Consider the following 144,179-nt stretch of genomic DNA (forward strand, 5'->3'; position numbering starts at 1 on the left):
TAACAAAATAAACAAGTGAATGAAAATAAGTAATAATTAGCATCAATTTCAAATGAGGGATAGTGGAAAAAGTAAACAACCTATTAGACATGGTAGGTTTTCTCTGACTGAAATTCAATTTTAGCAGATTAAGGATCATTGGCTCACTTTTGTATCAGGCTCCCAGTTTCAATAATAAGAGAAATCTTAATTCTTTCTCTTGATCCTCTCAAATTTTAATGTGCATGCAAATGACTCAGAGATCCTGTTAAGATGCAAAAATCCTTTTTAAAATGAGCTCCATGGTTCTTCCACTGTCCTTCTCATTTCACCTAATTATGGCATGGCAGTGATTGGAGAAAAAAGCCTGAGGGTATCTGAACAACAATTCCATGAAATCATGACCTGAATGAAATCAATAAAATTACCCTAAATTAATAAAAATGCAGGATACAAAGTTGTAGATATATTACGATAATCAGTACACAGAAAAAAAATACACAGAAATATGTTGGGATATTTCCCTCCCTTTCTTATCATGTTTATCACTTGGTTATATGTATTTTTATAGTAAAAATGTTGTTTAAAGGAAAGCTATACTAGATGTGAGTACATTAACTGATACCAGCAGGTTCCATATGTCTTTTTAGCCATAATTTTGATGGCTATGCCATCACAATTCCACCCTAAAATGATGTGACTTTTTGTGCCTGGGGGCCTTGGCCATGTTTCAAGGCTTTCATGAGGCACAGCATAATTCCTCCTCCAAGAGACAGAGGCAAATGGGAGAGGCCAAACACACAGGGAGAGACTTTTGAAACCTAAACCCTGAATCTAAAACTATGTCTTGTACTTTAATCCTCACAGAAGAGTGGCTCCAGAACTTGGCCTCAGGGCAGGCACCAGCAGCTGTGGGGTCCAGAGCATGAAGAGGCAGGCATTAGTCTCTCATCAGACCAGATTATGTTCCACTGTGTTATTTCAGTTGACACATGAATAAATGACATCTGAAGAATATATTTGAGTATAAAGAAAACCTCTGACCCAAGTAATCTAATTGATTATACACCATATATACTCTATGTATTAATGAACTCATGTGGCACTCATGATACAGGAATAGATTGCCAAAAGGAAGAGAGAGCTTTTAATGTATTATTTTCAGTTAAAATTTCTTTACTTTCATAGAATTGAGTTTGACTTTTAAAGTGTGCAAAAATAATTCTAAAAAAATTTTTAAAATGTTTGATAACACATTAATTTTTACTTAGTATTTCTAAAAGAGAAGTGCAGGAAAAAAGAAATTGGAATCTGAATACAAATCTCGAAAGATCTGTAGGTCTATTTCATGAAAGAAAATAATTAATAAGCCTTCTCATAGTCTTCCAAGCCTTTTTAAAAAAAGTGTTAGAAAAGAACAAAATCCTTAAGCACAAAAGCAAATACCCAAAAACTAAAACAACAGGCAAAATGATGTTAAAGCTTGAAAAATTAGATGCACCCTGTATAGGGCTATAAAATCCATCTTAAAAGAAGTGCTTGCAAAGATACACTTGTTGGTATAATTGACCACTTCCCTCTACTTCTGTTTTCATTACTAGATCAACATTTCTTCTTTGTCCCCACCCTCTCCTTACTGCCATCCAGCCGTTTCTGGCCCTCTGCCAGGGGATTCTCTGGGAGGTGTATGCCCCCAAGATACTGCCCACAGTCAACTTACTCTGAACTGCTATTGCTGCTGTGGCTCAGAGGGTCAGTAGGACGACTGGAGTCTAGGACGTGGATTCCCAGGGAGTTGATTGCTCGCATTAGAATAGTCACCATTGCCTCTACGGGAAGCTTCTCAAGAACAATAACCCGACAGCGACTTAGGAGAGCAGCATTGACCTGGAAGGAAGGGTTTTCCGTGGTTGCCCCAATCAGAGTGATCGTCCCACATTCCACGTGAGGAAGGAAAGTGTCCTAATCATGGGAGGAAAACAGAAGAAATTGATTCCAGTCAACAACCTGCAGAATCCTATGTAAGTTGGTTATTCTTTCCTTCTAATTTTGAATTCTGGAACAGCTTTATATTCATTGGATATGGATGCACTGTTGGGAGAGTGCAACTCAGGCTTTTTAAGCTGAAAACACATCTTTTAGAATATGAATGTCTAAGCCTGGCCATTTGCTGGTACACTAATAGCCCAAAGTAGAATTCTAATGTAGTTTCGACGTAAATGATTTTTTTTACTTAGAAAAGTATCTTCTATCCTGCCAGATAGCTTAAATATAGCAGCTATTTATTTGTAGAAGTCTAATACAACACAAAAACATTAGGATTTCTAAAACTTTCTTCCTTTGTGAGTACTCAATCGTAATAGTTATTCTTCCTAACAAAGCTGGTAAATACATATTGGTGACTATATAAACACTGGATGTTGCCTTACAGGGAAGAAATACTAAGATGAGTCAATGGTCTAATGAAACCTAGAGCAATAACATCCTGTCAGAACTCTGAAGGGTCCACTTAAAAAGAGATTCAGATCAGGAACAAAAGCTTAGTAGGGTTTTGTAAAATATTTCTTTCTCTGATTAAAAAGCTGCAATAAATCAAAGAAAGAAGTATACTTGAAAAAAAGTTAATGCTTATTTAGAAAGAATGCCAAAATGGCTTGGCTTTGTTTATAAAAATAAATTGTCCTTGTACTTTTATTTCAGAAAGCCATTTAAATAATAGTAATGATTAGATCTTGTAACATTTACCCTGCTGAGAACCTGAGGTCACAGAAAACACTCTTTAATTTTGAAAATGAAAAAGTAACACTGTGTAGGAGAGAAGTTTAAAAATGTTGAAATAATGATCTTACAATCAAGGTAAACTGCTTACTATGACTCCTAATATTTAGATTCAAAATCTGTAAAAACGATAAACTTGATCCCAAGCTGCTTTTCTGATAAGTATAGCTCAGGGCCATACTAATACTTTCATTTATCATATAGAGAAAGCATTTTCTTGTCACCAAAAAAACCACAAAAAAACCAATAAGACGAAGTGGGGAAACAGGCTCAAAGGAGATGGACTGATAGTCTAAACCTCTCTATAGACAGAAAATTAACAATAACAACAGTCCTTATCATTTGCGTTTTTTACGCTTTTCAAAGTGACCTCACATAGTTTATGTTCATAATGACCAAAACGTAGAAAGAAGTTAATATACCTGCTGAGATTTATTGAACCGATGAATCTCATCAATAAAAAGGATGGTTTTCCTTTTGAAAAAGCTCTTTTCATTTTGAGCTTGTTTTATGACATCTCGCACATCATTTGTCTTGGCATTTGTTGCAGACAATGTCACAAATCTTATGCTATGTTTCTTGCTGTTGTTGGCTATGATGTGAGCCAGAGTGGTCTAGAAAATATGACACACAGAGTTTGGAAAGCTGATCAGACACCCATGGGTACTAACACAAGCAGCATCAGCACTATTTACCAAGCAACTTGAACTCTTAAGAATGCTCAGCAGCAAAGATACAATCCAAAATACCATACCACAATTTTAAAAATTAAAAAAAATGTTAAAAATAAAACAGGAAAGTAGCTAAAACTTAGGCTAATCCTGACCTTTTCTCCTTTACACCTAGCCCTGTTTGATTCCGTTTTTGGGGACTCTAAGATCTTTGGAATCCCCATAAAGGGTGGCTGTCTTGATTTAGCAGAGCCTAAGTGACAGCTGTGACCTCTTCCAGCCAAGAAAGCATTATGCTGAAGGACTAGGTGTAGAAATGTGAGTCAGAACCACAGAATCAATCAATTCTACAACTGGAAACTTATCAGTGAAGCCTAGAAAAGGAATGAGCCTTTGCACTGTAAGACCAATGACAATTCCCTAGCATTTAAGAGCACTGCAAGTTGCCACCTCTGAATGTCTACTTTGGAAGTAGATGAAACAATAGCACTCGGATCATGTTAGCAGTCATGAGAAAATGATGGCGAGATCAGTGACTGTCACTTAACCAGGTGCCCCATAAATGTGCTTATGTGCATACGCTGTTATTAACATCACTATCATTGTTAGCAGTAAAGTATAATAGTAAGAATAGGAATAAAGAAAAACTATGTTTAAAGAGAAGAACAAATCTGGTCCTGAACGAATGGAAAGGTGGCACTTTATTTTCTAAAATTTGTATGGTACCATTAGATACTGTGGCTGCTTCTTCATCAAACCCCAGCCTATAGGTTCCCATACCACATAAGCCTAGGCTTGTGTCTGATCACCAATCACTACACTGAGCGGCCCATTACATCTCTTGCCTGGCATCTTCTATTAGTTCACCCTACTCATTTTCCTAGGGAGTTTTTCTTGCCATCTGGTTCACCAACAGCTGATTAGCCATGCTCATGATCTTATGCAGAGTTCATGAACAACTACTAATAATACTCCTGCTCAGTCTCCTAAATGGGGTAACTACTAAATCTACCACCATGGTAAAATATTATCTGGGATAGACCTGATTTATTCCTGGCCAAAGGGAAAGTATCAGTGTGAAGAAAACACAAAATGAGCAAGATGCATTCTAGGAACTGGAGCAAAGGAAGGTGTGATTAAGATGCAGATGAAGCTGGAAAGAAAAACTGGGAAAAAAATCATTAAAGCCCTTGTACACTAACTAAGGAGTCTGAGTCACAAAGCTATGAGAGCCTCTTTACACTCTGATCCTGAATTTTGCCTTTCACTCACTGGTGCTCATCCTCCTCTCTCTTTCTGTGGATAGAAAAAAGTATTTAAACACCTCTTAGCCTTCTCTACCTTGCTTAACTCTGCCACTGTTTCTTAAGTATTCTTCTAATGACATGTCTTACAGACCCCAGTATCCTAACTGCCTTCCTCTGGACATGTGCTAGTTCCTAACAAGATGGACATCAAAATGCATTGATGTTTCTTCTCTAAAGTAGAAGGCATTATGAGGAGAGTTATGGAAATGCTAGGTCAAAACAATTTGCAAAAGGAAAAGAGTTTTCTATTAGTCTTGTTAAATAAATAGATTCTCAAAGATAAAAAAAAAATCAGTTAAAATAAACCAACAGCTACAGGGAGGGGAAGGAAACACAACTGAAACAAACAAAAACAAATTTTGCCCCCCCCCCCCACCCCAAAGCTGAACCCATATACCTACAAATAGAATATACAAATGTTCTGCAATTTATAACATGTCGTTTCCTTGAGAACTGGGTCATTAATGGGAGGGTGGGGGCGCACGTTGGAACACAAAGATCAAACCTAAGAGTCCAAATATTTTTGTAAACCTATGAATTCAGACATCTTCATTTTGAAAATGACCAGAAAACGTGTCTTACAAATCTGGCGGGGTGTGTCTTTTCTACACCCATCACTGATTCCACCTGTGGGCCAGGCACTGCCCGGGCTCAGATGGTACCTGAGGCCCTGCACTCAGGCCTCAATCTCAATATCCAGGGTGGACGGGCGGATTCTTCGGGGACGGCCTCTGCCAGGGCTCTCTGACCGTTAGATGCACGCCCGACCCCGTAGAGATCAATACTCGGAACCCTTCAGTCAAGGCGGCACTCACCTTGCCGCAGCCCGGCGGTCCCCACAGGATAAGAGAGGGGATTTCGTTTGTCTCCAGGAGGGACCGGAGCAGGGTCTCCTGCCCCACAGCTCTGCTCTGCCCGATGTAGTCCTGCAGCGTGTCGGGACGCATCTTGTCGGCCAGCGGCTTGCCCTCCAGCATCTGCCGAATCTCCTCGGCCGCCAGCGACCGGGCGTGCGGGCGGCCCCCACCGCTGGCCCCGAAGGCAGCGGCGTCGGCGGCGTCGGCATCCCAGTGGCCCGGGTCGTCCTCGCCGTCCGCATCGGCGTCCCCGTCGCCATCGCCCACCGCCTCTTCCTCCTCCTGCGCCTCCGCCTCGTCCCAGCTCCGCGGAGATGCGCTGCCCGCCGCGGCGGCCGCTGCCGCCGGCCTCTTTCCCGAGCCCTTCCTCCCGGGACTGCTGGAGCGGGCCACCGGGAAGTCGGGGATGAGGCGGGCGCCGCTGGGCGTGGGCGGCGCGTCGTAGCTCTCCCGGCTCTCGGTCTCGCCTCCGTCGTCGCCCTCCTCGCCCTCGCCCTCGCTGCTCTCGGCCGCCGTCGGGGTGGCCGGCTGCTTCAGAGCCGAGCTCTCGGAGAGCCGCCGCCTCTTGGCGCTGGGCGGCGAGAGCCCCTTGGCCCGCTCCCCGGCGCGGTGTGGCCCGGCCGTGGGCTCCGCGTGCCCGGCGGGGTTGAGCAGCAGACAGCGGTCCAGGTGCGAGTTGATGTGCGCGGCGGGCATCATCTGCTGGCACACGGGACACTGCACCTGGTGCAGCTGCGACAGGAAGGGGTCGTCTTCCGGCCCGCTCACCTCCATGGTGGCCGCCGCCCTCGCCGGCTCCCGGCGCGGTCGCAGCAGCCCCTGCTCACGCCGAGGGCTTGAGATGCCCGCCGCTAGGCCCCGCACCGCGCGACCCTCGCTCGGGGAGGTAGCAGAACGCGCGCGGGCCGAGGGAGGGCGCCGCTCATGCCTCACGTCCGGAGCTTCCCGCGTCGGCCCGCCCTCGGCCGGCCGCCGGCGGTGTCTCGCGCGGCGCGTCGGGAAGAGTAGTCCGCAGCCGTTTACCTCAGCAGCCGCTGGAAACGTCTCGCGCGGCGCGTCGGGAAGTGTAGTCCGCGGCAGTTCAACCAAGCCGCCGCTGGCATCGTATTGCCGCAGCCTTTCGGGAAGTGTAGTACACAGTACCCCGCCCTGACCGCTGAGCGTCCACTTCCGGCCGGCCGCAAGAGCCACCTTTGTGAGGGGCCGTGAGGGTGGCGGGATGCGCGTGCGCAGAAGTGCGCGGTGGCGATAACGGCGTCCCTCCGCGCCCTTCGAGGCCGGTGACACCGGAAAGGAGTCGGTGAAAACGCGCCGAGATTGCTCTTGGGAAAGCAGCTTTTCACACCCAGCGGGCGTGTGGGCCGGCCGGGCGGGGAGAGGAGGCCCCTCAGGTTGTTGGTAATTAAAGGGAAATTGGGAAATACCAAACCGCTCCAGAAGAAAACTGGACAAAGGACCGGAACAAAAGAAAACAATGCAACAACTACACGTATGAAAAAAAAAAATGTTTACCTCAGAGAAATGCAAATAAGGAGAACATCCTCCACCTCACTCTCTTTTAGATTTTTGACCTTTTTACCCACGAGCCTTTTACCTGAAGCACAAACTTAGATGCTTGTCTCCTGTCTTCTATATTTAATAGTTAAAAATTAGACTTAGTTCTAAATGAGGTGAGTTAGTCAAGTTAGGCATATTTACCCCCATAGCAATAAAATGTTATTTTATTGCCAGTTAAAGTTACATTATAGGCAGTGATAGAAAATGCCCACCATAAATGGAAAAAAAATGAGATTAAAACATCCAAGTGTGGTATTGTGTATCTTCGAATGATAGGGTTACCATTTTTTGTGATTTTCTACTTTCTGTAAAGCTCTCCTTCAAAAATGTATCAGAAGCATGCATCTTTTTTTTTTTTTTTTTTTATAATTTGGAAGAGAATAAGTTGAGGGGGAATGAATGAAAAAATAATGAATTGTAGGAAAGGATGCACTTTTCTAAAAGTTGACAAGTATGGGATTTTTATTTAATCTGCACAAGAACATCTTCAGGAAACTTGTCCCAAAGCAAACACCTAAGGATTTTATAAGTCTTTTATATAAGATGATTTTACAAAAAGAGGAATGACTCACAAAGAACCAGAATTAGATAAAAGGTGGTAATCAAAAGAGAGAGTAAAGGAAGCATTGTTTCAGTTGATTCTGGCTGTAAAGTGTGTAGTGGCCCAACTTCCTGGTAATTGTGCAAAGGTGTGAGATCTGATTTTTCATGGTTTTTCAAACTAGATTAGTCCCAAAGGAAAAATAAGATTAATAGAAAAGGTATGCTAAAATGAGTTAAGAATCTTTATTCTTTGGTGATCATAATCTGAAATTTACCTATCCCCAGAGCAACCATTACAGGAACATCACAGAAGCCAAGTACTTAGAAAAGACGGTTCTGGAGGAGAGAAAACGTCTTTTCCCTCTATTCATCATACATTTATTGGCCCCTGTAAATTAAATTTACAAAAGGCAGATTAAAAAGAGAAAAACAGTGCCTAGGCACACGCTGCTGCTCTGATGTGTCTGCTCTCCCAGATGGGTGGCAGGACCTGGGAGTTGCAGTGACTGAGGCTGAGATAAATCCAAAGGCCTACTCCCTCACAGACACCCACCTCACCAAGAAAACTACTGGACCTTGTTCAGCAGTCATGTAACTACAAGCAGCTTTGGAAAGGAGCTAATGAAGCCACCAGAACCCTCAGCAGAGGTAACTCTGAGTTCATCGTAATGGCTGCAGATGCTGAGCTGCTGGAGATGATCCTGCACCTTCCACTGCTATGTGAGGATAAGAACGTGCCCTGCATGTTTGTGTGCTCCAAGCGGGCCCTGGGGTGGGCCTGTGGGCTCTCCAGGACTATCATCACCTCTTCTGTTACCATCAAAGAAGGCTCACAGCTGAAGCAGCAAATCCAGTCCGTTCAGCTGTCCATTGAAAGACTCAGTCTAAAACGGTGGCCTCTGCTCCTTCCACACTGAGTTCTTCCCTTGGGGACATGTGTCATAGTGTCTGTGTTAGCATGTAGTATCTCCAGCTACCTTCTCTTGTTGCATTTTAGTACTAAATATGGTTTTTGCTTTTTTGTATTATTTTTGTTTTATAGGTTGTTATGCATGTATTAACACCAGCCCAGTCTCCCGTTCTACTCTGTGTGCCATCTTCTCCTTCCTTTGAAAAATGAACTAATGCCGAGCACAGGCAGAAACATAGTGGTGACACCATTCAAAGGCAGGGAAGAGCCAGGATAGAGATCTGGTTCCAGTTTTTAGGCACTAACTTCCTTTTGTGTGTAGGACATGATGGATGTAAACACCATTCACTTCTATCCTCTGTGCCTGGTGTACAAAATCATTCCATACACGTTTGCTCTCTATGGGGATTATGTATCATTTGGGGACAAAGCATGTATCCTGTGAGATTGTTAGGTGTATGTCCAAGTGTCATTTGCTAATCTGCCCCATTTGCTTTGGTAATGTGTTTCCCCCACTTCTTCCAACTCCTAAACGTGCCCCTGAGGGTGCCAGGGCAGCAGCCTACCAAAGATGTGCTGCAGAATTCCAGAGGCTGCACCTGGGCCAGTTAGACATGGGGAAGTTGACCTAGGTCTTGAAGGAGTCCAAAGTGGCAAGAGTAAAGAGAGTCAGCTGATGCTGGAATGCAGTCTGGGCAAGTCATGGAGACCTGACTGGAAGCTACAGCAGAGATGTTCGGATTCAAGAAGCATCCTCTCTGGTGAATGGAGATGTCTTCAGTGGATAGTTGGTACCAGTTCTGAGAGCCTTTACCCCTCCCTGCCACAATATGGGTCAGATGTATGTATTCTTTATCACATCAGAAGGACAGTGCTAGTGTGCCATTATTGTGAGCATCCTAATAAAGAAATACATTCATATTCCAGTTTAAAAAAGAAAGAGAAAAACAAATGTATTAACATGTACAGCACTCATACACATGAAGTACTTAGTGATGAACTTGGGCTTATATAGCATCTTAACAAAAGAATAATAGATTTGTAGAGGAGTGACAAGACAAAGGAAAAGGACTGTTTCAAGAGTAGCAAATTGTGGGGAGGTCAATATATGGGAAACTAATTGAAGATAAGGACCAGTAAGTAAAGTTTGTTATGTAGATCCTCTCATGCCATCTGTGGGCTGATAAGGGCCTAGAGTTATCTATGGTAACTAATATACTGTGTGTCCTTTCTGGTAAAGAGGGAAGCGGGGGGCACCTTTACAAATTTTTGTTCTGCTTTTAGGCAAATAGCAGGGAGAGTAGAGAGCTTTTCTTGTATCTGCTGCTTCTTAGTTGCCTTCACCTCAAAATACACTTAGTTGACCCTCGAACAATTGCAGTGTTAGAGGCAGTGGAGCCCCCCCACTCCCACTCCAGTCGAAAATCCATGCATAACATTTGACTCCTCCAGAACTTAACTAATAGCCTACTGTTGATGGGAAGCCTTATCAGTAACATAAACAGTGGATTAGCACACATTTTATATGTTGTATATATTATATACTGTATTCTTGCAATAAAGTAAGCTAGAGAAAAAATGTTATTGAGAAAATCATAAGGAAGAGAAAATCCATTTACAGTATAGTACAGTATTGTGATTTCAACACTTCCATACAACACCCTGTGCTTGTCATAAGTACCCTGTTAATCCCTATCACCTATTTAACCCATCCTCCACCCACCTCCCCTCTGATAACTATCAGTTGTTCTCTAGAGTTAAGGGTCTGTTTCTTGGTTTGCTTCTCTCTCTCTCCCCCCCCCTTGTTTATTTGTTTTGTTTCTTAAATTCCACATACCAGTACTATTTTTTTTTTTTTGATAAAAATTCATATGTAAATGAACTCACCCTGTCCAGACCCTTGTTGTTCAAGGGTCAACTGTAATCCTTCTGCCAAAGTGGTATATTTTTGTGTGGCAAATCCTGCTACCCTTCAGGTTGTAGGGCTGCTTTCAAAACAGATTGTGAGAAAAGTATTACTAAAGATGGAAATGTAATATGGTATCTTAATTTTAAACAATTATAGAAAGATAGGCATATATGGTCACCCCTAACACAGGCAAATTATTTTTAAATAATGACAATAAACTAGACAACTGTGAAGTTTCTTGACTCTCTTTCCTTTTGGTAACTGTAAGGCTTAAAATGTTTCTTTTTGTTTTTGTTTTTAGAAATAATACATATTATAGAAATATCTACTCATAGATCAGCTTTATTAATATTTTATCAGCTTCTACCAGTCTTTTGAAATGCATTTCAAGATTACACTGTATATTTACATTACATATGATTACATATGATCTGTCTTTATTGTTACCTAGTATGTATATATGAGTAAATCTAAAGTATTTATTGTAATGGGAAAATATATAATATGGAGTAAAAATTAGAAGATACAAAACTCTATAGTATAATTTTATTTTCTTTTAACATATATACTTTGCTCATATATATTATATATGACTTGCTCATATATATTATATATTGACATATATGTATATAAGAAATAATAAGAAAGAGGGAAAAATATAAAGAAAAGACAAAATTCTCCATATGTGTTTGTATATTTTACTTCCGTGAATAAAACTGAGCTATTTGGATGTACTGTGAGGTGAAAATGGCACTTGACTTGGACTTCAGGAATGTGGGTTTGAGCTGGCCACAGTGTGACCTTGGGCAAGGTACTCAACTTCTCAGACTGAGTTTCCAAATCTAAAAGAGGAACAACAATGCCTACTTCCATGAGGCACTACATGACCTGCAGTTGAGAATTAGATGACTTTATAAATATAAAGTGTGTAGTGTAGTACCTGACACACAATGCCTCTATTCTTTTTTTTTCCTGAACCCTAGCTCATTCTGTCTGAAGTTCAAAGTTTTCTCCACTAGATGGTGATGGTAGAAAAATAAAATGAATCTACCATACCAACTTTTCTAACCAAATTTAAACTTTCTTTTAAAATCAGCATAGATACAGATAAATTTGAACTGTATTATAAGGTTGCAGGAAATGAGAACATTGTAAAGCAATAAAAGCCAGGCTTAAATTTTCTCTTTTAATAACCCACTGCTTAATTTAATTGTTTTCAACTGGCCTTGTCAGTCTACTTTGAGCAGTGTAACCATCTTCCCTGTCCCCCTTCTCCAGAGTCAGTATGGGAATGATGTATTCCCATCAAATAAGCCCTCTATTCAGCAGCCACAAGTATGAGCCACAAGTATGAAGAACCTCCTCATCTTGCCTCCTCATATTCATACCCAAAGTACATTGGACATTCCGAATCCCGTTAATCCCACCATGAAACATCCCTGACACCTTTACTCACCATCCTAGAAGTGAGCCTTATGGTTATCTGTTCTTCCTGCTTTGTGATTCCTCTCTCTTAACCCAACCTCATGCTCCTTTCTTTTCTTGACATTCCCCTGTATCCTCTGGTATGTATGCCGCATCTTTTATTAAGTTTATTCTGATAAATTGTATACATTTTCCTGATATTGTAATAAGGCCTTTGGATTGTTCCATTTTCTGACTGGTCTTATTGGTATAAAAGAAATGCATTGAGTTTTATTAATTCATTTCATATTTGGCCTTTTTTGAATCCCTTTTATTAGTTTTAAGTGATTTTTCTATTGATATAATATAAAAATGATATATCTGAACTTTGTCCCTAGTTCCTGATACAGAGCTTCAAAAATGCTTGGAATCTCCTGAATGACAGGGGAGTCTTTATTGTGCCAATGAAGTTGCCTCTGATGGGTTCCTACATAGCTTCAGGAATGTGGCTGGTCACCAGAAAGACCAAACACATAATTAGACCTTCAGACTGACCTGCGAAGGAGGACATTGGAGATTTTCAATCACGTGTCTAGGGACTCAATCAATAATGCCTACATAATGAAACTCCAGTAAAAACTTTGGACACAAAGGCCCAGTTGAATTTCTTGGTTGGTGAACATACTGATGGGCAGGGAGTGTAATGAGCCCTGCCCCTGTAGGAGAGGGCATGGAAGCTCTGCATCCGGTGCCCTCCAGACGTTGCGTTATGTATATCCTTTACCAACAAACTTGTAATCATGTAGAGTGCTTTTGCTGAGTTCTGTGATTTGTTCTAGTGATTTACCAAAACTGAGAGGATCATGGGAACCCCCAGATTTGTATTCAGTTGGTCAGGAGTGCAGCTCCTCAGATTGATCATGGTGTCTGAAGTGAGGGCAGTCTTGTGGAGAACTTTCCCTTAGCCTGTGGTGTCTGATACTAACCTGGTTAATGGTTGTCAGAATTGAATTGAATTGAATTACAGAACACCTGGCGTGCCTGGGTGGCTCAGTTTGTTAAGCATCCGATGTCTCAGGTCATGATCTTGCAGTCTGTGGGTTCGAACCGTGCATCAGGCTCTGTGCTGACAGCTCAGAGCCTGGAGCCTGCATCTGATTCTCTCCCTCTCTGTCTGCCCCTCCCCCACTCATGCTCTGTCTCTCGCAAAAGTAAATAAACATTTAAAATAAAATAAAATAAAGTAAAAAGAATTACAGGACACCCAGTTGGTGTCAGAGAATTGATGTCAGAACAATACTCTTGTCTCTTTTCAATACGTTTATCTATTATTTTGTTTTCTTTTTGAATTGCATTAGCCAGTACTAGCTATTATTAAATTAATGGAGAAAGCAGGTCTCTTAATCTTCTAAAGTGAAATTTGAAGTAACATAGGCAAAATTCTAATTTAATACCTGATTAAAAAAAAACTTCCAATAAAATAGAGAAATATACCTCCTTAAAAAGGTTTTTTTTTTTTTTTTTTTTTTTTTTTTTTGCCACAAACTAGCAGCCATTGTTATGTTTAATGGTAAAAACACTAAAGATATTCATCATGTTTTCACACATATGTATCTTCCTTACCCTAGGGTTTCCTTCTAGCCTTTTGCTATATCTGGGTTACTATTTACTCTTCAGTTTAGATAAGTCCTGTTAACCTGCTCTGACCCTCCAGATTGCTTTGATGCTCTTTGCCATATGCTTCGGTGCCCTTTGACACCTTGTCTATCTATTATAATGGATACCTCATAGCATTATAATTGCCCATTTACATGTCTCTTTGCATCCTGTTTGTGCTTCCATTATAAGATAGAGTTTTTCACCTTGCACACTTAGGGCCAGGCCCCATGCCTGACATGTAGTAGACACTAGGAATGTACTTGAATGGAATCCATGAATAAAACCAATCAGGCAGGCTTAAAGTACAGACTTAACTCTTTTCTCCTAAGGTTCACATTTGGAGCATTCTGGTTCTTTTGTAAAAAGACTAGGGGTCTGACTAGGGGTGCCTGGGTGGCTCAGTTGGTTAAGCGTTCAACTCTTGATTTTGGCTTAAGTCATGATCTCGTAGTTCATGGGATCAAGCCCTGCATCGAATTCTGTGCTGACAGTGCAGAGCCTGCTTAGGATTCTCTTTCTCTGCCCCTCCTCTGCTTGTGCTCTCTCTCTCTCGAAATAAATAAACATTAAAAAAAAATCACCTGGGTAGGTTTTTAGGTATGGAAAGTCTTGGTGAAGACTTTCTGCTGATATGGAGGTATTTAGACAAACTTCCATAAAGAAAAAAGATACTTTTTTTTCTCAGGTTGAAAATAAGATGGTCACCTAGAACAGTGGAGAATTGCCACTGGGAAGTAAGACTAACTTGCTTTTGGGAGGCATGGATTTTTTTTTTTTAATTTTTTAACCTTTATTGATTTTTGAGACAGAGAGAGAGCATGAACGGGGGTGGTTCAGAGAGAGAGGGAGACACAGAATCTGAAACAGGCTCCAGGCTCTGAGTGGTCAGCACAGAGCCCGACGTGGGGCTCGAACTCACAGACTGTGAGATCATGACCTGAGCTGAAGTTGGACACTCAACCGACTGAGCCACCCAGGCACCCCAGGAGACATGGATTGTTAATGGAAGACAGAAGAGAACGTGGAGGATATACCACGACATCTGTTTCTTTCTTGCCAATCAAACTGTATTTGAAACCTTATGGTGAGAAGGGTGAAGACCAGAAGATGAGCAAACTGTGAGAAACTGAATGTTCTGGGCATAAATGGTGCTTCTTTGGGAGCTAGAAGACCCAGCAGCACTGAGTTGGAGAGGAGGCCATATTCCCCAGCTCTGCTCTGGCCCCTGTGGATGGGCAGGTTAAGGAACACCTTAAGGAGAACTGTGGACAGCACTCACAGCACAGACTTTGATGTTTACACCATGGATACCATGAGCAGTGCCAGCAGTCAGACTTCTTTAAGGAGGCTCCTGAGCATTGATTGGCCTTCACTATGCGAGGATAGTAGAGCCCTGCAGGCACAACATGATGACTGCAGCAGACAGAACAGATTGTAGCACATTTAAGGAACTCTTTGAGGAATTTTCAGAAATAAGTACGGGATACATTGGGAGCTGCTTAGTGAGTGACTGGTTGGTAGAGTGAGGCATTGTGAAGGAGAATCTCAGAGACCTTTAAAAAAAGGCATTAAAAATTAATGTGAAGGTCACAAATGATCTTGTCAAAATGTGATTAAACAAAAGAGAAAAAATGAACTTTGGCTTCTACCTTACACCACAGGCAAAAATTAATTCAAGGTGGATCACAGGCCTTGATGTAAAAGCTAAAACTTTAATAAGAAAGAATAAAAGAATAGAATAAAGAATAAAACTTCAACAAGAAAACATAGAAGAATACCTTCATGACTTTGGGGCAAAGATTTTTTGGGAGAACACAAACAACACTAGTTATTTAAAAATATATGTATATATAAATTAGACTTCATCAAAATTTTAAAACATCTGCTTGTCAAAAGATACCTTTAGGAAAATAAAAACACAAGCCACAGACTGAGAGAAAATATTTCAATACATAAATATCTGAACTGGGCTTATATACAGAATATATGAAGAATTATTACAATTCAATACTAAGACAAAACACCCCAGTTTTTAAATGGGGAAAAGGTATAAAAGAATACTTCACAAAAATACATACGTGAATAGTCAAAAAAACACATGATACATGCACAGGACATGCAAAATAAAATGGCAGTGAAATACCACTACATTCCTGATAGAATGACTGAAAATAAAAAAAAAAGACTGACAATACTAAGCGTTAGAAGACAAGGAACAATTGGTACTCTCATGTATTGCTTATAAGAGTATGAAATGGTACAAACATTTTGGAAAATCATTTGGCAATTTTCTTAAAAAGTGAAACATACCCTTGCCCCATGACCCATTGATGCCATTCCTAAGAAATTTACCCAAGAGAAATGAAAACATATCTACAACATGTCCACAAAATGACTTGTATGCAAATGGTTATAGCAGATTTATTCATAATAGCCCTAAAATGGAAATACCCCAAATGCCCATCAAGAGATGAATGGAAAAACAAAATTTCGTTTAGTCACACCATGCAATTCTACTCCGTAAAAAATAAACTGCCAATACATACAACAAGATAAATAAGTCTCAGAAACATATGCTGAATGAAAGAGAAGCCAGACACAAAAGAGTATATATTGTATGATTCCAATTATGTGAAATTCTAAACCAGGCAAAACGAATCTTTCGTGACAGAAATTATATCAGTGGCTATCTGGGGCAGAGAGGTGGGGATTACTAATGGTGACAGAATATTAGGGATTTGCGGGGATATCAATAGCAACATGGTGTATATTGATTGAGGAGATGATTACACAGGTGTATATATTTATAAAAACATCAAACTGTCCCGTTTTTGTTTTTTTGTTTTGAGAGAGAGAGAGCGCGCAGGGGAGAGTGGGGAGAGAATTTTAAGCGGGTTCCTGATGCAGGGCTCAATCCCATGACCCTGGGATCATGACCTGACCCAAAATCAAGAATTGGACACAATGGACTGAGCCACCCAGGTGCCCCATAAAACTGTACCCTTAAAATGAGTGCAGTCTGTTTATGTAAATTTTATCTCAACAATGTTGATTTTTAAAAATATGGTGAAATCCTATTTCATGACCACGAGAATGACTAAAATTCAAATGACTGACAATACCAAACATTAGTGAGGATGTAGAGCAACTGAAACTCTCACACGTTGGTAGTACATTGCTGGTAGAAGCATAAATGGTACAAGCACTTTGAAAAACTTCTTGGTTTCTTATAAAATTAAACATACACTCACCCTGTGACCTAGCACTTGTACTCCTAGGTATTTCCTGAAAAGAGATGAAAACCTGTCCACAAGAAAACTTGTAGAAGAACGTTTATAGAATCTTTATTCTTCACAGCAAAAACTCGAAACTCGAAACCAAACTAAAACAAAAAACACCTAGAAACAATGTAAATCAGTAGGTGAAGGGATAAACAAACTGTGGTCAATTCCCGCAGTGCAATACTACCTTGTAATAGAACAGAATGAACTACTGATATATGCAACAACATACAAGACTTTCACAAGCATCATGTTGAGTGAAAAAAGCCAGACACAAAAGAGCATAGACTGTGATTTCATGGTGAGGATGACAGTAGGCACGCTTGGGGTCTGCTCAAGCTGAGGGGTCTACTAGACCTTCCTCCATTAAGCTGGCACCCTCCAAAGTGCAATACCCTGATGCTGACAGTAAATGAGAAGTAAATCCAGCTCCCCATAGCTACTCCCGTGAGACCTTGGAGAAGGTTCCCTCGGCACTGAGCAAGAGCACAGAGACAATAATGTTAAGAGTGCCTATCTTTGAGTAATGTGCCAGCAGGCTCAGTTTTGTGAGAAATCTGCAGCCTGGTCATGCATTCCTGGGTTGAGCCTCAAGCCGAAAATTTGTTAAGTCCTGAATTTCTGAGAAGTGCTCCCAGGGTTTGACAAAGGGACAGAGAGACCTTCTCTAGAGAAAGAAACACATTTTGGATAACCCATGAGTCAAAGAAGAAATCAGAATGGAAATAAGAATATATTTTGAGCTCAAGGATACAAAAATATTACATTTCAAAGCCTGAGAAATGTGCCTAAAACAATATTCAGAGATAAATTTGTAGCCTTAAATGCATGTATTAAAACAGAAAGAAGGCTGAAAACCCCATGAGGACTTTTGTTAAAAGAAAAATTGCAGGCTAATCCTACTCAAGAACTATAGGTGGAAAAATCTTAAAAATAAAATATTAACAAATCTCATTCAGTAATATATGAAAAGGATAATAACGAATAACCAAGTTGAGTTATTCCAAAAACTAAAGGTTGATTTACACTAGAAGATCAATAATATAAATAGCCACATTGATGGATTAAAGGAGAAAATCATGCAATCATCTCAAAAGACTCACAAAAATAAAAGCGCTTAATAAAACTTAACATCCATTCATTTAAAAACTCTTAGAAAACTAAAAGGGAATTTTCTTAATATGATAATGAGAATCCACAAAAATTCTACAGCGAATATTAATCTTAACTGTGAAATGGTGAAACCTTTCCTTTTGAAATCAGGAACAGAAGCAGGATGTCTGCTATCATCATTTCTACTCAGTGTTACGTCTATGTTCATGGTTATGCACACCATCAACGTTATGTGGTTATTGAGTGATATTGACCTTCTCTCTTTTTCCAAAAAATCCTCACACCCTTTATTTCTTTCTCTGACTTTATAAGCCTTCTAGGGAGAAGATATCTGTAATACACATTACTGTCAAGCACAGTTTTTATATTATTAAAAAATTATTTAAAAATATTTAAATTTAATTAATAGTAATAATAAAATACATTAAAAATACATGGTAATAAAAATATAGTAAACAATAAAAAGTGAGCAAAGAAATATGCACTTAATAAAAGACAAAAACCAAATTATATACATACATGAAAGTGTTCTCAGGCCTTCAGTAGACAGAAGTGCAATATAAACAAAAAATAATGTATTATTGTACATCCACTAGATCAGTAAGAGTTATTGTTAAAGATGGGGCACCTGGGTGGCTCAGTTGGTTAAGTGTCCGATTTCGGCTCAGGTCATGATCTTACGGTTCCTGAATTCGAGCCCCGTGTCAGGCTCTGTGCTCACAGTTCAGAGCCTGGAGCCTGCTTCGGATTCTGTGTCTCCCTCTCTCTCTCTGCTCCTCCCTAGCTCACTTTCTGTCTCTGTTCATCTCTCTCAAAAATAAATATATTTAAAACAATTAAAAAAAGAGTTATTGTTAAAGATATGGAGCAACAGAAACATTCTTATAGTGTTGGCAGGAGTTTATGCTGGTGTATACATTGAAAATATACATATACATCATGTATACATAATAATATTCATACAAGTCCCACACCGAAAATATCCAAAATGTTCATCATTAGTAGGGTACATGTATAAATTTTATAGTATTTATACCCTGATATATTGCACAACAATGAAAAATGACAAAGAGAGCTATCCTCAATAATATGACGAATCACAGAAAGCTTTAACTGACGAAAAGATACAAAGAGTATGAATACATTTACATACAAATCCCAAACTGGCAAAACAAAACGATGTATTTAGTGTGCATATGTAAGTGGCAAAACTACAAAGAAAATCAAAGAAATAATTATAAAAAACTCAAATTAGTGGTTAATTCAAGAAAGAGGACAAAGGAATGGGATTTGGGGATGCTGGTAATATTCTAGTTTTGGTGGTGGTTTATAATTATTTCTTAGCTGTATGTATAGTTGTATGTACTTTCTAAATGTGTGCATTCCAATGAATGAAAAATATACTTCAAGTTTGTAGCCATAGGCTGAAAAGGCCCTGGCATACAGTAACAGTAAGTGATCTTATACTGTGGTTAAGAAAATTGAGATACTTGGGAGTATTTTTCTTCCTTAGACTTTAAACTTCAAGTTTTTCAATTGATATCTTTTATTTTTAAATGAGATTTGGTAATAACAATGATATTACCAATGATAACGATAAAGGCTGATATTTTATCAAGTCTCTCTGATGCATCATCTATTTTTATCTCATTTCTTATATCTAAGTGACCCTGTAAGGTAAATGTTATTTTCATTTAACAGATGAAAAAAACCTGGCTTCAGGGAAACAGAGCAATTTTTCTGAGTTCACACAGCAAGTAAATCTCAAATGCAAGCCTAAGCTGTTTTCAAAGCACAAGCTTTACCCACTAGGATGTCTCTTTATTATGGCATTTATTATTTTAATAGAATTTTTTTCAGATTAAAAAGAAAATACATGTTTTTAGAAAACTTGTAATTCTTGAAAAGTGTAAACCTAATTCTCATCCCTATTCTAGAGATAACCATTGTTAATATTTGGGTGTAGCAACCTTACCCATTTTTCCAAACTGTGTCTATCTGTATTAGCATTCATCTATATATTTATAGAGTATCTTTTTTTAGTCAAGACTGGAATCTCATTCATATACTATTCTATAATCTGCCCCCTCCTCCCTTCGCATTCATCTTTTCTCATATTGTTAAACATTCTTCTACATGTGACTTAATGAAAGCATAATATTCTTTCTCATGGAAGTACCATATCTACTTAATCAACTTGTACTTCTCTTTTAGGGTTTGAAATATAATAAATAATGTCATCATCATGGATGATTTCAAAGATTTTTTTTGTTTACAACTCTATTTCTTTGGGGCAAAATTCTTAGGAATGCAATTGTGAGTCAGAGGATATGGCCAAATTACCTTCCATAAGGATTATAGCAATTTCCATTCCAATCAGAAGTATATGAGGGTATTCATCCTTCTATGCCCACCCAGAAAATGTTTCTGTATAATGCCATTTTACCATTTTGCCAGCTGCTATGGTCCTTTTGCACACACACACACACACACACACACACACACACACACACACAAATTCAATGCTTTTGAGCATATAGCATAAAATCTAAGAACCTGTTATGAACCATTACATAATAGCTATCTATTTTCTACCTAAAAATACAAGTTTTATTTTTAACAGGAAATAACACATCCCTAAAAGTATGTGAAGTTTTCAGCCATCTCCCCATCAGCCACTAGTACCCTCTGTACTGAAGTATTTTTCCCTATGGAAAATTCCTTGCCTGAACCTTACCCTCTTGGGAAAAGCAGGCCAACATTTGGTCAGAAGAGCATGACTTAGGCTTTGCACTTCTGTAATTTCATGCCCTGTTACTATCATAAGCTTCTTCTAGCTCCTGAAATTCACTTCTAATTTAGAAGGCAGAAAAGCATTCCCAAGAATGTAAACATAAATATACCCTTCCTCCAATTCCAAAAACTAAGAAAATGATGATTCATGCTGTAGAATGGAGTTTTTAAAAATTGGGTGTGAACACTCTTAGACTTGCCCTCATTGTTTAGAATAGATAGTCACACAGTAGCATGAATTTTACCTTGTAGCAAGCATTTTATTGTGTTTTTTCATTTTCAGGGCCAAATAACGAGAGGGAGATACATATAAGGAATGAGGGAAGGGGAAGAAAGAATCCTATAGTGTTGAGTTGGAATTAGAAATATACAGGTATGAACTCATGATTTTTAAAAAGTTATATTTCCTAGCTCTGTCCCTGAACCAGCTAGAAGCAATGTCATCCCAGTATCAAAGAACATTCCCATTGTCTTTCTCTTAATTTCTAAATACCATTCTCTGAAAGGAACCAGGACTCCTTTGAGAAATGGCAGATTATAGAAATAGAGTTGGAAATATACAATGTGAGCTTTGAACAACTTGTTATGCCAGAAAGTAAGCAAATACTCAAAAAATGATGGTGGCATGTCAGAAGTACAAGGAACTCACTCAGATGTGCCCTGAATGGACCAAATCTGGAAAACTTTGAGCATCAAAATGAATAATATAGGGGACATATATTCATTTTTAAAAATCCACAAGTTCATGGTGATACTAATAAGCAAAGGGGACCAGGATAGAGTTGGGGAGCTGTTCTCTTGGTGAATACCAAGTAATAAATGTAGAAGAAATGATAGAATTAGAAAATCACCACCTAATAATTCCTGTGGGAATAATTGATATAGGCAAGAGTAAACACTAAACTCTTAGGATAATAGACTATTGGAGAATAGGATATCCATAAATTTTCAGAGTTACTTATTAATTACAAAAAGAAAAAGGGTAAGTTTACATTGGAGAAAACTGGCAGATGCCGCCTTAATCAGACCACCAAATTTAACATAACCGATCATGCTACAAGCTGCACCATGTACCGCCTGTTGTGACGTTCTGAGAAAGACACATCACTTGTGTGGTTTTCGTGCTCAATGGTTTGCCCAGTTTCAAACATGAAGAAACAATGAGGCAATTCAAACTGAGAGATATTTTGTGAAGAAAGTGTTCTGGAGTCTCCAAAAATGTCAATGTCATGAAGGGTTAAAAAACAAAAAAAAGACTGCGTGATTGTTTCTTGAATATATAAAAGTAGACTAAAAAGACATACCAACTAAATGTGCTGTGTAATTTGTGAATGGATCCCGTTATGTGAGAAAGTGTCTTTATTCTCAGGAGACATATGCTAATGTATTTAGGGATAAAGGTTCATGTGGTCTGTAACTTACTCTCAGAAAAGAGACACAGCAAATATAGTACATTAAGTGTAACATTTAGTGAATCTCTGTGAAGGGTATATGGAGATTCATTGTTGTAGTCATGTAAATTCTCTATAGAGAATTTTAAGTTTTAATAAATAAGTCAGAGAAAGGGAAAAATATTTAACAAAAATTATATGAAAGTCATGTCAGCCTTGGAAATTTATTTATGAGTAGTATTTTCACAATGTACTTTGTTCCTATTGAATTTCACACGTATTATTTTATCCACAGTATATTTACTCAGTGAACGTGCATTTACATTTTATATGAAAGTAAAAAAAGGATATAACTAGATGAACAAATTGTGAAACCATTACAGAAGTAATGAACTAAAACATTACTTAATATTTTGGAGGAGATTAATTTTTAAATGGCTCCATTTATATTTTTATCTAGTTTTTTTAAACCCTCTTATCTTTTATTTTTATTTTTTAGTGCACAGAATTTAGCTACTTATTCACTGTCACTTGGAAATATTAAGGGCCTAATATCAAACTGGGTTGTAAATACATCGTGATGTTCTGTAACATCATTAGCCTTTCAAGTATTCTGAGATAAAACGAGATAGAATTTAGTTTTAAATTGCCATTGATTTTTCTATTAATTACAAAACCATGCATTATGTGGTGTTCATCCCAGGAGAAGAGTAAGAGTCTTGACTTTTCCCCACTCACCATTCCCCTTTCCCTTTCTTTGGCTCCAGATAACCCAACAAGTTTGGGTATAATTGGATTCCAGCCTTGGTCACCTGGAAAAGCTTGGTTACCATAAATGTTCAGCAGTGCTTTGTTCTTTTTTTCTTTGAACAAGTTTACTTTTTATTTATTGTATTACTAGGCTTTCTTTTTTCTAAATTAATTTTTTGAAGTATAACTTGCATATAACATTCACCCACTCTAAGTATACAATCCAGCCATGTTTTAGGAAGCTTCATGAGTTGGACAATTACCACCACAGAACAGTTTTTTTTTTTTTTAACATTTTTATCGCCCCAATAAGATTTTGCTTACAGTTAATCCCTGTTCCTGCTTTCAGACCCAGGCAACTACTAATCTACTTTTTGTGTCTAGATTTGTCTTCTCTGGACATTTCAAACAAATGAAACTATATAGTATGTGGCCTTCATTTCTGGCTTTTTTTGCTTAGTACAATATTTTTGTTTATCCATATTGTAGCAGGGATTGGTACTTCATTCCTTTTTATTATTGAGTAGTATTCCATTTGAATGTATGTATCATATCATCTCTTTCTATTCATTGGACCAATTTGATGGACATTTGGGTAGCTGCCGATTTTTGGCTGTTGTGAATACTGCTGCTATGAACATTCATGAGCAAAGCCTTGAGTGTGCCTGTTTTCATTTCTCTTGGGTAGATACCCAGAAAAAGAATTGTAAGGTCACATGGGAGATAATTTTTAAAGAAACTGCTAAACTGTTTTCCAAAACATCTGTACCACTTTACTTTCCCACCAACATGTATGATGAGGGTACTGGGCACTTCAAATCCTTGCTAACATTTACTCTTGTCTGTCTTTTTAATTATAGCTCTTCTAGTGGGTGTAAAATGTTTTCATTGTGATTTTAATTTGCATGTCCTTAATGACTGACTTTGAGCATTTTTTTTGTGTGCTTTGTAACCATTCATTTATATATCTTCATTGATGAGATGTCTTTCCAATCAGTTGTCCATTTTAAACAATTGGATTGTTATTATATTGTTGATTTGTAAGAGTTTGTTGTATATTCAGGATGCAAGTCCTTTATCAAATGTGTGACTTCACAGTATTTTCTCTAGGTCTGTAATTTGTCTTTTCATTTTCCTATGTTGCCTTTTGAAGAGCAAATTTTGAATTTCAATGAAGTGCAACTTATCCATTTTTGCTTTTATGGGTCATTTTCAATGGTGGTTTTTGAAAGGAAGAAAATTCAATAGTTATGTGGATAACAGGGAAGTCTTTCATTTGCATTTTGGTGTTTGTGAAGATTGCTCCACTTTTATGGATAAATGTTCAAGAGGCTTTGTTGTTCTGGAAATATTCATAATGCTGTGTACAAATAGAAGTGATAAGCATTATCTAGCCTTGTTTGAATGCCAACCAGAACATAGTCATTGTGTGACTTTGTGTGGCTTCGTGTGGCTTTTCTGATAGTATAGTTTCTTGCTAGTTAATGAAAATGTCCCTTGAAAAGAATTGCAGTTCCCATGACTCTGTGGGATATGGTTTTTCTGAGGTTGGTATTTTTTTAAGGGTTTATATCTTCAAAATATCAGGGCTATCCAGGAAACGTATCACTGAATCTGCTGATAGCCTTACTGTGAACTTTCTCAAGCATAGGAGTATCTTTAAGAGATTCCAATTATTTTATGGGTATGGACTTAGGGTGCTAAGACTAGGCAGATAGATCATAATGGACATGCATATATTACCTGGTTTCTTGTTTTGTTTTGTTCTGTTTTGGTGGTCAAGTATTATACCAGGTTGCTTGTCCTCTGTGCTATCAGAAGCTGGAGACAGTATGACATAGCATAAGTGGACTACTGTCATCTAATTTTAGAAGGCAAGTAGCATGGATTATTTTAATTGGTTTTTCTTTTTTATAACAAATAGACACAAGTAAAAAGCTTCCCTCTAGTAATTAATCAACAAATATTTATTCAATACATATTGTGCATGGAACTATTTACATGTGATGACTTCCAAATTTTTATCTCCAATCTGGACTTCTTCCCTGAAGTCTAGATTTCTATTTCACAACTTATTCAACTTGAATGTCCAATGGACGTATCAAAAACTGAGCTCCTGATTCCTCCCCCCCGCCCATCCTTTTCCATTTCAGTTAATGTCAACTCCCTCCTTCAAATGCTCAGCAAAAAATTTGGAAAGTCACCCTTGTCTATATCCTTTTTCTTTCACACCCCAGACCCAATTCATCACAAATTCTAGTGGTTCTAAATGGAATCTGAAATCCTGGATGAGATTCTTGCACAGAAAAGGGACATTAGGGAAAAAAAAAACCCTCATAGACTCTTAGTGAAGCGTGGAGTTTAATATCAGCATTAGTTCATTAATTGTGACTGGTGTAGGTGTTAAAAATAGGGGAAATTGGGTACAGGGCATTAGGAAACTTTCTGTACTATATTTTCACTTTTCACCTTTTCTGTAGATCTAAAACTACTCTAAAATAAAACAACTTATTAAGAAAAAAAAGCAAAGGTGAAGATTTTGTTGTTTTCTGGTTCATTGGAGCCTGTGGCTGGTTTGCTGGAACAGAGGGGATGGAAAATCTGATCCTGTTGTTTGGATGGTCTAGGTGAAAATTACAGTCAAATCAGCAGAAGGCCACATGTGTTGTTTTCTTTGGCAGGAGATTTGTCATTTTATCAGTTTATCACTTTTTCACAATTTAACTATTCTGGGAAAAATTGATAACCTCAAATCTGTTGTCTTTTCATAACCACCTTATTAAATAATCTATCTTTAAAAAATGTCTAATTTTGCTTAGTTACTCCTCCTAAAGGATAGTTCCCCAATCCTAGAAAAACACCTAATTTTTACTTTATAAAGATTTTGCTATAATTTTTATATGCTACTCAAAATGGAAACATATATTTTTATATTATGGAACACATGGATCTGAATTAAGAATAATAACTTTTTTTCTTTTGGAAAAGTAAGAGAGCACTAGAGGCTGGTGTTGGGGTGAGGAATGGAGGGATCAGCTAAGCCTCCAAAGAGGTGAAAAGTTTCCAGGTCTTGATGAATTGTGTGATTGTGTGTATTACTAGTTTTGTTTTTTTAAGCAGTCAAGGTTTCAAAAGATCTCTCATATTCTAGTTGTGTATGTTCAAAGTGTCACATGGGCAAACAAAGGTGGCTGTGGGATTCTCACACCCAGAATCTTCTTGGCTGGGAATGAGCACTTAAATCATCATGAGTCTAAAAGGGGCAGAAGAACAGGGCCAAAGGCAAATGCAGCTCGGTAATTCTGAGAGTATTACCACACTGATGAGAAGAAAAGGTGAAGGTGATATTTCATCCACTGTTCCCAGTACATCCTCTCCTTACCTGACCTCTGAAATGGAGCCATTGGCCTTGAAAAGCCTAGTGTCTAAAATTAATGTTCTTCCCCATCTGACTAAGAAGGCAACAGCTGAGCAACATGAGATCAAGGACCATATTAGTTTAAACAGGGGCTCAAAGTGGCATTTGAGAGAGAGGATACTTCCTTTCAGAGTGGACGCTTGTCTTTTCAGAAGACTTATACTGACTGAAAATAAAGACCTTTACCAGAGAACTTTGTAGTCTTTCTGAACTCTGAGAAACTTCCCGTTATCTGCCGGAAATCATACTCTGCACTTGAAGTGGTCCAAACCCTAGGATGTCCTCCTATAAATGGTAATTACTCTATTTTAAAACGTTGTTATAACCTCTCACACTTACTTCTATTTCTATGTTGCCTTAAATAACAAGTTGTATGTTATTTAGCATTTAATATTTCCAAAATCCATGTAGTTAGCATTTAATATTTCTTTGCAAAATTATTATATCTTGGACCTGTTTTCTTTTTAATATGTTAATTTTATGTGGCTTCCTGATCCAATGTGGGTACCATCTGCAATTATATATTATATTTAAGTCATAGTTTGCCTTAGAAATAACTATGTATCTGTCTCCTTATTTTAATGACTTTTGTTTCAGGGCAATTTGAAGGAATGCTACTATTGATCTAGGTAGTATTGAACTCTGGTTGATACTATTCACATTTTAATGTTTGAAGTAAGGTGTTTGTGTAGTGAAGTAGAATTTTGTAGAGCATCTATTTTTAATAATTTGGAACTCAAGGTATGTATGAGTTTTACTATATGAGTTGAGAAAATAAAAAATGAAGTTTTGTGGAGATAAGTGCAGATGATGTTAATTGGAGCAAAAGCTGGAAGCAATTTTCAGAACATCTCCAGCAGGGGGCCTCAGCAGTCAGCAGTGGGGTACCAGCGGTAAATTCAAATCAATCTTTCTCCCCAAGTCCCCCACTATCAAGTGTGTGGACACATACCTAAGTGTAGATCTGTAGTATCAGAGCAGTACTAGGTGAACTACTTAATTTGTAATGAAAATATTTCAAGGAAAGCACAAGGATTTGAACTTCTTGACAACTAGCAGTTAATGACAATGCAAAGAAAGCTATCTGGATATCTATCTATGTTATCTGCGTGAGAGGGCTGCAAGGAAATTTATTTTTCTTAAATGTTTATTTATTTATTTATTTATTTATTTATTTATTTATTAGGGGCAGGGGGAGGAGCGGAGAGAGAGGGAGAAAGAAAGAGAATCCCAACAGGCTCCTTGCTGTCACCATGCCAGGAGGGGGCTCCATCTCATGAACTGTGAGATCATGACCTGAGCCGAAATCAAGAGTTGGACTTCAACGCTTAACCAACTGAGCCAACCAGGTGCCCCAGGAAATTTCTTTTTTAAAATAAACACCAAACATTTCTGGTGTAGGCAGAGAACAGCTCTGGAAATGGCTCATTTGGTGGAGATCACTCCCCAGAGGGGGACAAAATTCCCAGGGAACACGAGAGAATCCTCCCACAGGAAGAAGCCCTTCCCTCTCAGGGGGTGGGCTGCAATACCAATTAACCTCAGTGAAACTTTATATTCTATATTTAACCTGGTCACTTGATATAAATCTTATTTTATGCAATGAGGGAAATATTTAGTCATCCAGTGAAAATGAAATTTGCTTCTTACTGTTTGCTTCTATAGGAAAAGGTGGGGGAAAATCCTTTTTTCTTTCTAAGTCCTAGCATTTGAAATTTGATATTAACATTAGCATTTCTCTTCCTAATTTTTGATCTCCTCTCCAGTTTAAATAGAAGGGACTTCAAAATTCTCACTGGTCATTTTCCCCAAAGTCAAATAAGTGAATAACTGATGAGAACTTTTGTTTCATTTCTTTCTTTCTTTCTTTCTTTCTTTCTTTCTTTCTTTCTTTCTTTCTTTCTTTCTTTCTTCCTTTCTACAGTCAAGAGGAAGGCACGCTCAAAGCTCATGATTGCGTCTTAATTTACAAATCAGAGACAGAGGGAGATGAAAACCACACTCCAGACAGTAACTTAATCGGTCTCACCACCAAGATGTTAAAAGTGAAGAGGCTGGAAGAAATCAACACATGTTATAACAGTAACAAACTGGAGAAAATGGCCTTTTTCCACTGCATGGAAAAGGTTGAGAAAGTGAAATGTTTTCTGGAAGAAAGTTCTAGTGAACAGGATTCAAGATCTGGAAAGAATGAGGTAATTACGTGCTAATTTCGTCTTGTAAAAAGTATCAGTGCTACTTTATCTATTCTTACATGAATCAGTAACAAATTTTATTTTTGTTACTTGTGTGAAGAATTAAGGAACATTTATGGGTAAGAAATTTTCATTTTGTTTCACTGAAGATAATGTGTTGTAGATTATATGACTGAGTTTGGTAAATAGTTGAGAGGCCTTTGAATATGCATCTCTGCTAGCTGGATACTCCTCGCTGTGGTTAGTGGCTTTGATATTTTGAAATTGAACTTATGGAAACACATCTTTCTTGAAAAGGATCATTTAAAAGGATGGATTTGGGCATGAAATTCAGAGAAGCATTATGAGGGGCACAATCACTCTGCAGAAGAAGTTTCTAATTTCCTTAAGACCATGAGCTCCTCACAGTATAGGTGACATAGCTGTTGACAGTGACAGTCAGAGATGGGGACAAACAAGCCTTCCCTGAGGGTTATGCCTGTGTCCTCATTTGTGCACAATGAGGCTCTGAGCCTGATTCGGGCTGCTTGATCTTTGGTGATCAAGAAGAGGCTGCCTCATCAGAGTAATGGGATGATGTCTGTTGAGGAAGTTATGTGTGATAATGTATATAAAGCATGTAGCACAGTATCTGTCACCACGCTAAGCATTCTAGAAATGCATTCCAGCAACAATCTGCTCTCTACCTTGACTCAGTAATTGCCACTCATGGGTCCATGGAAGTGCAGCTCCTGGCCCAACATTGGCCTCTCAGCATGTTGTCTGTGTCTTATTCTAGTACATGCAATTGTTCTGAACGTCTGTCACTTTTCTCTAGACACCACTCTTCAAGGTCGAGACCTTGAATCACTCATACTTGGACTCTTAGTTACTGTCCTGGTAACTAGCACAGAATAGGTCCCCAAAATGTCTGTAGAATGAACAGATCTATAGAGGTGAATTCTGCATTCTGATTGAAGGCTAGGAATGATTATTTTTAAAAACCAGAGCAGGTGATTCTTATTAGGCAGGATTGGGAAACATCCTTCTTTGTTCAGCTACTGTTCTGAAAAGCACTGTTCGGGTAGGAAGGACATTTCTAACTGTGCCATGGACAATGAATAGGACTGTTAGGTATACAGGGCAGACGAGTCTTTTCATTGTCAGTGAATATGGAATGATAGAATGTGCCAGAGAGAAGAAATGAGTTTGGTTGAAGCTTAGGTTTTCTGAGACCTCCACTTTCCCTATGAGTTAATATCTTGTTCAGTATACACCAAAAAGAAATTTCCGCAGACAAAATTGAAGCCGCATATGAAGAACTTCCTCCTTAGGGCTGTTAAAACACAAATAATTAAACAGAAGCATTCTTTTTTCTGTTCATTAATTTTGGTAGGACAAAGAAGACAAAACAATCTTCTTGGATAACTTTTAAATAACCAACTACCGGTAATAGTTTATAAGAAGTTGATTATTTTTTCTAGTACTGTTTTTCTCTGGGTTCTGTGCTATAATTTTTACAGGTAGGAAATATCTTTAAAGAGTGAGATGGTGCTAAGCTGGAACAGAAACATTGTTAGGAAGAATTGCTTTCGTGATAAACTGCTCCAGAATATTAGATATCACATGATTTGAAAATTAAATATTTTAGCATATTTTTGAGGACAAGACTGAGAATGTTGCTCTTCAGAAACTCTAAAAGAACATCCTTCACACCTATTCTGATATCCCATGTGATGTGGGCCTCCTGGCTTCGCTTCTGCAGTGGATGCTGTTCAGAAGGTGGAAAGGAATGACTGGTTGCTCCCTATGGACGTCCCATTCAGTTTCTTCTTTGTAAATGGCTGAGAGCCCAGAGATGTCAGCAATAAATTTGCCTGCCTCTCTCTCTTGCCTTGTGGAGGAGGGATGGGACACGAATGGGAGACACAGAGCTCTTCTTCTTTCTGTGGCTGCCAAGGCTGCAGTGTTGGAGGGCTCTGGCTTGCCCAGTCAGTGGGTGCCAGGGTCAGAAGCAGGTTTTGGCAGTGGGTGGGTGGAGAAGGGCATTCGAGCAGCTCAGATGTCTGCAGGTATGTAGACAGAGCTAGATTGACATGTCTCCATCTTCTGCTGCAGCCTCAGTAAATCTTCGCAATAGCAGTCTTTTCTCTCCAGGTACTGTATAAAAAATGCCTGTCGTAATTTGCCATAAGTGGAGAAGACCTATTTTCTTTTATCCTTTCTCTTTTTGAAAAGCTTAGCATTGCTAATCATAATAGAAAACTTCACTGTGGTGCATTAAAAAGAATTCACTCTGAATTTCAGATACTCTAGTGAAGTGGGAGCTTTGTTTTAAAGGCTTGAGGTGCAATTTCTTTCTAGAAGAGTCTTTACTCCTTAGTCTAGGTTGGTTAAGCTCAGGTTCATTCTCTTTTCCTGCACTTAACCAGGTTTTTCTATTTGACTTATTTTTCCTCCACTAGATTAATTTTGACTATCTTCTTTCTTTTCCTCTATTTTTTGTTGAAGTTGTTAAGTACCACATCTTCTACTTTTCTACTATGTTTTGTTCACTTTATTTTTCTACTTCCCTTCTTATTCTGTTTTCTAATGACTTTTCTTGTTGTATTATGTTCTAGAGGGTGTTCAAAATCACTTAGATAATGTAGAATTTTAAAAACTTTTATTTGTTTATTTAAAATTTTTTTAATGTTTATTTGTTTTTGAGAGAGACAGAGACAGAATGTGAGTGGGTTAGGGGCAGAGAGAGAGGGAGACACAGAATCTGAAGCAGGCTCCAGGCTCTGAGCTGTCAGCACAGAACCCGATGTGGGGCTCGAACTCACGAGCTGTGAGATCATGACCTGAGCTGAAGTTGGACGCTCAACTGACTGAGCCACCCAGACCCCCCTGAATTTTAAAAACTTTTAGCAGATATGCCATAATAAGTCTGTTCTAAGCCTATATAATACGGCGTTGAAATTAAGTAAAACAAAAAAATGAGTGATGAGCTTACTAGCTATTGTGTATATAACATGAACTCAGAATGATAAATGACTCCCATAACTCTAATTAGTATTATTAGTAATTTGATTATTTGTAATCAAATTTGATTACATATAATTTGATTATATGTAATCAAATTCAAGTTTTCTTCTTTTGTGAGTTCTCTGTTACCCATATAAATAGCCCCTGCTATATTTCCCTAAGATATAATTTACTGTTCAGTGTGTGTGTGTGCACGCGCGTGCGCGCGCGCACACACACACACACACACACACACACACAGACTTTATTTGTTTAATAAAAGACAAAAGGGCCCACCAAGCAGAGTTCCACTCTTCCATTTGATTCTGTCTGTCTCCCTTTGCCTGCCCCTATTTATTGTACACATACCTACTTTTTATGCCTGAGATCATCTATGCTCACATCCTTGTCCTTTGGTTTACCCCTACCCTCCTGAATAACCTTGGTTCCAATCCTCCATCTGAAAGGCTTTGTCCCAACCAGGAGAGGAAGGCAAAGATGTGGGGGTAGAAAATAAGGATAACCCTAGCAGAGGCAGAATGTTTAAATGCCTGGTGCAAATGCTCCAAAGAACAAACAAAATAAAATGTTTATTGACAGGATGTGAATAGGATAGAGTGGGTAGGAGCAAAGTGTGGATCTCCCTATTTTGATTGCAGTTGGTGTGCTAAATAGCAGGTGGCATTTCCTGACTAACCACTGTGAAATTGTACCATCAGTAGTGTTCATAATGAATTACTTAGATATCAAAATAACATAGCTGAGGGTGGAGGTTTTGTGATTTTTAAGGTTGCATTTCTCCACCCCCATCTCTTTGCTCCTCGCCGGTAAGGGCAGGAGAAAGCTCCCTGGCAGTGACCCAGCCATCAAGGCAGATGCCAGTTTCTGTGGTGCTAATCGTCCTTGAACTGGGGACAAGAGAATTCTAGTTGGTGTCAACTGTCACCAGCGGGTCTCTCTCTGCCCCTGCACCTGTTTCAGATCTGTCACACAGGTCATCATATTTTTCCTTTTAAAGAGGCAGATTATCTGTTGATCACGTAACTGGAAACACGTATCGCAGGACCCTGCAAGAACCTTCTGCAATTCGGCAACGCCTACTCCTCAGAACAGAGCATGTAATAAGCATGTGCTTGGAAACGTGCTTATGCTAGATCAGGGGAGGGAAGGAACATATAAGCCAAGTGACTTCTATAGCTGCTCCCAGAGAATGGACTTAGCACTTAGAAGAAAAGACATCTGGATTGTAGGTAGTGTGTGCCTTATCTCATCTTCCCTACTCTGGCGTGTGTTCCGGTCCATGATGACACGGGGAGGTCACAGACAGTCTCCTGCTCTTGAGGACTCACAGGTAGTAACATCACTTTTAACTACGACAGATTCATTTTGCTGTTCTATTTACTGTTCTATTTCCAACCAGGGAGTGGTGCTTGCCAGAGGAGACGGAATGCATGTCCCGTCTTAATCCTTGCCTGAGACTACTACTGTCTTAGGAGGGGTTGGGATAATAATAGTGGCATGTGGCACATTTCAACATTCCAAACACTTGCCCCAACTTTCGGGGAACCTCAAAGCAGCCATTCCTGGCGCATATTAAAGTTGGTGATCTATTTTTGTTTTGAGAGCTGAATAATGTCAACATCTCTTCATTACCCTACTATTATATGACTTAATAACGAAAATAAAATAACACAAAAGCAAAACTTCCATCCCCCTCATCATGTCTATGGCAAAACCAGCATCTGAAGAGTGACCACCTCCCCTGGGAGAGCTAGCTAGCACAGTCTATATGCTCTTTCTTTTGAACTGTTGCCCGATAATGCCTTTCACGTGATGCCGCAGCTATTCCAGGAATAGAATTCAGCCAGGAGAATAGTACAATTCTGAAGGAAGAGAAATAATTCAGATTCTAAGGATTTTAGCACTTCCCAAGAGAGGGTATCTGTATCTGGGGAAGCAGCTTTTTCCACGGATGTAATTCTTCTGTCAATTAGCATAAGATATGTTATTTTCAATTCAGTGTAAAACTGTTTGGAAGATAATGTAGAAACCAGCCTGAATCATAGGAAGGGGACTTACAGTGGCGTCTCTCAGCTTTGTTTCATTACCATCTACTCCTTTTGCAGAGATTTCAGACTTTTCTCCCCCTGGTGGAACCCTTCCCATGAAATCTGAACCACACAGGTACACTGTTACCTGTTTACATATTATAGGTCAACCTGTTTTATACATAAAAAGAATAAGGTTTTTTTTCACCCTACCTAAACAACCAATTTTTACTCCCCATTAAGAACGCATGATTTATAGTTAAAAAAAAAATCTCCAGGGGAGTTGGGCAATATATCCGTATACCTGTATGCAAATGCCTTCTTTATATTTATTTATTCAATAAGAAACCACCAACTCAGTACCCTGTGGGGTTGGAGGATGCAGAGCACCAGGTGTCAGGCTTTCATAATGGCCCTGAGCCTTTTTCCATGGGACCCTGACACAGTAAGTATTTCGGGGACCATTAAGTTCACTTTCAGAGGAATTGCCAAACCTTGGAATGGTTTATTATCTGATCTATCTTAGTTGAGGGCAAGGTAAAAGAGATGGGAGAAAGATGGATAGACAGGAATAGACTTTTTTTTTTTTTTTAAAGTAAGACATAAAACATTATAAGTCTCTTTAGTTCTGACCTAATAGCACTGTTAGGTTTGCGTTTTCAGACTTGGTCACTGTTGTCCAAGCATTACTCATTTTTGGCTGCTTAACAGATTCCTATGGGAAATACCATGAGGGCTTTCATCTTCAATATGGAAAAGAATGAGTTATTCACCCAAGCTCTGAGAAAGTAGCCCTCGTAGTATTTCCCAATGACAAGGTCAATAAGATATATGGGCTAATTGGGAGTGTTATGGGTATGTATTTCAAAGTTTTTGTAACTTTTGAACTGTAAAGAAAATGTCTTTTAAGTCAGATTTTATAATATATCCTCTTACTTTTTTTCTGCATTGCTAATGGTTATTTAGAAATGTGGACAACCTATTGTCTTAGAAATTTCTACAAACACAGAAGTTCTAGGAACTGCCTTTTATAGGGGCATCAGAGAATCCTATTTGTGATGTTAATGTACTCTGTCTCCATTCAGAACATAAAACAGTTGAAAGTTTTTTTTCCAACGCATTAGGTACAGATACTTGCCCATGTAAAATTCTGGGTGTCCTGGACCAAACACACAGATGATTCATATTGTATGTGTCATTTCAGGTTCTCAGAATAATTAAAATTATGATAGTTTTATGTTATTTGGTGTAATATGAGAAAAAAATCTTATTTTCTCTAAAAGTTATAGCAATATAGTAAAAAATATAAATATTGCAAATCAAGTCTGTGTTCCTAAGTAAGAAAATGCATAACATATTGATAGAGAAATTCCTAAATACAATTGATCAGAATATGTCCTTATCCATTTATCTAAAACGCTATAGTTGTAAAAAGCATATTTATCTATTAGTGTTTCCTGGACTTCAGTTTTTCACATACACCTTCATGGGTTTTGCCATATCTGCATACTACTTTAACCCCTATCAATTAATATGTTCACAATATCAAATCATTTAAAATGTTTAGCAAAAATCTTAGAGTGAAATTATGGTTTAGATATTCAGATATACAATAATGCACACAGATAAACTTTTTTTTTTTAATTTTTTTTTTCAACGTTTATTTATTTTTGGGACAGAGAGAGACAGAGCATGAACGGGGGAGGGTCAGAGAGAGAGGGAGACACAGAATCAGAAACAGGCTCCAGGCTCTGAGCCATCAGCCCAGAGCCCGACGCGGGGCTCGAACTCACGGACCGCGAGATCGTGACCTGGCTGAAGTCGGACGCTTAACCGACTGCGCCGCCCAGGCGCCCCATGCACACAGATAAACTTTAAAAAATGGTTTGTTAGTTTACAACCTTTAATCACCCCAAATCCCTAGCAATGACATGATCCCAAGTCAGTCTCTGGACACCTGGACTCAAGAAGCTATTTCCACATCTTTGCCCTGTGCCACTTTGTACTTTCTACTCTATTTCTCATTTTCTGCCCAGCATGCAGTAACAATAACAAAGACCAGGGAAACTGGTAATGAGTGGACAGCATGGAGAGAAGAGAAATCCAAAGTCTTTCCTCTAGATAGTTGATACACAGAGAATTGGTAATAGGTAAAGTTTATGTAGCATTTTTTCTGTGCTTGGACCCATGTTCTCCACATTGTCAGTCTTGAGATCCCATCAGAAAGCAGAGCTAAGACAAGAGCATGTAGATAGATGGTTTATTTTTGGAATTGACTTCAGCAACTAAGTGTAGGGGCCTGGAGAGTGTGAAATAGAGAAGGAAAGAAGACCTAAAGAGTTCACATTGACAAGCTGACCACTGATGGGCTGGATGACCTCAGAGCTGCCCACCCGTAGGACTGGGGCGTGGGGAGCATTGATGCACTGGGCCATCCCCACTGGTCAAGAGCTGTCACATGGGGTGACTAAAATCCTAGCACTTTCAGTTGCACGCACGTAGGTGATTGTTGGTTCTCAGGGGACATCCCACACAATGCTTCAACCTCACTTACAACTTTGACTTCAGGAAAAGTGTCTGATTTGCTAGTCCATTGATTGCATGGACGTGATTCGTGCTCATTTGGATACCAGCACAATCCTGGCTCTGCCTACTTGAGGGTTCTAATGAGTGCAGGTTATTGTGGTATTTCCAAAATGAACGGGACACTAAAGACCTGTGCTCTAGTATGGAGTCAGTGTCTCAAAGATTCGGGACCTAGAAACATAGTTCTTAAGGGATCTTGGCAGTCAGCTCATCCAAATCCTTCTTTGAAGGGGGGACTCAAAGTCTAAGAGAGGTAAAATGGACTTGACCAAGATTCAGTACGTGGAGGGCCAATTCTTTCTTAAAACCAGAGTTACCTTCCAACTGTGTTTTCCATGCTGTTCTTTATACATTTTGTTTTATTTGAGCCAGCTTTTTTTCAGAGAGGGTGGGCAGCACTTTGCATCGTTGCTGCTAAGGTTCCCTGTTGGCCATTTCCAACGTGGACACAGCACAGCAGCTACCCGGGTCAGCCGGCCCAGAGCAAGGCAGCGTGTTGAGTCCTGCAGGCCTGCCTCGAAGGATGGCTGGCCATCAGCCAGGCCTGCTGGCATCTTGTCTTGGCACCACCTCTTTCTAGGCAGGAGCATCCTGCTTCTTAACTTTCCAGTGCCTCAGGCTCTCCCTCTATGAACAATTATCCCAAAGCTTCAGCTCAGGAGCCAGGAATCTGAGCCGCAAGGAGCCCAATTAGAAGACTCGGGTTGTGGGGCACCTGGGCGGCTCAGTCAAGCATTGGACTTTGGCTCAGGTCATGATTTCAGGGTTCGTGGGTTTGAGCCCCATGTAGGGCTTTGTGCTGACAGCTCAGAGCCTGGAGCCTGCTTTGGATTCTGTGTCTCCCTCTCTCTGCCCCACTCCCGCTCATGCTCTGTCTCTCAAAAAGGAATAAATGTGAAAATAATAATAATAATAATAATAATAATAATAATAAAGAAGATTCAGGTTGTGACAGAGCAGGTTTAATGCTCCTGTCAGTGGCCAGGTGTCAGGAAATTCTAAAACAAGGCAGTGATCAAGCTAGAATGAGTGGTGTGTGAGCCCAACCTCTGATTTGTCTACTAGACCTCTAGCTTCTAGAATTGGGCATTCTAAGTGTAAGCAGTGAACAAGGTTGTAAACTTTTCCTGTTGTTCCACTTTATATAAGGTTTAGGGCTTATCTGAACCTAATTGGGGTGAGGGGTGAGTACCAAGATGAATTATACAGACAAGATTTTAATTTCTAAGTGTTTTTTTCTTGTGTCCTTAAGAAATGACTCTACCTTGGGGCGCCTGGGTGGCTCAGTCAGTTAAGCATCCGACTTTGGCTCAGGTCATGATCTCATGGTTTGTGAGTTCAAGCCCCACATCGGGCTTTGTGCTGAATGCTTGTTCAGAGCCTGGAGACTACTTCAGATTCTGTGTCTCCTCTCTCTGCCCCTCCTCTGCTCGTGCTCTGTCTCACTCTGTCTCTCAAAAATAAATAAATGTAAAAAAAAAATTAAAAAAAAAAGAAATGACTCTACCTTCTGTGCAATATACAAGTGTTATAATAGTATTTCCCACATCCAGCCATTCAATTCTAAGTTGAGTTTTGCTCTGCTGTTTTTGGAGTACCAGCCTGCAGGTATACCACTGGAATTTTTAACTGCAGAGTTCTTATATGTGGGCCATAATAAACAACTTCTGGCAAGAGTTGCTGTCTTCTCAATTCCAGAGCATCTGTCATTCTTGGGGCCCACTTCCGGGTTGGATATCTTTGTCTCTAGGTATATTTGGTCTACAGGATGGTTCCAGATTCTGAAAGGGATTTTGAGCTCCCTTAGACACAAGAAGAGAGGAGGAAATAAGAGCTGAATATTTTATTTGGAGTTTCTGAGTCTCCTAGACTCTGCCAGAGGCCTTTGCATGTCCCTGAATCACTCAAGTCCCTTCAGTTCTCTGGAGAGGGCTTTAGAAAATGTCGCAGGTGTGGCTTCAGAAAGTGCTCACCCCCCATTCCAGCCTCTCCCCTAAGGAAGGTCCTAGAAGCCATGGTGCCCAAGGAAGAGAAGCAAGAGGATGGAACAGGCAAGGGGGAACACATGATGAATCTACACTGGCATTGTCTTTCACTGGAACATCATCCACTAGGCCAGCAGTTCTCAAAGTGAAATTCCTGGGCCCCCCTAGGGTCCCTAAGACTCTTTCAGAGGTCTGCAAGTTCAAAACTATTTTCATAATAATTTGAATATTTGTGCCTTTTTCACTGCATTGACATTTGCACTGATGATGAAAAGGCTGTGGTGGGTAAAACTGCTAGCACCTCAGCACAAAATAAGGCAGTGGCACCAAAGTGTCCCAGTAATCATAGCATTTTTCACCACCAGACACTTGAATTTTTTGTTTTGTTTTGTAAAGAGCCAGTCTTCCTTAAAAATGTACTTGATGAAACAGGAATGTAAATGTATTTAATCAGCCTGTATCAAAGTCATTTAGATCTTCGTGTGTATATACTGTTTTACTTTACTCAATAAAGAATTGCTGAGGGGCGCCTGGGTGGCTCAGTCGGTTAAGCGTCCGACTTCAGCTCAGGTCACGATCTCGCGGTCGGTGAGTTTGAGCCCCGCGTCGGGCTCTGGGCTGATGGCTCAGAGCCTGGAGCCTGCTTCCGATTCTGTGTCTCCCTCTCTCTCTGCCCCTTCCCCGTTCATGCTCTGTCTCTCTCTGTCTCAAAAATAAATAAACGTTAAAAAAAAATAATAAAAAAAAAAAGAATCGCTGAGTTTCTACTGCATGAAGACACCCTGTTGATTCTGTGGGGACTGTCCCCAAATCGTTGCAGGATATGATTCTGGTTTGGAGGGAAGATACCTGAAACTCAAAGACACACATAGTTTCACTTACTGATGGTTGATGGTATCAAAAAGAGGCAGAAACTGATGAAACAAGATCATTCATAAGATATGCATTTAGGTTGCAAAGGGCTCTTTTCTGTTCAGTCTGAACTCCACATATTAGAGATGTTAGGATCTTCCTTAGACCACTTGGAAATCTCTAGCTATTTGGAAATTTAAACATGAATGGTGACCTGTGTTAGGTCTTACTTTCTTCCCAACCTTCTAGAATAGGTATGTTGAATTAATATGATAACATAGGTAAGTTTCTCCATTCTTTTTTAAAATATTTTTAAATGTCTATTTATTTTTGAGAGAGTGCGAGTGGGGGAGAGGCAGAGATAGAGGGAGGCACAGAATCCAAGGCAGGATCCAGGCTCTGAGCTGTCAGCACAGAGCCCGATGTGGGGCTTGAACTCATGCACTGCAAAATCATGACCTGAGTTGAAACCGGATGCTTAACAGACCAAGCCACCCAGGCGCCCCTAGTTTCTCCATTCTTAAGGCTGTGTTTGCATTTGCCAATTTAGGATTTATACTTTAACTTGGGTCTATTTATTTACTTACTTATTTTATTTAACAAGCACGTAAGTGGCCCTTACATGTGTGCCAGACCCTGTTCTAAGCTGTTTACAAATAAATAAGGACTCATTTAAGGCTTATAGGCACTACCCTGTTTGGCTGTATGGATAATAATAATGAGTGCTACCATTTATGTTATGTTTATTGTGTCCCAGGCACTGTGTTAAGCACTTGTCATAGAGCATCTCAGTTAAATCTCAATGGTCCAATGGATTTAGTGTAATTGTTACCTCTGTTTTAAAGAAAAGTAAATTGAGGCTTAATGACGTCAGGTACTTGCCTAAAGTTATGCAACTATATACCATGATATCCCGTGGATGGGTTAGCTTTCCCAATAATATGAAAAGGAAAATTATATTTGTAGAAAATTTAACTGGAATTAATTTTTAAAAAATTAAACATGAAGTATTTGAAAACAAATGGTCTCTCATGAATTTTCTAAGGGCAGTTTGTATTATCCTCACATTATCTGAAATATAGTTCACATTTGATGACTGTTTTGCTTGTTTGTTCTATTTATGCAAACACAGACTTGATGGATAAAAAACGATCCACTTTCTTTTGCATGAGTCAGGCTTTTTTTCTGGAACTGTGATGTAACAGTGGCCTCCAGTGGAGAGAAGTTGCAAAAGTCACTGCGGCAGTGCAGTGACGTTAACAGCACTTGAGGCTATGATCAGAAGAAACTGTCTTGTGGCTGCAGTCAGCCATTGTCAGGCGTTGGTTCATGAACACAGTGGAAGCTGGGAGAGAGAATACATTGGAAGTATTATTCTCTCAAACAGATAGTAAGGTTGGAAAATCATAAACTAAATTAGCTTACTTTATTGTAAGAATATAGTACATAATATACAAAATATGTGTTAATTGCCTGTTTATATTATTGGTAAGGCTTCTGGTCAACTGTAGTCTATTGGTAGTTAATTTTTTGTAGAGTTAAAAGTTATATGTGGATTTTCAGTTGTCAGGGCATCAGCAGCCCCAACCCCACATTGTTCTAGGGTCAACTGTATTTGACATACAGAAGGATTTAGTAACATGGGCTTACTAGGACATGAGAGAAGACAGAGCCCATTTATTTGATTGGACACATTACTCAGTATGCCACAGGAGACAGGCAATGTGTGACTCCGTTAAGCCTGACACAGATACAATTTCCAAAGATTTACAAACTCTCAAATTACAACAAGTACTATCACCCCTATGACAAAAGGGGCAGGAGAGACTCTACAGGTGTGCTGTCCAGCACCCTTGTCTCTTGATACTTCAAATGGTGAGTGACTATAACTGTCTTACCTAGCTGTCCGATACCACAGGACAAGCTGCATTCTCCACCTGTCCAGTCTTCAACCCTGAGACCATCCCTGGTCCCAAGCTCAGAAGGCCACACAGTTTACGAACAGAGCTGTATATTACAGTGAAGTTATTGGGGGGATAAAGGGAAGAATGGAAAGTCACCAGGAACAATATCTAACTCTTAATCTTGTGCACCAGAAGGTAATGACTTCTAATTGAAGCCTATCAATCTATTTCCAATCATTCTATTTTAATACTGTGTTTGCATGATCATATCATCTTCTGTGGGCTTATTAGTATTATTCCCCAACACATAATGTTGGAAATTCTCGATGCACCTACAGTATTAAAGGCTCTGAGTAGTCCCTTGTTAAAACAACAAAACCATTTTAACCAGGCACATGGGACGCATTCAATAAATGTTAGGTCATATCTGAAACATTAGCATTCTAATTTATCCCAAGAGCTTTCAAAATTGATCTGACCACTGAACTCTTCTGTTTCCTGACTCACGTTCATGTTTTAGGGTGCCCTAAGATGTACCTTGGAGAATACTGGTTTAGAGATGATTCATTATTGACTCTGGTATCAAATAGACCCCGATTCAAATCCCTGTGGGACCCCTTACCAGCTGTGTGATCTTAGTTATTTAACCTGAATCTCTGTCCTTGGTTCATCAAAATGGGTCGGAATGCCAACCTTGCAGAATAATTGGGAGGATTAAATTAGCTAATCTGTTAGCAAATGGTTTGGTGCCTGGCACAGAGATGTGGCCTCTATATTTAATATCTGTTCCCACTTCTTTATTTTCACCACTCCTTGCCTCATTCTTTCTCTTCTATGCCTTTTGAAATCCTTCGTGTCCTTCAAGGTTAGATTCAAATCCTCCCACAATTGATTCTTATCTGACATCTTGCTTCCTCCCCACCCCCACCGAGTATGCACTGACTACATCACAACCTGTGCCATTTGTGTGGATATTTTTGGTGTCTTTTCTGGCAATAATTATTTCATAGGTTGGGCCTCTGCTTGTAAAAAAGCTGGGGCTCCTTGCCTGTGGGGATCATTCCTTAGATTTCTTTGTATCCTTCATAGCAACTGTGCGATGCACGTCCATTTTCATTTGTGCTCTAGTTATTACCAACACATTTTAGGAACAATTTCATATTTTAAGCCTTAGAAGTGAAGATAATTATTAATATCCTTATTTCAAATATTTAAACAAAGTAATGAGTACAGTCAACCTCCAAATTGCAGAATATTTGGAATAATATTGGTGTTGGACATTTTCTCAAAAAGATCTAAGAGGATGTGTTTGAATGGAATTTTAATCATTTCTAGACTGGCAGAACCAATTTTGAGAGGTCAGCATGATCTGATGTACTGCAGCATTCTTCATTACCCACAGATCAGAATGTCTGAGATGAGAGAATACCAGGAGTTCTGGTGCTTGCTGCCTCCTTCCGGAGAAGAAGGCTATCTGCCACCTCTTTCTCTCAAGTTGAAAGTGTCTATCAACTTGTACTCTGAAATTGCTCTAATAAAATTGGGTGAAAATTGTGTATAATTATATCCAAGGGACATTTCATAGATTCTGAAGCCCATTTTGGAATTAATTATCCAAAAAAGTTAATTTGAATATAGTTTTTAAAATAAATTAAAAAATATTTTTTAACGCTTATTTATTTTTGAGAGGCAGAGAGAAACAGAGCAAGAATAGAGGAGGGGAAGTGTGAGAGGGAGACACAGAAACCAAAGCAGGCTCCATGCTCTGAACTGTCAGCACAGAGCCGGACTCAGGGCTCAAACCCACGAACTGTGAGATTATGACCTGACTTAACCGACTGAGCCACCTAGGCGCCCATGAATATAGTTTTTATTTTTATTGTTTTCATTTATTTTATATATTCTAACCTTTGACAGTTGTGCTATTTTATGTATGATGAAGATAGTCATTCACCACAAACCAGAATCTTACTACCTAAAACGTGATCCATGACTCATCAGCATCTCCAGGGAACTTGTTAGGATTCAGACTGTTAGGGCCAACTTGCACCTACTGAATAGGAATCTCCATTTTACTAAGGTCTCTGGATGCACATGCACATACACATCAAAGTTTGAGAAACACTAGAATATTCGTTACCTCCTGCAATTGAAAAATGAAGGGTTAATTAAAGTTTACTGTAAAAAATTGCTGAAATAAACATTTACTATTGCACTTATGAGTATATGTTTACCTAGGTAGCAGATATGTATGTTACATATGCATACATGCATATCTATTCAGGACACATGTGTATATGTGTGTATCCTCCAAGGGGTCTCTCTGGCTGTTTCTTGGGAACCAGGCAATATCCTTTCCTGAACATCTTAAGAGAATATTTTCCTTGATAAAATAAATATGTCTAATAATAGTTCTTTCCATTTGATTTCCCAGGCAGACAAAACACAAAACTTGCACTCTGTCCAGTGAGATTAGCTGGGTGAGAGAGCATGTGAAGTGCCAGGCATGGTCTGCCTTCACTGTGAAGGTCACATTGGTCCTCTCAGAGACGGGTGTGGACATCAAGTTCCTTGCCCATTTGAGAGGTTGTAGCCCTCTGATGAGACTCTGCGTCATGGAAATTCCTTAGTCTGCTCTTGTCGGCAAAGCAGCAGGCAGTATAATTGAAAGCCACATATGTGCTGAGTAAAGGACTAATCCGTGAGAATCTATCTGATAACTGAATTACTTCTGCAGGTGCTTTCTAGCACGTAACCATGAACACATGTGGTGTGGAGTGACTGGATCCATCCCCTTCTGCTGTTGCCAGTTTTAGGATAGCTTACGGTTCAGAAGCTCTCAGGGTCAAGTGAAAAGGTCATTGGTATCTGGAGTTTGTCGGTCCATCTGGGCTTTGCCACTCACGTTAGATAAGTGACCTTGACTCTGAGCACGTTATGTAACTCTCTGATATTTGTTTATCTGGGATGACAACCACTGTTTGAAGGCAGCATTTCTATCTTTTGAAGATGGGAATCACCTAGGATTCTTGGTGAATGGGCAGATGCCTAGCCCCCCTAAAACTATTGGGCCAGAATCTCCATGAGTGGAGCTTGGGAATCTGTGTTTCTAATAACCCTCCAGGGGATTCTTGTAAGAAGTGTGGTTAGCACTGTTCTAGGGAAGCCATTTGATTAATATCCAGCTCACTTCCCTTCTTCAATTCCTAAATTTATTTATATCAGGAAATGCCAAGTGGCAACAAAGAAGGTGATGTTGTGTCATTGCTGCGGGTTGGTTAGACCATACAAAGATACTAAACTTTGAAATATCTAGAGATGCCTGGGTGGCTCAGTGGGTTGAGCATCTGACTCTTGATTTTGGCTCTGGTCATGATCCCAGGGTTGTGGGATTGAGCCCTGCATTGGGCTCCATGCTGAGTGTGGAGCCTGCTTAAGATTCTCTCTCTCTCTTCTTCTGCCCCTCCCCCCAACTCATGCTCACTCTAAAGATGAAATAAAAAAAAGAAATATCTAGCTTGAGTACTCATCATCCCTACCTCTTAAGTTAGTGTTGTGACCACTTGAGTTTCCGTTTCTATAGAATAAGCTGGAAATTACAGTTGATTTTTGCTCTGAATCAATGTTACATAAATGTCAGCTGATATTATTGAGTTTCTTGACCCCTCTGTTGCTTGTTAAGTCTCTCAGGTATCTTGGTCTCTGGGGATTATGAATTCATGGAAAATATATATATAATTTACATATGTATTACCATTCCACCATAACTCTTATGTCTTTATATTAGTCACATCAAGACTAAGATAAAAAATGTTTTGTAGGATTAAAAATTTGGTTCTCTCATATCCAGTGAGAGAAGAGAGAAGTCTGGCTTCTTCACAGTTTGGTAGAAGATGCAATAGGTAGTTAAGGTAGCAAAAGAGGATTCATTCAGGATAAAATGAACAGATTAAAAATAATGTGAAAAGAAGAAAGATATAATAAAAGGTTTAAAGAAGAATTGAGAATCGTTTTGCATGATGTGCAAGCTGGTAGAGGGACCTGTCCCTGTCTAAATAATTATAATAAAGCAAGCCTTCTTTGAATGTACTTGAGACACTGAATGAAATTCAACCCCAGGGTTATTAGCCCTAAACATATCCACAAATAGATCAAGAGAGCAGTTGGGGACAGAGGGTCAAGGAAGGTTGCATGTGAAAGAATGTTTGGGAGGAACAGCCAAGGTCAGGTGGAGTGAAGCTCAAACCTTCTTCAGTGTGAGGTCACTCTCAGCAGAAATAAAGCACCAGTGCAGTCCCATTGGCCATTCCTGCAAAACCCTCTAGATTTTCAGTTTTAAGGCATTAGCAGTAAAGGTTCCACCCACCTCCCAGAATGTTGATTCCACCTCTTCCCAAGGCTCCAGCAGCTTCAGGGTTCACTCCACATGGCCTGGCACAGAACAGCATTCCTAGGGTCACTGTGGAGCTGTCCAATAAACTCTGTCAAGACCAGAGTCCAGCTCAGACGGATTCTGGCTGTGTGTGGGCCCACGTGGGAACTACTGTCACCAGAAATGTAAGGAAATGTACCGTTCTGCTCAGACCAACCGGAAAAGATTTATGAAATGCTTCCCAAGTGCCCAGATACCTGCTAGGATCTATAGAGGAGGCCAAAGAAATGGGATTTACAGTACCCATCATGATTAGCTGTTGGACCTCTATCAATTCCTGTAGCTTGCTGAGTAGGTATTTGAAATATGGGGTTAATAATATTGCTCTCATGCTGGCTGCTATGCAGAATATGTAGGGACTGTGTATGAAACACTTAGCACTATGCCTGATATGTGAGTACTCACTAAGTGGTAGCTAATGTTAATGTTGTTGTTACTGTTACTGTAGAAGCCGATCATTTAGTTGGGGTTGAAATGTCTGATTATATGAATCAGGAAGAAAACAAGATTGGGAAATTCATGCATGGTGCTTGGGGACTGTAATTCTCCAAGTGGAGCCAGCAGGCTGGTCCAGGCTGACCTCTTGCTGGATGAACCTCCAGGGGGCTGTTGTTTAGGGCTTTCTCTCCCCTCACTTGGGTTTATGCAGAGATGGAGTCACCCACAGGCCATGGGTCAGATTCCCTGTTGACAAGCTCACTACCACGTAGAAGGGACCATGTCATGGCCATGTATTGTTATGATTACCCTCCCCTTGCTGTCACTTTCTCTACTTTACCAATCCCCCTTAAAACTCAAACTCAGAAGCTGAATCTCCAAGTCCTTTTGGAACGAAAACAGATAAAATAGGCCTGTGAAACTGGAATCACAGAGCTTGGAGTTTATTCATTTTGCCAGTCTTCACTGGGCACCCCAATGGGTGGGTATTGGGCAGGTGATGGAGAGTGTAGCTATATGGTGAGTAAAAGAAAGTCTCCCCTCCACTCCCACAATCTCACAGGGAAGTCAGGCCATTAAAAAGAGTGCTGAGGGTGGAGAGAAGCACAGATGGGGGATTTTACCTAATCTGTAGGTAATTCATGAAGGTCTCTTTGAGCGTGTGGTGCTTTTCAGTTTGCACCTGTAGGATGAGCAAGCATACATAGAGCAGGGCAGCACACAGGGGGTGGTCAATAAAGGTGAATTAAAGAAGGAGACATAGCAGAAAGAGTTGGAGGGGAAAGGCTGAGTGCCCTTCCAGACCTGCCTAACCAAGATCTTAGAGTAGAACCTCTTAGCTGGCTTGAGTGGAGATACCAGAGGGTAGCCTGTTTCCATCCATTTGACAAGTCTGATTTCCTGCTAATATCCCTACCATTATTTTGTCACCCCTAAAAGTTAATTCTGGCAGTTCCAGGGCTCATTCCTAGGACTTCTTAGAAATGAAATTATACTTGGTGCCATTTCCCTTCCTTCTGAAATTACTATTGCTATATTTTTAGTATGTTTTAGAGGAGTAAAAAGCATTACTTACCTCTAGTTTTCCATATAACCACTTCTGATGACTACCCCTTTTAAATGCTCTTTTTTTCCAGGCTATCCAGTCTGAATTAACTTTTCTTTAAGAAAAGGTCTTTCGTGGTTTATAAATTTTAATGTAAGATGCTAACTGCCAGGATATTTTTGGACCACAACCAGGGATTTAACCAGCCTCCCTTAACAGATGAAACGAGGCAAGCCTGCACTGCACCTGGACACAGTGGCTCTTTCATCGTTCACTTTCAAAGTCATGACACCTCCTGGTTTTAACCTCAGGACGTCAAGAATTTTCTTTTAAAACCTGTTTCCTGGAAATAGGTCTTTGCTGTGCTAATGGATAATTTTTCACTTCATATTTTTTTAAGGTGCATAAATTCTATTTTTTTCCTCTTGCAAATAAAAAAAACAGGGTATGGAGGAGCATGGTAAGAGTCTCCTCTGTCTTAAATAGTACAGGCCATCCCTGTCCTGGATTTTTAAATATTTCATTAGCAACAAGGGATTCTTACACTGCCCTATTCATTCCCTGCTCCTCCTCAGACACTGGACTGATTATTTTGATTAAAAGTGCTGAGTAAGAGAATGTGTACTGAAAATTAGGCTCTTAAGCAAACGCCAGAGCCTTTAACCACATAAGGACTTGCTCCTGTGGCTATTTGGAGTCCTTTATTCAATGTTGCAACTAAGCAAAACTGGGTTTTTGAGACTTGCCTCCTATCCATGTTTTCTCATTCTTTCTTCCCCTATGCTGGGCAATTCTCCTCAAACAGGCAGTCACTCCAAGCTGGAAAAGTACCTGTGTGCAAAATTTTAACAAGTGTTCCCTCTAGGGCAGTAGATTTGCAGGAACATTATTCTATGTGCCCCTTGAGCTGACATCTTGGTCATGTGACCTCACTTATGAGAGAAGAAAAAGGCATCTCTTCCTTAGGCTCAGCCAAGGGAACACACTGGCTTTCAGTCCATTTGCCTCCTCGAAGGGCAACTTTGTTCGGTGTGTGAACCACTCACTGAACGTGGATGTCTTGCTGGAATGTAGAACCTGTTCTTAGTCTGCTGTCCATTCATTCTTGTTGAACTGCTAAGAGTTCATTCTTGAGAATCTAAATCATGCATTTGCAAAAGCTTAGTGGGTTTCCTGGTAAGGCAGTGCTTTAGGGAGAAGAAAAGTTAGCATTTGCCAAATGCATCTCCATCTGGATGGAGGTAAAAAGTTGTCTTGGGCCCAGTGGTCCTGCTGGGAGAATTGCTTGAGTAACCCCTTCTGGGTTATGTAAATAATAAAAAAAAAATCACAGAAACCACTGCCTCTAGGATAGGTTTCAACGGGTTCCTTTGTAGTCGGTCAAAAACTTCTCTCCCAATGGTCTCGGTGGGTAAATGCTGAAAAATGCCCCTGAGGAGGAGCCTCCTAGAAAGAAACAAAATGAGACCTTTGCTTTTCTCCCCAAAGTTATTAAAACACATCTGATGACCTGAAATCTCCAGTCTGGAAATTATCCAAGGAGGCCGAAAGAGAACCTCTCCTTGAGGGGGTCTGGCCCACTGCTGTAGGCAGAGGCTGGGGTAGGGTTGCCAAATAAAGTTCAGGCCCCCAGTGAAATTTGAACTTCAGATAAACAATGCATCATTTTTAGTATAAGTATGTTCATGCGATATTTGAGACATACTTATACCCCAAAGTTACTCATTGCTTATCCGAAATTCAAATTTCTCTGGGCTTTCTGTACTTTTATTTGCACAGTCATGGGGTGTGGCCTGTAAGTAAGGCTACACATGATGTGCTTTGTGACTGTGGCTGTGAACGGAAGGCCCTGGAGCCTGGAGAGCCCAGGTGTGAGGGCAGTTGGTGGACTGGACCACAGGAGGGTGTGGGGGCACCGAGGACCCATTGCTGGAAGGCACCAATGGGGGACCAGCAATGACTTGATTGTCATGCTGGGCACTGTACTAGCCCAATGGGGAGGCAGCTACAGAAGGCAGAGGGGCAGTAACCTGCAACTATGTGCACTGTGAATGTTCTCCATTTCTCTCTCATTGGAACTGGGTGTGTATGGGTGGGGGAAGCCAGAGAGTCTACTGATTGGAAGGTGGGGGCTTGACTAATTGAAGATCAAGAAAATACAGGTGTGAGAGGGGAGAGGTACAAACCTCCCACTGTACAGAAAAGAGTAAGATTTCATTGCACCACCTGTGTCTTACCTACAAAAAACAACCTTGAAACAAATAGGAAGAAACAAAGCATGTTGCAGCAGGATTTGCCCCCCACTGTCTGATGCCACTTGCTAGGACTTTGTGTTTTGAACTGTGGCACTTGGGTAACTTTTAAAAATAGAGGTATCATCTCTGCTAATTACTACCCAAGTTGCCTTGGAGTCATGACTTAATTTTTCTGTGCCTCAGTTTACTTGTGTGTGGAATGGAAGAAAAATGAACATTTAAAAGGTTGAGGTGGCTTGAACAAGGGCAGTGTCAGGCCATTGTTGAGTCCTCAGTAAATGCTGGATAATAATAATAGCAACAACAACAACAAGGAAAAAAAAGGAGAAGAAGATATGAAGCAACCAGGTCACTTTTTTTTTTTTTTTAAATTTCTGAGCTCTATCCCAGACACGTGAAATCAAAATTTCTGATCCTTATGTTTAAGAATCTAGTGATTCTTAGGTATTCTAAACTTTTAGAAACACTGACTTTTGTTTTCTATGAAAAAATGCCTGTCCTTGGGGGGCTTCCCACCTACTTATAGTGTAGGTTGTGTCCCTGAGACTCTGAAGGAGAAGAGGAACTTTCTTGTGCCTCCTTGCCACCAGCTCTAGGGCAGCCTCTTTCCCTGACATGCTCCCCACTCTTCTCAATTTCCATTTTTACCCCAAAAGGGCTTCCCGGTGTCTTGCTCCTTCTTTGTGTCTAGACTCTTGGAGTAGTAGAGTACAAAGTTTTTGTGTTTGAGGCAGAACACTGGATCTACTGTATTTTGTTTTAAAGAGTAGCAGCAATTGCCTTTGATTTAGTTAATGGAGCCAGTTCTTTAAGATTAATAAAGATTGCCAAATTCTTCATGTCCTTGGGGCTCCACCCATCTGCCTGCATCTATGCTCTCTGAAACCACACAGTGGACTTTACTAGAGCCACATTTCAGGTAACAGAATCTGACACATATTTATAATTCCCAAGTATCATATACCACAAAATTGGTCTTTCCTGCTGTAAGGTAATAATCCAGTTTTAAGATATTTACATAGAATTTTGTTTTCGCTTGAGTTATCATTTGGTTAATTATATAGTAAAGAAAAGCCAGGGGTGTGAGGTCTACTTTGGTCTTGGGTTCCTTTGAGCCACTCACTCTTACTTTTCAATGTGCTTTCTCATCTGTTGTAATATCCTTACAATTCTGCATAGGGCTTTTGTGTCCTCTAAGTTGGAGCAAGTATTTTCTCAGTGGCTAGGAGAGTGCACTGAGGATGGAATTTACTTAAGCAGACACCTAACACTGAGATCTGGTTTCACGAAAACCACTCACCTACAGTCTTGAAACACTTGCAACTATTTCCTGGCAAATGGCTATGGCTTTGTGTGCCCAGAGCTCCTTCCTTCCTCTCACCTCCTACATCTTCTCTGCTTTTTATTACAGCTGTCTGTAACTTGAAACATTGTACTTTTCTGCAATTCTATAGTTGTAGAGCCTCAGTACCATTTTTGGACTTTTAAAAGATACATTTCCTAAATACACTGGAGATGCTGATTTTTTTCCTAGTCTTTTTAGAAATGCTTTAGTGCCCCTTAACTCTTTGAAACATTTGGTAGTATGTGCAACCAATAAGGATAAGAAGTCAGCCAAAAGAAGGCAGCCCAGCACCCATGGCCATTGTTTGCTACTAGGTAAACTCTATGTCAGTGTCTTGAAGATGAGACCAGAAATGTTGACCATGGTATGTAAGAGTAGACCTTCCAAACACTGAGGTCATTCCGTCCTGCAACATGATCATGAAATCATGAACCTGTAGCTGTACAAACATTTGTCAGTGATATTATAAAAAGGGTTTGAATGAGACACAGTCACAAAGTATAAAACTCTTTGATTTTTTAAAATATTGAATCCTGGGGCGCCTGGGTGGTGCAGTCGGTTAAGTGTCCGACTTCAGCCAGGTCACGATCTCATGGTCCGTGAGTTCGAGCCCCGCGTCGGGCTCTGGGCTGATGGCTCAGAGCCTGGAGCCTGTTTCCAATTCTGTGTCTCCCTCTCTCTCTGCCTCTCCCCCGTTCATGCTCTGTCTCTCTCTGTCCCAAAAATAAATAAACGTTAAAATATTGAATCCTGAGATATGTTGAATTCTGATTTATATTCCCCCAGTACACATGAGATTATTTTTAAAAGTACTTTGCATATCAAGATTTAATTCAAAAGATGTTAAGTCCAATATCCCACTTAGCTACACAGTATATTTAAAATTTTATATATAGTTTTAGTAAGCTTGAGTTGTGTCATGAACTTTAACTTGAAGAATTATGTTTCTTAATAGAATATGAGGATTCTCCATGAAGATATTTCCCTGTTAGTCTTTATCATCATCAAGATATTAACGAATTTTTCATTTCTCTGGTGCTGTGCTACATACAGTAGTTAGAAAGTTAGACAGACCAGATTGTTCTATATGTGTTCACTCCATGAAATGGATTCCTTCCAGATCTCCAGAAAATAATGTGGGTTAAAATGTCTTGTATTACTTAGCAACTGACCGTAAAGGTCTAAAGGATGGATTTCTGTCGTGTGAGTTTACTTGGCAAAAGAAAAAACTTTATTCTTTCCTCCATAATTTCCCTTATGGCTCTCAGTGATCCTTCACACTTTTGTTCCTCAGCACAGGGTGACTAAGGATCTATAAATGTCTTTCTGCTTGGTTTCTTCTCAGCTGGTTCAAAGTCAGAGCACCCCTTCATAGCTCCTATAAATCCAAACCTTCTGGGATTTCTGTTGTTTTTCCTTAACATAATCCTAACAGAAAACAACCCCCCACTGGACCCTCAGGAGCAGGAACATCAGGATCCGGGGGTTTGGTCCCTTATGTGTCTAGCTCACCAGCACAGGTGTTAGGTGAGAAGGAGAAGCATCATTCTTGGCTACAGGGAGACTAAAGTAGGATAAAGTCATCTTTAAAATGAGCAGAGAGCCAGTGTAAAGAATATCAGGAATGTCAAAATTAACTTTGTGTAGAAAGGCCCAGAAATAGCCAGGTTCCCCTGAATGCTAACAACTAAATGAAAGGTGTCTGTCTAGCCAGATATGCCTGGAGCCAGAGTCACCCATAGCCCAACCACTTCTATCTGAGCTCTTCTTGAGGATGCAAAAATTCCACACTTTATGAGGTGTTTTGACTAAGCCATGAATGAAGAACTATGGAAAATTGATTCTAAATAAAAAAAAATGCAAACTGTAGAGTGCCAGTGAGAAAGAAAACCTCAAGATAGCCCAGGATGAGGGCAGTCATCCAATTTTATTGAGATCTTTGCATCTTTTGTACTTCCAAATATTTGAATGCTGAATTGCTTGAGCAAATTCACTTCAAGCTTTAATATATGCTCTTTTTGATGCTCCACAGAGATGAGAAAGCTTACATTTAATACTTTACTTTGTCATCTTAAGAATTATCAGATATCACATAACTTTTATTTTTTTAATTAGAGAAGTAAAAATAGGAGTTGGTATATCATTGAAAAAAATGTGAATTATTAAATGTAAAAGTGAATTATTAAGGTTATATAACAGGGTGTCAAGTTGTCATGCTAAAACTGGGGTGGCTCACTCAGAGTTAAAATGTTTCATATATAAGATACATAGAATATTTTTACATAAAATCTTCATATTTTTCATATATTTTAAAATATTTATTATACATTCCCATAAGTCATAAAGTTATATAATGTTTTTGGTGAGAAACAGCAGTCCTTACCATTATTGTCCCCATTTCCTCCTCATCGGAGGTAAGCATTTTCATTTGTTTTAGTTGATTCTTTTGTTACTTACTTTCATATGTCTAAATAACATGTATATGTTATTTTTTCATTTCATAGTTAGACTTCTTTCATTGAATGCTGTAGAAAGACAAGGATTAAGTCTCTTTCGTCTCCCACTTCCAACACACACACACACACACAACACACACACACACACACACACACACACACACACCTTTTCTCCCAATATAATTATAATTTTTGGTTAAATAAAATTTCAGTGTTTCAATTATTGTGATTTTGAAAATTCTATTCATGACAGAGAAATGTAGAGCTTCATTGTGTATATTCATTTCTTACTCAGCCTTTTCTTTTTCCTGGAGTTATTGGTTGCCTTGATTTAAAAATTTGCTTATTTAAAAAAATGTATTATGTATCAAAACCAAACTTAACTTTCTAAATCTTTTCTACAAATCTTCATATATATTAGTTATCCTATCAATTTTATCTTCTTAAAGGAATTTCTCCCAGAGACTTCTGATCAATCTGAACTTTAATCCATTCTACACTGGTTGCCCTCTAAACCTGAAGAACAGTTGATATCCTAGGATTTCTACTCCCCATCAGTGTAGAGAGATCCTGTCTCTTATATTGGGTATCATCTGGTAGTTATGCTTTGTTTTTCTTTCTTGTTTTATGGCTTTGTTTAGATAGAACACATCTTCTAGTAGTTTCCTGAGAAGTGATGGAGGGATGTAATATTTTTGAGATCTTACATATCTGAAAATGCCTTATTTTACATAAGCACTTGGATAATAGTTTATCTGGCATATAATTCTAGATTAGAAATAATTTCTTTTCAGGATTTGGAAGGCATTGTAGTTTGTCTTCTAGCTTTCATATTTCTGTGGAAATGTCCAAGTAAGTTCAGAATTCTGATATTTTGTATGAAGCATATATTTTTCTCTCTAGCACCTGTGAGACCCTCTATTTGGCCCTGATATTCAGAAATTTCATAATGATAGACCTTGTACACGTTATTCATCCACTGTGCAGGATATTTGCTGGACTCTTACATCTTTCAATCTTGGAAACTTTCTTGGACAATTTCATGTTTCTTTGTTCTTGTTCTGGAGATCCTATTATTTGAATGTTGGATCTCCTAGTCTAGGCTTCTAAATTTCTTATCTTTTCCTTTCATTTTTATTTTATATATCTGGCTGCTCTGCTTTCAACATTACTTCCTTATTGTGGAAACTTTTTAAAAATTTTCTTGTCTCCTGTATGGTCTTAATTTCCAAGAACTCTTTTTAATTCTGAGTGTTTCTTTTTTATGAATCCTGTTCTTGTTACATAGATTTTATACATTCTGTTATTTCTCTGAGGATATTGGTGAGTTTTTTAGGAAGTTTCTTTTCTCTGCATAATCTCTGTTTCCTCTAATTGCTTTGTTTCATTAGTTTTAAATCTCTGTTTTTCATGTTAGGGCAGGGATCCCAAAACTTGTCTGCATATTAGAATCACCTAGGAAATCTGAAAAACTTCCAAAATCTAGGCCACATGCCAGACCAATTACACCATAATCTTTGGGAATAGGACTTAGAGATCAATATATGTGAAGCATTCCAGGTGATGTTATGGGATTTTGTGGGACAATTTAAGATACTTCTCAATGTTTTCCTCTTTTGTCTTAAGATTCAGCTCTCCTGCTTATGCCTCCAGCTTCCAAAATTCTATCAGTGTTATCTTTCTTTTTTTTTTTTTTTACTATGTGTTTGTGTATTTGTCATTTCACAAATCCCTTTACTGTTATTTTAATGCAGTTTAAGGAAGGAGCAGAGTGTGGAGTTTAGGAAAGAGTACGTTGAAAAGGTGAGTTTTTAACTGGAAAGGTCCTATTGATATATTTTCAGGTATATTAGCAGTGATTTTACTTCTTATTCTAATAAGGGGTTACTAGTTCAAAAATAACCCAAATTTTCATAAAATATGACAGCACTGTCATATAGTCAGTTACACAGTAAAACCTCATATAGTCAAACTTTGCTAACCAATAATTGGTGATAATGGACTTGGTTAAAGTTTACTTTTGTTCTACTTGGCAGACGGAGGATTTGATTTAAAAAATTAGTGTAAACAAGATTGTAGATTAGCAACCTAGGTAAGAGAGAAAATATTCAAAGATATTATTAGAACTTACATGTGGAAAGACAAACTAGTTCTTCTGATTACAAATGCTGCTTGTTGATGTGAATCTGATATGCATGTACTTGAACCATACTTTATTAGCTATTAATTTGTATTACTGAATTAAAAGAACTGGATTAAATTTGCACTTCTTTTTAAACAAATTTCATACTTTTTTAAATAGACTTCCCAGGTACCTGAACTTGGAATTGTTAAGAACTTACTCTAATGAAAATAACAGAAAGACAAACTGTGAAATATAACATGTCATTTATAATTAATAAATCACTAAACACAGGCAAGAAATTTAAGGGCTATAAAATGCCATGCATTTTCACAGTCAATTAATACTTAATTATTTGGCACATTCAATTCTGTAGCTAGGTGGGAAAAATTACTATATTTAATTGCTTTCAAATTCACAATTTTACCTGTGAAACGGTGGCCTTCTTTTCATACTCTCAGGGACTATTATAAAAGATGGGGAAATTGTGCCTCAGTCTTCCAGTTCACAGAGTATTCTTTAATTTCTTTTTAATACTACCCATTGGTCTTTTCTTTCCTCCCTCTATTCTTTCTTTTCTTTCTTCCTTCCACCCTCTCTCCTTTCCCCCTTTCCTCCTTTCTTTGCTTCCTCCCTCCCTCCCTGCTTTCATTCTTCAATGACGAACATTCAATGTGCTGATTTTTATGAACAAAATTGACTAGAGTGTTTTCTCCCTTGTGGATGGGTGTGACTCTAGGATATAACCCAAGATTTAGCTGCACTTCCTGCCCTTTGAAGAGTCTTCTTTGTGAGGGGTTCTGGCTTTCCCTAAGAAGCCCCAAGACTTTTGCTCTTTTGCTCACTCCTTACTAGTAAGATCTGTCTGCAATACCAATCCAAAGTGATGCTGGTGGAATGGTGCAAAGAGAATGCCAAGTAGCCTTACAAAGTCACTTTAAGGCCTAATGAGATTAGTGACTTCCAACCTTATTAATGTAAAAGAAAAAAGTTCACAGACTCATAATAACAACTATACTTCTGTTATTTCCTGTTGAGAAAATACATGACTGAAAGCTATTTTTATTCAGCAATTCTTTCAAGTAAGTCTGAATTTTACCAACCACACCAGTATAAACAAACATTTGAACAATAGTCACGCATTCAGTTCATGCTAGTTTTTAGCCACTATATCACTTAGGAATTTTATGTAGTTTTTAGAAACACACTCTAGCTATGGTGGATTAAACACATAAAGATTTAGACCTTCATGATAAAGAAGCCCATATGTGTTGGTTTATAGCCAAGATCTCTGAAATTCTCTGGCCTTTCCTTCATGGTCCCAAAGTGGTTGCTGGAGCTCCTGACATGATATCTGCTTTTCTTGAAGCTTGAGGAAAGAAGGACAATGGAATGGCAAAAAAATTTCTTGCAAGATTTTTATTCTTTTATGCTTATATCTCAGTGGCTACCCCAAAGGAGGTTGAAGAATGCAGCACATTATCTAAGAGCACAAGTCTCTGTTAGAAGATGGGAGAGGGATGTTGCCTGGGCAATCTATGACACAGGCTGTAGACAATGCTGAGAGTGCATCTGGGATCATGGGCAGCAAGGGAGTTCTCAGTGTGTGGGCTAGATGTCCAGGATTTCTTCCATCTCTAACTCTCTTTAATTCTATGACATCTTGGCATGCTGAGCTTAGGGCATTTCTCCGAGGCGGCAGCAGATAGCGAAAAGAGCACTGAATGTAGATTAAGAAGGCATGGATACAAATCCTAACTATTGGCCAGGAACTTGGGAAAATTGCTTAACTTCTCAGAAGCTCAGTTTTCCCCTCCAAGAATGAAATCAGAAATGTTTTTCCAGAGGCTCCTTGTGAGGATTGACTGAGATATTAAGAAACCCCTTAGTGCAGAGTCTTGCACACGTAGGTGCCCAGTCACTGTGACTTTGAGTTGAGGAGTGCAAGGTCATGGTCCAAACTCAGAGTTGGGGACAACTGGGGGAGTGTGATGTGCTGGACCTCTGCCTTGAATACCACTTAGTGGGTGCTGAGGTGGACCTGTCAGGGATCTGTTTCCCAATACCAAACAGTGTGTCTCAAATGACTCGACCCCAGAAGCAGGTGTAAATTGGATTGCAGAGGTGTGAGGCCCGCTCTATCCTACGTATCTGTGCTCTGGAGGTCTGCATAGGTATCTGCTTTATATTTCACGATTTTCATTTTTTATACTAGTTAATTTACAGATGTTTGATCAGGTGTGAACTTCTACCAAGAAGACTATAAAAAAGCAATTTAACAAGTGAGTCTGAAATGCCATATGAAGGGTCAGACTTTACACATATTACGTACTGGACTTTAAAAACGAACAAAGTTGCCCTTTCTTTTTCATTTCCTTGAGACACTCCTGGAAGGAAAGTTCAGGAGTTCAAATTGCCTATTTTGGGCTGCTGTCCAGGCAGCCACACCTCCCTGCCCTTTCTCACACTGTTCTCTTTCCCCAAGATGTTCTTTTCCTCCTATTCCCCTGGCAAAAACCTATTTATCTTTTAGAGCCTCATTTAAGCAGCATCTTCACTTCAAAACCTTGGTACCCAGGACCCAGGCATAAGAAGTTCCTCTTTTCACTGTGCTGGTTGGTGTATTGCCTATCTTGCATCTTTCCCATAATAATATTAGGAGTTTATTGAGAGCTTACCATAAGCCCAGTGCCTGTCCTAAGTGCTTTACATATGCTCATTCATTTAATGCTCATAAAAACTTGATGAAGTAGCAATTATTATTATCCTATTCCAGATGAAAACTGAGGCACAGAAAGATTAAGTAGTTTACCCAAAATCACATAGCTAGAAAATGGCCAAGTCAGAATTTGAACGCAGGTTCTTTTTTTTTTTAATTTTTTAAATGTTTTATTTTATTTTTGAGACAGAGAGAGACAGAGCATGGACGGGGGAGGGGAGAGAGAGAGGGAGACACAGAATCCAAAGCAGGCTCCAGGCTCCAAGCTGTCAGCACAGAGCCGGATGCGGGGCTTGAACTCACAGACGGTGAGATCGTGACTTGAGCCGAAGTCAATTGCTTAACCAACTGAGCCACTCAGGCACCCCTGAGCCCAGGCTCTTAAACAATTATAGCACATACATGATAACTATTTAATAATGTACTTATTATCAGTGTCCCTTACTAGGTTGTAAAGAGTTTTCTGTCAGGGGCTCTGTCTTATTCCTCTGAGCATACCCAACATTTTATCTTGAATGAATGAATATATATGTATACACATGCTAGCTTGGGATAACAAATTCAAACTGTACAGAAAACTCTAAAATGGACAGAGATTACTCTGTGGGCCCAATTCATGTTTCTCTCTATGCAGTTAACACTGTTAGTCATTTCTTGTGCTTTCTTCTAGAAGTTTTTATGCACATTTAAGCATATATGCAAATGCTTTAAAGATTTATCCAAAAAGGATCATGCTTAAACACATCCTTGCTAGTATGTACAAGTCTATTTTCAACTTAAAAAAAAAAAAGAAAAACCAAAGAAGAGGTGATTCATGATATTTTGATTATGATGCCTTGAAAAGGCATCCACAGACTTAGTTTCCATAAAAACTGTTGTCATTTGGGGCACCTGGGTGGCTCAGTGGGTTGAGCATCTGGCTTTGGCCCAGGTCAAGATGTCATAGTTCATGAATTTGAGCCCCTCATTGGGCAGTCTGCTGTCAGCACAGAAGCCGCTTCAGATCCTCTCTTCCCCAACCTCCCTTCACCTCTTCCCCGCTTACTCTCTCAAAAATAATAAATAAAAAATAAAAAAAAAACCTATTGTCATTTAAAATTATTGACCATAACACCAAATCCAACTTTTAAAATGTTCTAACTACATGGTAATGACCTCAAATCCTTTCGGAAAGAAGAAAAGAAATATGGAAAAAGATAATTATCTAGCTTAAGCAATCCACTTAACAGTGCTTACTTAGAACCCTTTCATTTCTGTTATTCTGCATTTACAAAGAAGCATTTACTAGAGGAGTTTTTGTTTGTTTGTTTGTTTAGAAATGGAGCTGGGGAACTGAGACCTCTGAGCAGAGTGTGAAGTCTCTAAAATTCATGGCGGCAGGAGTCGTGGGAGCCTGGGCAGTGGGTGTGCATTACAAACCATGGGCTCCTGGCTAGTAGAGAAAAGGTTCCATAAATCTTGGATTTGCCAAGGAACTTTAGTTTCACACATGCTCTGAGTTCTTCTACTGTGCAAACATCTCCTTCTCTGGCAGGGAAAACACCTTCATTTTCCATACGGTGCAAACATGTACCTCTTGCAGAAATGGAAAGAGAACATGAATTTCTGCAAAGGTGAACCAGAGAAGAACAATGTATTTGTGATCGTGATCCTTAACTATAGACTGGGAGCTTGACGCAGGACTAGCTCAGCAGAAAGCTTTGACAGGTGCCCAGTAGGGATATACTCCTTTTCCTTGAGCAGATAAACTCTCCTGGGCTCGGACACCTAATGGAGCCAGGACACCTTAACATGCCTTTACAGCCTTAACAGCCCTTTTCTCTGTCCACAATTGTCTGGTTAGCCTACTTTTTTTTCAGAAAATTCCCAAACAGCAGAACATATATTAGCTTTTATGATTTAAAAAAATAATGGTAAAATATAAAATATACTACCTTAACCATTTTCAAGGGTACAGCTCTGTGGCTTTTAAGTACATTTACACTGTTGTGCCACTATCACCACCATCCATCTCCAGAACTTTAAAAAAATTTTTTTTAATGTTTTTATTTATTTTTGAAGGAGAGACAGACAGAGCATGACTGGGGGAGGAGCAGAGAGAGAGGGAGACACAGAATCTGAAGCAGGCCCCAGGCTCCGAACTGTCAGCACAGAGCCTGACACGGGGCTTGAACTCATGAACCATGAGATCATGACCTGAGCTGAAGTCGGACGCTTAACTGACTGAGTCACCCAGGCGCCCTTCCAGAACTTTTTCATCTTGCAAAACTGAAACTTTTGAACCCATGAAACACTAACTCCCCATTTCCCCGTCCTCCAGCTCCCAGTAACCACCCTTCTATTTTCTGTGTCTATGAATCTGATTCTTCTAGGTACCTTGTATATGTGGAACCATACTCTATTTGTCCTTTTGTGATGGGCTCATTTCACTGAGCAAGTTTTCAAGGCTCATCCATGTTGTAGCCTCTGTCAGAATTTCCTTCCTTTTTAAGGCTGAACAATATTCCCATTGTCTGTATAGACCATGCTTTGTTTATCTATTCATCTGTAAATGGATCCTTGAATTGCTTCCACCTTTTGGCTATTGTGAATAATGCTGCTGAGAACATGAATATACAAATATCTCTTTGAGTCTTTGCTTTTAATTATTTTGGTATATACCCAGAAATGGAATTGCTGGATCATATGGTAATTCTATGTTTATTTTTTGAGAAACTGCTACACCATTTTCCACAACAGCTGCACCATTTTACATTTCTACCAACAGGGCCCAAAGGTTCCAATTTCTCCACATTCTCATCAACACTGGTTTTTGTTTGTCCATTTTTGTTTTTGATAGTAGCCATCCTGATGAGTGGTATCTCATGGTGGTTTTGGCTTTTATTACTTTTCACTCAAAAAAAAAACATTCTTTATTCTGGGTTCAGGTGGGAGTGGCAGTGACTTATTTTTCTTTTGAAGACACACAAAGTTCTCTATTGAGTTGTAGCTCAGGGCACATTTGCCAGCCTATCCTTGGGCCTAAATATGGAATACGACCTTTAAAAGGTACTGGCTGGGAAACCCTGCACCACCTGGCTGTGCTGGTCCTTGGTGACCTCCCCAGGGGATTCCTGACAGTTAAAGCTTGTCCTGACTCTTGGGGTGGGGAACTCCCCCTCTCTAACATAATGCCAGTGGCAGCTTTGTACGAACTCTTATGTAAAAGGAAGAGTGTTCTTCCAAGTGTCAGGGTCATGCATGGACACTCCTTCTATTTCAGCAGTGGTGACAGACTAGATGTAGAGACACACAGAAACTTCCCCTTTGGCAGTAGAGAGAGGATTCAGAGCAAACACAGTTTGTGCAGACACTTGAAAATGCTTGTTTGAGGAAGACTAAATTGAGTTAGTGTTTTCGTTGCTTTTCTTTTTCCAAAAACACTTCCACATTTGTCACTGTATCTTAGTTTCACAGTAATCTTTGGATCTAGAAAGTAGAAAGTAAGCCCATTTGGCAGAGAGAAACATGGTCTTTGAGATATTAAATGCCTTCCTCAGGGCACACAGTTGGTGAGCAGAAATGGGACTAGAACCCAGCATCCTGGCTATAGATCAATAATCGATTTTGATGGAGATGACCTCATCTAGGAGTTAAAATTTCATGGATTTGAATAGCTTGCTTTCTTCAGGACTGTTTATGACTTGAAGCAAGGTACTCTGTTGAGCAGTGGCAGAGTAGCTTATATCTGGCCCTTTTGCCATAAAGTCTTGGTGTTAAGGGAGTAGAAATCTGACTCCATGAAGACAAGCACACCTCAGTGGGGCCTTCTTCACCTCAGTGGGTACCACTTAGTACTCCTCGAAACCCTTAGAAATCAGGTTTGGTCAATTCTGCTTAAATTAAGTTTGAAACCATTGCTTATGATTTTCGTGATCATTAAAATCAACTTCTCAAAATATGAATATCCTAGACTAATGAATATTCTAGGTTTTTGTTGTTGTTCTGCTTAGCCCAAGTCAGAGATCACTTGAAATTTTATATCACTGATGATATTCTTTGACTAACTGGTGGCTTCCTACTGGATTTTAAATGGCCTGAAGTAGACACACAGGTCTGGGCGGAGCTCATCAGGCTATTTGCAAATATGCAAGCCTACGCATAAATGGTTCCTCTTCTGGAATTTGCCAACTTGAGACCAATGAGACCTACGTGTCAGAGCACATGGATACTTATGAACACAGCAGGTGAACACCATTGATGGACAAAAGGGGACCAGCTGAGACTTAAGACTTCTCTCCACAGAGGTCATCCATCAGCTCAGGTGGCCTCTGATGAATATGAGCCCCAGAACATGATGAAGCTGTTGTTACAGTGAGAGTAATATCAGTGCTTGATGGTTTTAGATTACGGTGAGTATTAGATGAGAATATGGTGATGGTTTCTTTAAATAAATCAGTTAACAGCAGTCCCTCTTCTGCTTTAAAAGAAAAGATGTGGTGCGCCTGGGTGGCTCAGTTGGTTAAGCATCTGACTTCAGCTCAGGTCATGATCTCGCGGGTTGTGAGTTTGAGCCCTGCACTGGGCCCTCTGCTAACGGCTCAGAGCCTAGAGCCTACCTTGGACTCTGTGTCTCCCTCTTTCTCTGCCCCTCGCCCACTCACTCTCTGTCTCTCTCTTTCTCTCTCTCAAAAATAAATAAACATTTGAAAGAAATTTAAAAAAAAAGATGAGAAAAACTTAGTTAATACTGGCCAATTCTGATATGTATTCTGATACATATTCCCATTCATAATATATAATCTTTGTTTTTATTAATTATATTGGTACAGAAGCACCTTTTGTCAAGGATACTGTGATTGGACAGAAGAGCATTAGTTAGTGTGAGAAACAAGTATGTTAGTATCTTGCTCTGTGTAACAAAATCCTCAGAGCCTACTTTAAAATTAAATACCTTAAAATTTGCTTATTTTTTTTAAACCAAAGATATTCAACTTTAAGCATTACTTAAAAACTGTTTTTAATTAGTGGATAATGTTACATGTTGAATGCCTGTCTCAGATGCATTTTTTCACCTCATAGCTTCTCAGAGAATACCACCCTGTTAAAGTTTATTCATACCCAATTATGTTCATTCCATGGGGCTGAGCGCTCCCCCCCCAGAAAATCTCATGCATGACAACGAGAAAATTTTCCTCCTGCATCATAGTAACACACAGTTTGAAAATAAAAAGAGACTCTTCCCTCTCATTTTATTTCATCTATACTGAGATATATGGAAGAGAAATTAACAGAACATTTGGGAGTAACTGGTAGTTAAGAATATTTGGTATATAGTACCATCTGGGGGTAAAGGTAGGGGTTTGCCAACATATCAAAACACTAATGAAAATCTGTAACTTGCATTCAACAAGAAAATGTCATGCTAAACTCGTTTTATTCCTTTTTCTCCTGAGTTACTAGCTGGTGTGGGAATGCCATGATATAGATAAATTTCTGCAATTGAGTTTCTTGCCATGTCTTGTGGGAAATTCAGAGGCATGTAAACTGGGTAACAGAAGAGCTGGCTGAAGTTGTGGTTAATTACAAAACAATACTCCATATGTGTGAATGAACAGATCGATACCAATGTAGATCTGTGGCTTTCAGCATGTTCTCTGCTGTGGCTCACATGGAGGGTGACGGGTCCTGTCTTAGACCCGTGTTCATGCTTGTGTGCAGTTACGCATAGTCCAGCAGACTGGCCACAAGTCCAGCCTATCTGTCCCACTCAAGAACACACACCTGGAGATGAGTTAGTGCAAGATATGAGAATAAATTTACCACTCTGATTTGGAAAATAAAAGGCTTGCAGATTTCCATACCTTGGACATTGTCGGTAACAAATTATTTGTCATGCTGTAAGATACCAGCTGTGATGCTATTACAAAATACTTGGCTCTTTGTTTCTTGATCTCATCCTGTTCAACATTTTAAACACCAATTTTAAAAAATACTAAAAAATGTGCTTCAAATCGTCTAAGGAACTGCATGGCTTGAGAGCTTGTAACAGCACCAAAGCTGAAAGCAGCCTGGAGAAGGGAGGCATCATTTAACACTGGAATTGGCTATCAGTGCCAGAAAACCTATAGATGAGGGAAACTTTAAACCAGTGTTTAAAAGTTCATTTTTAAGAATGTACTTTTGATAACTCTAAAGAATCGTTTTCCTGTAAGTCTTGCTCCAAATGGACTTTTCTTATAAACAGAAATGTCAATACAATTACTATTTAGGTAAATATTTTTTAAAAATTATTTCTTATTTTAATCAAATATAGGTTCAAGTATGGAAGGTTTGATTTCACCTCTGGAATGGTCTTTTGAGGACAGGGACAGTATCTTGTTTATTTCTCTGTTGTCAAATCCTAGCATGTCTGCAACACATATTACTAAAGTGTGGTAAATTAAACCATAGTTAACCAAATCTGAAAGATGAGTCTTGAATGGGGCAACAGAATTCACTTTCCACCAAGACAAACATGGCAAATTAGAGGGATAGCACCCTAGCAAGCTAACCCTAGGACAATTGTTCCCAACTCTTGACTGCTCATTACAGTCACATAAGTTGCCAGAGAAAATACACAGGTACAAGTTAAAATAGAATTTCAGATAAATAATGATTTTTTCTAGTATAAGAATATTGTATGGGTCATACTTATACTAAAAAAAGTATTTGTTTTTTATCTGAAATTTAAATTTAACTGGGCACCTATGTTTTCATTTGCTAAATCGGACAACTGTAAGCCTTTAGAAAATACCAAAGCGTGGGCCTCCCTCCAGAGTTTTGGATACAATTAGTCTGGCATGAGAAACCAGTATTGCTATTTTTCAAAGACTCTCCAGGTAATTCTATTATGCAGCTAGGATAGAGGGTCACTGCCCTATAATATGTGTTTCAGTTTTGAACCTTGTTCCCATGACTTACAAGTGTATAATTTACCTCTGTTTCAAGTGGGCTGTGGATCCATAGGCTTGGGGTAAAGTAAGAACTGCTAGGCTGCCTGGACCTCTCTGCTATTCCTTAGGGCAGCTTTTATTTTAGACGTCAAATATACCAGTAGATGAAAAGACTGGTAAGAGTGTTATGAGGGCCAAAGTGGGAAAAAATGTCACACAGATATCAGTTTCTGATTATGCATTAATAATAAGTACGGTTAATGGGAGTAGGTCTAAGCTGAAGAAACCAAAGGATCTTTCTTCTAAGAGAACAGGAACCATCAGAAACCTGATAGGTACATGGCTTACCAAGAGATATTAAAGTTTTAAGATATTTTTAAAAGTGCCATATGAGAGTTGCTCATTTAGAAAGAAACCAGATAGTGTTTTCAAGGTTATGTGCTATGCAGGAAAATATACAGAGGTGTAGAAGCCAGAAGGTGAACCCAGGCCTTCCTATAATATAAGGACTGCAGCGCTGAGGGAACCATGTGGGGAGGAAATCAGAACTTGTGGTTATGAGTTGGAGTACAAAGTAACAAGCCAAAAGATTAAGTGGACTGGAACATATAGTCCTGGGCATAAACAAAACAACAACCCCTGTGAGGAGCTGAGAGCTGCCAGAATCCCTAAGTGGGTGAGGAGTAGCCAATTTACCCCTGAGCTCCCTAAGGCTAATGAGACTAATGCCTTAAGTCAAAGCAAGGATACTTTTTGAGATTGGATAATTGCTTCTGTTGTGTTAGCAGAGGAAATGGAAGTGTGAGCCATGATTTTTTTTTTTTTCCCCATAGCCAAAATTTATGACAATGAAGCCTACATTATATGGCAAGTTTTTGAAGTTAAATGATAAGTAGAAGTCAACTCTTTCATATTGTCTGAAAAATGATCCATAAAATCATTGAAGGAGAATGTAGCAAAATATAATGCTTAAAGGCAAATTTTTAAAAATGGAGTTTTCATTCAGCAATATCAATTGTAAGCATACACTTCTATTATTTCTAAGCACAAGTATGTTTATATATTCACTGTCAACTTTTTCAGGTTCTAGTTTGGAGCTGGTGTTGTTTGATTAGAACTTGAACTTAGGAAGGGAACTTATTCTAACATTGTTAATTATAAAAATAAAACATTATTTAGATATTAGGGTAGGATTAATTCTATCACAATTCCTATTTTTAAGTTTTAATAAAGATAATTAGATCATCTAGGGGGAAAGGCTATGTATACTCTGCAGACATTAATTTGGTTAAATCACTATTGATGGAAACAATATTTAATAAAAATATGGATGATTATGAACTGTATATGAATGGTATGCTATTTAATTAAAATTATTTCATTATTATATAATAAACTAGTCTTAGTTATTTAACTACTTGAAAAAAATACACATTTTAGGATTTTGAATTGAGGATTTTTTGCAGGTGAGTCTCCATTTTATAGAATGTAGATTTTCATAGAGTTGTAATTCTCCTCTGGTTAATTCTCTTTAAAATTCAAAGGAAAAACTGAATCTGACTGACATTTATTGTAACAACTTTTAGTAGAGAAAATTTTGAGGTGATTCTATAAGTAAAATTCATAAAATGTACTTAATGCTATTATAACATCTACCTGGAACTTACTTATTTTTAAATAACACTACTTCTCTGTTAGATAGGAGAAATTGGTGCCAATATGAGTAATTTTGTGGGAGTGAACAGAAAATGAACAACAGCAAAGTAATAGCATGTGAAGAACTTTTCATGTTCAGAGTTGACCGATTTTGCTGGTACATTATATATTTGTGTAAATGTATTCCACCAGTAATGAGGTCAGTTTGAAAACTATATTGCTTGTAACTGAACTAAATCAAAATGAAAATTTTTATAGTGATTGTTAAGTGCCAAATTGAACTGATCTCATTAAATGTGAAATTCAAGTATATTTAGACTATTGCCTAAATTTTAATACATGAACATAATGAGATATGATCAGAATAGTTGGAAAAAGTTACTTCTGTTTTTTTTTCTCTTAGCAGTTTCTCATTTCACAGTTTAGATTTATTTTCTGGAATCTGATTAAATAGCTGGGCGCATGAATATGAAGTATGCAGTACCTTTCAATAAATGGGGGAAGAGCACACATGTATTGGTCTATGTTGTCTCACACAAGTATTTTCCTAGTGATAATTACTTAAGGTTGTTACATTTGAGTGTAAGTCAGTGTTCACAAAGAAGAAAAAGTTCATTACGCCCTTGGAGAGAGGTGCAGCTGCATGTAGTAAACACAGATGGAGCACACTTTTATATGAGGTTCCTAACTGAAAACAGACTTTAATCCTGTTCTTGGAATACCCACACTTGAACTTTCCAACACTGATTATGCATTTCTGCCATAGAGACCAGCTGTCACCTCATCATAGGCATTTATTTATTTATTGTTATCTGGGTGTAGTCTAGCCTACAGTCTCCAGGAAGGCAGAAGAGCAAGCCTGCAATTGTTTTTTGCTTCCTATGGAAATATATGGTGTGCATGATAGTGCTCACCTCTCCCCTCACACAGAATTCCAAGAGGGACTCTTCACAAGCCAAGGAAAGTCAAGAATGGCCGTTCCCTATTCTCAGGGGATGTCTAGTCTAAGGCTGAAGAGTTTTCTTAATCCCATCCGTCATTATGTCTTATTTGACAGGGATTTTTTTCCTCCGGACAAAAGTAGTCACTTTAAAACTTACTTGACCTAACTATGTACTTCTCATGATAGCAGTCTAATAAGAAAACATAGATTAATGCTTATGCCAATACCTAACATAATCTATAGTTGCCTACTACTTTTAAACATCATAGAAAACTGATATGCAACAACAAATGAAATGCTGAGACTATGTGTACATTCAAAAAATTTATTGGTGGTGGTAGATTTTTAATGAGAGAAAATAAAGACTGAGACTGTGTGCCACAATGTCCTTTTACATTTAAAAAATTTTTAATTTTTTTAAGGTTTATTCATTTTTGAAAGACAGAGCATGAGTGGGGGAAGGGAAGAGAGAGGGAGACACAGAATCCAAAGCAGGCTCCAGGCTCGAACTGTCAGCACAGAACCCATCACAAGGTTTGAACTCATGAACCATGAGATCATGACCTGGGCCGAAGTTGGACGCTTAACTGACTGAGCCACTCAGGGGTTCCCCCCTCCCCCGCCCAATTTTTTTTAATGTTTATTTTGGAGAGAGAGAGAGAGAGAGAGAGAGAGCGCGAGAGACAGAGCACGAGTGGGGGAGGGGCAGAGAGGGCAGAAGATGCAGAATCTGAAGCAGGTTCCAGGCTCCCAGCTGCCAGCACAGAGCCTGACACAGGGTTTGAACTCACGAACTGCGAGATCATGAACAGAGCCAAAGTCAGACTCGCTTAGCCAACTGAGCCACCTCTACATTTTTAAGGATGAAGGTGTTGTGGAAAAAATCACCAGTAATATCAACAACTTTTCCTTTTAGCAGAAACATTTTAACGTTATTAAAATCTCCTATAATTAGGTGAAATTGGGTAGAATCTCATTTCTCATCTCTAGTTGAGCTGACTGGGCTACATGCTGTCAATCTTTTAAAAGGGAAAGGTAAAGGATTCAGCCAGCAAAATCTAGTTTATTTGGGAAAAGCAGAAGAATTGCAATTCAGGACAAGCAAACTGTGGCAAACCATAGACAAATCCAGAGAACAAAGGAGAAAAGTGTCTCTTCATAGAGGAAAGGAGGAAGTTAGGAAGGGGTTGTTTTGAACAAAAGTTCATTGGAGAAAGATGAGTTTAAAGTAGTGGCAACTTTTCATTGGTTGCAGGCAATTGAAGTGGTGGCCCTTCATTGGCTGGAGGTGAGGGCAGCTTGCTATTGCCAGCGGAGAGGAAGTCTTCATCTTGCTGGATTTTGCAAGCTGTGACAAGTGCCATGAGCATGAGAACTACCCCCTTACAGGCTTCCTGGATCCAATTTTGAGTTAGGTTTTCCTTAACACATTTTCATATTTCCCCCTTTTGATAAAGATCTTTCTCTGGATCATCTATTCCTTATTGGAATCGTTTTTGTCCCTTGGTGCCAGGAAGGACCTTTTCCAGATGTCACATCCCATGCTGGAAGGAAAGTACATAGACTGGAAGACATTGAGGCCATATTTTGAAAACAAGCAAGGGTGGGGAGGGAGAGCTTTCTGGCATTTCCCATCCAAGGTCTACATCTTATCAAAGTTGTAAGTGTTGGGGATCATCTGGAAGCACTGAGTCAGCATCACCGTATTGGGTACTTTGTTACTACAAAGGTTCAACAGGCAACAGGTACAAAGCTTTAACAATGTTTACACAAAATAAGATGAGGAGCAGAATAGTGACCCCAGCTTGTATTATAGTCCTAAACCAGAAGCCCAAGCCAGCTAAAGAGATCAAAGCACCATAGATCATCAGGTGGAATTTTTTGTGGCCAATGTGCTTGTTCCTCTAATATTATGTAATTGAAGGAATTTATCCATGTGCAACAGGCCATGTTTGTTATCACACAAATGCCTCCCTGTTCAGCAAGTAGGTAATCAAGTGCTATGCAATTGTTTAAAACTACTTTGACTTATGAGCTAAGTGATCATTGTTGGCCTGTTATTGCCATAGTGGTAGAATAAGTAAGTTTTCCCAATTCCAGAGAGAGATTTCTAATTATTTGTTCATTGGCGTGAACATGCACAGAAGGGATAAGTGCCCTTCCAAAGGAGGGCATGTATATGTCCTACGAATTCCCATTTGAGGTGGTGATAAAAGCTTAATGGAAAAGACCAATGGAAGACCATGGGAGGCTTCCAATTTATCGTGGATGGCCACAGGAACAGTTAGAATCAAATCTTCCAGTACATTCACAGGCCCATTTAGAGGCCAATTCACCACATGCAACGATTAAACCAGGTGGTGCACATAAAATTCCTATTGGGGGCTGATTACTAATAGTGCCATTACTTGGAATTACTTGATTGGTTCTTCCAAGTCAAGGGTCAGTGGTGTTTGGGGAATAATTAAGGAGAAACCGTTCTGTTATGTGGGCTTTATTCTTGATGTCTGTACAGAGGGAAGTTCTTTTGCTACCGCACACAGACCTGAGGTATTAGGGAGAATGGGAAACTGTATGGGTGGAATAGGTACAGTTAGTTGCATTGGGAGTTATAATGGGGAGAGGTCAAAGCAAGGCATAGGAGAACGTGGTTGTTGAGGTTTGACTCAGTGAGAAACACCTGGAGGGGTGCAGGTATTATTAGAGGTCACATTGGGAATGAAGGAAAAGTTTGCTATGGGGAAGACTTAAGGATCACATCTGTCATGGCCAGATCAGCGTTTTCCGAACAATCAGAAAAGTTTCCTCCTTCTGCGATGGATTGGGAAATGAAAGCAAGGGAAATGTCTTTCCAGGACAGAGAAAGAGAAAACAAGGTGAGAAAAAGCAGAAAGGAGAACAGGCCTGATCCTGCCATCTTGGGAAAGCTGTCTGCTTAAGTTCCCGGAAATCTTTAATTTGAGGTCACCAGTTGGTGTATAGTTCTAGTCAGGGGCTTTCTTTAGATGAAGAACATTGATCCAAGAGTCAACTCCTTGCAGTTTGGTGGCATGAGGATTGGTTAGTAACACTTGGTAAGGGCCTTTCCAGTGTGCTTGAAAAGAGGTTTTTTGAGATGTCTCTTCCTATAAGCAAAATTCCTAGGTTGCAGAGTGTGGTGTTTGATGTCTTTGTCTCCTGGGAGTGCGCTGTGAAAAGATTGCCCTACTAGAGTATGATTATTTTTAAGGGATGTAATTAGAGCTTTGCAACAGTAACATATGTCTCCTTTATTATGTGCAGATCAGAAAAGGGAGAAGCTAGATGCATCAGGAACCCAGTATTTGTCTCAAAGGGTGAGAGTTTATGAATTAAAGGGAGTGGATCTGAGATTTAGAAGGCCCAATGGCAATACTTTTGGCCAAGGTATTTGGAGGGTTTCCATAAAATTTTTAATTTATTTTGGTTCCTTTGACTAGCCTTGAAGACTGAGGATGGTAAACACAGTGAAAATGCTATAGAACTGGCCAAACGGCACAGACTTGCCATAATATTTGACCAATAGAATGGGTTCATCAGTTGCTATGGAGCTCAAGAGGCATTCCCCAGGTAGGGATGGTTGTATTCTAATAGGATTTTAGCTACTGAAGAAAAATAGTAGCTAGTCTACGTGGAAGGGCTTTGGCCAGTGGGAAGACATACAAATCATTACCAAGACATATTTGTATCCATGAGGTAGGGGTAGCTGAATAAAGTCCATTTGCCAAAATTCAAATGACCCATTAGGCAATTTAAAGTGCCTAGGAATAGTGTCGACAGGTTTCCCTGGATTGTATTTTTGGTCGGTGGGGAAAGCAAAGTAGGTACTTTTTGTAGTCTTGTTGGTATTTCCCTACAACTATTAACTTATGAACATAATTTTATCTTTAGACCAGTGGTTCAATGCATGTTGGTCAATATTGGGAACTTTAGAATTTCTGGTAGGGCCAGGTTTGTACTTGGTCCAAACCAGAAGTTTCTCTTCTTATCATACTAACAACCATTTGATTGCCAATCTTGTTTTACTGTTGGGTGTCTCTAGTCAGTTTCTCCAGATTATCCTCTGGACGTGAGTTCCTTTGCACCATGACAGAGATTTGACTTCTAGACCCTTTGAGGATAGCATTTTTAAATGGAAATGTCAGTGAGATGTTTTCCTTTAGCTTCCAGAAAGTCAAGTTTGTAATGCTCCAGGATTTTAATAATAGCCGAAGCAGCAGGTAAGAGTATGACATCCAGTAATTCCTGAATGTAAGGGCTGCTTTTAATTTTATCTTCACTGGAAGTAAAGAAGCCACATTATTTCCATAACATTCCAAAATTGGGAGCCACTCCAAAGGCATATATACTGTTGGTGTAAATGCTGGCAGTTTTGCCTTTGGCTGGAACATAGACCCATGTGTGTGATTGTAGTTCCTTGTTAGGCTGAAGTAGCCAAAGGCAAGGGTGCTGCTTCAGTTACTTCAGAAGGAGTTGATGTTGCATACCCAACACAGTATTTGCCATTTTCATCTTTTAACTAAGAACCATCAGTGAACAATGAAAAGTCAACTGTTATCCAAAGAAGTTTCCTGTAAGTTATCATATGGGCAAGAAGGTGATCTGTCAGTATTAAGCAGTTATGGGTGGTTTAATTGGTAGAGGAGGTGAGAAGAGTGTCAGGGTTAAGGTTATTACAACAAGCAAAAGTAACATAAGGGGCGGTACACAGTAGAATTTCATAGGAAGTGAGATAGCCTATAGAAAGAAACTGAGTGTGACGAAAGGTAAGGAGAGCTTTCACAGCACAGAAGTGGTTAAAGGGGATGCAAAGACTGTTTTCTCAGTGGCCTTCACAAAAAAAGACAGTAAGTAGTAGATGAAGCTGGGAGGCATGGAGAGGGCATATGCCCAGGCTTCAGGCATTCCTTTCTTTTTTGTATGCAAAAAGGAAGAAAGGGAGCTGATAATTTGGATGTTCAAGAGCAAGGGGCTTTATTAAACTTTCTTTTGACATTGGAAAGTTATGTCATCTGGATCTTCCTAGATGATAGGGTCAGGTGTATAAAGGTTGGGCCATAAGGAGAAGTTTGGGATACAGTTGCAATAATAATCTGTCAATTCAAGAAAACCTCACAGTTGACATTTGGTTTGAGGCTTTGGAAGGTTCAGGATGCCATGAAAATTGTCTGGATCCAAATGAAGTCCTTGTTCTGAGATTAGATGTCCTAAATATTGAATTTGAGTTTGAACAAATTGTAATGTCTCCTTAGAGATGGTGTATCCCTTTTTGGCTAGGAGTTTTAGCACATAGATGCTATCTTCTTGTGAGGAGGCTTGGAAAGAGAAGCAGAGAAGTCATCCACATATTGTATTAAAGTGGAGCCTCCAGGGAACTTGATATCAGCCTTTAATGTTTGTGAGAAATAAGGACTTTCCGTGAAACCCTGGCATTACTGCTCAGTAGCTTTGCTATCCTTCCCAAGTAAAAGCAAGAAGATATTGACTAGCTTTATCTACTGCAACACTAAAGAAAGCACTACATAAATCAGTCATGAAAAAAAAATTGCTCTCAGTAGGGTTGGGGGTTAATAAAGTGTGAGAGTTGGGGACAATAGAATGGTGAGGGATTATAATAATGTTTATAGCTTGGAAGCCCTGGACAAGCCTCTATCTATGGCCCTTTGGTTTCTTCACAGGTAAAATACAAGTGTTGCAGGGATAGGTACAGGGGATAATGGGGCTCTGACCCTTATGGTCTTTTATTATTGCTTAATGTCTTGAGAGGCCTCTTTATTAATAAATTATGGGGAGAGCTTTTGAGGGATCTATTTGGATCTTAGTAGGAGGTACACTGGATTCTGTCAATATCAGCTGAGGATTTACCCATAAGGAGGGTGGTAGCTCATCCAAAGGGGACAAATGGTTACTGTTCTTGGAATTAGTTCTAAGGGCCATCAGGGTCAGAGCAAATAAAAGATACTGAGGGTCATGGGATTTACCTAGTTGGCTATTTTGGTTGCTGCTCTGAAATTCTAGAACTATTTCTCCTTTTCAGGAGAAAGAACTTCTTGCATGATATATTTTTTAAAAAATCTTGGCCCAAATAAATCAATATGGTGGAGGAACTAAGGAGGAAAGGTGGTATATCTTTGAGGGTCTAAGCAAAAGGAAACCTGTTGAGGTTTATTGGAGACCTTCACTATTTGAACTGTTTTAGTACTCTGAGGTAGGGGCTGTTTAATGGTGGTGAGGTTGTGAATCACTGAATTTTACTTCTGAAGCCAATATTGCCCTGTATATTAACTAACTAAAATATAAATAAAAATAAATAAAAGAACATGAAAAAAATAATGGTAGTGAGGTTGAACATCTAAAGTGTAGCTCCAATATCAGGACAGAGATTCATTTCCAGTTTGGAGAGTGGTTTTTCCAAGTTCATTGTAAATACAGAGAACACAGGAGGAGTGTCCTTTTATAAGGAGGAGAAAGTTTAGAAGTGGAGGTGGCCTCTTATTGGCTGCAGGTGAGGGCAGTTGCCATGTTGAGAGGAAATCTTCCTTCTTCCTGCTGGACTATGTAAGCTGCAATGAGTAGGGTGTGTGTGACAGCTCTCCCTTCATGACTTCCTGTCTCTGATTGTGAGTTAGGTATCCATAACACATACCACAATGCTCTTTAAGGTCTCGCCAAATTCAAAATGGATTTTATGATTTAGTAAGTTTTCTATTTTGTTGTCTTATTTGGAACACTTAGAATATTGTCTTTTTTTGTGTGTGTGGTGAATTGTGTGACTGGGAATACGAAACAGTTATGTATCTAACCCACTGGATTGTGAGGCAAACTCGTTCCATTAATTTCTTTCTAAAATGTAATTTAAATCTGTGATGTAAAATCTAAGGTGGTCTTTCAGATTCCTTTCCGTCCTGCCATTAGCCATCATGGCTAATAAATAACTGATTTCCACAACAAAAAAACCTGCCTTTTTTTTTTTGCTTTGTTTTGCCTTTGTTTATTGAAATAGCAATCTCTTGCCTTTGAGAATAAGAATATCGTTCTTATATGAATCAGCAAATGAAGGTCCCTATTTAAACACTACCAAAGCTGCCTGAGACCATGAATTTGAAAGGGAACTGGAGGGGCTTGTCTTACAAACCCATCCCCCATATCCCTTTTTACTACCTCGGAGCAGTGCTTAAGAAGACACAGTAGAACTGGGGCACTACTCCCATCACACTGCCTTCTCCTTGTTAGTAAGGCAAATTGGAAAGTTTGTTGATAAAATCCCCAAGAGAACTCCTTCCATGTTGACCATGACTACTGTGGTTGAAGCAAAGCCCTCACCTGCTTTGGGAGAGAATTGGAGAATTGGAGACCTAAATAAACAGCGCAAACCAAACAAACACACATTACTTTTTTTTCCATGATCTGCCATAAAGACACTGGCTATTACTAAATCATCATCACAACAGAAAATAGATGCTGAGAGTGAAGCTACTTGGAAAAGCACCTGAGAAGCAGTCTCTTGCCAGCATGTGAAGCTTCAGAGTGTGCTCTTTAACTGTGCCAAGCTTTGTTCTTGATTCTGTGGCATCATAGAGCTTTAGAGCTAAAGGAACATTAGAATAATGGATGTGATGTATAATTAGACCCGCTACTTAATCACCATTAGAAATATTGTGAAGGCTTCAGTTGTAAAATGCAAAGGCATTTATTTAACACCTATTTTAATGTTGAGTTAGGTGATATACAAAGAAGTTCAATCAGACATGTCAAAGGAAATAGCTACTGCTTACTCTTGTCTTGTGGCAAAATTAAGTTCCATAATCATAATGAAGTAAAATGTGGCAATAACAATATCTAACCTTTTTTCATTTCTAGCATCAAAAGTATTCATTAACTGTCTCCTGGGGGCACTTGGCTGGCTCAGTCAGTACAGCGTACTATTCTTGATCTCAGGGTTGTTAAGTTCGAGCCCCACGTTGCTTGTAGAGATTACTTAAAAATAAAATCTTTTTTTAAAAAAAGTATTCAAGTGTCTCTGTGTGCTAATGTGTTAAAGCATATTTAAAAAGTTATAGTTGTAGTTTTATGAATAATGGATCTTAAATATATGCTTTAAGAAATGAATGTTTATAGTACATGTTCTGATTTTTATTAGGTATAAGATATTTATTGAGAAGGTAATCAAATGGTAAATTACCTCAATAACCTACACTGAGGGTGGAGTCTCAGATGTTACTGGTAAAACAAACCTTTAAAACTTTACTCAAAGGTCTAAGAAGACTCTAAGCTTTCTCCTAGAGGTTCAGGCCAACAAGTTTCTCTACATGAAAGTGGGAACTTCTAGGTGCCACAGGAGCCTGAGGGTGAGACAACAAAGTCTGATACTGAGGAAGATATCATAAAGGGTGTGCTATAGCACCCCTTAAGGAAACATTTTATATAATTGGTTGAGATGCTCAGTAAATATTGCCCAGCATCAGCCCCTACCCCTACTTTCTAATCAACCAGTGTATCAATTAGTGTTTGCCATATGCTGAGTTAGATACCAGAGATACCAAGATATCCAGGCAGAGTCAGGCTTGCAAACAAATAATGCCAACACAGTATGATAAATACCTGACGGATTCATGGTTAATAAAGGTGGAAGAAAGATTGACTCTTCTTTTGGTAGAAGGATGTGGGACCAGAGTGTTTCAAGGAAGAATTCACAAAGGGAAACTTCTTAAGGTAGGGGCTTGAATAACAAGAATTTCATACATTTCTGAAAGTATGAACCCTGGAGCACTTACAATAGAACGACATCCAAAGCTTATGAAAAATGGTCTTGGGCTCCAGCCCAGACCTATTGACTAAGAATCTCTGGGGCAGGAGATTTGTAAACTTCAGGACCACTGTCCCAAGGTCTAAGGTGGGCAAAGCTGTTGTTGGTAGAGACTCCCCTACCTCCTTTTGACTCATCAGCCATTGCTTTATCCTTGAGTGTCAAGGCACATTTTCAATTCCTACTAATAATTAGCTTTCAGGGGTAGCACAGATAATTTTAAAAGTTTTTAATCCAATATTAAAAATTACATGGCTATGAGTCTACTATTATGGTCAAGTGCTCTCATTTTATATTCATGTTCATTGGTGTAGAACTGAATTTCATACCTGGGAGTCCATGGTCACTTACCTTTCAGATCAGACTGCACTGGAATGGATGGATGGAGAACTGAAGGTCTCTGCCATGCCAAATATTGACCCTCAAGTTATTGCATCTTATGAGGGTCCTGAGGGTGGTTATGTCAGGAGTTGGGAGAGGGGGCTCCTGGAGGTCTCAGGACACCCACTATTTACCAACCAGTATGGAAGTATTTCCCTATTTTAATAACTGGTATGGTACCAGTGTGCCAGCTGAATATTCTCCTATATGTACATAATAAAACAAAAGAATGAGATAAAACATGAAGAGTTCAGTAAGGTGTTTATGTTCTGCATAAATTGAGGGTTTAAGATGGTATCAGAGGTTATGTACTATCTTTATTTTGCAAGAACAGGGCTAAATAAAATTACTTATGTTCCTTTTAAAGTTGATAGTCCCCTTTACAGCAACCAAGTTATTAGCACTTCTATTAATAATTCTTACTGTGTTCTTCTCATTTTGGAGCTGATCAGAATATATTCCTGATTCTCTAGAGTTTACCTTTGTACCTTTCTTAGTTCAGGTGGTTGTAACAAAATACTGCAGACTGTGTGACTTACACAGCAATTTCTTTCTCACGGTTTTAGAGGCTGCAAGTGTGAGATCAGGATGCCAGCATGGTCTCGTTCTGATGAGAACCCTCTCCCTGTCTTGCAGACAGCTGCATTCTTCCTGTATCCTCCCATGGCAGAGAGACAGAGGAAGGCCCTAGTCTCATCCTCTCCTTCTAAAGACACTGGTTTCATCATAGAGATTCTACCCTCATGACATCATCTATACCTAATTATTACCTAAAGGCCCCGCCTCCTAACACTATGCTACCGGAAGTTAGGGCTTCAATATATGAATTTAGGAGGGACACAAACAGCCCATAATAGAACCTTTACACCTTAATGCTGCTTTTCTGTGAGGCCTAAGTTTGGCAGAGACCCCAGAGGTTAGTGGAACATTCTAGACACATGATATCAAGCCTTGCATACTCTTCTGAGTCCCTGCCAGGACTCCTGGGTCAGTGTCAATATTCTGGACCTTCTTCAAAGCTGATATTCTTTTTTTAAAAATATTTTTTAATGTTTATTTTTGAGAGAGACAGCACAAGTGGGAGAGGGCAGAGTGTGAGGGGGACAGAGGATCTGAAGCAGTGTTGACAGCAGAGAGCCTGAGGAGGGAATTGAACTCATGAACTGTGAGATCATGACCTGAGCTGAAGTTGGAGGCTTAACCGACTGAGCCACCCAGGCACCCCAAAGCCCACTGATATTCTACACAGTCCTGGACTTCTGCTAGCCACTGCCCTCAAGACCAGCTGAGTGTTTGTTGGCTCCTTCCTGCTGTCTCCATGATCCTCCCTCAAGAGCTTAACCAAGTATGACATTGTCTTTTGGTGGATGGAGGCAAGATTCAAATACAAGTGGCCATAACGAATATTTTGTGAAATATTTCTTCCAAGTCATTAAGGATGCCACAAAGTCATTAAGGATGCTACCTGGGCCAACGCTTTTCAAATTTGAACGTGCATGGAAATCACCTGGGGAGTGGTGAAGCACAGGTTCTAATTGGATAAATGGAGGGAGGGGCTGAGCAGCTCCATTTCTGAAAAGCTCCCATGTTGCTGTTGTGCGTGGACCTACTTTGAGTGGGACGGACTAGACGAAATGTTTGGGGATAGTCATGGCTGCTTAGTTTATAGCTACTGAATTTGGATTACATATCCCAAATTCAGAGACTTTTTAAGAGCTTTGCAGCTTCTCATTGCTTTTCAGAGACAGCTTTTTAAAGCCACTTTGTAGTGTGCTTGCCAAATTTGCCGTGAGGGGCAAGATATGGAAAGGCAAACTACGAGGAGGTAAAATATTTTGCTCCGCGAATCTAAGTTCAGATCACTGAACTTCCCTAACAACCCGCGGGACCACACATCACCTCACCTGAGGAGCACTGAGCTCCTGGGAGCCTCTGCCAGCAGACACACCTCCATGAGCCAGCCTGTGGCCAGAGGCTGCACAAAAAAGTAGATTGCTTACTCAGAGCAGGAGACAGGAGATGGAGTGATAAAAGTGAACCTAAAATAAAAATTAAAAAGCACACTGAGAACACCATGTGAAATGAATGCTTGTAAAACTGTCTGCGGCAGGAAGAAATAGAAGAGTTTTATTGGGTGATGAAAAAACACTGTAAACTTCATGTGAAAACATTCCAAGGTTGAGTCTTGTGTAGTTTATATAAAAGAGGAAATTTAGTAAGACTCGTTTTAATCAAATGAATATCAAGGAGCTATAATCCCATTTATACCTGGATTTCAAATTGGTTATTCTCTTTCTGTGTCTCTCACGCGTAGGTGCGCATGCACGCACACACACACACAAACACACACACTGTTGCACTTTCTTAGGAACCTCGCTGCACAGTTTTTGAAATGCTCAGGTGCTTGCTTTTCTGGTGGCAGAATCCCAAGAGGGCAGAGGTATGCCACCATTTATGGTTTCAGATATGCTTTTGTGTAAAGTGGTATAAATAATTCTACACCCTGTAAAGTGATTCTTCACTTAACCCAAGTCCTCTCCTCTTCTGCTCACCTCCGTTTTGGTGGAGGAATTAAATCACTTTCAATTACTAAACTCTGACCAGGAAGCAAGGCAGAGGATTTCAGGTGTGGTTGGAAATGCTGGCTTTTTTTTTTTTTTTATTTGCTTGCCCTCCCTGGATGCCCCTGATATCACTTTTGGAGGGGAGGTTTTGTGGTCTCTGGGGCAGTCTACCTGAGGCTAATTTCCGCACATGTGTCCCTGGGTGGTCGGCAAGGAAGAGGCAGTGGTTTGCTGGATAATCTGTGGGGGAAAGGATCAAAGACCATTGCTGGTGGGTGGGAGGATCTGGGAGTTAGAGGAACACCACATCTCCAGGGTTATTACTATCATTCAAAACTGTGGCACAGCAGCCTGGGTGGCAAGAAGGACTCAGGAGAAAAAAAAAAATAACCCAGAGGGGAGCTGGGCTGGAGTACACAGAGGCAATGGCTCCCAACACCTGCAGAACGTTGGAGTCACTGGGGGGTGTGTCTGTGATTGTGGGGCTGGGGCAGGGGAGGATATTAAAAAACTCAAGTGTCCATCCGTACCTCCTCTATAGGGGCAGGACCCAGGCATCAAATATTTTCAAACACCTAATTCCCTCAAAGTTTTGACCTTGTAAGAGCAAAGGAGGGGTTGGGCCTGGAAGGTTGGGGATGGCATGTGTGGCCAGCCAAAGTCATGTTGGTAGTTTGGGAAAAATGAGCAGTTTTAAGTCAGAGGGCTCAGCATTTTCTGTCTGGGGAGGACAGAAAGTTGGCAATGAAAGGGAAATTAAAAAAAAAAAAACATGAGTCTATTTATAAAATGTTTTTGGTAAGCTTATCCATCAGGCATAAAATGAGGAAGAAGCACAATCTATTTGATCAAAGTGCTTAATGTGACTAAATATTTAGGTGAAGATTCTTAACTTGTTTGAACTGGTTCTTCTAAAATTGACAGAGGCAGGCTGAATAGAATGGAAGAGAGCCTTTTTTTTTTTTTTTTTTTTTACTGATTTGTAGCTCCATCCATAGCCTGGCCGCTGAGATGGTGGGGCAAATATTAGGGGTCTGCCACTCCCTGACCTGCTGGTCTTTGTACACTTGTTCAGGACTGAACATAAGGCCCGCATGGTCTTGCCAGAACAAGGGGGTTATTGGAATAAGAAAACCTGAAAGTGTATTTAAATTAAGGGAAGTCTGTAGTCAATAAAGAATAACTTCATACAGTTCATTTGACCATTGCTATTCCCTATTCAGTCTTTTCTTGTTAGAGGAGACAGTTAAATGTGGTAGCACACTTTTTTTTTTTTAACATAATACTGCTCAACAGATCATAAAGTAAAATAACCCACGTATCTTCAACTGAAAAGATGGCCCAATTAGACTTTCCTGAATGAACCTTTAATTTCAGGCCCTTTTTTGGATATATATCTTCGAGGAATTTTATTTACTCGATTTCTGAATGAAGCACTGTCCATGTCAGTGGGTGCATCAGAAGACTTTAATTTTCCTGGCAGGGTTATTTTCTCAGGTGACTATTTGTTTATCTCCGATGTTCTCAGTAGCACAGGGAGGTTCTGAGGCTGAGGTTAACACTTTCCCTTCCTGGATTCAGTCAATTGGATCCTGTCCTGCCTTATTCCACGCCAGTCCCTATGGACCATGAAACAGGTTACTGCTTTGTTAACATTCCTTTAATCAGTCAGGGACTTTAGGAGTTTTCTCATTTAGTGCAAGAATTTGAGTATGACCTGAAGATGAAAAGATATAGATTTATTTTACAAATGAACTTTAAAATTATCTTCCATACTCAAGCAAGGATATGTAGTTTTGATATCTCCTATGAACGTTCCTTTGTATTTCTTTTAGTCTCTGTTTTTTTTCCTCTCCCTGATAATGAACCTGATAAAAGTTTAACAAAGTTGGGGTACCTGGGTGGCTCAGTCAGTTAAGCATCTGACTCTTGGTTTCAGCTCAGGTCTTGATCTCACTGTTTGTGAGTTCGAGACCCACATAGGGCAGAGCCTGCTTGGGATTCTCTCTCTCCCTCTCTCTCTCTCTCTCTGCCCCTCCTCTCTCTCTCTCTCTCTCTCTCTCTCTCTCAAAATAAATAAACTTAAAAAAAAGTTTAACAAAGTCATTATAAATTGTTAAAATTTTGTTTTTGTATTTCTAGGCATTAGGTTAAAATTACCAAAAAGTGTTCATCTCAGCATCTCCACAAGCAGTGAGATGAAAAGCCCTCAGCTGAGGGTATGCAGTTAGTGTAGTCATGTGCCACTGTGATGTTAAGAAAACAGTTTTCCATGGCAACTGTAATCCCCAAATGCAGGGCTGTGGATATCATGCACCATCAGTTAAGTGATGCAAAAGGATATGAGCATCAGTGACAGGGATGCATTTCAGATGGTGCCTAGGGTAGGCAGGCTTTTCAGTGACGCAGCCTGATTAAAGAATGTTCTCAGACTGAGGGTACACTGGTCCTGCAGGCACTTCTTTCCTTTACTGCACATGGGTTCACCAAGCATATTCAGAATCTGACCCCCGTGTGGTGCTGGGGGAAAAAAGGTGAAGAGAAGGGTCCATGCCCCAGTAGGGGGACAGGCCTGTGAAGTGACATACAGTAACCTGGAAAATGATCACTGCATTGTGGATGTCCAGAGAAGGCTACAGCTATTTCGCCTTTCTGTTCTTTTATTTTTAAAAAAAAATTTTTTTTTCAACGTTTTATTTATTTTTGGGACAGAGAGAGAGACAGACAGAGCATGAACGGGGGAGGGGCAGAGAGAGAGGGAGACACAGAATCGGAAACAGGCTCCAGGCTCTGAGCCATCAGCCCAGAGCCTGACGTGGGGCTCGAACTCACGGACCGCGAGATCGTGACCTGGCTGAAGTCGGACACTTAACCGACTGCGCCACCCAGGCGCCCCTCGCCTTTCTGTTCTTTTAAAGTTAAATCCACTTTAGGATAGGTTTTTTAAAAAGATCTTTTTATTTTTATTTTTTTAGTTTATTTATTTTGCAAGAGTGAGTGAGAGAACAAGTGGTGGGGGGCAGAGAGACAGAGAGAGAGGTAGAGAATCCCAAGCAGGGTCTGCACTGCCAGCACAGAGCCTGATGTGGGGCTTGAACTCAGGAACCATGAGATCATGACCTGAGCCAGAATCAAGAGTGGGTCGCTTACCCAACTGAGCCACTCAGGTGCCCTGGATTTTTTTTAAGTAGGCTTCATGCCCAGTGCAGAGCCCCATGTGGGGCTTGAACTCATGACCCTGAGATCAAGACCTGGGCTGAGGATCAAGAATTGGATGCTTAACTGACTGAGCCACCAAGGCGCCCCTCAGAAAGATTATTTAAAGTTGATTTTTACTGAATGGAAATGGAAGAAGAATGAGGCAGATTTGTTCACGTGAACTAATTTTCCTTTTGGTTTCCCACAACTTTGAGGGGAGGGAGAGTTGTAGGGTACAACTGGGACAGGCTTGTGGTCCGCGGCGGGAGTGAAGGACCCTGCACCTGGGAGTGTACCCAGGTAGGTGGGCACATGCTTCTAGGTGGATGTTGCCTTCCTGCTCAGCTCTTGATTCTATGGCAGTCAGTGAAACTGCATGAAGACAAGAGTATAAAGTGCGTACAATTGGTCAAAATTGTGAAAATGGTCATTAAGCAATGAATCTTGACCTCTAGAAAGTAGTTTGCAAGAAATGAACTGATCATTCTAGTTATGTACTTGTCCTTGTACCTGCTCATTCGAATAATTCTTCTCTAAAATGGGCAGAAAACATGAATAGACACTTCTCTAAAGAAGACATCCAGATGGCCAACAGGCACATGAAAAGATGCTCAACGTCGCTCCTCATCAGGGAAATACAAATCAAAACCACACTCAGATATCACCTCATGCCAGTCAGAGTGGCCAAAATGAACAAATCAGGAGACTATAGATGCTGGAGAGGATGTGGAGAAACGGGAACCCTCTTGCACTGTTGGTGGGAATGCAAATTGGTGCAGCCACTCTGGAAAACAGTGTGGAATTCCTCAGAAAATTAAAAGTAGACCTACCCTATGACCCAGCAATAGCACTGCTAGGAATTTACCCAAGGGATACAGGAGTACGGATGCATAGGGGCACTTGTACCCCAATGTTTATAGCAGCACTCTCAACAATAGCCAAATTATGGAAAGAGCCTAAATGTCCATCAACTGATGAATGGATAAAGAAATTGTGGTTTATATACACAATGGAATACTATGTGACAATGAGAAAGAATGAAATATGGCTCTTTGTAGCAACATGGATGGAACTGGAGAGTGTGATGCTAAGTGAAATAAGCCATACAGAGAAAGACAGATACCATATGTTTTCACTCTTATGTGGATCCTGAGAAACTTAACAGAAACCCATGGGGGAGGGGAAGGAAAAAAAAAAAGAGGTTAGAGGGGGAGAGAGCCAAAGCATAAGAGACTCTTAAAAACTGAGAACAAACTGAGGGTTGATGGGGGGTGGGAGGGAGGGGAGGGTGGGTGATGGGTATTGAGGAGGGAACCTTTTGGGATGAGCACTGGGTGTTGTATAGAAACCAATTTGACAATAAAATTCATATATTGAAAAAAAACTGAGAACAAACTGAGGGTTGATGGGGGGGAGGGAGGGGAGGGTGGGTGATGGGTATTGAGGAGGGCACCTCTTGGGATGAGCACTGGGTGTTGTATGGAAACCAATTTGACAATAAATTTCATATATTGAAAAATAAAAAAAATTAAAAAAAAGAATAATTCTTCTCTAAAACACATATTTCAAGGGGCACCTGGGTGGCTGAGTCGGTTGAGCGTCCGACTTTGGCCCAGGTCATGATCTTGCAGTCTGTGAGTTTGAGCCCCGCGTTGGGCTCTGTGCTGACAGCTCAGAGCCTGGAGCTTGCTTCGGATTCTGTGCCTCCCTCTCTCTCTGCCCCTCCCCCGCTCATGCTCTCTCTCTCTCTCACTCTGTCAAAAATAAATAAACATTAAAAAAAATTTAAAAAATAAAATAAAACACATATTTCAGGAAATCAGAATGTAAGGAATAGTGTTATCTGGTAAATGGTCTCCAAATTATTTTGATTTTGCACTGTTATCAGTAACATACATTTAAGCGTATCCCAATAGGTTTATTTATAAATTATGTACATTGATAAGCAGTACATGTATATTTATTTTTATGAGTAAATTTAATATATTACTGATTTACATTTATATTTACATATAAATATAAATATATTTACATTTATTTATACATTTATAACATATATATTTATATGTATTTTATGTATTTATATGATTTTTATATATATTTTATATGTATACGCATATATTTGTATACATATAAAATATATTTATACATTTATACATTTGTGCATATATACATATTTATACATATATTTACACTTATATTTACATATATTACTGATACTTATAAATTATATATGTGTTCAATTTTATTAACACATGTTTTAAAAAATATGTAAAATGTAAATTTTAAAAGAATGGAAAACAAATAGAAATGAGTTCTAACGTTTCCTTTACATTCCCTGAAGACTACTTTGGATGCACTCTGGGTACATACTCTGCACTCAGGACACCAGCCTAGAAAACCGTACAGAGTGGAGAGAGCAAAACTACGTTTTTAATACTTGCCCATTTTGGGTCCCCTTTCTTCCCTATGTCATTCTAAATGCATCGATGGATAATTATAAAAGGAATCCATATGCAGATATAGAAGTATTTATTAAGTGAAGGAATAAGTGAATTTGTGTGAAATGAGGCCCTCTTGCTCATCTTGGTAATCAGTGTGAATTTAGCAGAGGAACGTAGTCTCTGATACGATTTTTATCCATTAACAGAGGGTGATATTAATCCTTACAGAAATATCATGCTTGATAGCACTGTTATGTCCTCTCTCATCAGTAGAAAATATGTTCATCTTTGAATAAGTTGTATCTACCTACTTGTGCTTCCTATTTTAGCAACTTCTGTGTGTAATAGGGAAACACAAAGTGAAAATTCTTTGTACTGAAGTTGCTGCCCAGAAACAGAAAAGGAGAAATACAACCTCTGTGTTTTGGAAACGCTTCAGTTCAAAGTTCCTCTAGATGTCAGTATTACATAGAGAAATGAAAATATAATAGCCTATGGCAATGAATAAAGACCTTCTTACCTTATTTAAATGGTAAAACATATGTGATATGTAATTGACAAAGAAAAATAACAGCCTCATTTGGAAGCTAGTTTCTAATATTCCTCAGAATCGACAGCTTCTCCTGTTGGTCACCTCAGACTGCTCCACCCAAAGAATGTTAGCACAACTGGCGGTCATTTGCCACCAACACTTCGATGACCTTAGAAGCAAATGTTCATTGATTTGGCACTCCATGGAGTCTTACCATCAAATTCTCAATTTTACATATTTTGATGAACTGAAATTGATTGATACATACCAGTTTTCACTATTAAGTCTACCTATGTTCATGTCATCAAGAATAAATTCAGAAGCACAATGCTTATCCACCAGGAGTTTTCATTTCAAAAGAGAAACACCGAAAGACACTAAAAGACAAAATTATACAATATCTTATACACAGATAAGATAGTTGTTAAACTACCTTATTTGACCAATTGACTTATTTTCTAAGTTGGACTTAAATTCTATCTCTCTCTTGCCTCTCTTTTATGTTAATTGTAATCTTTTGACTGACAAATATTTTTTTCTTCACTCTACTAATTTCTTTCAATTTTACACCCTTGTCTCTTAATCTTCTTTCTTATCTCTTGTGGTATGTGCTGTGTGATAGATATTCAGTAAATACTAACAACGTATCTTGTCTATAATCCTCTATCTTTTTTTAATAAGTGACAGTACAATGTAGTAATTAAGAAAGAGCACAGAATACAGTTGGCTAAGTGGCCGACTTTGGCTCAGGTCATGATCTCACAGCTTCTGAGTTTGAGCTCCGTGTTGGGCTCTGTGCTGACAGCTCAGAGCCTGGAGCCTGCTTCAGATTCTGTGTCTCCATCTTTATTCCCCTCCCCCACTCATGCTTTGTCTCTTTCTCTCTCTCTCAAAAATAAATAAACATTAAAAAAAATAAAAAAAAATGAAAGAGCACAGAATGAAGTAGACAACTGATTAATAATCTTGGTTAAATCATTTCTGAACTATATAACCCTTAGAAATTACCCAATATCATTATAAAATGGGGCTAATAGTGTCTCTATCCCAAAGGGTTGCTATGAGAATCAACAGAGTTAATAACATGCTTAGAAATATGCCTAGTATGAAGACAGGGCTTAGTGTATATTAGCCATCATCATCATCAAAATCATCACCACTATCATTATCATTGTCGTCATCGTCATCATCACCACCACTATCATCATCATCGACATCATCACTACCACCATCATCATCATCGACATCATCACCACCACCATCATCACCATCAATCACTATATTTCAGTGTCTGGGCTAAGTGCCAAGGACTCAAAGATGAATCAGTCTTTTTGCCCATTTAAGGCCCACAAGCTAGTGGGAAACTGACAGGAAAAAAAATGTTTAAAAGTGTTGGAAGTGATTCTGGGATGGGCACATAAACTGAGTGCTGTGTGCAGAGAAGAGAGCAACTGGCTTTGCCTGAGCAAGTGGAAGAACATTTTTCCTGCACTTTCACTTAAAAGAAGTCACAGACTCCGAGGTTCTCATCTCTAATTTTGGTTTTACACAGATTTACTAAACATATCTCTGTGTTTCCAGGTCTCTATATGAAAAATGGAAATGCTCTGAACCTATGGTATTGTCCCTTGGATTATTTAAAAGTACATTTGCAGTTTGTCTTGAAGACTCCAAGCTGCGCTTACACAGTGTTTCATGCTCGCAAGTCACCCGAAGGCAAATTTTGCTCTTTCCAAAGAAAAGAAGACTGATTCTTTTGGCATTCATACAATTTCATTAATTTACATTGCATAACTTCAGAATTTTGTGATTATTTGGGTGGATGGGGCTAATATTTACCTTTTATATGGCATTTAAGAAAAGTTTGCTAAGCAAATTCAGAGAAGCCAGGACTCTGAGAAGGATGTTTATCTGCTTAGGAAAGGGGCCATCTGTTTTAAGCAGTGTGAAAGCTCATTTATGAAAGCTTACTTACTTTAGTCTTCTGCTTTCTGGTTTATAAAACCTATTCAGATATATCCTCTCATTTTCATTTGATTTATATGTGAACCATATCAAGACAATACAAGCAGAGGTCACAAGTGATACATACATTATCAACATCCTTTAATCTATTCACGAAGATGGGCCTTCTTTTACAATGCCAGTTCATGAAGATGGGCCTTCTTTTACAAACAATGCCAGAGTTTAACAGAATTTTTTTTCAAAATAGTGAGTCCATTTGTTTCCAAATATTGTAGTCTATACATGAAATGAAGGGTTTCATTAATTCAGACTGTCCTGCTCTCTAAATTACTATTAATTTTAGTGGTTTTTTTCCCCACATTTGAATCATGTAATACAGTGGTTTTCAGTCTGGGATGATTTTGTCCTGGGGGACACTAGCAATTTCTGGAGACATTTTTGGATATTATAGCTGGGAGGGAAGGTATCATCGTCATCTGGTGGGTAGAGGACAGAGATGCTGCTAAACATTCTATAATTCTCATAACATTTTCCACGACCAAGAATTACCCACCCCATGTGTCAGTAGTGCTGAGGTTGAGAAACCCTGATGTAATTAATATGTGACTTCAATTACTCAATTGTGTATCTACAGGGTAAGGAGAAGGCACAGTCACACCCTGGGCTGAAGGAAACGGCACCTGTCAAAGGCAAAAGGACATTGGCCCTCACAGGTAACATCTTTAGAAGACTAGATATTTATGGATCAAGAAAGCTCTGGTATGACAGTCCTGTTGTCATTCTTCTTATTCAGAGGGAGTCACATGTTCATAAAGCCCTTTGTTGGGAGAAGTGCTGTTTGAATATCTTTATCTGATTGGCTTTGGGTCCTACTAATTACTAACTAGAAAATCTTTGGGAACCCAGCTGTCAGTCAATTGGTCATGTTCACTTCCACTTTGCTTTTCAAAAGCTTATATCTTCTGATAAAAAGAAACATGAATAGAAATGCCATTATGTGAAGACAAAATTATACTGATCACATGCGTCCTCCATTAAAATATTTTGTGGCTTTTAGAGAGATCTTCCCAGAAGAACCAGCTCTCCTCTGAGAAGGAAAAGGTTAATAAACTCAACAAGAAAAATTCTGAGAAGACCAATGCCTCTCTAGCTCAGAGAAGTTTTGTCACATTTCATACAGAAAGACCTCAAGACGAGGTAGAAGATTTTGCCCTAAGAAATTCCATAGAGTCAAGAGAAAATATAGACACAAGAGACATTTCAAGCACAGAGAGACTGAACAGACAAGAAAAGATTAGTGCTGGAGATGATAAACAAGCCTCTGTGGATAAAAATGAACTTCCAGTGTTCAAAGGAGAGAAAAATGGGCTTCGTTCTAAGGAAGACACTAGTGAAAGAGAAGTTGAGAAAAAAGGAGGACCAGCAATTGCAAATGAAACAGTGTTGGACAAGTGTTCAAATAAAAAGCAGTATGTTGATAAAACTAATGGTGATCAATTCTATGAAAGGTAGGGCTTAAAGCATCACACACCTACAACTGATGTTTTTGGTAGATCTATGTGCTGTTGAAACTTAAGGCCATATCAAAAGAATAACTGAAGTGAGTTTTTAAAGCAATGGTTTAGAAAACGGTTTCCCAGCTTCTGTGGGTTTTTCTTGGCCATGTTCTCTTGCTATTACTTTTTCTTCTTGCCCGTGAAATTTTCAGGCATTTTTATTGTTTTCTCCTACCAACTGATAGGCAAAGATAATGATTTTTATCAATCAATATTTTCTAGAGATCAAATAAAAAGTTCTTATTTTCAGCAATATGGAGCACATCCTTTCTAAGATCAGGAATTGAATAGTGATCAGATTTATCTGTAAGTTAAAAAGCTAATTCTTAAAAAGTTTACCCACCCCATTATAGATGATAAATTGTCTGTTTTCTAGAATATTTTGAGGATTGAGTAAGAAGTAGATTATTGAATGACTCTTCCTCAACTGCAAAGTTTCACATATAAATGTAGAATTATTCAGCCAATTATTATCAACTACTTTGTGTTATAATGGATCACAGAATCTATCTGGACAGAGTGTCCAAATTATATGTGTTTTTTAGGGAATTACAATATAATTTTTATTTCATTTATTAATAACGTATTTGACACCTAATTATGGAGGAAAATCTAATTTTGTAAGAATTAAACATAAAGACTATTGTTTATTAAGAAAATCCATCACTGCAAAGATGTGCTTGGTAAGGTCTGGAGCTGTTAAAAAACTGAAGTTAGTTCAATTCTTTCATCAATAAAGGTTTACATCTCTCTGTTAATATTCAGAGAGATGATTGCATCCTTTATTATACTTTAATTTAGTAATTTCTCTCTTCTATAAGAAAAGGAAGTGAAAAAAATGAAGATCGAATTAGCTAGGTATTCATAAAATGACTACTCTTGTAAAGGGCCAGTGGACAACTTGCGGGGCACAATGAGGTTATCAGGGAGAGTTTCTGGAATCGTAGTTATCTATACCTGTTCTTGTGCTGCTTAGTTTGATGGGGAAGCATACTGCTCTATTTTATCCCAAATGCTGAAACAGCCAACTAACTCTCTATCACGAAGCTTATGACCCTTCACCAAAACACCCTGTTAAGGAAGCTTTAGTTCTAAGAATTTTGACCATCTGAAAGTTATCTCCTTGAATCTTTGAGAGCTGCAGCTGGATTTTATTTTCCAGGTGTATCAGCAATGTAAAAGCCATTTCTACATCACGAATCCTGGAAAATTCAGCAATAGCACCCATTTTCCAGAATGCTGAGCAAGCAGAGCATATTGGCAGCAGCAAGCGGCGGGTGACGGAGGAGTGCTTCATCAAAGAGGACAACAAAAAGAGCAGAATAGATGTAGCGAGTACAGGTGAAGGACATGCATTTAGGACACAGGAAACCAGACAAGCCCAGGGGAGCTTACAAGGCAACCCCCTGGAATCTGCTGGAATTAAGACCTCCAGACAGCAAGATCTGGTGACCCCATTGGGTAGGAAATGGCTTTTGTTTCAGTCTTTTGAAGCTTCTTAACCTTTTTCCAGCAAGCATTTCCAACTAAATTTCACTTAGCCTAACAGCCTGAAGGAGACATAATGCCATACTGATGCCATTTGTGTTTGTAACTCAATCACCTTTTTTTTTTTTGTCTGAAGAGATGAATGCCACCAAGAGAATTCTTTCATGACTTCTTTAGTTTCCAGCATTTTTACGATGTGAGAGATGAATGTCTATATCAAGTCAGTTTCCTGGAGACTTCTATTATCTGAATTTTTAAAAATATTAACACTTGGCAGAGTGCCTAGCACAAGATAAGTGCTCGAGAATTATATGTTGAATAAATTTAAAGTTCTGAAGGCAAAGTTATTATTTACTCACCTCCCTTTTTATCCTTTGTGTGCATGTAAGAAGCTGCCTGTGGTAGACGCTTAAATAAGTAATAAATGGGGAAATGAATAGGTTCACGGAAAGCAAGCCATGGAAAAGTAGAAAGAATACTGCAATATTACTGAGTATGTGTTTTAGAACCAATCGGGGTGTGGACTAGAGTTTAAACACTTAGGGGAAATTTGAGAGCTGTATAATACGTCCTTAGCCAGCTTTACTGGTTCTTTTATTTCCAGCCAAGAAAAATTCATCTTTGTGCTTTTAATGTACCTTAAATAAAGGTTAAAATATTTTGGAAAGTAATATATAATAATATCAAACATTTCAATGACATGAAAAAAACCTTTTCATCTTTCTCTCTTTGCTTTCATCAAAATAATGGATATTATCAATGGTGCCTTTTTTTTTCGTGGCTCAGTTTCTCATGTTCGAATTTTCATTTTTGGGCTTGGGAGGATCACCTGTGTGAACCATATTGCGGTTGGAGATTTTCAACTACTGTGACATTTCTAGAAGTTGTCCTGAAGATGGTATAAACCATAGCTTTGTGGTCCTGACATTCTTTCTCAAAGATGTCAGGTATCACCTACATGAATTACAGATCATAATATGAAATAAAAGCATATATTCCAAGGATTATTAGGAATAAAATAAATGGATCATTTATTTTATTATTAAATGCGCAACATTTTATTCTAATTTTTTAAAACATTTATTCATTTCTGAAAGGCAGAGTGAGGAAGGGGCAGAGAGAGAGAGAGGGAGACACTGAATTGGAAACAGGCTCTAGTCTCTGAGCTGACGCACTGAACCCGATGTGGGGTTCAAATCCATGAACCATGAGATCATGACCTGAGCTGAAGGGAGGCACTTAACCAACTGAGCCATCCAGGCGCCCTTTGCAACATTTTATTCTGAGACCCAATCGTGGTGCTGGAAAGAGGTCTGAATGCTTAACAAGTGGCCCTTCTTTTCCTCTTATCTTCTAGATGATGCCCCAGCTCCTCCTGCCCCCTTTAATCACCGTATTGTGACAGCCAAGCAAGCAGCAGTCAACAGTTTTTACACTGTGAGCAGAACTGAAATTTTAGGAGGGTAAGTAATGCTCAATTTAATCCTCTTTCAACAAAAGAAAAGTGTTTTCAAAGAGACAGATCCTGAAGATTTCATAAAGTGTTTGCTAGTCTTGACCTGAGAACCAGAAACATCATAAACAAACATTTTAAGAGATTTTAACCATTTCTGAAAATCGCCACTGATGTCAGAAAGATTGATGTGGGGACAGTGACTAAACTCCACATTTATTATCTGCTTTACTTCCCATGTTGTAATGTCTGAAAGTGGGACAAACCCCATGTGAGTCACCAGAAGGTTTAGAAGCTGTCCAAAACTTGAAAACGGAGACACTAAATGTAGAAATGAGTGAACACAGTGTATTTCTTGTGGCATATATCTTTTTTATCACTGTTGTTGGTTTTCCATTTAGGTTTTTACTGGATTAATTATTATTATCCACTTCAATTGATTACTTCCCTCACTGAAGAATTTATTTGAAGGACATCTAAATGTACACTCTCTCCCTGAAGAAGGAAGAAAGAGTAAAGCCCATTAGAGACCAAGTTTATTTCTAGGAGATATTCCTCTTCGATGTCAATCACAACCCCCCTTTGATGTTTTGTCATTTAAAGTCTAAAGTATAAAGTTTACTGCCGTTAGCATATCTATGTGAAATAGCAAGAGGAAGCAGACCATTTTTACTAATAGGCTCCAAATTTCCTTACCAACACATGGAAAATATGCATAGCAACTATCGTGCATGTTTCTGCATTGGTCAGTGGGGGTGTGGTCAATATTTGTGAAGTCCCTTCTTCCTCTTTCTGTTCCATATTTTTTCTGCCCTCCACCATGGGGAACCACCTGAATGTTTTACTCCTCAGCCTGTTGATTAGAGAGAACTCCCCTTAAGACTGTGAGGGAGGGCAGAGAGAGGAATGGGAATTCTAACATGTGAATAGGTGCCATGGGAGTCTTTGGCATTACTCCACATAGCAGCTCATTTCGGTCTTCGGGGACATTAAGGGCAAGCCAGCAACTGTTTCTCTGAAGGAGAAAAGTTTTTTGCAGAAGAGGCTTTGCAACAATTCCCAAGGCATTTTCTTAATCAGTAGTCATATGTGAGGTGCCTGGGGCTGTGTTTATGTGCTCCATTAAAGAGACTGCATCTGGAAAAGTAGTTGGAATTAAAGTCATCACTTGGTTTTGTTTACAGTAATGTCATTCTCTAAGACCCATCTGTTTCTGCACAGGTGTGTGGCTAAGTTGAGTGGGATGTGGTGGTAGTCACCACCCTGCCTTGTCAGTTATTGCCACCACCCTCACCTCTGCAGTTCTCCAGGACTGTGGTGGACCTTAGGTTCACAGTGTTGTTCAGGAAGCTTCCCCTTTCTACCCTGTCATGATAGCCACATTGCACAAGCAGGCACCTGTGCTCTATTTTACTAACTCAGGAATCAAAGCAAGAAGTCAAATTAAAAAAAAATGTTTATTTATTTTGAGAGAGAGAGAGGGAAAGAGAGAAAGCATGTGTGCATGTGAGAGGGGGAGGGGCAGAGAGAGAGGGAGAGAGAATCCTAAGCAGGCCCCACACTGTCAGCACAGAGCCCAATGTGAGGCTCGATCTCACGAACTGTGAGATCATGACCTGAGCCAAAATCCAGAGTCAGATGCTTAACTGACTGAGCCACCCAGACAATCCAAGAAGTCACATTTTAAAATTGTTAATGATTGTGTATTTCTGTATGTGATCACATTTGTATAAGAAGCTGTCCTTCATAGTATATATAAATTTATATCCAAGCTAAACTGTTGAACATTTTATAGGTGATTATGCAATATTAATTTTTATTATATTTATCTATATGCAATATTGTTATTATTTTATTTATATGCAGTTTCCAAGAATAATTTTACAATCCTCGCCTATAGCCTGTATTATTCATATGCTTACAAAGCCTAGCTTATTACATTCATATGTATTCAGAAAGATTCTATTTTTTTCTATAACACAAGTTCTCAAATTTTAGGGGGCATATGAATCACCCAAGGAACACTGTGAAAATATAGATTCTGGGGCCTCATCCTGTATTCTTGCCTCAATAGTTCTGGGTAGGACCGGGAAACCCCTCAGCAGATTCAATGACCATGACCGATAGACACACGTTGACATTGTTTTAGAAGTTTATTGGCTACAGTAGATGCACTAATAGGTTTGCTCATTCAAACCCCAAAGGAGAAACGCCCTGACAACCCCATCTTCCACTTGGCCCTACCTCATGCTATACACATGCTCTTCTCTGGCAGGGGGCGCTTTGGCCAGGTACACAAGTGTGAAGAGAAAGCAACAGGTCTGAAGCTGGCAGCTAAGATCATCAAGACCAGAGGCACAAAGGATAAGGTAAAGGCCGTGCAACGTGGATCTCTCCTTACCCTCATCTTCGCCTCACTAAAGCACCTTTCCTTCTTCTTAGGATGAAGTAAAGAACGAGATCAACATCATGAACCAGCTGGATCATGTGAACCTCATTCAGCTCTATGACGCCTTTGAGTCTAAGAATGACATTGTGCTGGTCATGGAGTAGTGAGTGTTCTCCCTGCCCCTCCCTCCCCTGAACCAATGCATGCACCCATCCATATCATCCCACAGAACCCATGCCAATGCGGCTGCAGCTCTTTCCTGCTTCAGAAGTCATTAGATACATGCTTGGTGCACCTCTGATTCTGATTGGTGTGTATTAGACAATTGCATCAGTTTCAGAAGGAAAATTACTTAGGAATACACATCTCCATGTGTGACTTTACTGAGATGAAGTAGAATGACAGCATAGATGTAGTTTTATATCAAAGTTATACTGTCAAATATCCAGCTTAAATATTATTCTGGTTAACCTGGAGGAACATGACCTTTGACCTACATTTTATTTTCAACTTAATCATTAATGCAAAGTTCACATCAAATTCTTAATAATTAGGGTTAAGATAGTTTCATTTAAATCACTTTTATAGAAAATTAATAGGTATTTAGTTAGAAAATGAGTAGTTTTAACTAACGCTGAATTAGTATTGTGATTCGGTTCATTCTTTCCTCTGCTTGGGGTTTCTTTATCATTGTACAGTAGAAATTTTGGATAATAAAAAGTCCAGCATCAGAAGCACATAGAAACACTTTAACACTGAAATTAGTCTGAGAAGACCCTGTTTGACCTTCGTTTGGTATTTGGGATTCCTCTCCCTGCCTTTGTAGAGTCTTCTTTATCTTCTATGTGTTAGAGAATGGCAGATGTGGACTCACCCCAGAGCTGCAGCCACTGGATGACAGAGACCTTAAGACTTTCTAGTTGTGAAATTGATGATAGCTAAAGTTAAGGTCTTCAGCCTAAGCATCATCTAACTGAGAGAGTGACAGAGGTGAAGAAATCACTCTGTGCACACATTACTTGGAAGAGTTATGGGAGCTTAAACACCGGGCTGCCACTATAAGAAATGGCTGTAGAACTCATGACTCAGGACTTTGTTCCTCTTCCCTCTTCAGCGTGGATGGAGGGGAGCTGTTTGATCGCATCATCGATGACAACTACAATCTGACCGAGTTTGACACCATCCTGTTCATCAAGCAAATATGTGAGGGCATAAGACACATGCATCAGATGTACATTCTCCATTTGGATCTGAAGGTAGAACATATTTTGTATGGTATGAAATGTAAACCCCTCCCTCCCCTTCCTCCTCTGGATCAGTGGGCCCTGTCAGATACTATATACCAGCTTGGGAAATCCATGCTGGTATGAAGTGTTATGTTTGGGAATTAATAAAAATCTGGATTCTTAGCATCATCTCCTCATTTCCAACTTTTGTCACCCCCTAATATTTTCATGTCTGCATCTTTAGGGACTATTATCCAGATTCTTGTAACTTGCTTGTGTTAAAGGAATCCATATGGGAGATGCTTTCCCTAAACGTTTAGAACTAAAACCACCACCACCACCACCATGGTCTCCTTGTTGTGTCCCTCTCATTTTTAGAATAAGTAGGTGGGAGGATTTTAGCTAACTCAGAATTCACTAGTGGTAGCCAAACTTTCTATCTCCCCAAGCATCCCTAGCAGTCTCACAAATTTTTAGGAGGTTCTGAACGTTAGGGATTTGTTTTCTTGTGGACATGCTAGAGCACTGGGTTGAAACCTATGGCAGAGTGGGATACAGGGCAGCCAGAAGGGTAGAGCTAAAACGCTAAGGAGCAGAGAAGGCTGGTGGCATTATGATGGACATAGTGGGGAGCCTATGTGAACAGCAGGGAGCCAAGCCACCTTCCTTTCTTCTTTTATTTAATGACCCTTCCCTTTTGATCTCTTTCCTATTATGAAGTGCCTAGAATTGGACTATACATAGTTACAACCAGTGAAAGACCCAAGCTCAATAACTCTGATCAGTTCTAATATTGGGGCTAAGTATCATAAGTTGCTTCTTCTTGTGTGGCTCAATCATTTTCTCATTTCCCTGTTTGCACAACATGACCATGATATAAAATACATATTCTATAGAACATACCATCTATTGCAAGTCATAGGGGATTGTAGAGCTAAACAAATCTAACTTCCTTAAGTCGGCTTCCATGGTCCTCTCTTCTTATAATTTGGCTTCCCTCACTGTCTTGATTTATGTGCACTACCTCTCCTATTCACAGGGCAGGAGGAAGTGGTCTATAAAAGACAATGTCATAGGTTAAAAATCATTAGCAAAGCCCTTGGCTACAAACTGAGTTCTGTAATGTGTATTTTCATGAAGCATTTTCAATGAGTGTAGATATTCTGCAGATATCCCTAAAGGGATTTGATTGGCAACTGAAACTAGGACTTGACCTATCATAAGTCAAACAGCTCTGTATGTGGCTTCATAACATTGATTGAGGACTTGCAATGGGCAATTTTAGTTATGGCTTGTAGGTAAAGATAATAGTAAAGGCAAAAGCTGGGTGGGTCATTAAGGACCACTCATCCCTTGCAGAAGTCTCCTTGGAAAGAAAATGGCCAAAAATATTAAGAATTATTGTTACCATGGAGGAGAGATTAAAGGTGACTTAAAAATGGTCTTCTTTATATTTTTCTGTGTTTCACAAATCTCATTCAATGAATATGCTTTAATTTAATAATTAGAAAAAATTTGACTTTTTGAAGTATCCTCAAAACTGTTCCTTTACATTCAGCAAACATATTTTTATGTCACAGTATTCTTTGACAACTGAGCAGCTTTATACATGATTGATCAGTTATTTGAGCATGAAACCAAATGTTCTTATGTAGCATCAATTCTCTATAAATAGCTTTTACTTGTAGGCATCAGTTTTAGAGATATTTTAGAAAAGGGCCTCCAAAGACATTATGTCAACCAAACGGACCATTGAATATTGATAAGGAGACACTACTACATCATTTCATAAAGTGCTTAGTTTCTGATCTCATTTGAACCTACTCTCCACCCAGACAAACAGGGGAGGGACAGCCATGATGCCACCTAAAAGGACATAGGGGATTCAGCAACTCAGCTAATGCACCCCAGCTCTTAGGAAAGAGTTGGAATTAGACCTTGAGAGTTTCAGGCAATTCTTTGAAAACTTTATTTCTTTTTTTATGGATGACCTTGACTTTATTACTTTTTTAATTTTTTAGAAGTTTATTTACTTTGAGAAAGAGAGAAAGAGAGAGAAGGAGCACAGGAGGGGCAGAGAGAGAGAGAGAATCCTAAGCAGGTTCCACATTGTCAGCGCAGAGCCTGATGTGGGCTTGAACTGATGAACCATGAGATCATGAACTGAGCTGAAATCAGACGCTTAACTGACGGAGCTTCCCAGGCACCCTGGCTGACCTTGACTTTAAATGAAATTCCTTATTTTTCTCAGACCTCAGTTTTCCAGACTTAACAAATACAGACACACTTGTAAGACATTCTATAAACGCTTAGTTCCATGCAGTGCTACTATCTACGCTTCTCCCTCTTCACCCAAGACAGTTGGATTGGCAGAGCAAAGTCTATCCAGAGTCAAACTCCAAGGGAACACTTAGTCAAGGGTTTAGGCATTGAGAAAAAACTCAGCAAAACTTTGGAATTGCTGAGAATGAAGAATGAAGGCGGGGGGGGGGGGGAAGCCGTTCTCTTACACATGACTTTCTCAAAGAGTAAGCACAAAGGGAAAATCTGGAGGTCAGGAGTGTTCACGTTATATTGCATACTCAGTGTGGCTGTTTAAATGAATCAGGCCATTTCTCCTGGAACTCATAAATCCTTGGGAAAGATATTCCTCCAAGAAGGGGAAATTCATACTTAATAATTTTAGGGGGGCAGATGTCAAGTCTGAGACAGCCTCCACCAGTCCATTTGAAAGGTACTGAAGCAGCCCCCTTGTCTTTCTTTCCTCAAGGAGGCCTCTGACTGAACTCACACATTATGGTAAACTGCAGAACCAGGGAGAGGGACAGTCAGGGTAATGCAAGGTTGGCAGGGTACCCACAACCTCATCCACCACATAATTAAAGGAGAAAATACCCACACAGACAAGCCAGCCCCAAAGTGAAAGGCCTGATATGTTTTTCCTGAGCATCGTTGTATTTTTAGTTGTGGTTCGAGGACAATTTGAGTGAATGATGGTTGTTTTCATTGCTAATGTGTCTCTTTCTCCTGGCAGCCTGAGAATATCCTGTGTGTGAATCGGGATGCTAAACAAATAAAAATTATTGATTTTGGATTGGCCAGAAGGTATGTGTATTTGGACATAGGTACATGAATGAAGGTAGGGAGCATGATGGATGCCCTTTCTTTGCAAAGATAAATCTGATATACCTCTTGGTTTTATACTGTTATTTAGGATTAACTTAACAAAAATTATATCCCAGCCTTACCTTGCTGATTTTGGAATTGGAATGTTTAGAAGTTTCTATAGTGCATGTAAGAAAAAAATATAAAAAACTTAAAATCTAATACAGTAAAGTTATTAAATTTGAAGACATTAATTTAGAATTTGTAATTTGCTCTTAGTCTTTTATAATTGTTCTATCTGTAAAGAGAAGATTTACTTTAAAAAATAGGTAGTGTAAACAAGATGGCAAAAGTTTCTGGTATACATAAGCTTCTTAAGTGAACAAAGAGTTTACGTAAACTTCAGCACATTAATGTTGAATATAAAATGATTGTAAATTATTGCATTTCATTTATTCATTAATATGGGCTTATTCAAGCCATTGACACGTCAAAGATTTTATCAGTTTTCCTTTTGTTATAATTCAGGTGTTCTAATTATTCTGACTGGCTTTTCCCACCACTGTTTTAGATTATTAAGGCTTTAGAGTATGAATTATTACTCTTAAACTACTGGAATTTTTTTTTACAATTTTTTAACACTATTTATTAAATATGTGATTTCCTTTAAAGTCTGTGTATTTTAAATTTGCTGTTTGGCTGAAGTTATTTTGTCTAACAGACTGCATCTTTTCAGTTTCTATGATTGTGGACTTTTGATTGACCTTCTCCATCCCTCCACTTTGTTTCCTAAATTCTAGATACAAACCCAGAGAGAAGCTGAAGGTGAATTTTGGAACCCCAGAATTTCTTGCTCCTGAAGTTGTGAACTATGATTTTGTTTCCTTTCCCACTGACATGTGGAGTGTGGGCGTCATTGCCTATATGCTGTAAGCAGTTCTCCAGTCTCTCTGACACTCACAAATATGAATAAAAACCTTAAATCAGGTCTTTTAAAAGTAAATAGCATCGTGCCATATTGAGTCACTTTCTAGGCTCTGTGGATCCTGTGGGTGAAAGGAATAAATTATTTTCCTGCACATCACCTGAAAAAGTAAATGTATGTCTACTTGTAATCACTTTAACTCTTAGGACACCACCTAATGCCATAAAAGTAATTAAAAAACATTAAAAAACAACGTGTGTCCTGATTTCCTAAATGACTAATGCTAGCTAGCCTTATTCCTCGGGGGTGACGCTCTGGTGTTTGCCCTCTGAGTGTGTGGCAGACTTTAGCAGCTGTAAATGCTTTAAAAAGGAAGTTGTGCTGTCCTTAGAGATTCATATTTCAGTGTAGCTGCTGACTCCATTGCTGCAGGTGTTGAATTAGGAGCTGGGGTGGGGGGAGTAAGCATTTTCTTGATTGCAAAAATACATTACAGAATTATGTTTAATTATCAGGTTATTTGCCTTCTCTCAGTTTTAAATGACAGAGCCCAAAAAAGCAACTATCTGTAAAGGATTTGAAGCTATTTAAACAATGCCCACTCTGGATCCTGTGTCTTACAGACTGAGTGGATTGTCCCCCTTCCTGGGTGACAATGATGCTGAGACCCTGAACAACATCCTGGCCTGCAGGTGGGACTTACAGGATGAAGAATTTCAGGACATCTCAGAGGAAGCCAGAGAGTTTATCTCCAAGCTTCTGATTAAGGAGAAGAGGTAATCCAAGTTTGTTCCGGGCTCTGGAAGAAGGAGGGATAATAGGGAAGCACATGCCACCACAATTCATGTGAGATAATCCCTGAATTCCCTTAGTGACATCTCCGATGCCTGTGCAAAGTTGTAAATGGAAGGAATTTGATGCTCTTAATCTCATTTACTGAGGTCTGGGACTGGTTTGGTCCTGAGGCTTGAAAGGGGCTACAAAAACTTCCCTCCTTCTGCCTTTTTCAGTGAGGCTGTAGCAATTAGGGGCTCTTGCTAGGCCTCAAAATGAAGGGTTTGGAATAAGTTATTTCCATAACCCCTTTCACATCTACAAAGCATGTATCTGGCTCTGTGTAGGTGAACACTTAACTATCATTTCATTTGAGAACCTACTGTGGGCCAGACTGTGCCAAGTGCTTTATAGACATGCCTTTTTTTTTTTTTTTAAGTTTATTTATTTATTTATTTTGAGAGAGAGAGAGAGAGAACATGGGGAAAGGGCAGAGAGAGAGAAGAGAGAGAATCCCAGTCAGGCTCTTTACTGTCAGTGCAAAGCCCAAGAAAGGGCTTGATCCCATGTCCGTGAGATCATGACCTGAGCCAAAATCAAGGGTTGGATGCTTGACTAACTGAGCCACCCAGGTGCCCCTAGACATGTTTTTTAACCTCCATCCGTCTCCAAGATGCTGGAATTGTCATTACTGTTTTATGGATAAGACTCTAAGTAGTTTTCCTAAGATCATATGGCCAGTAATTGGCAGAACTGATAGTCATGTCAACCTTCCCCTAAGGCTGTACATTTAACTGTGATATATAACATGGTCTCATATTTTCTGTCATGCTCAAACCACATTAATTCAAAATTCAGAGGATGAAGAAGAGTGATTTTGAAATATAGGTGCTTGCATTTTAGAATTATGGTTGGGGAAGGACATTGTGATTAACTAGTCAAAAACACTCTTTCAGATTTTTTTAAGTTTATTTTATTTATTTTGAAAGAGGGAGAGAGAAAGAGCACAGCAGGGGCAGAGAGAGAGAGAGAGGGAGAGAGAGAGAGAGAGAATCCCAATCAGGCTCTGCACTGTCAGCATTGAGCCCGATGTGGGGCTTGAACTCGCAAATGATGAGATCATTACCTGAGCCAAAATCATGAGTGAGATGCTTAACTGACTGAGCCACTCAGGTGCCCCCAGATGGTTTTGTATCGAAAATATATACTAGTAAATAGTATTTAAGATTTTCAAAGCCAACAATACTTGTTTCCTTGTTTTATTATCTCTACTGTTTTTAAGTTATTAATAAACATGACCATGAACAGATAGAAGGGTGTATTTGGGGAGAGGGGATTATAGAAGTATCATGGGCATTGGGTCTGGAAAAGTGCCTGACACAAAGGAGGCATTTTATGTATAATCCGCCAGGAAATGTGTCTGGGGCATTGAGAACAGATGTATAAAGTCCAGTCCCTGCCTTTAGGTAACACATGATCTAAGAGATAGGTATTTTTAAAAAAGATATAACCCAATGCAGTTAATGCAAAGTTAGAGTATATTGAAAAGGGTCAGGACTAAGTCCTAAAGGATAAGGAGAACTTAGCCAGGCTGGTGGTGTCAGTATGAGGACAGGGGTAATGAAAATACATTGGTTTTATCTTTAATGGAAAGGCACAAAGCTGTTGTTACTATTATTATTTGTAGATGACTGAACACCAGGCAGTGAACAGATAGAAGGTGTCAACTCTGTCAAGTTTTTGGTGGCTAAGATCCACATTTACTAAGAATCTATTTTACAGATATATTTTTATGTGTTTCTGATTTAATCCTCTGGATTAAATGAGGAAATTGAGGCTGAGAGCAGTGAAGCAATCACACAGCTAGTGCAGTGCAGAGTCAGAGCGAGGCCTTTTGGCCTCCAGCACCATGTCCTGCCCCCTCCTTCAGTCTGAGGGTCACATTAATACCATGGGAGGGACAATTGCACATTTGGGCAGAATGACAACTGGCTGATTATTATTGGATGAAACTAAGGCCAACACCTGATACCACTCTCATAGAATACATTTCCATGTACAAAAATAAACTTGAAATGTATTAAGAATTTAATTATTAGTACTGTGTTATTGTTAACTTTTTAATAGTCAACTTTAACAAGTTTGACATTACAGTGCAGAAATAATAATTTTTTGGGCACTATCAGCTATTGGAATGCTTCTGGGGGTCCAATACTGAAAATGTATAATATTCAACAAAATAGCACTACCCTCTGAGGTTGGTAGAGGTCAAGAGTTTTAAGAAACATTACATCTGCCTGCTTTGGGTCCTGCCAATGGTGACGCTCTCACCAAGTTATTAAACTTTCCTTCATGGTAAAGATTTATCATCTCTTCAAATCTTATACTTAAATATTTGTCATCTGATGAAACAATTTTATTGAAGCAATCTACAAACTGAAGCTCCATGACTGCTTGAAATTATTTTCTTGATACAATTTCAGAAGTAGACTACAGATTGTTACACTCTCTTGTAGTTTTTATGTTGAAAGTTTATTTAGTTTAATGTGATAAACATTAGCACACAAGACAAGTTTACCAAATTTAGAATTAGAATATAATATAATCTCTATAGTTCTTTCTCATGTTATTTTTTTAAGCTGTATAAATGTTTGCTGTCTCAAAAGGATATAGTTTCTTTGTAAAGGTATCGAATGTACTCTGTCTCAGTACTTATATTAACTCTCTATCTATTTAAGTCTTTAAAGTGTCTTAATTCAAAAATTAGTGCTACATGTTATTCAAAAGTTTTAATATATAAATTGCTCTTGCAATTATCAAGAATCCTTGTAGCATTTTGCTCTTGCAGTAGTATGTATACATTTATTCTTCCATTGACTGATAGAAATTCAATCCATGAAGCTCAAACATTGCATGAAAAATGGTTACTTGTATTTGAAAGTAGATGTTCAATTAATAACAAGAATTTTGAATGATTTGTCTCACTTGTCTAACCACTGTTGTTACCCTGACTGGTTTGATGGTAACCTACAATCATCAGTGATAGTTCCAGAGAAAGTAGAATTGCCTGTGAATTTGACGTTTGGCCATCTGGTCTCCCAAAGGGAACGGCCAGAGCTGAGGTTGAATGGCAGATTCAGGCCTCATTTGGTATATCTCTGCTAACAGCCTTCTGAATCTCCCTTTAGTTGGAGAATAAGTGCAAGTGAGGCTCTCAAGCACCCCTGGCTGTCAGACCACAAGCTCCACTCCAGACTCATTTCACAGGTAACCAAGGTTTGTTGCTTTTCCTCTCCTTTTCTAACTGACCTCAATCTTTGGATAATCAGAGGCTAGAAGCATCCCAGCCTTATATGGGTTTCCGTCTCATTCCATTTCTCACAGCCTTCAAATCTTGGGCTAGTGTTGAATTACTTAAAATGCTTTTATTAAGCAGTTTGTGTTTTGTCAAATATGATGTTTAGGAGAGTATTACTTTCAGCATAACTATTGTGTTTATTATTCAATCATTATACTTATAAAATAAATTACATCACTGTACTATGCACACATACTTATATACATAGTCTAGAATATATAAACAAATAATGTTTTGGAAAATACATGTCAGTGTATATTCAGGATAAATAGTCCTCCTTAATTCAGAACTCAGATTTTTAACTTTTGTGTTTACCTGGTTCAGTATGCTCTGGGAACCAAAAAACTGCTCTACTCAGGTTGATCCAGAGAGCAATGTAAATCTATGTGAAGGAGACTCTTACCAAAGACTGAATGAAGATGACCTAAGTACTGGTGTGTTGTTGTTGTTGTTTTTAATCTTTTTTCTCCTCAAGTTTCTATTTAAATTCCAGTTAGTTAACATACAGTGGAATATTAGTTTCAGGAGTAGAGTTTAGTGATTCATCACTTACATATAACAGCCCGTGCTCATCTCAAGTGCCCTCCTTAATTCCCATCATTCATTTAACCCTTCCCCCTACCCATCTCCTTTCCAGCAACCCTCAGTTGGATCTCTATAGTTAAGAATCTGTTTCCAGGTTTGTCTCTTTTTTCCCTTTTTTCCTAAGTACTTGTTGACAAAAATTGAGCCCACACTCTGTGATAACTTCGTACAATAAGATTCCTAATCTATTTATTGCCTTAATTCCTATTTATGTCCAAGAACTCATCTGTCCCTTTGGCACAGAGTCCTTCCCTAAGCTTCAGATGCATATATCCACTTGACATTTCCACTTGGATATCCTCTGTCCTAAACTGATCTCATCTTTTCCATCTCACTTCTTCCTCCACCATTCTCCCAGAATGGCCCCCCACTGAATGACCTAAACCAAACCTGAGGGCATTTTTGTTGTTTCCTTCCTGTCCCTCAATCCTCCCATCTCATATTTGATTTATATCCAAGTTCTGTACATTATTTTCCCTAATTACTTCTAGAATCTGTCTAACCTTGTTCATCCCGTTTGTTATCCTGGCCCATGACACCCCTCATCTGAATTACTACAACAGCCTCCTCCAGACTTTCTCCACCCACATCCCTGTGTATTATACAAACAACACAGAAGCAAAAGTGTAACATTTAAGTAACTCAACTAAACATTTAGGATGTTTACCTGGCCAAGATGTAGGGAGAGGCAAGAAGCAATGTGTGCCTTCGGGCCTTGTCAGGGAAGGTCTGACATGAGCATGGTTAAGATGGCTGCCATCATGCCCTGGAGTCATATGCGTTTGATACACTTTCATTTCCTCCATCTCTGCACCCCATCCTCCCTACTCCTCAGGGTTTTGGAATGGAGCTTTTTCAGTGACCAACAAACCTTGGAATGACTATGCTTCAGGTACTCATTTTTTCCACATCCAGTTTTTATTGAAATTAACTTTACTTCTAAATTCAGCATCAGTGCTGAGTTTTATTTGTGTCTGAATATACCTTTCCTTGATAATTGGTACTGATGTCAAATAAAAATAGACTTTTTACCTAGTTGGTACCTCACCCAGACTACATAAACTGCTTATTAGGGTTACCAACCTATTTTGGGCCAATTTTCCACCAATGTATTTTTATCCAAGCTTATTGGTGTCCAAATAACACTTTGACGTGGTAGGACAATATGGAAACCACAACAGATAATTAATGACATTATACAGTTTAAAAAGTGCTTAAAATATTTTTTAAACCATATAACAACAGCAAAAATCACCTTTTTGTTATTCTATCCAACTGTTGGTACCTAGGTAAATTGATATTTCAAGAACGATGGAGATTTGAAAAAAAATTACAAATTCCACTGTATAAATCTAGTCAGTTATCATTAAAGTTATAATTATATGGCACTGTGCCAGGCACTGTTCTCACTGCTTTACAAAAAATAATTCATTTAATCCACATACCAGTTCTCTGAAACAGGTGTTGTTATTATCCTCATATAGGTAAGGAAACTGAAGACAGGGGTACTTGTCCAGGATCTCACCAGGAGGAAGTGAAGGAGCTAGCTCCCCAGTGTAGACAGGCAGGCTCTGGAACCTGGGCAGAGCTTCACTACTCTACTATCCTGCTGGATAATGGGCTTCTGGGCAAAGGAGGCCTGATGATATTTCCAGAACTCTTCCTGTACAGTACATTTTTGGTGTTCTTGAAAGCCAGTATTCAAGCTTAGTGTATTTTATTTTTAAAGAAATATTGAGACTAGATTTTTCCAGAAGATTCATTTTTGGAATAATCTTGGTTCTGATATGTTTTATAAAATCAAATGTAACTTTATGTTGAACATTTAACTCTTACCCCAAACTATTTACTATTCAAATTGAAACTATATTTTAAAAGCCTTTTATAAACTTTTATTTATCTCTTTTAATTGTTTCATGCTTAAAACACTTACAATTTATTAACCACTAAACATGCTTATAATCAGTCAGTAAATTTAAAAAGGATTTTTCCTTAGGAATTAAAGCCCTGTAGCTCTCTGCCTTCTGTATTATGCTCTTACATTGCCAACCATCCATACATAAACCACCTTCCATCAGAAACAGCTCTCAGCTTGAGTGGAACAAAGCATTCCCAAATTACAAATCTATTAGAACCCATCAAGCACCTACTGCAGGCTTAATAAATGTGTTGGGCCTGGAGGAAAGAAAAATGAACAAATATGACATTGTTTCTTTTCTGCCAGAACTAATAAGCCTCTACCTTTCCTTCCCAATCCCAGTGTTACAACCTCAGCTCTTGCCCTTTTTCCAATATGCTGAACTAATAAAATACTGTAGGAGCTGATATTTCATATCTACCCATCTCTTTTCTAATTCACCAAATCATTATTTCATTAATGACACTCTGATCATATTACTCCCACACCATAAATTCTTCCAGTATTCCCCATCGTGCACACCAAACTAACACACCCAACCGTCCAGCCTGCTCTGACATGCCCTGATATCAGGTGTCCCATCCTGTCTTTGCTACTGCTTCCAGATCAGCCCAAAGCCTAGTGAGTGCCTGAGACCTACTTTAAATGCCACCTCCTTTAAGATGGTTCTTTTCAACCCCCAAACTGGAGGTGCTTTTTTTGTCTTCTTGAACATCTCTTGTGGCACTTAAATAACGCTTGAAAACTTTTGGAAGAAGCAGAAGTTGTATCTGACTCATTTTTGTCCTCATCTGGTCTCAGTCTTGACCCTCAAGCTTTGTCAACATGAATATTTGTGGAAGGGAGTTTTGACCAAACACACACATAAAAATGAAGTGTCATTAGGTGCTCAGCTCTTTGTTTCTGACTCTGAGAGGAAAGGTAGTGATGACAGGGGAAAGTGGGGAATGCTCAAGCTGGTCCCTGAAGGTGGTTCAATGCATCTGTTGGAGGGTCATGAACAGTTTAGGCTTCTAGAACATCTCTTGAAGTGCATTTTCAACCAGTAGGAAGTTATTGACTCTTCAGGTGTTCTCATATCAGAAGTGAGGAATGAAATTATATATATATATATATATATATATATATATATATATATTCTAATTCTAAAGTTCTAATTCTTCTTCAAATGTCTTGTGATTTCCCTAGAAGAAGAAGAATTGCTGCTCTAATGCGAAGGACCTTGTGACCAAATAGTCCATGGAAGGTGCCCATTTGAAAGGTTGGTCTCAGGTCTTTCTAAAGAGATGTTGTGCAAGCCTTAAGAGGGAGTAGCAAGAAAGAAACCAAATGTGTGTTGCACTGACTATGTGGGAAGCAGGGCAGTGTTTCTGCTAAGGGGGAGGGCTCCAATTTTGGACTGCTGTGTGTGCAGCCTGGCTCTGCCATTTTCTAGCACAGAAACCTCAATTTCCTGTTTTGTGGGTTGGGGATAGTCTTACTTCCTATGCTTGTTGAGTGGCTCCAACAAGATAATCCATGCAAAGCCTGGATACCAGGGCCTGGCACATAGTAGGTACTTGATAATTATCTCAGTAGGTGCCAGTAATTGAACAAAACCATCTCTGGTAGTCCTTACAATTGGGATCAGAAGAAGTAATACCTTTTTTGTGTTGATGGGGAAACCAGTCTCGAGACCCACACACTAAATAACTCCCCCAGGGGCGCCTGGGTGGCGCAGTCGGTTAAGCGTCCGACTTCAGCCAGGTCACGATCTCGCGGTCCGTGAGTTCGAGCCCCGCGTCGGGCTCTGGGCTGATGGCTCAGAGCCTGGAGCCTGTTTCCAATTCTGTGTCTCCCTCTCTCTCTGCCCCTCCCCCGTTCATGCTCTGTCTCTCTCTGTCCCAAAAATAAATAAACGTTGAAAAAAAAAATTTAAATAACTCCCCCAAAGTCACGTAAATGGTACAGCATGACTTCTCAGGTGTCTCTGAATTTAAAGCCCATGCTTGTTTTTCTTTCCTGAACTGCTTCCTGGCATTGGCCCAGTCTTGGAGCTGGAGGAACCATACCACTTCATACACAGACTGTACCCTGCTTAGAATTTTGTCAGAATTATTAAGAGATGGATTTACACATGAATACTTTTGATTGAATCAAAAGCTAGCTTAATTTATGCCCTAAAGGAGAAGCCTAAGGCCTTGTACTTATTACAGAGAACTTTTAGAAATCTCAACATATATGTCCTTGTTGGGGGGCCATTTACCCTCCAGCAAGCCAGTTCTCTCACTTGGGGCAGTAAGTCCATGGCCACTGTTACCGCTCAATTTTAACAAATGTGTAGGACTGATGACTTGTGAGTCTGCATTCTTGCTGCCTGCTGGTCTTACTCTTTTATTCTCATTTGTATTTACTCTGGTCCTGAGGTTTTTGTTTGTCTGTTTGACTCTATATTCTTGCAAGCTGCCTTGAAATCTTTTGTAGAATAAGATCGGGTAGAAATAAGTCAGTGTATCATAATAAAAGTCCCAGGCCAGAGTTAGGAAAGCACTCAGCCTTTGGTGTAAGGGTCATTCCTTCCCAGTCTACCACTTATGTAGAAATCTATGAAGCATCAGCAGGAAGGCTTGTGCTTCCTACTTACAAAGGCCACTATCATGGGTCAAAGATAGCAAGGATGGTAAAGTTTTTGGAAGAGTAGAAGGTAGCTGTGTGCCTTGTGATAATGTGGAGAAAGGAAGGACGCTCCCTGCTCCCAGGCCTGGGTGGTCAGGCTCACTGAGGTACAGCCTGGCCTTCACCCGTGAGTGGTGGGCACCAGAGTCTGTGGGGAACTCTCCCTCCCTCCATCCCCCAGCAATTTTGTCTCCGGTGACCACAAACCTCAAGGGTTTGCCACAAACTGCCTTCCCACCCTAAGCACTGGAGTCACTTTTGAGGCCTGGTAGGAATGAATTCATTGGGTGACTGGAGGTTGCACTGCAAGGCATGCCTGTCACCAAGGGCTGGCAGGGAGAGAAAGAGGAGGAAATGGTAGTGGGAGGCAGTAGAATCCTTCCATGCCACGTTGGTCCTTTGAACCCAAGGCAATGTAGGCCAGTAGCAGCCCAAGCAGTGACAGTTATGTGGAGGACAAAACATTGGAGCTGATGACACTGGCACAGTTAGCTACTGTCTTTGTTGAATTGCTTGATGAGAACTTTGAGTGTGGTCAGGTCTGCCTCCAGACGATCCCTTGGGCTGGCTGCCTTCCTCTCTGGGGACCTCAGTTCCAGTGGGCCACAGAATTTCACCTTGGTTGCACTGCAGGCCTGGGAAGCATTGTTTAAGGTCCATGGGATGTGGGTGCCTCCCAGTTTACCCTTTTTACTCTTTTTTTTTTTCAAATTAAAATGTAAGCTTAAGACATTAACTCTGAGAGCAGCCTCATTTGAGAAGAATTTTTTTTAAGTCATTTTTTATAGTATTTCCTGCCAGGATAAGATGGGGTTTTTGGCAAGCTTTACTAGTGAGTAAAACCAACTTTGTGATAATATTGATTTTTAAAATCTGGTGGTTGAAGATTATTCCTGTGGAAAAAGAATGACTTCCAGGCCCTGTGAATAAGGCAGGATCTATCATGTCGATTGAGGCATATAAATCTCCTGCAATTTGTTAGAGGTTTTTTGATGCATTGAGGAAATACGCTAAAAATCAACCTGGTGGCATTTCGTTTTGTGTTTCCGTTCCATCTTTTGCCAACCCGTGAACTATGAATTTAGGACACTTTCTCAGAGCCATGAATTTAGGACACCTTCTCAGAGTTTGATGTAGGGCAGCAAACCCTGTGCGGGCCTATGTCAAACGTGGTCATAAAGCAAATGAAAATCTTTCCCACGCGCAATCTGTGGCCTTACTTTGATGCGGGGTCAGGCTGACAGAATGGATGGTGTGGTAGCAGCTGGGGAGCTGGCTGTGCCTTACATGAAACAAAGAGGCCTTGTCCTTCGATCTTGCAAATAGTACGAAAATATCTTGCATAAACTGAAAAAAAAAAACCCAACTCGGGTAAGCAGTGGAATCCTGCAAGGGGTTTCTTTTTTTCTCTCACATGCACACATACATTATAAAAAAAATCATGTGTGGTTTTCCTAAGGCGCACAACCAACTAATTACAATTTTAAAAGCCCTGCTGAATTAACAAGAGTCATATTTTGTTTGCTTTGCAGGAAAACTGCTGCGGTTGCTGCTGCTTTGAGAAGATTTTTGGAAAAATCAGCAGTTCTGATGCCTTGACCCCTGTGATGACGGGTGGCCCTGGGGGGGGCGGTGGAGCCTCTGCACTTGAACTCTGAGCACTCAGTTAAGGGGGACACCTAGTCCTGTGGTCCCAGGGGATGCAGACAAGCCCTGCATCCCTTTCCTCAACTCCCCAGACCCCATGGTAGTGCACAACGGGAAAGATGCTTCCCTGCCATCTTGAGTTTTCAATTTTTAATTTTTGATTTTAGACACTGGGGTAGGGGGTACATTATTTCTTCTCTTTCTCAGCTTATTAGAGCAATCATACCGGACATTTATTTGAGACATTTAAATCTGGAGGATACACTTAGAGGGAGAAAACTGCTTCCAGTCCTTAAACTATGCCTTTCAAAGGGGGCCATCATATCGCCAGAAAAAAAATTCTGTCTTTTGCACGCTTGAGCATTTAGTTTCTCAGACTCTATTATTTTTATTTGGTCTGAAATCAGGTGAATCCAACTGATAAATAATTTACTTTCTGGAACACAAACTGTTTTTGAATCCCGAGGCAAGAGGCATCAGACGTTATATCTTCCATATATCCTGAACTTTCTCCTAGTCCATCAGTTTCTTCTGAGTAGCTGATTCTACTTTCAAATGCGTGACGTGCATTTCACAAGACACTCCCTGCTGTCTTCTGATTGTACATTTGCTTGCATGAAATGCTCTAGTTTTCACAGGTGGAGCAAGAGGTATCTGTTTATGGTTAGTCTTTGGAATTACAACCTTTGGAAAAATGTTGATAGTCACAAGAACTTTCCTCATGCGGCCATTACCAATGAGACATGGGCCGTGTGCATGCCAAGGAAGGACAGTGCTTTGCTTCCAGTGTTGCAATGACTCGGGAAATAGCACTCAGGCTTCTGGGTAAATTCCAGCATTTCTGAAGACCGGTAATCTCACCTACGTGGAGTCTCACATGGCTCAGTGGTTGTGAAGAAAGAACATCCAGAAATCAACGGTGAGGGGAACACTGCTGCTCACTCTTTGGATATGAGAATAACTTCCAGTTGGAAGCTTCTGCTTGCTCCGGAGCTCATGTGGCATTTCATTACAGATATTTAATAATGGACATGAGCCTGACCGTATACAGCACAGAAGGGCATCGGGCCTCTCAAGGGTGAAACATGTGCGTCGTTTCTTTACGAAGAGGAGGCCACACAAAGCCACACTAAATTCCTATTACACATCCAGCATCAAGCTCACTATTCAGCCTCTTAAGTTTTCCTCATATTTCCCATTTCCAAATAACTCCTGTGTTGAAATCAGCTATAATAATGTCTTTATTTTTAGCTGTAAATCATTCTAGGCTCTGGTAGTCACAATAGCAGTGACATGAAATAAGAGTGACTTGATGGCCATGTTAGTGAGGGCAGTTTTAATTGGCATTGACTTTTCTCCATTATTGCTCATATGCACCTAGTGGATGCTTATAGCATGCCCATGAATAACTAAATGTGCAATGTTCTTATTCTCATGTGTAAGGTAAAAGGGAAGTAGAGACAGAAGAAAATGTAATGTAATTTAGTTAGGACCATATGCCAATTTAGTGGTCATGCTAGCTATAAAACTGACTCCTTTCTAGCTTTGCTCTTACATTATGATGCATTTCTTTTTTCCTTTGGCCTATGCATTTATCCAAGGTTGGTTTTCTCCTGTTCCTGTTATGTGACTGTGCTTAAAATGGTTAATTTGGTTTCCTTAAAAAAAACAAACACGTACACACACACACACAAAAACACAACAAAGCCTTGTGACTGAAGTGTTATATTACTGTGCTATCTTTAGCTGATGGTATTCATTGAGGCTGGAAAAATACAAGTCAGTGCATGCATTAATACTCAGACCACAGAGAGCTGGCATTCACTCAAATGCTAAATAAGACGCAAGGGTCTGATTTGAAACCCCTCATGGAAGGGCGTTTTCTGTCCTGTGGTGTGGAATCTCTACCAGATAGAGCAGGAGATCTTTTGCATCCAGCTCTCATCCTGACTCACGCTGGCAGAGAAGCTTTCACCAGACCCCAACACACGTGGGACAGGCAGCTTAGGCCAAATGAAGGAACGATTTCTTTGACAAATTAATCCACTAATGACCCTGCAGTCAGTGGGTGTGATTTTTTTAAAAAGAGGTTTAGAAAGGAGACTCTACTTTAAAAACGAATCTCCTTTGAATTTGGAGTTGAATTTCCACATTTGGATGGGGAGGTATCCCCGTGCCAGCGGGGTGCCTTTTATATGAGAGCTGAGGATAGTTTGCATCGCAGAGTTGATTATTACAGTCTACAGTTACAGTGAAATGGGAGATTTTCGGTCTCCTGCTCATCCTGTTCCCTCCCTCCACACCCATGTGTGGCTGCTCCAGCAAGCACTGGTAACTTGGTAGATTGCCACTTTGATGGGAAAGGGGGCTTTGCACAGCAGAGGAATCAAACCAGATGCAAGCATGGACCAGAGAAGCTGAGTCTGGCGAGACTTGGGCTATTGTGATCAATTTTTCCAAGAAGTCATTAGGACTTGATAGGCTGTACTTCTCCCCCACCCACTTAATGGACGTTATGGCTTCACTCACTCGCATTAGGCAGTAGCCATTGCTTTAGAAAACAGAGGAAATTAAAGCACTGATGTGGCACTTCCCACTGCCTAGAGAGAAACAAATCTCACAAAGGATTAAAGAAAAAGCATGCCCCTTTTGTAATTTGTAAGACACCAACACTTACCCACAACCTGTTGCTATTTCAAAAAATCAGGGAGAAAAGAGCTCATGCCCTAATTTGTTACATAAAAGCATCTGAAATGGATTCTCACCTGAACTACCTTGGGGAAAGATTTCCAAGTCAAAATTGGGTAACTCTCGTGTTTGTTTTTTAGTTACTTTTTGTCTTACTTGACATTATTTTGCTTTCTTTCCTCAAAAATGTAAATAGGCATGCTGCTATTGTTGTGGCATACTTGGATGTGAATGTGTTTTGGAAGATACATGAATTATTACATTTTCACTATTTTTATGGAAACTAGAGTAGAATTTTTTTTCTTGTTTTAAAATCAAAATATGTATTTGATATTAGGGATATGAGGGTCTTATTCTTTATTTCATTCCTTTATTCTTCCTTCTGCTCCTAGTACCCCCACCCTAGGCATTAGGCAAATGGTGTCAGGATGCCTACATGTGCTTGCTTAGTTAGGATTACAGGCCAGCTGAGGGAACCTCATTTGGAAAGTTCATCTGTGCAAGTGAGGCAAGAGGGCAAAGCAGGGGTCTGAGCAGGCATGCCCAGTGAACTCAGTTCAGCTCTCTATCCGCTGGCAAGTTCAGCATGGGTCTAGGCTGCATGGCTCACTTCTCAATAGCTATGATGCTCCCTATTTTGCTTTTGCTTTGTTTTGATTTTTTTTTTTTACTTCTTTCTCTTTTTCTTCAGTTAGAATCAAAGTCCATCTTCTTATCCATCACAATGCTCCCCTGAAGCCTTTTTGGGATGAAAATTATATTTCCAAAAGGCAAATGGCTTGCTGTCCTAAAGGAAACTTGCAGCTGGACTATGAGACTATCAGATGCTCAATTTCCAGATGAAGGCAACTTCCTTGCCTTGCACGAAGTCAACAGTCTCTCACATTTGAAGGTCTATGTATGTCTCCTAGATACATTTCAGTCAGGTGTACTTTCCATAAGTGATCTTTATGTGTGTAGTTTCACCTTCCATGAAGGCTTATAACTCAACCACTACTTATTCAAGAGAGCAGAGAACATCTAATACCTGAGTGTTCCGATCTTGAATTGTATGTATTTTGTACTTGTCCCATCCGATAGATGTCAGTGAGTCCTTTCGATGAAGTTTAGTAGTGTAGATAAGAAATAAAAATGGATTCACAATGTGGTGACTGCATTTGTCATGTATATTTTTTATTTCTGAACATAGTTTAATTCAGCTGTATTTCTTTGCCTTATAAAGATGTATAACAGTCATATATATGTATTATATTGACAAATAAACATGGACTTTATTTATCTTTTGGTTGATGAGCTAAATTATTCAAATAAGTGGACTTGGTAAATTCAATACAAACTCTTTTTTATGACAAGTTCTGACACGTTAAAAGTCCCATGACATTAAGAACCCATACCTTAAAAGAATGATGTCATACTATTTATTTGGGGCTCCAGATCCATTTGCACACTGGCCAGCCCCAAGGTGGAGAAAACAACTCTCCCAGTTGAAAACATGGTGATTGCAATGTACCTACAAAGATTTAGGATTTTTGTTCCCTATGGATAGAAAACATTGACTAAGATATATGTAAAGTGTCTAGTATCAGAGCACTGTTTAATAAATTAAGGCAATTAGCAATTCAATCCCTTTAATGTATCTTAGTGAATATTCCTCAGATGCTTGTAAGGCACCTGCTTCAGAAAATCTGCCACTGAAATATTTCAGTATATAATGGCCACCCAGTTATCAGCAGCCACATTGCTTTCTGGGGGCAGCATTGGCTGGAAATGCTGCTGAGACTCTTCAGCATCAAGCATGCTTTTGTGCCTGAGGATGACATTCACACCCATGTCAACATTCACATGTTAGCCCAGCAGTGATCAACACTGAGATACTCAGTGTCAACAAAACCGCCCACCTTTACCTGGCTTGAGACAGACCCACTGAATTTTCTATTGTCTCACACAAAGCAATCCTATCCCTCTCTTTAGAATGAGCCCCAGGTTTTTCCCCACTCTGACCTCTAGGTGAGGTATTCTGACTTCTTCCCCAAAGTGGGGAAACCTCATTGATCATTTGTGATATTGTGATATTTTAATAAATATATATTTGGTCTTATCCCTGGTTCCTGGCACAGAGCTCCTAAAACCCTTGGAATTTTCTGAGTAGCAAGAATGAGAAGAGTGAGTATCTTTTGTTATTCATGATCAGCCCCTTCTAACCATACCTGAGTTTATGGCCACTGAGGTCATTCTTGGAGGATGGGGTCGGTTGACAGAGGAACCAGCCAGGTGATTGAAGGTTGGAACTTCCAGCCTCCTCTCTCCACCTCCAGGGAGGGGAAAGGAGCTGGGGACTGAGTTAATCACCAACGGCCAATGATTTTATCTATCATGCCTATATAATGGAACGTCTATAAAAACCCCACACAAAGAGGTTTGGAGAGTTTCTGAGCTGGTGAACAAGAACACATCCATGTGCCAGGGGAGTGGTTTACCCCAAACTCCAGAGGGACAGAAGTTTCTGTGCTTATGACCCTTCTGGACCTTGCCCTATGGACCTTCTCATCTGGCTGTTCATTTGTATCCTTTATAATGCCCTTTATAATAAATTGGTAATAGTGAGTGAAGTTTTCCCCTGGATTCTGTGAACCATTGTAGCAAATTATTGAGTCTTAGGAAGGGGTCACAGGGAGCTTAGATTTGTAGTCATGTCCTACAGAAGTGGGGGGTAACCTGGGGACTCACCACCTGTGGTTGGCCCCTGAACTAGGGGCAGTCTTGTGGGACTGAGCTTTTAACCTGTGAGGTATGTGCAAACTCCAAGTAGTTTGTGCTAGAATTGTTTAATATGAGGAAAACCTCCACACGTTCAGTGTCAGAAATGGTATGAGTAGAGATACAGTTTTCCTTTACCCTCCAATATTGGAACAATATAGGTCCCAATGGACATCTCCACCCTTTTACAAAAATAAATCCTCAGTGCTAGAGTTTCAGGGCCTGGGACTCAGAGATAGGAACCAATCATATTCCCACCTCTCCTTGCCCTCTCCTGAAGTAAACTGAGTGGGTCAATCTCCCTCACTTCCTGCACAAAGGGAGGGCACTGAAACCCACTTCATCTTTTCGTTTGAGCACTCCTTGCTCTGAAAGGGGACACCAACCCCACCTCATGATCCACACCCATCAGGAGGATAAGTGGTTCCTGATGCTCCTCCTTCAGTAACTTATTTCTCCTGCTCCTCATACAGGGCTTCTCCAAGAGCTTTTAATTTATGTTCCACAGGCGTTGTTGCAGGTACAAATAGGATCTCATGAAAGGTACTAATCTGTATTTAGTTGGCTCATGGCCTCAACTGCAGAGCTTAGGTCCTCTGAACCCCCTCAAACTCACCCAGTTATTTGTAGAGACTTCTAAAGTATTCTTACACAAGTTTAGAAATGGTATGTCAGGGAGAGTGGCCTCTCCTGGCAGGACACCACCTGAGGGTACCTCCCTGCTGCTGCTCCAGCCCACCCTGAAATAGCTGCTCCTGCCAAGTGCTGCCTCCAGGCTTCCCTCAAGAGGCCAGCTCTCCAAGTACCTAGAGACCCCATCACATGAACACTATGTGCACAGTGTCATGAAAGTGAAGAAAATGTTCAGTGCCCTGTCAGTCTCATGCTTCGTGCTGGGACAGACTTAAGCCGCCACAACTTAAGCCTAGTCACCACAGCTATCGGGATCTTCTTGGGAACTCTTACAAGCTTCCAGTAGGTAAAGATAAGTGAAGGCAGAAGTCTTCTCCCCCATAAGCTGACTGTTAGATGGTTCCTCAGCCTAGTTCCTGCCCAGAGAAGTTTGAGAATTCAAATCCCTTACCTCTTTGTGCTCCCTCTGCCCATCTTAGTCCAAGCTGGTGGTGCGCCTGGTGACGTGAATCTTTTAAAAATTGTATAGGTCACCTGTGAATTTTTATTGGGATTGACTCCATTAGAAAAAACCACCCCCACAGATCTCTTCGAGAATCACTCTTCTCTGCCTTGGACTTCTGCTGAGCCTTTTGAGGAACAACACTCTCAAGCTTCTTAAAAGCCTTATTATTTGACTGAATGATTCTCTGATGTACTGTCTTCAATATTTCTGAGGTCTTAACAGAGGATTTTAAACATTTGGCTTCATGATTGGACCATGTTTTCTTCAGAGTGTCCTGGATTTGATCTTTTTCTTTCCTCTTCCTTTCTTTCCCTTTCTTCCTTCCTTCCTTCCTTCCTTCCTTCCTTCCTTCCTTCCTTCCTTCTTTCTTTCTTTCTTTCTTTCTCTTTCTTTCTTTCCTTCTTTCTTCTTTCTTTCAGATTTTATTTTTTAAAGTGATCTCTACACCCAACATGGGGCTTGAACTCACAACCCTGAGATCAAGAGTCCCATGCCCCAGCCATTTCTTAATTGTAGTACCATTTATTTTCTGGAGAGGCTGAAAGTTTTAAGTTCTTCTTTGTTTAGAAGTCCTTTCTTTAGTTACCTCTCTTTTCTCACATTTATCATAAGCAGCAAGAAGAAACCAAGAGATACTCTCAACAGTATCTGGAAATCTCCTTAGCTAAGATCACACAGTTCATTCCATAAGTTTTCTACTTACTATATCAAGTGATAGTGTTGCTAAATTTCTGCCACTATATAAAAAAGATCATTTTCCTCCAGTTTCAAATAACATTTTCTTCACTTTCCTCCTCAAGCCGTCACTCACAAGCATCTCAAAGGTCATTAGGATTTCATGAAACACTCTTGCAGGCTCTTCAAGCTTTCAAATTCACACTCTCCCCAGAGTTTTCCCAGCTTCTTGCCATGACCTGCTTCCAAAGCCTCTCCCACCTTCCAGGTGTTTGTTACCATACTGTCCTACAGTGTCTGGACAGCACCAGCACAATAGGCTTCCTTAGAAATCTCCAGCTTTACACAACCCCATCTCTGTCTAAAATGTTTGTCCCTATGGGGCGCCTGTGTGGCTCAGTGGGTTAAGTGTCTGACTTTGGCTCAGGTCGTGGTTTGTGAGTTCGAGCCCTGTGTCAGGCTCTGTGCTGACAGCTCAAGCCTGGAGCCTGCTTCAGATTCTGTGTCTTCCTCTTTCTCTGCCCCTCCCCCACTCATGTTCTGTCTCTCACAAATGAATAAAAACATTAAAAAAATAGTACAATGTTTGCCTCTAATCTTGACTACCTGATTCAAAGCCAAATCCTACCATCCTTCCTTCTCTAGGGCAGAGTCCTTATCCCATCCTCTATGTTTCTCATGGTAGTTCTCATATTATTTTCTAACATTCTGCTTTTCTGTTCTGGCTTCCCTCCTCCTGGAAGCTTCTTGAGGTAGGACTTGGTCCTATTTTTGGCATAATTATTCTTTTCTCTCCAAGTTTCAACAGAGATACTCTTTGAATGCATGAATCCTTATTTTGTTGGATTTGGAAGTAGACATTTCAACATTATTAGCAAGACTGAATAAACTTTCAAAAATATTTATAACATTTTTCTTTTGGTTTAGAGCATTTTTCTTTTTGTGTTCCTTCCATGTCTCATCAAGCAATTAATGGCAAAAGCATTGAGTATTATGAATAAGTAAGAGTTCATTTTCCATGCGTATTCATGATGAAAAAAATTTCCTCTACACATATGCTTAAAAATATGTCAATGGAGAGAAAACAATTCAACAAGGATATTCATAATCCTTGCTAATTAATGTCTGAACTTTTTCCCCTGTCAATTACTTCACACACCTGTTCACTGTAAATTGCCCGAGCAATTTTTATAACATGTTAATATTGCCCAGAACTTGGATGTACACCTGAGGTTTTTCTGAATTTTAATTATTTTCAAATTAATTTTAATATTCTGAATAATTTCAAACTTACCCATATGTTTAATAAAAGTGAACTTTACATTTTAAAAATTATGAAGTTTCCCAAAGGTTTCAAAAGACAATGTATGGTTTGCTTTTATACACACTTTAACAGAATTTTTAAAAAATCCTTTCGCCTAAAAGCTTCCTATTTGTCCTAAATCTTATCATTCATAATTAGCAGCTTTTGTCATGTGCAGTGCCTCACGGCTTTCCAAGGTGAAACACGGCTTTGTTCCCCTGCCAAGCCTACCTTCTAAGCTCCCTATAATCAGATTCCACGGTTCTAGTCAGTTTTTCTGCAATAGCTTTCACTTTCCTCATGTCCCTCTCACCACCTCTTTTGCTCTAGCTTGTGCTATCTTAGAAATTTGGCTAACATCCAGATGTTTCTTAAAACATTGAATGTTTGATTAAGGTCCTTTAGAATATTAGGACATTACTAATAGTATAAAGAAGAACAGATCAGATAATAATTGTTTCTAGTATGGCAATCAATTGGGACTCATAATTTTCAAAGTAATAGCCTTTGAATTACAGGATAAGAGGAGATCTTGTTCATATTGGCACAATGAGGTTTCCATTTTCTCATAGTAAGCTGTAAATAGTGTTTACTGTTTAGCCTTTATATAGCAGTTTATATTGCATATAACTTAATAGTTATTTTTATTAGTTATTGGCAGTATTGGTAGCCTACAGAGACAGCTAGGGAAATAAAAAAAATAGGTTTATAAAGATGGGTATATATAGCACACAGACTTTCTGGCTTTAAAAATAGTCTATTGTGTTCTGTATGGGTATATCTCCACATGTGCACATATCTCTAGACTTGTGAACACATGTTCAATTGTCAAAACAATGGAAAAATCAAATTAAGATCAAATAGGAACTCATTTAGTCAATATAAACTTAACTTAGAAGACCAAACTCCTAGGCCAATATTTGCCTATTCACCATTTCTAATTTCTCTTGGAACCAACAAAACAGGGGCAGATATAATGATAACCACTTGGAAATGGTGAGATACTTCAAGTAATGAGGCACTGAGGATACTTATGTTAGAAATGTGCCCTAAAGCATACATTTAAATAACTGTTGTACTCAAAACAGTCGTCCTCTATAGTTATGCATTTATTCCAATCTTTCTTTTTTTTTTTTTTTTTTTTTTTTTTTTTTTTTTGCTTCATGCATGTTTGGAATTCCTCTTCAGGAACCACCCACTGTCCTGTTTTGAAAATGCCTTCATCAAAATAGTATCACTTCTTTAGACCAACAATGGAATCTTTAGCCTCACCACTCAATTTATTCACTAATATGACTTCTGTTTTCAAAAATTATGTAATACCTTTAAATTCAAAGAATTGCTATCATTGAAGATATTTTTTTAAAAACCATAATAGGTACCCTAGAAATTATTACATAAAAGTTCTAAAATGGTTTTAAGATATGCTGGTACAATTGGATAGGTGTAACTCTCAAGTTACTTCTGTGATAGTGACCAGACCCACCTGTAATGTAAATGTTAACAGTTATATAAGTTAGGTATAAGCACTGCTTTTCCTGGATCCCCAAGATTTGGTATGTTGTGTTTTAATTTCATTCATCATAAAGTATTTTCTGATTTTATTTGTGATTTCTTCTTGACTTATTGGTCATTTAGGAGTTTGTTTCTTAATTTCCACATATTTGTGAGTTTCCCAAATTTCTGTTACTGATTCCTAATTTAATGCCATTGTGATCAGAGAACATAGTTTGTATAATTTTACTTCTTAGAAATTTATTGAGGACTTGTTTTATGACCTAACTTATGGTCTATCTTAGAGAATGTTCTGTGGGCATTCTATACAATTAGTATAGAGTGTATATTTTGCTGTGATTGGGTGTGAGACAGAGCAGAGACTGGACTAAGGTCCCTTCAATTCTAATTGCAAAATACAGGATTCCTTGGCTGTCCTCATAAAAAGTAAAGCTAATGCTCTATGCCTCCTGGGTAGTGTATCTTGCAGGAATGAGGAAGCAGGAGGGACTTAGTGAAAGGAGGGACTCTACTATGAAGACGGGAGAAGACAGGACGAAACCAGTCTATGCCAAGATGGCCCCCCCGCACTGGCCTTTCACTGACTTGTACCCTTGTTACAATACCAAAAATCGTACCCAAGGGTGGAGATTAACCTGCCGGTTACACACGCGACACATGAAGAAGCACGACGTTTAAGTGCACAGGAGCCACGAAATCTCCACCTCTTCATGCTTAAATGTCACCCTTTTCCCACCTGGGCCTCTTTAAAGCTCTCCCCCACCTCTCCTTGGGGGCCAGCCTGAAGGACTTTTCCTCTGTGCTCTCTCTCTTGTGCTTGAGCGTAAGCCCCAATAAAGCCTTGCCTGGAACTCCTGTTCGGCCTCTTGTCAATTTCCATTGTTTAGAGAGCCCAAGAGCCCAGTTCAGTAACAGGTGTTCTATACTTGTTTGTTAGGTGTAGTTGGTTCACACATTCTCAATTCTTCTCTTTCCATTTTGATCTATTCATTACTAAAAGGGGGATATTGAACTCTCCAACTGTTACTGTGAATTATCTATTTCTCCTTTCAATTTTGTAAGTTTATGCTTCATGTATTTTGGGACTCTATTCTTAGGCACATATGTTTATAATTTTTGACCTCCTGATGAATTGTCTCTTTTTTCATTTAAACAGTGTCTTTGTTGCTGGTAATATTTTTTGCCTTAAAGTCTGTATAATGTGATATTAGCATAGCCACTCCAGCTCTCCTGGTATATCTTTTTCCATGCAAACTAACTTTGAACCCAATGTTTGTCACTTGTAGGTACTATGTAGTTATGTTGTGGCTTAAAAAAAATTAATTCTGCCAGTATCTGCTTTTTAATTGGAGTATTTAACCCAGTTGCATTTAATGCAACTATTGATCAAGTAGGATTTATGCATGTCTTTAGGCTATTTGTTTTCTATCTGTCATGTCTTTCTTCCCCTCTATTCCTCTTTCATTCTTTTATTTTGTGTTAAAAAGTATTTTCTAGTGTGCCATTTTAATTCTCTTGTTTTTTTTAACTATGTTTTTTAGTTATTTTCTTAGAGATTTTCCTGGGAATTACAATTAACATGTTAAGTTAAAACAATCTACTTTGTATTAACACCAACTTAATTTAAGTAATATATAAAGATTTTCTACAAAATAACCCCATTCTTTCTTCCTTCTTTGTGCTCTTATTATCATACAAATTATATCTTTATATATTATCTTGCCATCAACACAGTTTTATAATTATTGCTCTATGCAGTAGTGTCTTTTAGGTCAGACAAAAGATGTTATATTTATCTATGTTCCTCTACTGGTGCTCTTTCTCTCTTCATACGGACTTAAGTTACTCTCTGTTGTCCATTTCAGCCTAAATTATTCATATTATTATCTAAATTACTTTATTGAGATATGTATTTTACTTTATTGACATACACATGGATTTCCTTTACTATTTCTTGTAGGGAAGGTTAGCTATAAACATATTCTCTCAATTTTTGTTTATCTTGGAATTGCTTTTCCTTTTATTTTTGAAGTATAGTTTTCTACATATAGAATTCTTGGCCAGCAGCCTTTTTTCTTCAGCCCTTTAGATACACCATTCCACTGCTTCCTGTCCTCTATGGTTTCTGACCAGAAGTCAGCTGAACTTATTGAGGATCATTTGTACACAAAAAGTTGATTTCTCTTGCTGTTGTCAAGATTCTTTGTCTTTTAGAAGTTGGACTCTGTTTCTAGGTGTGAACTTCTTTTAGTTTATTCTACCTGAAGTCTGTTGAGCATCTTGATGTTTTTCATCAAATTTGGGAAGTGTTTGGTCATTATTCCTTCAAATATATTTTTTTCTGCCCCCCCCCCTTTCTCTGTCTCATCTCTCCCTCTGGGTCTCCCACTGAGTATATGATGGCATGCTTAATGGTATCCCACAGGTATCTGAAACTCTGCTCATTTTTCTTCATTTTTTTTGTCACAAACTTAGATAATGAAATTAATCTATTTTCACTTTTACTGATTCTTTCTTCTACAAATTAAATCTGCTATTGAGCCCTTCTAGTGAAATATTCACTTCAGTTGTAACTTTTTAACCATAGAATTACTAATTTTTAAACATAATTTCCATCTCTTTTGATGTCTCTTGTTGATATTCTCTGCTTGGTGAGTCATTACTTTCATATGTTCCTTTAATTCTTTAAACATGATTTCCTTTAATTCTTTGTATAAATTTGTGATAGCTATTAAAAAGAATTTTTAGTAAGCTCTAAAATTTTACTTTTTCAGAAATTCAGAAAATTTCTATTGATTACTTTTTTTCCTTTATATGTGCCATACTTCCCTTTTTCTTTCAGTGTCTCATGATTTTTTGTTGAAAATTGGACATTTCATTTTTAATTATTTTAAAAAATTTTTAGTGTTTATTTTTTTTGGCGGGGTGGGGGGTAGAGGGAAGAGAAAGGGAGACAAGAATCTGAAGCAGGCTCCAGGCTCTGAGCTGTCAGCACAGAGCCCAACATGGGGCTTGGGCTTGAACTCACTAACAGTGAGATCATGACCTGAACTGAAGTTGGATGCTTCACTGACTGAGCCCCCAAAATTGGACATTTTAAATAACATAATGTAGTTACTCTGGAAATCAGATTCTTCTCTCCCTGTGCTTTGCCATTGTTGCTTTGTTATTATTGTTTTTGTTGATGATGATGATCTTGTTTAGTCACATTCTTGGACTAATTTTATAAAATCTGTATTCCCTGTTATGAAGTGGCTGCTGAAGTCTCTATTCAATGTAAGCTTAGTGATGAGTTCATAATTAGATAGTGATTTTTATACGTGATTCCAACATAAAGCTGATGGACTCTCTCTGTGTGTTGGGGCACTTCTTTAATGCAACAGAAGTTTAGAACTCTGCCTTAGTCTTCATTTCCTGCTTTGCACAGGGCCTCAAAGTCAGTCAGAGGTTGATAGATTAGAGTCTTCTCAGTTCTTTCCTGGGCATGCACATAGCCCTGCACATGTGCATGGCTTTCTAAATTCCCAGAAATATGTCAGAGTTTCCCCAAACTCCCATGAATATCTCATTCTCCAGGTCTTTCTTTTAAGTTTTTGGCCAGTCTCTTGATTGTCCCAACTGGTAATGCCGACTGAGGCAACTGAGATTTTAAACAATTCTCATTGGTTGTTTTTGACACATGCCCTTGGGATAGAACTTTTCCCACTGAACAAGATCTGAGTCAGTTTAAATAACAAGCCTTGAAAATGGGGATTTCTCAGGAAGCTGTCACACAGGTCTAATACAATGCTCTCAGGATGAAACTTTTTGGGGAATTTCCAAACTAGCATACACTCCCTAATGACTGCTAAGCTGCTGATTTTCAAGACTACCACAGAACTTGGGAGGAGGCAATAAAAATAGGGCAAGTTAAAATGTAAAGCTAACTGTAATTATGATATTCATCCATTCTTGCATAAATATTCCTCAGATTGTTGTAAACCTTTGATTAATTTCTAGAGTTCTAAAAAAGGTTGATTTGGACATTTTTGTCAGTTTTGTTTTGTTTTATTGTTTTGTTTCATGTTTTTAATGGAGCAGTGGATTTCCAGAGGTCCCTTATTCCACCATTCTGGGCTATACACATTTTGATATTGTGACCTTAGATGTGACAAAAGTTGGTAGCTCTCCTTTTTTTCCCAGACTGTCTTACTGTTAGGGCATGACCATTGATCTGATCCTGATTAATAGACAGGAATTATGCCAGAGAAGTGTTTCTCAATCTACAGGTCAAGAAACACCAGGTGTTTTGAATTATTAGTTTTAATTTTCAATCCATTTCAACACTTTTTTTTTTATTTCTGAGACAGAGAGAGACAGAGCATGAGCAGGGGAGGGGCAGAGAGAGAGAGGGAGACACAGAATCCGAAGCAGGCTCCAGGCTCCAAGCTGTCAGCACAGAGCCCGACATGGGGCTCGAACTCACAGACTGGGAAATCATGACCTGAACCGAAGTCAGATGCTCAACCCACTGAGCCACCCAGGCGCCCCGATTTTCAATCCATTTCAAATTGGTACTTTTGTGAAGTTCAATGAAAAATTACTAATAAAATGAAATAGAAACAAAACATTAAAAATACAGGCCTTAATTTTTCATTGTTAGACTCAAGACATGTAAAATTAGACTTTAATAAATATAAATCAAATAAAAAGAGGACAGTTACAAAAATCTATACACATTCTTCATTGAAAAGGTATATATAGGCAATTAGTATAGAAAATAGCTAATATACTCATAATTTTAGCAGACTTATTGATATATAATTAACATACAACAATTCCACAAAACTAAAGTGTACACTTTGATAAGTTTTGACATATGCCTATACCTGTGAAACTATCACCATAATCAGATAATTAGCATAGCCATCACTCTTCAAAATTTCCTCATGCCTCTTTGTTGGACTTCTTTCCTGCCCCTTATATCTCACTCCCACATTCCAATACAAACTTTGATCTGTTTTCTAACAGATCTAAAGGCTAATTAGTTTGCATTTTTTAGAATTCCATATAAATATAGTATATGTCATTTTGTCTGGATTTTTTCATGCAACACAATTACTTTAAGATTCATCCATGTTATATGAGTAGTTCATTTATTTGTATTGTTGAGCACTAATCCATTTTGTGCAGTCATCTGTTGATAATCATTTGGGTTATATCCAAATTTTGCCTATTACAAATAAAGCTGCTATGAACACTCATGTACTGTACAAGCCTTTCAATGGACATCAAATTTCTTTGTGTGTGTGTGTGTGTGTGTGTGTGTGTGTGAGTGTGTGTGTGTGTGTGTGTGTATGTGTGTCTACCTTGGAGTAGAATGGCTGAATCATATGGCAGAACAATATTTAACTTACTAAGAAACTACCAAACTGTTTTTTGCATTAATTATGCCATTTGACATTCTCACCAGTTCCTCTACATTTTTGCTAAGGCTTGGTATGGCTAGACCTTTTAATTTTAGCCACTTTAAGTTCCATCTGTATATCTTTGGTGAAGTATCTGATTAGATTTCTTGCCCTTTTTTTTTTATTTTTTTTTATTTTATTTTTTTATTTTTTTTTCAACGTTTATTTATTTTTGGGACAGAGAGAGACAGAGCATGAACGGGGGAGGGGCAGAGAGAGAGGGAGACACAGAATCGGAAACAGGCTCCAGGCTCTGAGCCATCAGCCCAGAGCCTGACGCGGGGCTCGAACTCACGGACTGCGAGATCGTGACCTGGCTGAAGTCGGATGCTTAACCGACTGCGCCACCCAGGCGCCCCTCTTGCCCCTTTTTATTAGGTCATTTGTTTTCTTATCATTGAGTTTTGTGAGTTCTTGTATATTTTGAATGCAGGTCCTCAGTCAGATATACAATTTGCAAATATTTTATCTTAGTCTATGACTTGCCTTTTTATTCTCTTGACAGTGTCTTTCATTTTTTTTTTTTTCAACGTTTATTTATTTTTGGGACAGAGAGAGACAGAGCATGAACGGGGGAGGGGCAGAGAGAGAGGGAGACACAGAATCAGAAACAGGCTCCAGGCTCTGAGCCATCAGCCCAGAGCCTGACGCGGGGCTCGAACTCACGGACCGCGAGATCGTGACCTGGCTGAAGTCGGACGCTTAACTGACTGCGCCACCCAGGCGCCCCTTGACAGTGTCTTTCAAATGGCAGAAATTTTATTTTGTAGTTCATCAATTTGTTCTTATATAGATCATTCTTCTAATGTCATATCCAATATATCTTTGTCTAACCCAAAGTCACAAAGATTTTCTTTTTTATTTTCTTCTGTAAGTTTTATTATTTTAAACTTTTCATTAGGTTAATAATGCCTTTGGGGTTAATTTTTGCATATGGTGCAAGGATGGGTAAAAGTTTGTTTCATTGCCTATGGATACCAATTGTTCCCGCACCATTTGTTGGGGGAAAAATCCCTTTTGCATTGGACTGACTTTATGTCTTTGTCTTAAGTCAGATGAATATATATGTGTAGTTTGGACTCTATCCTGTCTCATTGATCTATTTGTCTATCTTGAGTTCAAGACCATGTTATTTTGATCACTGGAGTTTTATAATTAAGTACAAAAATTGGGTATTATTTGTCCTTTTTTTTCTTTCTCAAATTGTTTTGGTTATTCTGGATTCTTTACATTTCCACAAGAATTTTTAATGTGTTTGTTAATTTCTACAAAGAAATTCCACTTGGATTTTAATTGAAATTTCACTGAACCTATAAATTAACTTGGAGAGAATTGACATCTTAAAAACACTAAGCCGGGCACCTGGGTGGCTCAGTTAAGTGCCTGACTTCAGTTCAGGTCATGATCTTAGGGTTTGTGAGCCCCATGTTGGGTTTCCTGCTGTCAGTGCAGAGCCTGCTTGAGATTTTCTGTTTCCCCCTCTCTCTTTTCCTTCCCTGCTCATGCTCTCTCTCTCAAAAATAAATAACATTAAAAAATTAAAAAAAACACTGAGTCTTCTAACACACGAATATAGTGTATTTATGTATGTAATTATATCTTCTTTAATTTCTTTTATCAATGTTTTATGGTTTTCAGTGTTCAGGCCTCACTCTTGTCAGATTTTATCCCTAAGTATTTCATGTTTCTTGAAGCTATTGTAAATGCATTTGTAAATATTTAGTTTCTGACTGTTTATTGCTACTCTAAAAATAAAATTGATTTTGCATATTGATCTTATATCCTGCAACCTTAGTGAACTCAACAATTATCATAGATTTTTGTATTATCCATTGAATTTTCTGCATAACCAATCATGCTGTCTGCAAATAAAAATAATTTTACTTCTTCCTATCCAATCTGGGTATCTTTTATTTCTTTTCATATCTTATTGTACTGGCTAAAACCTCTAGTACAATATTCAATAGAAGTGGTGAGAGCAGACAACATTGTCTAGTTCCTGGTCTTAGGAAAAAAAAGCATTCAAGTTTTCAATATTAAGTGTAATGATAGGTGTAAGTTCTTCATATATACCTTTTATCAGGTTAAGAAAGTTTCCTTCTACTACTAGTTTTATAAGAGTTTTCATCAAGAATGGATATTGGATTTTGTTAAATACTTTCAAGTATTTATATGATCATGTGGCTTTTCCTTTTTAGATTATTAATAGGTGAATTACACTGATCCATTTATTAGCCAAATATGCATTCCCCAAATAAACCCAACTTGGTCATAATTTATTATCCTTGTATATATTCTTGGAATTAATTTGTTAAAACATTATTTAGGGGCACCTGGGTAGCTCAGTCAGTTAAGCGCCCAACTCTTGGTTTTGGCTCTGGTCATAACCTCACAGTTCGTAAGTTTGAGCCCATGCTGGGCTCTGCATTGACAGCATGGAGCCTGCTTGGATTCTCTCTCTCTCTCTCTCTCTCTCTCTCTCTCTCTTTCTATGCCTTTCCCCCACTGTCTTTCTGTTTCAAATAAAAAACTTAAACCTTTATTTAGAATTTTTGCATCTACATTTATGAGAATTATTATTCTTTAGTTTTGTTATAACGTCTTTTGGCTTCAGAGAGATTCTGGCTTCATAGAACAAACTGGGTAGAATTTCTTCATTTCTATATTCTGGAAGAATTTGTATAAAATATTACTTAAATATTTGGTAGAATTCACCAATGAAGCCATCTTTCTTGGAGTTTTCTTTGTGAGAAGGTTTTTAACTTCAAATTCAATTCAATTTCTGTAATAGATATAGGACTATTCAGAGTTTTTATTTCTTCCTGAGTTAATGTTGGAAGTTAATGTTTTTCAAAGAATTTGCCTATTTCATCTAATTTTGTTGACATAAAGTTGTTAATAATATTCCCTATGATCCTTTTAACATCTTTGGAATCTACAATGATTTTACCTTTCTCATTCTTGATTTGTGTCTTGTTTCCTTTTTTTTTCTGATCATACTGACTTGATGTTTATCAATTTTATTGATCTTCTCAAAGAACCAGCTTTTGTTTCATTGGTTTTCTCTATTCATTTTCTATTTTCTATTTCATTTATTTCTTTTATTATTTTCATTATTTTCTTTCTTTTCTTTACTTTGGGTTCAGTTTGCTTCCCTCTGCCCCCAATTTCTTGAGAAGGAAGCTTAAGTCATTGATTTGAAATATTCCTTCTTTTCCAATATAGGCACGTAATATTAGTAATTTCCCTATCTGCTGCTTTAGCCATAACCCCAAAGAGGTTTGTGATACACATTAGAAGCTTCTCAGCTTGTGTTGTAAAATAAAATATCCAGCAGTCTCCTGATAGCATTGTATATAGGATCCATTCCATGGGATATTCTTTCAGACAAAACTGCATTAACTCCCTCATAGCTATGCTTCCTTGGATATAATCCATGGAATATTAGGGTTACTAAGTTTTATGCTGTCATGTGCTATTTTAAAATGAAGTTCCAGGGTTCCTGGTTGGCTCAGTCGGTTAAGCGTCCGACTTCGGTTAAGGTCATGATCTCACGGTTTGTGGGTTTGAGCCCCGCATCAGGCTCTGTGCTGGCAGCTCAGAGCCTGGAGCCTGCTTCACATTCTGTGACTCCCTCTGTCTCTGCTCCTCCCCTGCTCACACACTGTCTCTCTCTCTCAAAAATAAATAAAGATGAAAATAATTAAAATAAAATAAAATAATAAAATAAAATAAAGTAAAATAAAATAAAGTAAAATAAGGTTCCAATATGCTGCCCAAAGAAGCAGACTGGCTCTAGGACAGAGACAGATCAAGGAGGTTTTCAAGCATTGGTGCTTACGTGAATGAAAAGTTACCTGGCATACCATGTTCATAGCTATCATTATTAATTGAGCAGATATTTTGTGCCTGGAATTGTGCTAAGAGATTTACCCTCATTATCTAATTTAATCTCCATAGTAGTCAGTGTGAAATGTGTCCTGCTATAATACTGATTTTTCCATATAACTGTCTTCTACAGTTAGGTAACTTGTTGAAGGTCATTCAGTGGCCAGGCTGGAGTTTACCCTATTGTCTTTCTAAACAAAAAGCATCAGTGAAATAGTCTGTCACATTGTCTCTAATGCCAGTTCATAAGCATGTCCTGGCTACATGGATATTGGTCTGGTGAGGATGGCACCAAGTCATTGGGTTAAGGGAGAAACATTGTAAGAGAGCCCATCTGGAAAACTTTGAAATTCTCTCCCTTGTGAAAAATGCATCTTCTCCTTTGGGGTTACTGAAGAGATGGTGCTTTGACACATATGATTGCAGCGATACTAGCTGTGGTCATAAAGGTAGTCAGCACATATGTAGCACTTATGGTGTCATAAGGAAACTCTCTTTATGCCTATCTTCACTGGCATTCTTTTCTTTCTTTTTTTTGGCATTATTTTCTATTCTCTATGAATTCACACACACTTACATACACACACATACATATACATGTAGTGTTTTAGCCTCGGGGAAACATTTAACAAAGGTTAAACTAAATGATCATGAATTCATATTAAAACATCAGGGTACAGAAGAGTTGGCTTAAGATAGAAATTTGTTTAAAAATACACACACACACTTAGAGTTTCCTGCATGCTGTTTTACAGCACCTGCCATGAATAGACACAAATCTAAGTGGAAAACAAAGAAGCACATTTCGGATAATCTGATATCCCAGACTTTTTCTTAGGCTAGGTCAGTATTTACCAGATAATTATTTCATTGTAAATGTGTCTATGAGCTTGATTTATTGGATGCTCTTATCTGTTATTTCTGTTTTAAAGTCAATCTGGCCACTCAAAATGAAAATGCTCCTTTACATTTTTACTCTCTAGTCTAGAGCTTTGTTCATATTTGTCAGCCATTCTGAAACTGTTTAAATTAGTGCAGCTCTTTTTATTGAGTGTCAAATACTCTCTGGGGATAGGCTGGCCTCTCAGTTACCCAAAGTGTTTAGCCAGGTCCTGGGAATTTGTGATATAGGGAAACACCATTGCTAATAAAAGGTTTCGTTATTAAGAGCTTATCTGAAATCACTTCTCTTGCCTTCTGATTTCCCACCTGTGAGCTGCTTGGGGATTGGTTCTCCTCTTTTGTTAGGACAAGAGTTTGTTCAGGATCTAAGCTTTTTGGAGAACTGAGACATTTCCTCAAAGCTTTAGGGTAAAGTGACCTCCATAGAAAAGGCAGAGCACATTCAGTTGATATTTCAAAAATGGCAGAAACCTGCTCATTATCGCTTATCTCCAAAGAAAAGTTCAAAAAGCACAGAGAATCCCCCAGGTCATTTGGCAAGTATCTGGTCACCCCTGGAGCTCTTATCACACATGTGCATATTCTGTCCACTCACTTCAGGAATAAGGCTAGAATATCAGATTACCTCCAGTGCATCTTGTCTTCCATTTAGATCCGGAGCTTTCACTGCAAGTGCAAGGCTCGGGACAGGAAGTGTGCTTGCCTGGCTTGCCTTGGAGGAATTGGATGCCATTAAAGTGAAACCATTAAACCTTGTCTACATGTTTGTTTTTTGTGATGACTTAGTCTAAGTTTGAGGATGAAGGGCACATGGTAACAATCTTGCACCTCCAGTTCTTCCAGTCAGGGACACCCATACCTTTTATAGGGTCATAGGATCAGAAGGCCAATGGCAGCTTGAAAACCTCTCCATATTCACCTTCCAGCCACTGAACAGCACTGAAGGATCACCCAACACATCTCACAGAGTGAGCTGTCTGCCCCACCCTTTTACTGTCTGGCACCACATTCCTCAACTCACCTAAATTCAGTGCAACTGCAGTGGGCAGTTCCAAGTCTGTGCAAATGTATGCTCCAGCTGGCTTGCTCCTTTTCAGCTGCAGGACTCTTCCTAAACCACGGAAAGTGGCTTTGTCTAGGTACACACAGCCCTGGAGCAAAATCCCCCTGGGGACCTTCCACCTATGGGAGATGGAAGTCTATGAGAAATCCCCAACTTCCTGTCCTTTGGAGAGAGGATGCTAGGGCACATTCTTCCCAGTTCCTCAGAACCCCCAGGGGAGTTGAGCCCAGTTTCCCACTGCATTAGCCAGCTCAGTAACACAGTCTTGATGGACTTTTCTTCTCTTTTGGTCTTCCTCTCTCCATCCTTCATTCTGCTGACTATTTTCTTTATAAAATACCTGCATCCAAACTCTGTGTCAGGCTCTGCTTTCTTCTTCTTCTTCTTTTAATGTTTATTTATTTATTTATTTGAGAGAGAAAGAGAGAGAGAGCAAGAGACAGAATCTCTCCGGGAGAGAGCAGGGGAGGGGCAGAGAGAGGGAGACAGAATCTGAAGTAGGTTCCAGGCTTCTAGTTGTCAGTGCAGAGCCTGATACGGGGCTTGAACTCACAAACCGTGAGATCATGACCTGAGCCAAAGTCAGATGTTTAACTGACTGAACCACCCAGCGCCCCTCAGGTTCTGCTTTCAAAATAACTCAAACTAACAGCTGTCATCCTAATGTCCTTAAGTTTAAGTCTACACGGGAACAAAATGACCAATTAGTTGGCTAGGTCATTACAACTAATTCTCCACTACTCAATAAAGTGGAAGAGAAGGTCAGTTTATTTAAATAAACAATCTATTTGGTTACTTGAATGAATTTGCTTCCGGTTTTTTGAATGAATTGTATTTGGTTTTCACACAACAGGAGCCTGTATGCTGCTTCTCATGAATGCTTTTCCCTACTACATGTTCCTGCATTGGATTTGAAACCTCCTCCAGGATTCTTTCTTACTCAGGACTTACCCCCCTCCACACACACACACGTTTTTTAAATATTTATTTTTGAGAGAAAGGGGGGGAGGGGCAGAGAGAGAGAGAGAGTGGGGGACAGAGGATCCAAAGCCGACTCTGTGCTAACAGCAGGGAGCCCGATGCGGGGCTCAGGCTTGAGCTCACAAACCATAAGATCATGACCTGAGTCGAAGTCAGTCTCTTAAATGAATGAGCCACCCAGGTGCCCCCAGGACCTGCCCCTTTTGTGCAGCCTGCACTTTCTCTCTCTGTAAGGCTCCTCCACCCAATGTAGAGGTCAGAGCTTTCTGAGAACAGCATGGAACATCTGGAAACCTCTCTGCCAGCAGCATCTGTTCCCTGAACTCTGTCCCAAAGGGCGGCACACTTTACTCCTGCATTTGTTTGGTTCTCCTGCTGAAAACAGAAAGTTCTCACAATGTAATTGCCCTGTGGGCCAGTGAAAGAAACAGTTATCCCCTTAGAATGTGCAGAGGTGGTAGAGTTGAACCAAGGCTGATCCCTAACCTCGGCCATCTGCCACACAAGTGGGTGATACTGGCCATGGTGGGAACCAGCAAACACTTGCTTGCCTCAAGGATAATGCTGTAATGATAGTATTAAAATGGATGTCGCGGGGCGCCTGGGTGGCGCAGTCGGTTAAGCGTCCGACTTCAGCCAGGTCACGATCTCGCGGTCCGGGAGTTCGAGCCCCGCGTTGGGCTCTGGGCTGATGGCTCAGAGCCTGGAGCCTGTTTCTGATTCTGTGTCTCCCTCTCTCTCTGCCCCTCCCCTGTTCATGCTCTGTCTCTCTCTGTCCCAAAAATAAATAAACGTTGAAAAAAAAAAAATAAAATAAAATGGATGTCGCATGGAAGACTTAATTTTTTTCTAGCTTAAATGAGGCATTATTTACATACAATAAAATTCAAGCATTTTAAGTGCACACACTGCATACATCATACACACTGTAGACTACAGTATGATGAATTTGGTACTTTCATATAGCAGCCATCACCATAATAAAGATATGGAACATTTCTATTACCCCCAAAATGTCCTTGTGTCCCCTTACATTTAATCCCCTCTCCTGATCCCAACCCCTGACAACTACTGATACCTTATGTCACTATAGTTTTGCCTTTTGTACACTTTCATATCCATGGAATCAAATAATATATAATTTTTTCGGGAAAGAAGTCAACTTTCTTCATTTAGCAGAATGTTTTGTGATCCTTTCATGTTTCTCCTTGGGTTAGTATTTTGTTCCTTTCGATTGCTCAGTAATTTTTATCCTATGGATATTCCAGACTTTGTTTATTTATTTTTTTCTTTTAGCAACTGAAGCGTATTTAAGTTGTTCCAGGTCTTTGTTATCTGAATAATGCTGCTGTGAATGTTGGCATTTGAGTCTTTGTGTGGACATGTGATTCATCTCCTTGGGTAAATATCCAGGCATGGGATTGCTGGGTCATAAGGAAGTACCATAACTGCCACATGGGTTTCAAAATGGTTGTACCACTTTGCACCCCCGCTAGTGGTGTGTAAGAGTTCTAGATGCTCCCTATCCTCACAAACTTGTGGTGTGCTCAACCTTATTTACTTCAGCCATTTCAGTGGGAGCATAGTGCTACCTCAGTGTGGTTTACATTTGCATTTCCTTGATGGATAATAATGTTGAGCACATTGTTATGTGAGTATTGTCCAGATAGTGTTGCTATTCAACAAGTGCTCAGATATTCTTAGGGGATGCACCAAGCCTAAGGCAGATGTTATTACCACTCATTTCCAAATGAAGATCTGAGGCCTATAGTGGCTGCATGAACAACCTAAGTTACTTGTGGCAGAATTGGAAGTGAGGCTTCCTAGAATTGTGCATTCTCTACTAGGCCACATGCTCTCAAATGTTTGGAACAACTGTTATTAAAGGACCTCGCAGATACATTAGCAACCTGAAATTTTGGCAGGCTAGTGGCACATTTTGACAATATTTTGTCATATTTTGACATTAATAGCTGACATCAGCAATTCAACATTTGCCAAGTATTTTGTTCTTTTTAGCTCTTGTACTTCTAACCATTTCTACTAGATTTAATAAATGGCAATGTCACATGCTTAATTAGTAAGTGCTGAAAGTTATTTTGCTGTGAAGTATTCTCCTCCATCAGCTTGGCCCATTTGGGGTTTGCAGGAAGGAAGCCTTCCATTTATCCTCTCAGGGTCTAGGGAGCAGGTGGCAAAGACCCCATGTCACTCAATTTTCCCTTCCTTGTTCCTTGATGCCCCAAATACTTTCTGCTCTGGGAGAGGTAGTCTTTGAACTTAGCGCTTAGAGCCCAGTGGGAGAAAATGCCTAATATATGCCTGCTGGCAAAGATTCTATAAAGGAGATCTAGTGACAGGGAATCCTTCAGGACTTAGGGATAAGTGTTGGAGGAGGATGGTGGTGGGGGTGAGGTGTGGGTTTTACCCTCAGGAATAAAAGCAAAGACCTGAAGCTCTTGGGCTTCTCTGGCCAGCCACTGGGAAAAACATATAGAAGCCAGAGATAGAATGTTCCAGATCTCCTAGAAAAGGCAATTAGGAGCGTTGGAACCATGGCTCCATAATTTTCTATATTTTTTGATTCTCTGTTATCTCCTGTGCTTGTTAATTCTATAACCTCGTCTATTTCACTGTTTTTAAAAATGAAATTCCCTAAAATCAAAAGGATGTACAGATTTAATTTTAGGAGCAGTGTAGGAGATGGGCTCTGGGAATTAGCAAATTTTAGGAAAAGTTTTTTTTTAACTATTTTTTAAATGTTTATTTATTTTTGAAGGAGAGAGAGACAGAGGATGCATCGGGTAGGAACAGAGAGAGGGAGACACAGAATCTGAAGGAGGCTCCAGGCTCTGAGCTGTCAGCACAGAGCCTGATGCAGGGCTTGAACCCACGAGCCGTGAGATCATGACCTGATTGAAACCAAGAGTCAGACACTTAACCTACTGAGCAACCCAGAAGCCCTGGGAAAGAGATTTTTAAAAGGCAGAAGAACTTCCTAATCTTCTAAGATTCGAATAAACATGGAGATTCATAAAATAGTGATTAGTTTGCACGTGTGGGTGTGGTCATGCGTGCATGCATGCGTGTTTGTGTGTGTGAGCGTGTGTGGGTATGTGTGTTTGCAAGTTTGTCTAGATGCACATGTGTGCCTGTGTGTTGGGGGTTGTGGGGAGGAGGGATCAAGTTGAGTGCTCCAGCCAAGGGCATCCTTTGGTTTTCCACAGCCATTTACTCTATGGAGAGAATTGATTAAATCCATACCTTAAGGGGCGCCTGGGTGGCTCAGTTGGTTAAGCGTCGGACTTCGGCTCAGGTCATGATCTCGCAGTTTGTGTGTTCGAGCTCCGCATTGGGTTCTGTGCTGACAGTTTGGAGCCTGGAGCCTGCTTCAGATTCTGTGTCTCCTTCTATCTCTGCCCCTCCCCGACTTGTGCTCTGTCTCTCAAAAATAAATAAATGTAAAAAAAAAAAATTATTTAAATCCATACCTTAAGAGGATTTTTTTTATTATATGAAATTTATTGTCAAATTGGTTTCCATACAACACCCAGTGCTCATCCCAAAAGGTGCCCTCCTCAATACCCATCACCCACCCTCTCCTCCCACCCACCCCGCATCAACCCTCAGTTTGTTCTCAGTTTTTTTTTATTTTTTTTATTTTATTATATGAAATTTATTGTCAAATTGGTTTCCATACAACACCCAGTGCTCATCCCAAAAGGTGCCCTCCTCAATACCCATCACCCACCCTCTCCTCCCTCCCACCCCCCATCAACCCTCAGTTTGTTCTCAGTTTTTTTTTTTTTTTTTTTTTTTGGGACAGAGAGAGACAGAGCATGAACGGGGGAGGGGCAGAGAGAGAGGGAGACACAGAATCGGAAACAGGCTCCAGGCTCTGAGCCATCAGCCCAGAGCCCAACGCGGGGCTCGAACTCACGGACCGCGAGATCGTGACCTGGCTGAAGTCGGACGCTTAACCGACTGCGCCACCCAGGCGCCCCTGTTCTCAGTTTTTAACAGTCTCTTATGCTTTGGCTCTGTCCCACTCTAACCTTTTTTTTTTTTTTTTTTTCCTCCCCCTCCCCCATGGGTTCCTGTTAAGTTTCTCAGGATCCACATAAGAGTGAAACCATATGGTATCTGTCTTTCTCTGTATGGCTTATTTCACTTAGCATCACACTCTCCAGTTCCATCCACGTTGCTACAAAAGGCCATATTTCATTTTTTCTCATTGCCACGTAGTATTCCATTGTGTATATAAACCACAATTTCTTTATCCATTCATCAGTTGATGGACATTTAGGCTCTTTCCATAATTTGGCTATTGTTGAGAGTGCTGCTATGAACATTGGGGTACAAGTGCCCCTATACATCAGTACTCCTGTATCCCTTGGATAAATTCCTAGCAGTGCTATTGCTGGGTCATAGGGTAGGTCTATTTTTAATTTTCTGAGGAACCTCCACACTGCTTTCCAGAGCGGCTGCACCAATTTGCATTCCCACCAACAGTGCAAGAGGGTTCCCGTTTCTCCACATCCTCGCCAGCATCTATAGTCTCCTGATTTGTTCATTTTAGCCACTCTGACTGGCGTGAGGTGGTATCTGAGTGTGGTTTTGATTTGTATTTCCCTGATGAGGAGTGACGTTGAGCATCTTTTTATGTGCCTGTTGGCCATCCGGATGTCTTCTTTAGAGACGTGTCTATTCATGTTTTCTGCCCATATCTTCACTGGGTTATTTGTTTTTCGGGTGTGGAGTTTGGTGAGCTCTTTATAGATTTTGGACACTAGCCCTTTGTCTGATATGTCATTAGCAAATATCTTTTCCCATTCCGTTGGTTGCCTTTTAGTTTTGTTGGTTGTTTCCTTTGCTGTGCAGAAGCTTTTTATCTTCATGAGGTCCCAGTAATTCACTTTTGCTTTTAATTCCCTTGCCTTTGGGGATGTGTCGAGTAAGAGATTGCTACGGCTGAGGTCAGAGAGGTCTTTTCCTGCTTTCTCCTCTAAGGTTTTGATGGTTTCCTGTCTCACATTCAGGTCCTTTATCCATTTTGAGTTTATTTTTGTGAATGGTGTGAGAAAGTGGTCTAGTTTCAACCTTCTGCATGTTGCTGTCCAGTTCTCCCAGCACCATTTGTTAAAGAGGCTGTCTTTTTTCCATTGGATGTTCTTTCCTGCTTTGTCAAAGATGAGTTGGCCATACGTTTGTGGGTCTAGTTCTGGGGTTTCTATTCTATTCCATTGGTCTATGTGTCTGTTTTTGTGCCAATACCATGCTGTCTTGATGATGACAGCTTTGTAGTAGAGGCTAAAGTCTGGGATTGTGATGCCTCCTGCTTTGGTCTTCTTCTTCAAAATTCCTTTGGCTATTTGGGGCCTTTTGTGGTTCCATATGAATTTTAGGATTGCTTGTTCTAGTTTCGAGAAGAATGCTGGTGCAATTTTGATTGGGATTGCATTGAATGTGTAGATAGCTTTGGGTAGTATTGACATTTTGACAATATTTATTTTTCCAATCCATGAGCAGGGAATGTCTTTCCATTTCTTTAAATCTTCTTCAATTACCTTCATAAGCTTTCTATAATTTTCAGCATACAGATCTTTTACATCTTTGGTTAGATTTATTCCTAGGTATTTTATGCTTCTTGGTGCAATTGTGAATGGGATCAGTTTCTTTATTTGTCTTTCTGTTGCTTCACTGTTAGTGTATAAGAATGCAACTGATTTCTGTACATTGATTTTGTATCCTGCGACTTTGCTGAATTCATGTATCAATTCTAGCAGACTTTTGGTGGAGTCTATCGGATTTTCCATGTATAATATCATGTCATCTGCAAAAAGCGAAAGCTTGATTTCATCTTTGCCAATTTTGATGCCTTTGATTTCCTTTTGTTGTCTGATTGCTGATGCTAGAACTTCCAGCACTATGTTAAACAAAGCGGTGAGAGTGGGCATCCCTGTCGTGTTCTTGATCTCAGAAAAAGCTCTCAGTTTTTCCCCATTGAGGATGATGTTAGCTGTGGGCTTTTCATAAATGGCTTTTATGATCTTTAAGTATGTTCCTTCTATCCCGACTTTCTCAAGGGTTTTTATTAAGAAAGTGTGCTGGATTTTGTCAAAGGCCTTTTCTGCATCGATTGACAGGATCATATGTTTCTTCTCTTTTTTTTTTGTTAATGTGATGTATCACGTTGATTGATTTGCGAATGTGAATCAATTTGCGAATGTGAACCAGCCCTGCATCCCAGGAATGAATCCCACTTGATCATGGTGAATAATTCTTTTTATATGCCGTTGAATTCGATTGGCTAGTATCTTATTGAGAATTTTTGCATCCATATTCATCAGGGATATTGGCCTGTAGTTCTCTTTTTTTACTGGGTCTCTGTCTGGTTTAGGAATCAAAGTAATACTGGCTTCATAGAATGAGTCTGGAAGGTTTCCTTCCCTTTCTATTTCTTGGAATAGCTTGAGAAGGATAGGTATTATCTCTGCTTTAAACATCTGGTAGAACTCCCCTGGGAAGCCATCTGGTGCTGGGCTCTTATTTTTTGGGAGATTTTTGATAACCGATTCAATTTCTTCGCTGGTTATGGGTCTGTTCAAGCTTTCTATTTCCTCCTGATTGAGTTTTGGAAGAGTGTGGGTGTTTAGGAATTTGTCCATTTCTTCCAGGTTGTCCAATTTGTTGGCATATAATTTTTCATAGTATTCCCTGATAATTGTTTGTATCTCTGAGGGATTGGTTGTAATAATTCCATTTTCATTCATGATTTTATCTATTTGGGTCATCTCCCTTTTCTTTTTGAGAAGCCTGGCTAGAGGTTTGTCAATTTTGTTTATTTTTTCAAAAAACCAACTCTTGGTTTCGTTGATCTGCTCTACAGTTTTTTTTAGAGTCTATATTGTTTATTTCTGCTTTGATCTTTATTATTTCTCTTCTTCTGCTGGGTTTGGGGTGTCTTTGCTGTTCTGCTTCTATTTCCTTTAGGTGTGCTGTTAGATTTTGTATTTGGGATTTTTCTTGTTTCTTGAGATAGGCCTGGATTGCAATGTATTTTCCTCTCAGGACTGCCTTCACTGCGTCCCAAAGCGTTTGGATTGTTGTATTTTCATTTTCGTTTGTTTCCATATATTTTTTAATTTCTTCTCTAATTGCCTGGTTGACCCACTCATTCGTTAGTAGGGTGTTCTTTAACCTCCATGCTTTTGGAGGTTTTCCAGACTTTTTCCTGTGGTTGATTTCAAGCTTCATAGCATTGTGGTCTGAAAGTATGCATGGTATAATTTCAATTCTGGTAAACTTATGAAGGGCTGTTTTGGGACCCAGCATATGATCTATTGGAGAATGTTCCATGTGCACTCGAGAAGAAAGTATATTCTGTTGCTTTGGGATGCAGAATTCTAAATATATCTGTCAAGTCCATCTGATCCAATGTATTATTCAGGGCCCTTGTTTCTTTATTGACCATGTGTCTAGATGATCTATCCATTTCTGTAAGTGGGGTGTTAAAGTCCCCTGCAATTACCACATTCTTATCAATAAGGTTGCTTATGTTTGTGAGTAATTGTTTTATATATTTGGGGGCTCCGGTATTCGGCGCATAGACATTTATAATTGTTAGCTCTTCCTGATGAATAGACCCTGTAACTATTATATAATGTCCTTCTTCATCTCTTGTTACAGCCTTTAACTTAAAGTCTAGTTTGTCTGATATAAGTATGGCTACTCCAGCTTTCTTTTGGCTTCCAGTAGCATGATAAATAGTTCTCCATCCCCTCACTCTCAATCTAAAGGTGTCCTCAGGTCTAAAATTGAGTCTCTTGTAGACAGCAAATAGATGGGTCTTGTTTTTTTATCCATTCTGATACCCTATGTCTTTTGGTTGGCGCATTTAATCCATTTACATTCAGTGTTATTATAGAAAGAAATGGGTTTAGAGTCATTGTGATGTCTGTATGTTTTATGCTTGTAGTGTTGTCTCTGGTACTTTGTCTCACAGGGTCCCCCTTAGGATCTCTTGTAGGGCTGGTTTAGTGGTGACGAATTCCTTCAGTTTTTGTTTGTTTGGGAAGACCTTTATCTCTCCTTCTATTCTAAATGACAGACTTGCTGGATAAAGGATTCTTGGCTGCATATTTTTTCTGTCTAGCACACTGAAAATCTCGTGCCAATTCTTTCTGGCCTGCCAAGTTTCAAAAGAGAGATGAGTCACGAGTCTTATAGGTCTCCCTTTATATGTGAGGGCACGTTTACCCCTTGCTGCTTTCAGAATTTTCTCTTTATCCTTGTATTTTGCCAGTTTCACTATGATATGTCGTGCAGAAGATCGATTCAAGTTACGTCTGAAGGGAGCTCTCTGTGCCTCTTGGATTTCATTCAATGCCTTTTTCCTTCCCCAGTTCAGGGAAGTTCTCAGTTATGATTTCTTCAAGTACCCCTTCAGCACCTTTCCCTCTCTCTTCCTCCTCTGGGATACCAATTATGCGTATATTATTTCTTTTTAGTGTATCACTTAGTTCTCTAATTTTCCCCTCATACTCCTGGATTTTTTTATCTCTCTTTCTCTCAGCTTCCTCTTTTTCCATAACTTTATCTTCTAGTTCACCTATTCTCTCCTCTGCCTCTTCAAGCCGAGCTGTGGTGGTTTCCATTTTGTTTTGCATTTCGTTTAAAGCGCTTTTCAGCTCCTAGTGACTGTTCTTTAGTCCCTCGATCTCTGTAGCAAGAGATTCTCTGCTGTCCTCTATACTGTTTTCAAGCCCAGCGATTAATTTTATGACTATTATTCTAAATTCACTTTCTGTTATATTATTTAAATCCTTTTTGATCAGTTCATTAGCTGTTGTTATTTCCTGGAGATTCTTCTGAGGGGATTTCTTCCGTTTGGTCATTTTGGATAGTCCCTGGAGTGGTGAGGACCTGCAGGGCCCTTCCCCTGTGCTGTGGTGTATAACTGGAGTTGGAGGGCGGGGCTGCAGTCAGTCCTGATGTCTGCCCCAGCCCACCGCTGGGGCCACAGCCAGACTGGTGTGTGCCTTCTCTTCCCCTCTCCTAGGGGCGGGATTCACTGTGGGGTGGCGTGGCCCGTCTGGGCTACTTGCACACTGCCAGGCTTGTGATGCTGGGGATCTGGCGTATTAGCTGGGGTGGGTAGGCAAGGTGCACGGGGGCAGGAGGGGCAGGCTTAGCTCGCTTCTCCTTAGGTGATCCACTTCAGGAGGGGCCCTGTGGCAGCGGGAGGGAGTCAGACCTGCTGCCGGAGGTTTGGCTCCTCCGCAGAAGCACAGAGTTGGGTGTTTGCGCGGAGCGAGGAAGTTCCCTGGCAGGAACTGGTTCTCTTTGGGATTTTGGCTGGGGGATGGGCGGGGGAGATGGCGCTGGCGAGCGCCTTTGTTCCCCACCAAACTGAGCTCTGTTGTCCTGGGGCTCAGCAGCTCTCCCTCCCTTTGTCCTCCAGCCTTCCCGCTTTCCGAGCAGAGCTGTTAACTTATGACCTTCCAGAAGCTAAGTCGCGCTTGCTGTCGGAACACAGTCCGTCAGGCCCCTCCGCTTTTGCCAGCCACACTCGGGGGCTCTGCTTGGCCGGCGAGCCGCCCCTCAGCCCCGGCTCCCTCCCGCCATTCCGTGGAGCGCGCACCGCCTTGCCGCCCTTCCTACCCTCTTCCGTGGGCCTCTCGTCTTCGCTTGGCTCCGGCGACTCCATTCTGCTAATCCTCTGGCGGTTTTCTGGGTTATTTAGGCAGGTGTAGGTGGAATCTAAGTGATCAGCAGGACGCGCGGTGAGCCCAGCGTCCTCCTAAGCTGCCATCTTCCCTCCTCCTCCAAGAGGATTTTTAATGAGTGTGTGAGGGAAGGAAGTATTTGGGTGAAAGGGGGCTCACAAGTCTCTACTTTGTAATGGTGTCGGTTGTTTGTTGATGTGTTTTGTGTTTTTCTTTACTTTCACACTGCCTAAAAAGTCACAATTCTCTTCAGAGGTCAGCTGGTCACTGCACCTAATCAAAGAATCTTTGATCTTTGTAATGGTGTCTCTACTTTGTAATGGTGTCGGTTGTTTGTTGATGTGTTTTGTGTTTTTCTTTACTTTCACACTGCCTAAAAAGTCACAATTCTCTTCAGAGGTCAGCTGCTCACTGCACCTAATCAAAGAATCTTTGATCCATTATTTCCTTTTGAAATGTCTTGTTGCTGTTGTTCCTGCTGCATATCAGATCAGCTCTGGAGTGCCAGGTGCCATGCATTTGCCGGGCAGTGATCGTGTACCTCATGTGCATGCAAGAGTCAGCTAACAGATGCTTCCCAGGTGCCACCTGGTGGTTCCCATCCCATCCAGTCTGTCTGGGATGCAGCCTGGGCACTGAGCTCTCCAAAATCTCCCCAAGCGATTCTCATATGTAGCAAGGTTGGGGACTACTCACTGCCGGAAGGAATGGGATTGTTTTTTTGTTTTTTTTCTACTGAGTAACTTGGTTTTTTACAGAGTAACATTACTCAGTTTATTACTCAGGCGGTTTTTACTGAGTCCACTCTTATGGCTTACAGATGGGGAAGCTCTAACCACATCTGGAATTCCACACTGTCCCTAAGAAGACAGTTCCCATGCTTACAGGATCCTTGGTCCTGGAGTTCTCATTCACAGCCCCTCGAGCGGGACCCATAACTGAAGTTTATATTTGCAACTCTTTGCACAAGTAAGGAGTTAATATGGATTTTTCTGTAGGAAACTAAGTAAGTAAGATGAATGTTGAGATGTGAAAAAAGATGTGATCCCTTCGTATTATTTTTATCTTGTTTTAAATATTCAAACACCAAAACAGGTTCAACACCAAGCTTTCCAGAGAAGCTGTGCATATATTCTAACCACAGCAATAGTCTGGGGTTATAATTCTCTGCTACCTACAATAAAATCAGTTCAAGTACAAATAAAAAGTCAGTGATAAAAATGACCAGTTTAGAATAATTGTGCTAAAGTCACCACTGTCATATAACCAGTGCCTGAGGAAGTCAGATCACTGGCTATAAACAGGCTATATTTAGATGACTTTCCATCCCAACTCATTCCCAGACCTGGTCAGGGCCACAGCGGCTTCCCACTTGGTCATTTTTGTCTATCAGGGTCTTGTTCCCTTATAATCTGGGGTCCAGCCCTTTTCCCAGGCTCCCTTGGAAACCACTGTGTGGTTGCACATCAGCATACAGCTCCAGCCAACCAGGCGGCTACCGGACACTGGACCTCAAGACTAATGAGTTTAGGGTGTCTGGGCTGTGTGAGGTAGTTGTGAGGTCTTGTCTGGAGGCTGCTGCCCTCCGGATGCCACCCAGGCACTGGGTCACATGGGCTCCAAGTTTCCTCAAGTCTTGGGTATCCTCCTTCCCTCCCTCCACCAATTCCTACTGTATGGTTAGGTGGGCAGGGTTAGGAGATTGGGGGATGGGTGGGCCAGAAGAAATGGAGAATCCCCATGGAGGCTAGGCCCTGTTATAAGACTGTGCTGAGTAGATCTTGACTAACTAAATTATTCTTGTCTAAGAAATGAAAATAAATCATCTTTCTGTAAAACTCCCAGAGATTGTAATTATCTCACTAATCAAAAGAAGGCAGCTCTATCACCTCATATGCCCATC

The 144,179-nt window shown here is 39.4% G+C and overlaps 2 protein-coding genes and 1 pseudogene across 6 annotated transcripts in view; 2 read left to right on the top strand and 1 right to left on the bottom strand.

Annotated features, from left to right (window-relative positions):
• The window catches only part of WRNIP1 (WRN helicase interacting protein 1), a 24,913-nt gene extending 18,158 nt beyond the window's left edge, over window positions 1–6,755 (bottom strand). Inside the window, exons 1-3 of one of the 2 annotated variants that reach the window (XM_045497600.1) lie at window positions 5,551–6,755; window positions 3,180–3,371; window positions 1,700–1,941 (exon numbers count right to left, since the gene is read on the bottom strand). In XM_045497600.1, coding sequence (XP_045353556.1) covers window positions 1,700–1,941; window positions 3,180–3,371; window positions 5,551–6,366 — 1,250 coding nt within the window. In that variant the 5' untranslated portion in view covers window positions 6,367–6,755. The remainder of the gene's footprint in view (window positions 1–1,699; window positions 1,942–3,179; window positions 3,372–5,550) is intronic. The other variant, XM_045497599.1, reaches the window with a different exon arrangement.
• A 1,340-nt stretch (window positions 6,756–8,095) lies between these two features.
• On the top strand, window positions 8,096–8,701 carry LOC123609876 (annotated as a pseudogene).
• A 17,759-nt stretch (window positions 8,702–26,460) lies between these two features.
• On the top strand, window positions 26,461–114,156 carry MYLK4 (myosin light chain kinase family member 4). 4 transcript variants are annotated; one of them, XM_045497601.1, is made up of 15 exons: window positions 26,461–26,614; window positions 28,245–28,515; window positions 87,746–87,824; window positions 88,169–88,619; window positions 89,830–90,128; window positions 91,513–91,618; window positions 93,884–93,977; window positions 94,051–94,160; window positions 95,112–95,253; window positions 98,258–98,328; window positions 99,129–99,257; window positions 99,877–100,029; window positions 103,216–103,303; window positions 107,077–107,149; window positions 110,076–114,156. In XM_045497601.1, exons 1-14 carry the CDS (start codon window positions 26,598–26,600, stop codon window positions 107,122–107,124), a joined length of 2,058 nt encoding a protein of 685 aa, XP_045353557.1. In that variant the 5' UTR covers window positions 26,461–26,597; the 3' UTR covers window positions 107,125–107,149; window positions 110,076–114,156. The 4 variants fall into 4 exon arrangements, with proteins under 4 accessions (XP_045353557.1, XP_045353559.1, XP_045353561.1 ...); XM_045497603.1 differs by having other exon boundaries at window positions 103,216–103,294; XM_045497604.1 differs by lacking the exons at window positions 26,461–26,614; window positions 28,245–28,515 and adding an exon at window positions 32,642–32,854.
• Window positions 114,157–144,179: the final 30,023 nt, after the last annotated feature.

Source organism: Leopardus geoffroyi, chromosome B2, assembly GCF_018350155.1.
Source record: "Leopardus geoffroyi isolate Oge1 chromosome B2, O.geoffroyi_Oge1_pat1.0, whole genome shotgun sequence".
Lineage (NCBI taxonomy): Eukaryota > Metazoa > Chordata > Mammalia > Carnivora > Felidae > Leopardus > Leopardus geoffroyi.

Coding starts and splice junctions, on each gene's coding strand:
- MYLK4 (XM_045497601.1), top strand. Junction 87,825..88,168: donor AAGGACATTGGCCCTCACAG/GTAACATCTTTA, acceptor TGTGGCTTTTAG/AGAGATCTTCCCAGAAGAAC. Junction 95,254..98,257: donor TTCTCCATTTGGATCTGAAG/GTAGAACATATT, acceptor TTCTCCTGGCAG/CCTGAGAATATCCTGTGTGT.